General features: G+C 34.2%; 6 protein-coding genes, 1 long non-coding RNA gene and 2 other non-coding genes across 17 annotated transcripts; 2 read left to right on the top strand and 7 right to left on the bottom strand.

Annotated features, from left to right (window-relative positions):
• Positions 1 to 3,953: 3,953 nt before the first annotated feature.
• LOC105171101 (GATA transcription factor 7) lies at positions 3,954 to 5,501 on the bottom strand. The gene is made up of 3 exons (XM_011092116.3): positions 5,334 to 5,501; positions 4,937 to 5,248; positions 3,954 to 4,831 (listed from the first exon to the last, which is right to left on the bottom strand). Exons 1-3 carry the CDS (start codon positions 5,436 to 5,438, stop codon positions 4,193 to 4,195), a joined length of 1,056 nt encoding a protein of 351 aa, XP_011090418.1. The 5' UTR covers positions 5,439 to 5,501; the 3' UTR covers positions 3,954 to 4,192.
• Positions 5,502 to 18,796: 13,295 nt separating this feature from the next.
• Positions 18,797 to 18,867, bottom strand: TRNAG-GCC (transfer RNA glycine (anticodon GCC)). Its single transcript has one exon. It is a non-coding gene; the product is annotated as a tRNA-Gly (tRNA).
• A 133-nt stretch (positions 18,868 to 19,000) lies between these two features.
• LOC105171099 (uncharacterized) lies at positions 19,001 to 21,425 on the bottom strand. The gene has a single exon (XM_011092115.3). The coding sequence runs from the start codon at positions 21,289 to 21,291 to the stop codon at positions 19,375 to 19,377; it is 1,917 nt and encodes a 638-aa protein (XP_011090417.1). The 5' UTR covers positions 21,292 to 21,425; the 3' UTR covers positions 19,001 to 19,374.
• Positions 21,426 to 32,370: 10,945 nt separating this feature from the next.
• Positions 32,371 to 33,926, bottom strand: LOC105171098 (uncharacterized). Its single transcript, XM_011092114.3, has one exon. The coding sequence runs from the start codon at positions 33,755 to 33,757 to the stop codon at positions 32,468 to 32,470; it is 1,290 nt and encodes a 429-aa protein (XP_011090416.2). The 5' UTR covers positions 33,758 to 33,926; the 3' UTR covers positions 32,371 to 32,467.
• A 6,308-nt stretch (positions 33,927 to 40,234) lies between these two features.
• Positions 40,235 to 48,738, bottom strand: LOC105171097 (uncharacterized). 3 transcript variants are annotated; one of them, XM_011092113.3, is made up of 8 exons: positions 48,082 to 48,738; positions 45,052 to 46,782; positions 44,797 to 44,958; positions 44,661 to 44,715; positions 44,059 to 44,207; positions 42,829 to 42,915; positions 41,011 to 41,139; positions 40,235 to 40,614 (listed from the first exon to the last, which is right to left on the bottom strand). In XM_011092113.3, the coding sequence occupies exons 1-8, from the start codon at positions 48,151 to 48,153 to the stop codon at positions 40,489 to 40,491; spliced, it is 2,511 nt and encodes an 836-aa protein (XP_011090415.1). In that variant the 5' UTR covers positions 48,154 to 48,738; the 3' UTR covers positions 40,235 to 40,488. The 3 variants fall into 3 exon arrangements, 1 of the variants encoding a protein (XP_011090415.1); XR_002287758.2 differs by having other exon boundaries at positions 40,476 to 40,614; positions 41,011 to 41,206; XR_848544.3 differs by lacking the exon at positions 40,235 to 40,614 and adding an exon at positions 43,824 to 43,938 and having other exon boundaries at positions 41,089 to 41,139.
• A 3,911-nt stretch (positions 48,739 to 52,649) lies between these two features.
• LOC105171096 (uncharacterized) lies at positions 52,650 to 55,024 on the top strand. Of its 2 annotated transcripts, none has more exons than XR_848543.3 (3): positions 52,650 to 53,028; positions 53,971 to 54,148; positions 54,660 to 55,024. It is a non-coding gene; the product is annotated as an uncharacterized LOC105171096 (long non-coding RNA). The 2 variants fall into 2 exon arrangements; XR_002287767.2 differs by having other exon boundaries at positions 52,652 to 53,028; positions 53,986 to 54,148.
• A 19,546-nt stretch (positions 55,025 to 74,570) lies between these two features.
• ALDH3F1 (aldehyde dehydrogenase 3F1) lies at positions 74,571 to 79,319 on the top strand. Its single transcript, XM_011092112.3, has 11 exons — positions 74,571 to 74,724; positions 74,806 to 75,186; positions 75,846 to 75,914; positions 76,725 to 76,821; positions 77,016 to 77,222; positions 77,408 to 77,529; positions 77,759 to 77,863; positions 77,948 to 78,120; positions 78,201 to 78,291; positions 78,384 to 78,533; positions 78,858 to 79,319. Exons 2-11 carry the CDS (start codon positions 75,010 to 75,012, stop codon positions 79,116 to 79,118), a joined length of 1,452 nt encoding a protein of 483 aa, XP_011090414.1. The 5' UTR covers positions 74,571 to 74,724; positions 74,806 to 75,009; the 3' UTR covers positions 79,119 to 79,319.
• Positions 79,320 to 89,621: 10,302 nt separating this feature from the next.
• On the bottom strand, positions 89,622 to 116,172 carry LOC105171094 (uncharacterized). Of its 6 annotated transcripts, none has more exons than XR_016067571.1 (4): positions 115,967 to 116,172; positions 115,003 to 115,384; positions 114,271 to 114,339; positions 95,902 to 96,130 (listed from the first exon to the last, which is right to left on the bottom strand). It is a non-coding gene; the product is annotated as an uncharacterized LOC105171094 (transcript). The 6 variants fall into 6 exon arrangements; XR_016067574.1 differs by lacking the exon at positions 115,967 to 116,172 and adding an exon at positions 99,495 to 99,586 and having other exon boundaries at positions 115,003 to 115,554; XR_016067570.1 differs by lacking the exon at positions 115,967 to 116,172 and adding an exon at positions 115,466 to 115,546.
• A 7,546-nt stretch (positions 116,173 to 123,718) lies between these two features.
• LOC105171171 (uncharacterized) lies at positions 123,719 to 129,028 on the bottom strand. Its single transcript, XM_011092197.2, has one exon. The coding sequence runs from the start codon at positions 129,026 to 129,028 to the stop codon at positions 123,719 to 123,721; it is 5,310 nt and encodes a 1,769-aa protein (XP_011090499.2).
• Between the last annotated feature and the right edge of the window lie 15,151 nt (positions 129,029 to 144,179).

The following is a 144,179-nucleotide window of genomic DNA, read 5'->3' as shown; positions in this document are numbered from 1 at the left end:
ACGGCACGTGACGTTTCCGTTAGTTGTTAATGGAACAAGACCATTTCTGTTTAAAAAATAGAGTTTTGGGATTAAAGGTGTTGAACACGTAAAGCGTAGGACAAAAAATGAGAAGGGCCTATCTAGTGGGATCAGAAGTGATAATTTGCCTTATTTGAATTAATTACTTTTGATAATCAGTGACATACTCATAATCACAGTTTACTAACTACATAAGTATAGTGATAGATGTATTTATTTTCGACATGTCACTATACATATGCACATCATGACAATTTACTAACTACATAAATATAATGATAGCTCCATAGCATTTTATGTACATATACATTTTTTTATGTAGAGTTATGTAATAATTCATCATTTTTTTTCGTTTTTATAAAAAGGATTATATATTATATATTTAGGCTAAATTGCATTAAGTCTCCTATATTTTAAAAATTAGTTAAAAACTCAATCATGTTTAAAAGATAGGCCAAAAAATCCTTTTATTTTTTTAAATATAGCACACATTTCCATCAACATTAATTCAAGAAAACAGAATTAAATTTATTATCAAAGATCATTATGCCCTTATTTATTATATATTACTTTTTATTTTAATAATCTTCAGATCTTTTTTTATTATTTAAAAGCCGTAGGATCTATCAATTCATTTCAACCATAAGATCGTAAATTTATGAAAGATTAAAGGTCTAGATTTAATTGATTTTGATATATATTATGTTTATGATTATAAATTATAAAATACAAAATAATTATTTATAAAAAGTAAAAATAATAAAATTAACCTCGCCCCACCCCTCGTCCCCCAAATTTCTTTTTAATTTCATTTTTAAGTTTTTAATAAATTAAAAAATTAATTTATAATCTTTAAATAATTAAAAAATGATTTAAATAAAAAATTGATTTATTTTTATAAAAAAGTAAAATTTAAGTTTTGTTCAAATATTATTATAATTGATTAATATTTATAACATATATATATATTTCAAATTTGGGAATTCAATTTTAGTATATTAGTATGTTGTATTGTGTTTTAGTTAATTTTTCAAAATTTACATATTTTAAACAAAATTATATAATTTTTTGGTATTTAAATATTTAAATAAATATATTTAACAACAAAATCATTTACCCTTTTAAGAATGATGAAAATGCAAAAAGAAATCCACAAAAAAGCCCCAAACAAAAATAAAAAAAGGAGGTGTCATCAATTTCTGTCCAAAATAGGCTGAAAAGCCTCCAAAAACTCATTTCACACTCACCACCAGTGAAATTTTCTGTTAGTTTCTAATTAATAAAAGGGGCTTCACGCAAAGTTTTTAAAATCACAGAGGGGTTTTTGCATTCTTTTAAAATATATGGGGGCTTTTAGCTATTTTTAAAAAAATATAGGGTTAAATGCAATTTGGTCAAATTTTTACTTGGCGTTAATCTAACGTGTAAACTTTACGACATTCTTTAAAAAAAAAATAGATATAAAATATGTCAAGAAATAACTGCTCAGTTAATCCTAACAGTGTCATGACTTATATTTTTTTGTCAATTTTACCAATATAAAAAGATTAATCGTCCTAACATCTGATTTTATGCAACGCAACAATTCATAATTTTTTTAAAATATTTTATAAGATTTATGAGCCTAAAAGATATTTTGAATAAGAACACCCTTTTAATCAATTCTCTATTATTATCATCTTTTTCACGTCACGACCCAATTTATCATTAAACCAATATCACAAACTTACACCTACACATCTGTCAAAATTCGAACCCGTAACTTCAAATTTATACAGGACCACAACCTTAATTACTGGGCTACCAAATTGTTCGCCTATATTTGATTGAAATTAAGAATTCAATTGACCTAATATAGAAAGCATCTAACCCCCCCCCCCCCCAAAAAAAAAATACATTAAATTATGCCTAGTTTTACCTTGGATTGTCGTGCATTCTTGGCTGCTTGCATTTACCACATTCGGAGGAAACGAAATTTGAGACGCTTTGAGCATACGGAGCGACCACCGAATATCATAGCCACCAAAAGATTATCAGTGTTAATTTATCTCATTCTGTTAGTTCATGTGCGTTATATAGATTATGGCGTATCCCTTGGCTTGTGGAGGGAGAAATCACCAGTTGAGCACTATTATACTGTACGATCTTATTTTATTAATGAAACTTACATTTACCTAAAAAAAAAAAAAAAGAATAGGCCTAGTTTTCATGGTAGAACAAGTAGATGATGATGCCTTGAATTTCAGAAATTGAGGAATGCTAAATGCTTCAATTTCAAGTCATGACATAAAATGCACACATAATTTATAATCCACACTCATCCAATTCTGCATCGGACACAACATAATTTTGATACTACATGTGATGTCATGTTTAACGCATTTTCAGAGCGTGTTGGACTTTTTTTTTTCAAATTTTCAATGAATTCTTCTACTATATAATAAATATTAATGAAAAATAATATTTTTTTAGTGATAATATCCATAAAGCTCTCTACGTTTTTATTTCTTTTTTATCCTCATCATAACGGGCCGAGTCTAAATAAGTTTGTCAAAACTCGAATTCGACCTGTCGAGAAATTTTTGAATTCGAGATCCGTCCTGTCCAGACCTGGGATCCACTGGGTTGTACCCAATTAATATTTTTAAATATTAATATATATATTAAGATAATACTACTATGACTTTATAATAAGAGTTAATAATATTAATATATATACATGTTTTAGATATTGAACTATTCAGAATTTTCGAATATGTGTTACTTATATATACATTAAAGTATTTATAAACTATTTATTTAATTTATAATTTTCTTTTTACATATATGTAAGTATAAATATTTTAAAAAATGAATGAATGAGTTCGAGTCCAAACTACTAGAACCCGTGACCCGCCTCGAGTCCAAATTAATTTTTTTTGTATTATACTTTCTGTTATTATACTTCTTAATCACTTTAATTTAAATTTTAGCTTACTTATCGTTTATTATTTTATATTTTAATTATTTATAATTTTATTTATTTATTTTATTATAAATATAATTTTTCTTATACGTTGGCACGAAATACTAACTAGTATATCTATATATACATATACTTACATAAATTCTTATGTAATATATAATAATTATGTAAAACAAAAATCGATTCGAGTTGAGATCATACCTTATTTTAAATTTTTTTCTAAAATTCTATATGTTTTTATTATATTATATTTATATTATCGTATTGTATTTGTATCGTCGCGACAAAAATATTAAAAAAAGGGGTTAAAAAATCCAAAAAACATCCCATCCATATGAGGAAGAGTGGGGTTGAGGCGTGCACCTCATTACCTCATAACGTTTTCGCTTTTCAACGGCCTCTCCACGCCAAACAAAATTAAAGTCGAACCGCTTCAAACAACACTTTTTAAAACCCACACCCATTCCTTTTCCTTTTTACCTGCAAAACACGATTTCTAAATTTAAAAAAAGGGTTAATTACATTTAGACCCCTCTAAGAGTATAAAATTATATTTTTTTTTCAAAATAAATTATTAGAATTATGTTTACACCCCTTGTGAAACTCCTCCTTTTGCACTTTCCCCATTCTATTAAAGTTTGAACGAGAAATGCTGACGTAAAAAAAATTATATAAATTCTTAATTTTTGTCTTTTATTTAATATCCTTTTTATACTTATAAAAAGAAATAGTACAATATATATATATATGCAGTAAAATTAACATCATTACGTTTTTCTTCTTATGAAATTAAAAATTTATGTAATTTTTTTGCTAACACCAATAATTTTCTTTCAAATTATAACAAAAGGGGCCAGGTGCAAAAGATAATTTTTTTGGGGGTATAAGTATAATTTTAAAATTTTTATGAGGAAGTGTGGGTTTAAATGTAATTAATCCTTTGAAAAGAAAAAAAAAAGGAAATAAATGGGGTGAAAATAGAAAATTAATTAAAAATTCGAATTACATTAAAATTTAAAAAAGTCTTTCCTAATCAGTTACACAGCCTAGTAACCTACCTCACCAAACCATGGGTCCATGATAAAAGAATATACACTAACTGTACCGAGCCGGTCTGAGCCGACTCCGGTTTTGTCAACTCAATTCCTAAGATTGTTTCTCTCTCTACCTCCCTTTTCCTACCTAAAAATCAAATTTGATAAGCCTTCAAAAACTCTGAACCGGTGGCGGCAGACCGGTGGTTTCCGCCGCCTCCTTCTTCCGCCGCATCTCCAAAACTTTCCGGTGGTTGTTGGAATGCAACTCGCTAGAGAAAGTCGGGCTGCACGCGGGTCGGTATTCGGGCAAAAGCCGACCCGACTTGTACCTCACTCCACAAGCGTTGCAGAGAGTCTTCGAGCCGAGCGGGCCGGCCCGCCACTGTGGGGTCTTCGTGACGCCGCAATGGCTGCACCTCCTGGGCTGCGCCGCCCCACCTCCGCCTCCGTCGGCCGGTTTCCTTTTCTGCTTCTTGGGGGGCGTTTTTCCGAGAGAGGACTCCCCGGTTTGGGTCTGGACTAGCCCGAGGCTGGATTGCGGAAACGACGTCGTGGAGGACGTCGAAGATGAGGACGAGGTGGAGGTCTCTGTGAACGAAGGCGACAGAACCGGCCAAACGCGCACGCCGCTCCGGGCTCTCTTCGTCCTGGCCTTAGTTTGCACGGGAGTGGTGAAACATGGCTGCTCCCGCGCCGTGCCGGAGCTGTTCTCCGTTGGCTTGGGTGGAAGTTTTCCGGCGAGGGAGTAATCGGAAAATGAGTCCTCCACGAAATGGGACAGCCATTCCAGACTCTCCAACCCTTCCGCCTATAAGAATGCCGTAATTTTCAATCTTTTCCACCTTCTCCAAAGCCAAAAAAGCAACTGATTTTTTTTTCAATTTCAGAGACAAAAATGGAAACTCAGGTTTACCTGAAAACTGAGTTCGCTTTCTTGGAGAGACCCGAAATCATCTTTCCCGGAGAGAGAACTATCCTCCGGAGGAGCGGTTTCTTTCTCCTGAGAAACACAGCAATTTTTGTCCTTCCCCTGTTCAATTTCCTGAGACTCTTCCGGCGGCGGTTGTTCTTCTGTTTCAGAGTATCCATTCGAAAAATCGAGCAGCTCGTCGACGAAGAAGTCGTCCCCGTTGCCACCCAAGCATTCATCCAGAGGAACCGCCGTCTTCGCCGGCGTCTCCGGCACCAACCCGCCTCTGGAATCCCCCTGCACAGCCTCCATTTCCTACAAACAGAAACCCACATGCAAAATCAACAAATATTAACATATAGACAGCGTAATTGAGAGAAAGAAAGAAGAGGGGAAGCACCTGAAGACGAGGAGAAGGAAGAAGATGAGATGATAAGGCAGAAGAAGAGTGGGAAAAAGGGTTGAATGTGAAGAGTAAAGGGTGGTGGTGAGTTCTGTAAAGCATTGAATGAGAGAGAAGAAGATGGACTGAGGGATGGGCGAGAGACAGAGAGAGAGAGAGAAGACCAACACACACCACACTGACCTAATATACCATAGTAAAAAAATTTCAAAAATAAATTATAATCATCATTTTTCAATATATATATTTGAAAAAAAAAAAAAAAGTATGATGAAAGTTACCCATTTTGTATTACAAAGATTTGAATTTGATGTATACATATCTATGGATTGCAAAAAATTAGATCTTTGTATATATATAATCATATGATAAGTGAGTATTTATAATTATAATTATTTTATTTTATATTTTTATTTCATACATATATAAAATTTATTTAATTTAAAAATAATTTACGTATAATTATATATATTATAATAAAAATCTGAAGTAATTTAATTCTGAGATTAGGAGGATTTATGTCCACTTTTACATAAAATTATTTATCATATACTTACTTTAACACAACATTGTGTAGATTGCATGTTATGTGAGTTGGAAAATTTGATGTTGATTTCATAAATATGAAATATGGAATATTTATTAAAGAGAGCATGTTAAATTTGTTATGTTTTTTAGATGGATAAATGAATTAATATTTCAATTAATAATTTAATTTTTTTAAAAAAAATTTATGTATCGGTGCTTCGATTACTAGTACTATTTATTTATAATAACAACTTGGTTGGCAAAATATTTATTTCTTTAATTAATGATTTTTACTTGATAATTTTTTTTATTTATGCATATTGGATATTAATTTATTTTGTTAATTTAAAATAATTTTCAATTTTTTATTTTAATTATTTAAAAAATAATAAAAATATATATTATGCACATACGTCGAGTATGAACTGACTTTCGGGACGGGAAGTAAATAATAAAAATTATGAGGAATTGAGATAAGAACCATAATATCTCATTTTGTATTGATATAAGTATTTATGTTTTTATTCCATTTTTAGTTAGTAGGTTATTAATATTATTATCAAATAAAATGAAATATCGATCGATATTTTGATATAAATATTGCTTCTCTAAAACAATATCATATGGGGAAAAAAAATGGAAATTTCACTAAATCATACTCATCTTATTTAATTAGGATAAAGATTTAAGACATTGAAGCTGACCCCCTCAAATATGGAATTTTAGAAAATAACAAAAATTTAATTTTAGCCATTTTACCTCTTTATAAAATTATGGAACCTATAGAAAATAAAATCATTACCAATAATAAATAACTTCTCATTTTAAAAAAAAATGAGACATATGTTGACTAATTAAATAAAGGATCTTTAATGCCCACCTAATTTTTTTATTTTTTGTATTTTTTAATATGTGGTAATTAATTTAGGGAAAAGAGAAATTTTATCTTTTTTTTATCAAATATAAATAAATAAAAATTCGGGACAAATGAAATAAAAATTTAGACGTTGGTCGTGCATAAAGAGAGTGTTAATTTGGACGAGCGAGTTTATAAGCTTTTTAAAATATGTTACAACTTATAAGATGTTGAAAAGTGTCGGGTAAAATTTTTACGGAACGAACTTACAAAATATAAAATATAAAATATTTTGTTCCCGACTATTTTTAATAGTTTAACAATTTTCTCCAATTCTGTTGGTATTAATTACAAAACTATCATTATTAGTGTTTTATGAGCTTTACAGACGTGTTTCATCCAAACACTTTAAGTACTTATTTTAAAATGCACTTTTTTCGATAATTGTTTCTTGAAAATTATTTTTTTTATTAATAATTAAAACATGTATGGTAAAAAGCCATTGATTGTAAATGCAATTTATATCCCGTGTTATTTTGAAAAAGGAAAAAGTATTATTTTAGTCCGTTAAGTATGCTTAATTTTAATTTTAGTCCGATAATTATGTCCATTTTTGTTTAGGTCCAGTGACTTACGAAATTGCTTACTTTTAGTTCTCTAGCAGATTTTTGGACAATTTTACCCCTATGAGTGCATATGGAGTAAAACTGACTTTCAAAAGTTGCATAGGGGTAAAATTGTCAAAAATCTGCTAGAGAACTAAAAGTAAGCAATTTCGTAAGTTACTGGACCTAAACAAAAATGAAGATAGTTATTAGATTAAAATTAAAATTAGACATATTTAACGGACTAAAATAATACCTTTCCCTTTGAAAAATGCTCAAAAACAAATTCTATTAAAAGAGAAGATTAAAAAGACCTCCGAAACTTTTCAAAAAAAGGGCATAAAATCCCATTGACACGAGTAGTGCATTATACCCGCGATTTTAAATTTTTTATAATTATAAAATAATATTTTTACCCTTATTTTAAAATCGTTTGATCTCGTCTTATTCAGATAAATGGTTCAAATTTTATCAACATTATTTATAAATTTATGTATTTTTTTTAATAACATAAGGGGTAATTTGTATTTAATCCCAAGATCCAATATTTTCTAAATTATGAACTTTCATATTTAGAGATAAAATGTGTTTCCAAATTCAACAATCAAATATTATTTTTACTAAAATACAGTTTTCAATTTATTTTTTTTTAGCTTTTGGTGTGTTTAAATATTATTTTTACTAAAAAATATTAGTTTTCGATTTATTTATAATTAACTACCTCATATTACTCATCAAGGCAATAAAAGTTAACAAATAATACATAAACTCTATACTTTAATATATGTTTTTCATAAATATATGACTATAAATAAACAAATAAAAATTTTTAGGGAAAAAATATTATTTTAGTCCGCTAAGTATGCTTAATTTTAATTTTAATTCGATAATTATGTTCATTTTTGTTTAGATTCAGTAACTTACGAAATTGCTTACTTTTAGTCATCTGGCAGATTTTCGGACAATTTTACCTCTATGCAACTTTTGAAAGGCAATCACACTCATAGGGGTAAAATTGTCCAAAAATCTGCTAGAGGACCAAAAGTAAGCAATTTCGTAAGTTACTAGACCTAAATAAAAATGGACATAGTTATCGGACTAAAATTAAAATTAAACATACTTAGCGGACTAAAATAATACTTTTTCTAGTTTTTTAGGGTAAATTATTAAATTATAGCGAACTTCCCTAAAATTTGATACAATTACAAATTTTCTCTTGTTGTTTGAGATATTATCAATCCTCCTGATATGTGACATAGTTATGTAACTCTTGAATGGTACAACAAAAATGTCAACTTTATCCTTATTAAAACTATATATTTTAAAAAAAATAATAAAATATCAAAAAAATATGATGTTGTAGCAGTACTATTATATAATATATATAATTCAAATAATGTGTAAAATTATAACTCAAACTAAAAGAATATTTTGAACAAAACTTGGATTAAACCTTAACAGAAGGTAACAGAAGGTAACAGAATAGATGAATTGTTGGATGGACATTATTATCAGGGGGTATCGCTAATTTTTCAAACAACAATGAGGTATTTATAATTGTATCAAATCTCAAGGGAACTCGACGTATTTTACCCATTTTTTAATATTTTACACATATATCGAGTGTGCACCAATTACTAATTTAAATATGGGCAAATTGCAATTATCTTTTCTGAAGTTTGGTATAATTATAAAAACTCCCTCATTATTTGAAAATTTATAGTTTTTCTAATAATGATGAGGTACTTGAAATTAGGAATAATTAGGCTCCTTTCCCATGAGGTTTTGTGTAATTACACTTGACCTCCTATGGTATGAAAAGTTACGACTAATACATCTGAGGTTTGCTTCCGATTAACAGATAAATTCATCCGTTAGTCAAAATTTATCGAACTTGATGGTAATAACAAAAAAATCGGATAAAAATTTATTACCCGATTAACTTATTATTAATTTATTATAGGACAAGCAAATATTTTTATGATCAAATTACTCTTATACATCCTCACATGTCAAAGAATGTGAGGATATATATCTTCACCGTTATAAGGATTGTTTAGTCATAAAAAATTTGTTTGACTTGTAATAAGTCAGTAATAAGTATATCGATTGTAAATCTCGATTTTCTTTCAATTTTTTTGTTAATATCAATAATTCAGTGAATTTTGACTAATTGAGTGACCTATTTGTTATATAGAAGTAAACCTCAGGAATATAAAATGTATGGGTGGGCGCGGGTCGGGTACTTCAAGTTTCGAGTTTTTCGGGTTGGGTACTATATTTGACTACCCGACACAAACCCGATAAAATCAAGTACCTATTTTTCTTTAATTTAAATAAATCAACCAAGTCATACATCATTCTCTTTTTTACTTCATTATTTTATTAGTAACAACAAATAATTCTATTTTTTAATTTGTATTATTTTTTAATAGATGTCGGGCATCCAATTAACCCGATTGGATATTTATATCTACTCGATAACTGACCCGATATATTGAAAATCAGGTTCGGGTAACCCAAAAATAAAATATTACAAAATTTAGCCGACCTGATCTGCCCGAATCCGTTCGGATCAGGTCGGGACCCGAACAACCCAATCCGAACGACCACCCCTAATTAGATGTAATTTTTAAAATTATAAAAAATTTATGTGTAATTATATCAAATTTCGGAGACGAGAATGTAATTATCCATTGTAATTATGCCGATTCTCGGAAGATTGTTGTAATTTAGGCCTTAAATTAAGTTTGATGTGAGTTTCTGGGCCATTGTCTTTTGACTAATTTGGTTGAATGACCAATCCTATTACCGTAATATCGCATCATCGGCGCAGATAAAGGCAGCAGCTCCACCTTCTTTTCCCGCTCTTCCTTTTCGAGCTTGCCCATGAAAATCCTCAGGGCCCTCCACCTCCTTCAGAAAGTATAAATTTATATAGGGATAATTTCATTTTTAATATCTAAATTATATTCATTTTTCAGTTTTAGTATCTTAGATTTCTGAGTCGTCAGATTTAGTATCCGAAGTTTTTAATTTTTATTCACTTAAGTACCCTCCGTAAGTTGACTGTTAAAATAAATGGTCAACCCAATTTTAGAGGAAAAATTAGACGGGAATTTGTCTATGTAAGGGCACGTATGGTTTCCATTTTATTCAACATAGAAAAAAACTTCTATTTTGATTCATTTCGATTTTAATTTCATAATTGAAAAAACAATAATTTAAAAAAAATGCATATTTAATCAATATTTTCAAAAAATACCAATTTTACTGAAGAAAGCACGTTTTTTTTTTTTTTTGCTTGGCCATAACGCAACTGTTGTCATACTCTATTTGTTAAGGGTTTATGCTATAATTTTTTATACTTTTATTTTAATTATTTTAACAAATGATTTTTTTTGGCTTTTTATTTTTGTGATTAGTACAAAAAGTTTTAATAAATTTATAAACAAAATTCTCTCAACAAAAACAATAATTGAAATGTATTTCTTATTTTGTGCACAAACAACAGTATAATATATCAAAGTAAGGATATATAATTTTATTTAATTCAAAAGTACATTAACACATTTTGAGTGGTTTATTCGATTTTTCTCCGTTTATTTTTTATGAATAATGCGAGTGGTGATGGGATATAAATTTCTGTTATTTTTCTTGAATTATTACTAGGCGATTCTCTCTATATTATTTAACATTTAGCATGCATTTTTTATTTCCATAATGATTATAAATTGGGAAAAACATTTGAATTGGTATTTCCATAACGATTTCATGAAGTAGTATTTTTCTAATAGAAATTGGGTTTAAAATATTTTTTTTTAGATTATAGTCCTCACTATCAAAATAGAATTTTTTTGTGTGTTGAATAAAATGACAGCCAAACATGCTCTTGTATAGACAAGATCCCGCTTAATTTTTTCCTTCAAAATTGGGTTGGCCATTTGTTTTAACAGTAAACCTAACGGAGGGTACTAAGGTAGATGGAATTAAAAACTCTGGATATCAAGTCTGATGACTTGGGAACCTGGGGTACTAAAATTGAAAAAAGGGTCCACTTTGGGGACGAAAAATGAAATTATCATATTTATATATATGTCAAATAGTATTTTTTTTTTATCCTGTAATTTAGGATTTTTTTTTCACTTTCGATCTCATTCTTTATGAGATTCTAACTTGTGATCAAGTAATTTCACAAAGATAACACTTATGATCTCATAACACTATTCTGTTATATATTTAATGAAAAAAATCACGTGGCCGTTAAATTTATGGATCCAAAAATATAACTTTTTTTAAAAGTTATGAAATTAAAAATAAGAATTTTGTAATCAATGGGACCAAAAGTGTAAAAGTCCTAACAATCACTTGCTAAGTACGGGATAATTTTCGTTAAAATATCTAATAAAAAGGTATTATGGGACCAAAAATACTATTTTTCAGAAATTACGAGATCAAAAAATGAGAATTCTATAATCATTTGGACCAAAAGTAAAAAAGTTTCAAATTAATGGATGAAAAGTGTTATTTTTCATTTATATATAATAATTTAAAAAATAGAGGTAATTAATACTTTTATTACCACTTTTTCCTATTTATGGCATGAAATGAATGAATGATTAATCCAAGTAGATTACTCAAAAGAGTGTGACAGCTATAAAGTTGATACCAAATTAACTTTCATTATTACCTTAATAATTATGCTCTTAATATCCTTATTTTAATCTCATTTTTATTTAGTTTTTGTGTTGTATACGATCAGTGTATTACACTTTGATAAATATATTAATAATATTAAATTATTTATAAGTGTATAAAATTAATTTTATATATATAAAATATACAATAAATATATTTACTTCACCAGTTATCACACATTAAAACTCGCAACTCCACTATACATACTTGAAATTTTAATATTTTATAGATAATTACATTTACACTTTTTGACATACGGTCTACTTACACAAACTATTCATACATTTTGCATACTTATATAAATCATTCCTGACAGTCAAAAAATAGAGGGGTAGTTTGTGTAATAGATATTGACATTTTTTTGTCTGTCTGTGCGATTTTGCGTAACTGTTTATTGATTTGACAAGACAACGCCAATTATTAAATTCTCTCTCTCTCCAAACGTGTCGAGGGTAATTTTTTCATTCACTCCACCACTCAAATTACAACCACATCATACTTATTATATACCTGATGTACAATTTTTAAGAAGGATGACCAAACTCGTGATAATTACAGTAGTTTCGGCCATACCCAATAAAATCATGTGACATCCAACACTTGTTGGCTTAGTTGGTAAGGACGAATCACTTCCAGTCGGATGATTGTGGGTTTGATTCTTTCTACCCGATGTGAGGATTATATTGGCGGGTTATCTGTAAGTACAATTGTAAACGATCTATGATCTTAGAAGCATTGCCATGAGTCATAATGTCACCAAAATCGAAAACTACCCAATTTTTTTATAACAAAAAGTAAAATAATATAAAAAATATATTATATTTATAGTATAATTAATATATTATTAATGGGGTGTGAGCAAAATATGTTGAGGCAAGTTATTTTGCTAATATGGTCCACTATGAATAATTCAAATTTAAATGTACGTTGCTTTGTTATGTGTGAGTATAAATTCTTTCAAATTTTTGAAATTTGAAATGGGGTTGATGTTGACTTTAAGGTAAATCAATTTGAGCCCAGTGGGAAGCATCATGATTTATTCAAATATATATATATATATATATATATATATACACATATAATGAAGTGATTAAATATATTATTCTACATGAATATCACTTAATAAATTACAAATAATTTAAACTAAATAACTATTATAGAAATAAATATTAATTGTAATTTTTAAAAGTACCCATAAAAGTTGAACATTTTATCACCACAACATGGTTAGAATTATTATAATAAAAAAAATGCTTAAAAGTAATAAAAGATTGCAAAAACATTATTATTTTTTTTCCCATTCGGAATTATGCCGGTAAAAATTATACAGTGTAGACATAGTTTATTCAGATTTTGACAAGTCTGAAAATCTTACATATTGTACCTGTATCGTATCGTATGTGTGTGAAAACTATATTAATTTTAAATATTTGTGTTCTTAGTTAAGGAAACTTGAATGTTATTACCTCATTGCAAGAGCCAAATCTCAAGTCCTAGAGAAAGTGAAGTGTAGTCATGAAAATTGGAGGGTAGTGTGTGGGTTCTCATGACAAAAGGGCTGGGGATGACATGCCTTGGAAGCAAGGACACAACTTGTCCTAAAACAAGTACATTTATAGAACCCAAACCATATGTCCTCTCACCTTCTCCTCTCCCACCTTTTTGTCCCCATCCTCCCTAATTCAAATGATCTTGCACCATCAATTATTACGGTTTAATGGATGAGATCCAACGTTGTTATGTTCATGATTTGAGTTTGAATTTTTCTTATAGTGTTTGATACTATTGATATATGTTTGAATTACGTATTGAGTTCTATGTTGTTAGATTTTGAATTTTGGTGACTATAAGTCAACTATAAAGATTCTGACTGATACACATAGCGCATGCACAATTCTCTCGAACGAGTCTATAGAGTATCACCATTGCATTTCCATTTTTTGTGCCAACAAATCGCCCCCCCCCCCCCAACAGGCAATCAAGACGGACATTTTTTACTTATATTATGCTGATATAGCATAACTTCAATTTGTAATATATTAAAGGGTTAAATACATTTTGTAATTTTGAACTATGCACAAAATGTAGGAAATAATTATACTTCTCTCTCTTGAGGTTTAGTGTAATTATACGTGAACCTTTTCTTATTTGAGAAATTACATCTAGCACCCATGAAGTTTGCTTTCATCTAACAGAGTGAGTCTGTTAGTCAAAATTTATTGAATTTGTTGAAATTGATAAAAAAAGACCAAATAGAAATTGATAATTACCATCGATTGACTTATTACTGATTATTACAGGTCAAATAATTTTTTAGGACTAAACAACCTTTATACCAGTGAAGATATACCTCATCACATGCATTAAATATAAAGACGTATAAGGATAATTTCATCATAAAAAAAATTATTTGACCTACAATAAATCAGTAATAAGTCAATCGAGGATAAATATAATTTTTTTATCTGATTTTTTTATTAATATCAATAATTTAGTGAATTTTGACTAGCGGAGGGATTTATAATTGTTAGATGGAAGCAAACCTTAGGGGTGATAAATGTAATTTCTCAAACCACAAAGGGTCTACGTGTAATTAGTTCAAACATCAGGAGAGGAAAGTGTAATTATCCCAAAAATAATTATGAAATGTAACAAAATATTCGCGCATGATATGGACAAATTTTCATATGACGGATATCCCATTATTATTTACACCCCTTAAAATAAGTCTATTACAATTTCTGAATATTTGAATTTTTATAAAACTTATATTTAAAGTAAATACTACCCAAAATTTATGACTTTTATAAATAGTATAGAATCTATATAAAGTCTAAACTTTTATAATCTATTTCTTACATTATTATTTCAAATTTTTTTAAAAAATAAATTACGAATATAATTTTAAAACATTACATCAAACATGTATATGTATACACTGTAAAATGAAAATCTATAATATTCTATAATTTTTTGAGCAATGATATGATATATTTTAACTTTTCGTACATTTATTCAATAAAATTTCTAAATTATATAGCACACTTTTTTATAAAATTATATTCATTATATCTACACATATGTATATGTATTTTTTTAACATAAATAATTTACTTTGCAAAATATATTTGTATATATTGAGCTTATATAATTTTTTTCGTATTACATAATTTATAAAAAAACATAAAATTTAAGTATTATTTTTAAATAAAATATAAGTAAAATTTTAAATTACTAAAAGTAGTTTAATGGGAGATTATTTTTAATAAAATATACATTCGGACCTAAAATGAAAAGTATATGAGGTAAGTGAGAAGGGCATTTTGTGCCTGAGCGTATATTAAAATTTGAAATATTTTTTATTGTAAAATATTAACGAACTCCTCTAAAGTTTGACATAATTATAAGTACCCTCGTTGTTTGAAAATTATCGATATTCTTTATTTTAATAGTTGTCCAAACAACTAACTCAATCCGTTAGTCCTCCATTAGGTTTCCATATCTTTTTATAATAAACTGACCAAAATCTTTATGGATTATAAATTATAATTTTACTTACTTATTAATACTTTCTGAAAATTTTATGGATAGAGTGGAGAATCTTTGTACATTTAAAAATATATATATATCAACATCATCAGAATTTTTTTTAAAAAAAAGAAAAAAATAATATAATAATATTAAAATTAATAATATCATGTCTTCGCTCGATGATTATATAATTTTATTAAATAACAAAAAATATATGATAAATTTTTAATCAATAAAAAAATATTGTAATATATTAAAGGGTTAAATACATTTCACACCTTCAACTATGCATGAAGTGTATTTATTTCTAAAAGTACACTACAAAAAAATTAATTAAGTTTTCATTATAGTATAAAAATTACCATATTTCAAAAATTATGGTAAATCAATACTACTAATCACGATCGAACAAAATTAAAGCAAAAATTTAAATTTTTATCACGAATAATCAATATTCGCCATGACTTTAGCCATTGCTCAAATATTTGCCATGGTTTTGGTCATGGCTAATGTTATGGCCTCACTTGCAGAAACAACGAATAATGACCGTCGCGAAGTCGTGGTTGATTTGCATTTGCCATGATTTTCTTCTTTTAACTATAGTAGTTAACTGTAGCAAAAAATTATATTTCTTCTACTGGTATGAAATATAATAAAATGCCCCCTCAAGATATCGACTATTTTTTTTTATGACGAAAATATTGTTATATTTGCACCCCCTAAATTTCTAAGTTATATAACATACATTTTTTTTAAAAAAAAATTGTATTCATTATATATTTGTACATAATTACATGTATCTTTTTAATATAAATAATTTACTTTGTAAAATATATTTGCATATATTTAGCTCGTAAATATATTTTGTATTACATAATTTATGAAAAGCTGTAAATATTAAATATTATCTTTTAAATAAAATTTTAAATCACTAAAATAAAAAAGTATAGGGGGTAAGTGAGAAGGACAATTTTGTCCTATTAATGTCAAATTATTTTGTCAGGTTTCTTATTACCTCTAATGATTAGGGGGTAAATACGATTACATGCATATTTTAGGGGCTGCAAGATATATCTAACACTATTAAAGGGTTGAATGCATTTATGTCTAACCGTATATTAAAATATAAAATATTTTAAGGTAAATTACTTACAAGCTCGTCTGAGGTTCGACATAATATAAATATCTCTTATTGTTTGAAAAATTACTAATACCCTTTATTTTAACAGCCGTCAACAACTAACTCATTTTGTTAGTCCCCGTCGAGTTTCCATAGCTTTTTTATAATGAACTGTCCAAAATGTCCTTAATAATTATAAATTACAATTTTTTACTTATTTTTTAAATTTTTCTAAAATTTTTATAAACAAAGCAGTCGATCTTTGTACATTTTAAAATTTTTTCATCAACCTCGTCAGACTTTTTATTTTTTTTCTAAAAAATAGAAAAAAATAGTAAAACTAAAGTTGATAATTTCATGTTTGCATTCAATAATTATATAATTTTATCAAATATTAAAGAATATTGATAAATTTTTAATTAATAAAAGAATATTTATAATTATATATGCTAAGTTTCAAGAGAGTGTGTTTTAATTTATCTAATATTTTAATATGTGATTTGTGTAAGAAGAAGGATAAATTACAACTACCTCCCCTAAAATTTTGTATAATTACGAATACCCCTTGTCGTTTGATGCACAAAGTTGACAATTTCATACATCCATCCAAAAATTACATAATTTTTTCAAACATAAAAAATATTTATAATTTTTTAAATAATAAGGGATATTTATAATTATTACAAACATAATGGGAGATTGTTGTAGAAAAATTCAGTTTAGTCTTTCGAGCAATAGACTTGTTGGGGGGGGTAGCTACGTGTCAAGTGGTAACTGGACAAAATTTCTGACAAGTAATTGAGAATTACCTGAGACATGTTTTTTGAAATTTCAGACAGTGTCGGTGCTCCACATCCACATCCAGGCCGGCCTCGCAATGCGGAGCCTACCCAAAACCAAAACCGGGCCGGGTTATTTCACGTAGTTGTCAGATACTATAGGGGCAGAAGAGCTTACGTTAACATCCAAACACAACACAATCTTTCACCACATTCTTATATCCACTTTTCTATCATCATTTTCCAACTTATATTTGATATTTGATAAAATTATAAATATTTTTTTATTTTTAAAAAATTATAAATACTCCTAATGTTTGATGAAATTACGTAATTCTTGAATAAATGTATGAAATTGTCAACTTTATTTTTATTGTATTTTTTTAAAAAAAATTAAAATTATAAAAAAAATCGTACGGGATGGATGAAAAATTTTTAAAAATTAAAAAAAATTATCTACTTAGTCCATTAAAAAAATCAGAAAGTTTTTAAAAATAAATAAAATTATTATTTTTAATCCATAAGTGTGTTTTGGTCAGTTCATCATAAAAATGGATGGAAACCTAATGGATTGAGCTAATTATTACACGGCCGCTAAAATCAGAAAGTAATTAATAATTTTTCAAACAACGAGGGAATATTCGTAATTATATCAAATTTCAGGGGAAGTTGTAGCATTTACCTTAAATAATCTCATTATATTTTAGATGTGTTATCACTTAATATTTTTTTAAGTCACAATGCTCATTAATATTATATTTCTGTGCATTGAGTTTTAAATTAGTACAATAATAACTACAAACTAATGTAATATATAATGGTAATACAATTAATAAAATTTATAGAAAGTGGATATTTTGGGGGACCAAGCCCTGTCGGCCACCAGGGCCCGATAGGATTTGGCTTCATCTTTGTTCGGATTCGAACCAATTATATAAGAAGGGCAATTCGTTGCTGTGTAATTGGTGTATAATTCAGAAAAAAGTAACCAATTATGCGACAATTGTATCACACTTGTTTTATAGTTAGTTTGAGTCGGTCGAACCTGGTCTGGGTTAGAGTTTTTCGATGCACGCAACCGTTTTTTGATGAAAAATTCTATCAGAAAGTGGTCTGATATGGTAACTTGCAGAACTCATATAATTGGTACGACGAATTAATAAATTAAAAAAAAACAAGGAAAAAACAGGTGACAAAGTAAAAATATATCATGCAATATCAGAAGGGATTGTTGGAATAGAGTATGTGATAGCATGCAATTGCATTTGTAATAGAATTACAATCAGAACGCGGCCATGTCTTAAACATCTGCCCATCAGAAAGAGCAGAAGGAAAACAGAGAATGCACCAGCCGGGAATCGAACCCGGGTCTGTACCGTGGCAGGGTACTATTCTACCACTAGACCACTGGTGCTGGTTGCTCGAATGAGGAAAAACCAAAGTAATTGAGAGCTTCAAAAATTGTGTTTGAGAATTTGGTCTACTTATTAATCTAATCGAATCCAAACGAATTTGAATGGAATCAAATCGAATTAAGACTCGAGTAATTTGATATTTTTAAATATACTTTATTACGTTTGCAGTAATGGAATCGAGTTATAACCTACTCAAATACATAAATGCTCTCATGCATAGTTGTTGTTTTTCTTGAATTCTACTAAGAACAATATTCTTTGGCTGAGCTCCTCAAATGCAGCTCTAAATCTCACTCCATAGAAACAGCATACTTTAGCATGTCCAAGACCATTTTGTATTCTCACATTGACAAGATTGAACAACATACCTACACCAATTGTAGTTAAGATTCTTGATCTTCTTGCAGCAATGTCGAGCATAATGTTTCAGTGGTCGTAAGAACTGTTAATTTACAGAAATAGAAAAACAAAGAATGGAGTCAAGGAATGTTTCCATCTCATTTCCACTAGGAATGCTTGCATGGAGGCAGTGGAGCTCCACACAATCCAGGATTCCCTACGAAGCCGGAAACCGGGATAACAGCCTTGTGGGGCGGTATCTTTCCCCTCAACCGGTTCCAAGAAACGTCGAATCTCTGAATATATTCAAGATTCAGCACTTGTCCAGGGATTTCTCCACTCAAATTGTTGTGTGACAGTATAACGGTTTTCAGTGACTTTGCATTGCCAAGCTCCTGAGGTATTTCCCCTGACAGGCCGTTTCCCTCAAGTTCCAGAACCTCCAAGTAGCTCAATTTTCCAAGAGATTTCGGAATGTTTCCTCCCAATGGATTGTGGGATAGGATCATGGATTCAAGAAAGTCCATCACGGGGTTGTCTCCAATGTTGTCATCGATATGTCCTTTGAACATGTTATAGGAAAGATCGATGGAACTGTAGTGACCAAGAGCAAACTCCGAACTCTTTAAGAATATAGGGTTCAGGTCTCCAGAGAGCTTGTTGGAGTGAAGATCAACATCTGTCAACAGTGTCAGGTTCTTGAATTCATCAGGGATCGAAGAATGGAAACCGTTGTTTGATAAGTTCAGAAACGAAAGATTGGTCATGTTTCCCATCCAGGAAGGCAGTTTCCCTGACAGGGAATTGCTGGACAAATCCAGGGTCGATATAGACGAAGATGAGAGCCAGTTAGGCATCTCCCCTTTGAGCCCTGTCCCTGAGAGGAGAAGACGAAAAAGACGTAATTTCTTGAACCAATCAGGTATGCTTCCTAGTGCCAGAGGATTGAATGAGAGGTCTAAATCTTGCAGAGTTTGTAATTTCTGAAGCTGAGATGGAATCGGGCCGTAAAGTTGGTTTCTTGACAAATCCAGGCTCTGCAGATTTTTCAAGTTCCCTAAACTTGCTGGGATTTTGCCTGTGAATCTGTTGTTAGAGAAGTATATAGCATTAAGAGTGGTGAGATGGCCAATAGTTGAAGGTATCTTTCCACCAAGCCTGTTGTTCTCGAAAACCAGGCTTCGAATCACTGGAAGGTTGCCGATAGAAGGCGGTATTGCACCTGTCAGCCTGTTTTCCGATAAACGAAGAAACTGCAACGAAACAAGCCCGTCTACAGACGAAGGGATTTTTCCGGTGAGACGGTTGCCGTTAAGATATAAGATCTCCAGCTTGGAGAGGCCACCTACGGATTCTGGTATGGTTCCAGCTATCTGGTTCTCAGACAGATCAATGTATGCAATGTTCTTGAGCTCTCCAATGGTTTCTGGTATTCTGCCTGAGAAGTTATTTTCGTGGAGATCAAGATTAGTTAGTGAAACCATCCTGCCTAAAGAAGGTGGGATTGGACCCGAAAAGCGGTTTCCTGACAGGCCTAGCTGAGAGAGCAAAGTGAAGTTGTTGAAAAGACTACTAGGGACCACGCCGGACAAATGGTTATTGCTAAGATAGAGGCTTTTCAGCTGATTCAATCCCTGGAACGCGACAGGGATCGGCCCGGTGAGATTGTTCGATTCAAGAAACATGTAATTCAACTTGGACAACTTGCCCAATTGAGGAGGGATGTGGCCCGACAAGTACTTGAGGTTGCTGAGATCAAGAACTTGGAGAAAAGATAGGTTTCCAAGAAACGGAGACAGAGTCCCAGACATCCAAGTGTCGACAGGAGAATCCGGGTCAGAAAACAGGCCCGGTCGGGAGACATTGACGACCCGGCCGGAGGGAGAGCTGCAAGAAATGCCCTCCCAGAGTGTGCAGCAATCTGTGTGAGGCATCCAGGTTTTGAGCAGGTTGGAGGGGTCAGAAGTGATTGTTTTCTTGAAGTGTAGAAGGGCTTGTTTATCAGTGGGGTGACAGGCCCTGGATTTGAAGGGCAAGAAAATGAGGAGTAGAACAAGTGAGATTCTTGAATGATTGATGTGCATTTTGGGGGATTGATTTTTGAGAAGCGTGAGTGGTTGTTTAAGCTTGGAGATTTGTGGTGTCAGGAAGTAGGTTTTGTAATTTTGTCATGTGGTTTGAGTCCTCTAGTCTTGGTGAGGAATAATTTGCATTCTCTACCTCTTCCCATTACCCATATTTAAATCACCATCAAACACGCTTTTCCCATAGTGTTTACTTGCCAATAAACTTCATTTTCAAGAGCATAAATTATATGCAACCCCTGATCTAACGTTTATTTATACAAATTACACATGCATTTTGAAATATTACATATACACCCACCAAAAACGTCAACATTATTTACACAAATCACATATATTTTTAAAAAAATTATACATACACCCTCCAAAAACATCAACAGTATTACACAAACTATCCTTGTTTTTTTAGCTGTCAAGAGTGGGTCATATAATTACGCAAAAGTATGAATAATTTATATTATATTATTATTGTTTTATTTTATTTTATTTATAGTGTTTGTCAATATAGTCAATTGAGGGACGATTGCCCTAACCAGTCCCACTTAACTCTATATTTGTCTAATATCAATCATACAAACATCGGGGGTTAGAATTATACAGAATTGTAGCATCAAAATTTCCATAATATTTCACATCGGTAATGTCTTTAATTGAATAAACAATTGCTCATGCTCGATAATTTGAATTAAACAACAGTAATAGTATTTAAAATTCAAGAATTTATATTTATACTATCATGACATAACTGTATTTATTTCATCTGCAAGTGAGGAAAAAGTGTGGGAAAATTCAATTCCTAGATAAGATATGAATTGACATGTCATGTGAAGTAGTTGGTAGAGTTCATGTAATAACATGTGAAGTTGTAATAAATTCAAAGGTGGGATTGCACATTTGGACATCCATTTTTCTTATTTTTGGTTTAATAAAAGTATTGGTCATAAAGAAGAAATAATTAAATAAGCTTGGTTTGGACGTTACTCCACATATGGTTTCCATCATTCCCCACTCATAATTGCATTTTTTAGCCTCCACGATTTTACTTACAAAAATGCAACTTTTCTTTAATTATAAGCCAACTTGAATTGCTGTCCTCTCTAACCACTTTTAGTATCAATTTTATACCTCTATTTAAGTATTACATAATTTCATCAAACATCTTAAGAGTATTTGTAGTTTTTTAAACAACGAAGGGTATTTATAATTGGGTGAATAACAGATATTGAAAATGAGCACATTATCCCCATATGGAAAAAAATATAGCAATTTATCCCCCTGTACTTTTTAAAATGAAGCAATTTACCTCCTTATACAGGGAGGTAAATTGCTTTATTTTAGAAATCATGGGGGGTAGATTGTTGTATTTTAAAAAATACAGGGAGGTAAATCGCTATTTATTTTTTCTTAAGGGGTAGTTTACTCATTTGCGATATCACAAGGGGGTTGCTTGCATTTTTTTCATTTATAATTATACCAAACTACTAGGGAGGTCATTGTAATTTACCCTACATTTTAATGCAAATTCTTGATTTAGTTATAAATTGCTTTATTTCAGGCGAAAATGTTTGGTTTTGTTTCTATTTTTATATTTTTAATTTTCAGCATTTTCAATAGGATAAAAAATATTTTATTTAATTTATATTTGAGAAACGAAAATATATTTGGATTGTATGCTTCCAAATCTAAATTTACAGATATGAGAAATAGGAATTTGTGTGGATTTGATTTGTTATATACATACTTTTTAGATATTATATTTTGAATTTTAATGTATAATATTATTTTTATTTATTAAAAAGTCAACATGAAAGTATGATTTGAGAAGTGTGTTTTCATTAAAGCGTGATGCAAATTTCCAATTAAAAAGTGTATTTTCAATGGAATTGGATTAAACAAATAAGTTTTCAAAATTTGGTTCATTGTTGGGTAGGAAATTTGACTGATTCTTAAGATACATCAAACAAAAATGGATGTTTTGAGTACTCGTCCAATTATATTTTTATGAACATTATAAGAAAATGGGATAATTATATTTTCCTCCTCCGAAATTTGGTCTAATTACATTTAGATCCTTATAGTTTAAAAAATTATATTTAATACCCTTGAAATTTGCTAAAAAATTGAAGTAGGAGAAAGAGGAAAAAATATTACCTAAAAATAAATAACTATTTAAAATAATAGGTTTTACTACTTGTAAATAGTGCGGAAAAAGTGGAAGTTAGTGGGTCCGGAAAAAAAATAACATACCAAAAATAAAAGAGACACCAAAAAGATGCTCTCCTTTAATTTATAGTATGCAGATTATAGTAAAAATTTTGTATGTATTTAATAATGACAAGAGTTCCGTGTAAGTTGTCATTGTTAAAGCTTGTGACAAGGGAATATTGTCACGAGTTATTATTTATAGTTAGTGATATATGTATAACGATAGTAACTTTTAGTTTTTATTTAAAATTATTTTAATTTCTTAAATTTATTTATTAACTTTAGTTACGATGGTGCGTAGGGTATTAGGGTATTTAGAGTTGCAAAAAATATCTTGTGCAGATAGCTACGTATTGGGATGGGGTGGGGATGGCGTGTGCGTTATGATGGCCTGTGCTGATATTGTTATACAATGGTATATGTGGGGATATCACATTCAACGAGTATCCTGTATCGCATATGATATGATATTGATTGAGATAATAATGATCCGTAAATTCATCGTTTGATGTGCTCCAATTAAAATAAATAGGGTCTTGAGACCATAAATAATGAAGTTTTTGTTTCAAATTAATACCTCTAACTATTTTTCGATGAAAATACATTGGGCCCATATTTTAGTGCATTTTCAAAATGAATGTTTATTTGAAAATGTATTTTTTTAATATTATTTGGCACTAGTAAAATATGTTCTATTAGAACTAAAATGGAATAATGTCATTTTTGGTAAGTTATAGGACTAAATTACGAAAAATTGGAGAAGCCACCTGTTCTTATTTTTGGAAATAGACTTATAGAAAATTAATTTATTCTAAAAATTTATTTAATATTAATTACTCAAAATCCAAAAAAATAATATTACAAATTTAGAGTTAAATACATTTTGCACCCCTAAAGTTTACCACCTTCATCAATTACCCCCTAAACAGAAAAACCTTCAATTACCCCCATATCTTTGTGATAATCCTTTAAATTAAATAAAAAATTGACCAAAATACCCTTAACTATTAATAATATGCTATATTCACCTTAATCCGTCTATAGTTAAATATATCAATAAATTTAACTTTACTTTTTGTTCATTTATGATGTTAGTAAGTTAATATTGAATTAGTCATATATTAATAAAATAAATATTAGTACTTTTAAATTAAAATAAATTTTTATACACTAGATATAATTTTAAAGATAAAAATATTGCAAGTAATTTTCGAGTCTATTATTTTGGCACCCAAATAATCAGATGAGGTAATTTGGGTATTAATGAGGTTTTTTTTTTTGGTCTTTTTATATAATAACTCTAATCACCCATTGACCTAACCTTAGGTCCAACACGTTAGGCCTGTCAATTAGTGTGCAATATTTAAATCTAGACCTAGACCCATTTTGATAGTTTTGCTTCTTTATTCGTTAATTTAAAATTTAAACTTTTCAAATTGGTTGATATATTTAACAACAGACGACATTAATATGAATATATCATATTATTAGTAGTTAAGGATATTTTTATTAATTTTTATTTAATTTAAAAAATTATTCAAAAATGGGGATAAATGAAGATTTATTTAATTTAGGGGTAATTAACGAGGATAGCATACTTCAGGGGCTGATGGGCTGCCTTATGTTTGGCCCAAATTGTGTCCTTATTGGGCTCAACTCAACAACCCCCCAATGAGCTCCACACCTATGAAAACATTTGTTTAAAGAAATGTGGCTCTAAAAGGATAATTGCATTTACGCTTCATGATCTATAATTTATTTATATAAATTATTATTGTATTTTGGGTAACTGCAAAAATTATCTCTGACAGCAATATTAGGTAGTTTATGGAATGATATAGACGTTGAAATAATAATTTTTGTAAATAATGGTGATGTTTTTTGTGGATGTATGTATAATTTTTTTAAAAGATATTATTAATTTGAGATCAGATGGTGTAAATATAATTTTTTTTAAATAAAAAGTATGTAACGACTATTCATACCTTCAATACACAAAGCCTCAAATATACACCCTTGTCCTAGCCTAAGTCTTTCAACACACACGTGAAGAATTTTAGTATATTATTATTATTTTTCGCCTTTTTATTATCTTTATTATTATTATGGTCGAATACGATCTATGTAGTGTATGTAAATATAAAATTAAACTCGATTGCTAAACTGTAGTTTATTCTTTACTAACTCAAGATCAACCCAACCCACTCTTAACCCGCTAATTACGGTACAATTTGGGCCGGGTCGATCGGTTGGGGAGGCCTGACGATTTTGTTGAATACCCCCCCACACACACACACGTGCACATAGGGTTGGGAATAAGCGGGCTTGGATGGAACAACCTTGCTGACTCCGAAAAGGACTCGGGACCCAACCTGTCCTAGTTTTTTTACCCCCCACCTCGTCCTGGTACAAAATTCGCTGGGGCGAGTTTAACTCGACAGACCCAATTATTATATTTTTTATTTATTTTACAAATATATATATATAAAAAAAAAAAGAAAAATTCAACATATCCTTTACAAATAAAATTGTTCATCATATATTCTAACACAACAAATAATTTTTTTAGTACAAACGAAATTGTTCATAAAAAAACAATCCAAACAGTCATAGCCATTATACATCTGTAACAATTTTTTCATCTTTCTCCTCGTCAAGTATTGTGAGACAATTTTTGAACAAGTATTTGAGAGAAAAGAGAGTTTAAACTTTGGGGTATTCTAATTTGGAGGAAGAGGAAGAAAACTGATACGTGAAGAAAAGTAAAAAATAATTAAAAAAATTTATTATATCGGGTACTTAAGAACCTAGGACCTGCTCTAGATTCGGACAATCCTCGCCTTCAAGTTTTTGAATAGGAGCAAGTCTGGGACAGATTTTGTCAAATATGGATCAAATTACCACTCGTACATGTGCACGTATGCGCAGACACACACTACATTTTTTAGTTAGAGTTGAGAAAAATCTAAATTACGAGTATACAGTATAATGCGTCACACCCTTTGATAATATGGAATATATATTACACATATACATAAGAGCCCTATTGTCCTACTTGGAATTCCAAAAAATATATTATTTTTTTTTAGTTTCTCTTGCCACAAACGACGCCGTCCTTCTATCTTTTTTCCAGAAACGGCACCGCTTAAGCACAGTGGAAACCCTGTTGAATCGATTTTTCAGCAGATTGCCACAAGACGAAGAAAGTTAGTTTGAGGTGCAATTGGTGTTTTCTTTTGATTTATGGACAAAACCAAGTCTCATAGAAATCAAATCCATACAAGTCATATTTTACCATCTTGGATTGGTAGAGTAGCTTGGATGCAACCATCCATGATCACTACTTACAATTGGTAGAGATTCTTGAAAGTTTAAGTAAATTGCATTATTTTTAAAGGTTTATCATTATTTTATACATATTATGCTAACTGTTTTATTTTTTTATAGGGGTAGAGCTCGGTCTGCCATCCAAGCAAATGAAGTTGTTCACCAAATGCTACAAGAAGAAGGCTGGACGCGGCCCGAGGGCAGCTGAGGTGGCTGTAAGTACCAATATAATTTAATTTTTTAATATAATTCTGGAGTAAAATGCTAATAATTTTACTTATTTTGCAGGAGACGTTCCAGAATTGATGGAGGATCATTAGCCTCAGCCCATGGCCGAGGGCCACGATATCCTGGTCGAATCAGAGGTTCGATGGCGATGACCAAGCAACAGTTGTGGTTGACTATAGTTGGGGGAAGAACAAGGACAATGTATTTGGCTTTGATTTTGAGGCCCACATCTCCAGATGGATCTACGCATCACCATTGCCACCCCCACCGTCACAATCAAACCCGATCATGGAGGATCGCATAGGCCGGCTCGAGAAGATGATGGTCGACATGATGACCATGATGCAGGAGATGCGTTACAGCCTCCAACAGACCCTACAGTGTCGAACGACGATGAAATGAACGATGCTGATGAGGAGGGTTTACATTAAGTTTTTTTTTTTTTCCAATATTGTAATCGAATAATATTTTATATTACAATAATACTTTTTTTCTAATTATTCATATTTCATATGTTTATTTCATATTTATTTAATTAATTAAATTCATAAATAGAATTAATTAAAATTTTATTAATTAATATAATTGTTTATTATAATTTATTAAAATATATAAATTAAATTATTTATTTAAATTTATTATAAAATAAAAAATTAGGAATGATTTTACTAAAAAATGTTACAAATTCAAACAAATGAGCGTTCCTAATACCATTGCTAAAATAGTTCTAAATACGTGTTCCTAAATAAGATTGAAAGTTTCTAATATCATTGCTAAAATAATTTTAAAAACATGTTTCGAATAAGATTGGTTGTTCCTAAAACAGTTAGATGCGACTGTTCTAAACAAAAATTTGACCGTGCTTAATACTATTTCAAAGATTGACAACCAAACCATTTCAATGACCGTTCCTAAATATATCACCAAAATACAAAATAAAAACAATTCTAAAATTCAGAGTATTATAAAGACCATTCCAAAAGTAATCCGAAATAAATTATATAACCGTTTTGAATGTTATTCAATCCGTTCCAATTAAAAAAATAATTTTTTTACTCAAATTTAATTTTAGGAATGCTCACCATCAATGCATTACAATGACCGTGCCAAATTGGAACGGTCCTTCACTAATCGTTCCTAAATATTTGTAACGCCTTATGCAGTGACGATTCGTAATCGTTCCAAAATCGGGTTTAAAATAATTTCTTTAATTCTAACCATGCTAAATGACAAAAGGATTGTTCCTAAAACCCACTCTAAATCCCACATCTTTTTATAGTGGTTGTAGACATATCGTATTTGAAAAATTAGATAACTTTTCTGTGATGAACACAGATGCCATTTTTCAACTGTTTTTCCAGCAAATATTGTGAATCAATTCCAATTTTCATTCCCAAAATAATTAAAAAAAAATATTTTAAACAATTAAAAACATAAAAAAAATGTATATGACACCTAATTGTTCATCATTGAGTTATAAATTTTTATTACAACACAATTGAATGGCGTATACAAAATAATATTTTTTCATATGTTTACAAAAAATAAATACAATAGTCGAATTTTAATACATGTTAATAAAATAGCCATTAGACCATTTTTCGACCGTTTATGGGACGAATTTTGTGACAACATAATCTAGTCCTTGGAACGAATTTTGTGACAACATAATCTAGTCCTTGGAGTTTGTAATGATCATTTATCCATCACAAATATTATAATTTGGGATGAAATTTTCAATACTAATTAATTTTTGTGCCTTACCGTCACAAAATTTGTCAAGTATCAGAAATTCCATCCCAAGATTAAAGTAAAAACACTTCTAGACTAACTTTTTGACGATTAGCGACGGACATATTATCACGTACTATTTTCCAATGATATTTGCCATATATTTCTTTTTCCCAATGGATTGTCCAATTCCTCCGTCTATCGAAGGAATGCCTTGGAAAAGTATTAAAATTCACTACAAAATCGTCAGAATTTAGGATAAATTTTGCGATCAATTTTATTCATTCCAAATTTCATCCGAATAAAATGATATTCGTTTTGGTTTTGAATTAGCCCAATCTTACAGACCAATTTTGTAATTTTGCTGTCAAAGATTGCCAGCTATTAACATTAAATGACAATCAGTGGGAGGGGCCTTTTGTGCAATAATTTTGGCCTTTGTTTGTAATTTTTAATGAAATGTGGGGTCAATTTCAAAATTTTGCAAAATGCGTGGTAAAATATGAAATATGCCTATTTTAATACTTATGGGTCAGGAAACAATAATCATTTATAGTGGGGTAAAAATAAGAATATAATGAAACCAAAAGTTTTTCTTTACCAAGAAAATATTTAAAGAGACACATATTGGGAAAATTTTAATTATGTAGGGCCATTTGAACCACTTACATTGGAAGTTGTGTTTGTGGGTTAGGGTTTTTACTTCATTTTTGGATATAACTTTTTCATAATTTTAGTTTTGATGGGCCACAACTGATTTTAGATATGATAAATTACATAAATCACCCACATCTTTTAAGAAATTACACATACACCCTTCAGAAATGTCGACAATATCACACAAAATTTTTCCTATTTTTATCTAACAGAGAGGGGTGGTTTTTGTAATTATACCAAAGATATGAATAGTTTGTGTGAATAAAACATAAATAAAAGGATGTAATGCAATAATTCCTAATTTTTTTATAATATCATGGATTAATTGTAACGGCCTCCCCTGAAAATTATTATTACTACAAATACTCCCTCGTTATTTGAAAAATTACACATACTTGTTTGAAATTAATAGTCGTCTAGCATATACACCTACAATAGATTATCACGAGGGTGTACTTGTTAAACAATTATTAATTAAAGGGAATATATATAATTTTTTAAATAATAAAAAGATAATTATAATTATGATAAATTTTAAAAGGGATAATTACACCCTCATTTCCTGAGATTTGGTATAATTACACGTAAACCTCTTGTGGGTTAGAAAATTATATCTAGCACCCCTAAAGTTTGCTTCTGCTTACAAATAAGTCCCTCCGGTAGTCAAAATTCACTAAATTTGCTGATATTAACAAAAAAATGAAAAAGAAACTTTGTGTTTACCCTCTATTGACTTATTGCGAGTCAAATAAATCTTTTTGTTATCGAATTACACTCATACTTCTTCACGTATTAATAAATGTGAGGAGGTATATCTTCACCGTTATAAAGGTAGTTTAGATCAAAAAAAAATTATTTGACCTGCAATAAATCAGTAAGTCAATTATTGGTAAATATCAATGTTCATTCAATTTTTTTTATTAATATCAACAAATTCGGTTAATTTTAACTAATGAAAAAACTTATTTATTAGACGAAAGTACACCTCAAAAGTGTTAGATATAATTTTTAAATCATAAAAAATTTATGTATAATTATATCAAATTTAAAGAGAGAAGAATGTAAATCATTCTATTTTAAAAAGTCGATTGTAATGTTTTCAAATATTATAATAGGAGTGAAGTGTTGCAATGATGTGGAGAGAGAGAGAGAGAGAGAGAGCACGTGAAGATGAGAAGGCAATATGATATCACGGGAGACTCAATCTAGTATTGTCCTTACTTTTCTGTCTCCTTCTCCATCCTCACTTCTTCCACTACCCTTACCCCCCCCCCCCCCCAAAACCAAAAAAATAAATAAATAAATAAAGAAAAAGGGACATCATTGTTAAGTACCACTTTGTAACTTACATATTTCCCTAGGGAAAATTGTGTCAGAACAGTACAATGGTCCCAAATTCTTATATATATATATATATAATTAAATAATTTCGATTCTATTATTAATTTAAAACCATATATAAACCACTTATAACGGTAATTAAAGACACTAGAAGAAATATAATTTTTAATCATGATTAATTTTATAATTAATAATAAATAATTATTAATTATAGCCGCGTAACGATTATTGACAGTGATTTTTAAAGTATGACTAAAATATATGTCATGGCTAAAGACTATTGTAAAATAGTTTGTCATGACTCAAAACCATAGCCAAAAATATTTTTCATGATGGATAAACTAAATTTTTGCATCGATTTTATTTAATTATAATTAATAATAATTATTTACCACAGCTTATATGTTTTTGTAGGAGTGATTCGTCCTTATTAATTGAATCAAAAAATGTTGGGCGCCAAATTCTACTTGCATAATGATGTTTATACGAATTGAGGGGTTTATTAGTCGAATTTTTTAGAACAGTATACAGTACGAATCTACGTTAAAAGTGTTAGAAAAAAATTGAGGGATTGATATTCAAATCAAATAAGGGATATTTTTTTAGTTATTTTTTTAAAATTTATTAATGGTTAGAGTTTTTTAATTAAAGTAAGAACATACTTTGGAGGGTTGATCTTACAATCTTGATAAATATAAATACCCCTCTTTTGACTCAAAGGATTGCTTGCTTGAAGGGGTATTTGAGTAAATTTCATCTAACAACTCTTAGCCCTTGGCAATTTTTGTTATTTATTATATATATTATATTTTATTTAATATATAAAAAAACATTTATGTATATAATATTCTTTTTAAATATATGAATAACATGAATTTTATAAACTTGATGTGCATATATATATATATATATATATATATATTGAAAAGAATTCTAGATGCAATGCAACCCATTTTCACATTCTTTCTTAATTATCTGGTAAAAGTATTATTTTAGTTAGCTAAATATGTCTAATTTTAATTTTAGTCCAATAATTATGTTCATTTTTGTTTAGGTCCAGTAACTTACGAAATTGCTTACTTTTAGTCCTCTGGCAGATTTTCGGACAGTTTTACTCCTATGCAACTTTTGAAAGGCAATTTTAGTCTATATGCACTCATAGGAGTAAAATTGTTTGAAAATCTGTCAAAGTACTAAAAGTAAGCAATTTCGTAAGTTACTGGACCTAAACAAAAATGGACATAGTTATCGGATTAAAATTAAAATTAGGCATATTTAGCGAACTGAAATAATACTTTTCTCTAATATATCTCATTGATTACAAAGAGAGTAAATTGCATCTAAGTCCATGAAATTATATCTAATTATATTTATATTCCTATTCTTTTTTATAAAATTATAATACACTTTTTGAGGCGGTGTCGTTTAACGTACATCAAGGGGCATTTTTGTAAAATTTCACACTGAAGAGGAAGTGTACTTGTAATTATCATTATAATTTCAAAAAAATACCTGTAATGTTGATAAGTATATAGGGCGTATACACAAAAAATAAAAGATAAAAAAAAAAAAAAGAAAGGAAAGAATATATAATTGCAATAATGAAATTTTTAATAGAAAAAAAAAAGAATATTGTACATAAATAAAAATTAATTACTAGGGACCATAAAAGACACAATCACACTACTCAAGGAATGATAGGGCCAAAGGCCTTACACTCCATTAAGGACTTTTGTACCCCACCCTCACAGAAGAACAGTGTTACCGGACACCGGTACAAGCAGTTGTCCCCTAACCGGACTGTTACCGAACCCGCTTTCAGATCCAGAAACGCACCCGGAACTGGCCCCAACAAGTAATTCCCTCCTAATAATAACCTCTCAAATTGTGCTAACCCCCCTTCACCCGTACCCGTACCCGGACTCAATACCTTCAACACGTACTGTGTCGGTATCATACCCGAGAACTTGTTGTTCTCCAAAGACAAGGCTGATAATCTGGGCATTAAACCCATGAACCCGGGTAAAAACCCACGGATCTCATTGTTGCTCAGGTCAACGGATATAAGTTGGCTCGTCCAACCCGAGTTCCCGGGTACCTGGACCGACCCGAATTGATTGTAAGACAACGTTAACTGCTCCAACGACGGGTGGGTAAACAGACCCGCCGGAACCGACCCGCTGAGATTGTTGTGACTCAGGTCCAACACCTGCATAGAAACCAAATTCGCCACGCTCCCCGGAATGTTCCCTTCTATCTGGTTACTCCTCATGGCTAACTCGATGAGCGATGGCGGCAGACCCGGCGGGAGCTCGCCGGAGATTGCATTGTCGCTGGCGTCGAGGAAATTCAGGCTGCCGAGCTGACTCAGCTCGGGAAACGCGCCGCTGATTTTGTTCCCTTGAATTTCGAGCCTTTTTAAATTCTTCAGACCGTTGAAACTCAACGGGATTGCTCCAGACAGCATGTTGTTGTCCAAATACATCTCTTCGAGGCCGGCGAGCGAGCCGAGAGAGTCGGGGATCGAGCCGGTGAGTGAGTTACGCGAAAGCCCAAGACGCTGGAGCCGGGTCAAGAGAGAGAAGGATTCGGGTATGGAGCCGCTGAAGTTGTTATTTGAAAAATCAAGGTTTTGCAAGTAGGGGAGAGTCCAGGAAACGGCGGACAGAGAGCCGGAGTAACCAGCCGGGTCGAGAGTGAGCTCGGTGACCCGGGAGGAGGAGTTGAGAACGACGTCGCAGCGTAAGCCGCAGGTGAATTTGTCGGTGAAGAGGTGGTCGCAGGGGTCGAGGTTGAAATCCCAGGAATCAATGCAGGAGGAGGGAGGTACAGTGCTTGGGGTGATTGTACTCTTGAGCTGCTTCAGGACTTGTACGTCCTGCCAGTGGGTGGCGGAATCAGCTGCGTGCATGAAGAAGAAATGGAGGGCGGTGATGACGAAGAGAGAAGATGGAGATGGAGATGAAGGGATAGGCATGTTGATTGATGTTGATGAATGGGTGTGATTGAATTGGAGGAGAGATGATTGAAGATAGGGGAGTTGCAGAGATGTGTTCTCCCCTTTTTGGGGTGAATGGGTCTGAGTGGCAGATGTCAGAGAGAGAGAAAGAGAGAGAGAGAGGCTCTCTACTCTATACTCTTCTTGCTACAGTTATCCCTCTTGCTTAAATATATATATATATATATATATATAATTTTAACTTAAATTCATGAAATAAATCAATTAGTAACGAATCACGTAACAAATACAACTTATTAATTTTATCGATATGGGGTCTGTCCAATTAGGGGGGGGGGGGGGGAATTACAATCACCCTCTAATAGTTCATGGGGACTGCCTAACTCACGCTCATGATCAGAGTCGAAACTATTTTAAATTTTATGTACGAAAAAACATAAAGAAAAATAAAAATATATAAACTCTTTTAAGCACTAGTGTTGTAAGAATTTCGTTTTTAATCCAAAATCAGGTTTGGTCAAAAATCAACAGCTCCCAGCTATATGTACTCGAACACTCTAGTGTTAATGACTAAATCAGATTCGATCAATTTTTTCATCATCGAAAAAAAAAAGAGGAAAGACCCAAAAAAAAAAAAAAAAAACCAATTTTTCCATTATTTTGAGGTTAGAAATAAAGACTTGCTAATGACTCCCTATCAATTGGTCAAATTCTTGTATCAAGTACAAATTTTGGTCATACATATATATATATATATATATATAATCAATTGGTCAAATGGAAGTACATAAATTATGGTGATCACAACTTCAAATAATTCACATTATTCCTATGCTTATTATTATTATTATTTATGGTCTCACGAAAAGCAATTCTTGTGATAAAGACTATTAAGTGCAATGCTATTCATAATTAATATTACGTCCTTTGAAAAGAATGTGTTGGTATTATTATTTATTATTATTATTATTATTATGTCATACTTTCTATAATTAGCAAAAAGACTATAATTAGCATTCACTCTTCTCAAAAAATGTTATCATTATGTTTATTTTTATTTTCAAATTATTTTCGAAACAAGTCAAAACATACTCAATGTTTCCCATCATTCAAAAACACCTTATTTAGGTGATTCTGAATATTTTAACATAAATACATATATACACACATATATATAAATATATATAAAAAAGACATAATTTGACAATGAATAGTAATTTTTGTCTCCCAAAACACAACAATAAACATATAATACTTATTTAAATTATCTCAAAAAATAAATTCAAACATACATACTATCTCTAACACACACTTATTTATGTTTGTTTTTCTCTCTCTATCTCCATAAAACACAACAAAACACTCAAAAGATGAATCCAAACATTATGTACATTTTTGTCAATGTTAGATTTGAAAAATGGACCATCAAACTTAGCATCTTCATTAAAATAGGAGAGATCAATGATCAAAGTCTTGTAAATAAATTCGAGATCATAAATTTTTATTTAATTATTAATGAATTAATTTGAATAAAATATTAAAAAAGATTTGCGTATAATCAAAGAGAATTTCAGTCAATCCTCATTTTGTCGTCCACCAAAATTAATTATTCTGAAGCATTATTGAGCCTTAATAATTAATTTAATTTAATATAAATAATACATTTATTATTAATCCAAAAAACGCAATAATCTCATCAATTAATCAGCACATATTTTTTATTTTCACACGAAAATAAATGAAGAAATAAGAACATATATTAATTTCCACTTGAAAATCAATTAATATCTTTTCGTAATTTTATTTAATTTTTTGGTCTACATTCATATTTATTATTTAACCAATTAATTTAATTAAATGTAAACATGAAATTCTCCACATTCACATATTCTTCCTAACTTCAATGTTTTGAAAGCCAAAGGATTCCCATATAATAAAAAAATAAAAATAAAAATAATATTGTCAAGTAATAATTAATTGCAACTATATATTAAGTAGTCTATTTTAATGTAATCAACGGTTGAGATGCCTTAATCATTCCAAGATACTTTTATTTACTCTACAGCTCATCATAAATCACCAACCAACATACATTATACTCATTAGAATTAAGGGTACGAGCTCCCCTGAAATTTGTCATAATTTAAATATTTACTCGTTGTTTGAAAAATTAAAATATTCCCTAATTTTGATGGCTTGTCCAATAATTAATCCAATTCGTAGATCATTCGTTTTTTGTAGTGAACTTATCGAAATGCCCTTATGGGCTATAAATTATAATTTTTTATTTTCTAAAAATTATTTGAAAGTTTTTTTATGAACTAAATAGACAAAATATTTTTTTAAAAAAAATAAAAAAAAATACATATGGGGTGAAATTGACCATTCCGTGCCTCCATACAATAATCACACAATTTTATCAAATATTAAAAAAATATTGATAATTATATCGAATCTCAGGATAACTCATTACAATTTATCATAAAATTAATTGTGTGGCTAATTACTATTGTCGAAAGAAAAAAAAAAAAGAAATACTTACATTCATATCTCTAATCAATGGTTTGTTCAACAAATCATTTATGTGTTTTATGTAACTACAATCTACAGAAAACACTCCTGATAGCCAAATATTAAGAGTAGTTTGTATAATAAATATAGACGTTTTTCGAGGGGTGTATGTGTAATTTTTTAACATGCTGGGGTGGTTTGTGAAAGTAGTTTTGATATTTCTAGCTGGAGTATGTGTAGTTTTTCAAAAGACATTGATAATTTATATAAACAAATAGTAGATTAGGGGTGTGAATATAATGATCCCAAAAAAATAAAAAAAAATAAATTTGGATAGTATAATAGTATTTTTCTAAATATAATCATTATCAACGGCCACGTGTCTGACACATCATCAACGGTGTATCAATGTTAAGTCAAATATATTTTTTTCCTTTTTCTTTAATTTTTGCGACCCATTAAACAACTGATCATGTATCTATATTCTATACATATCCAATAATGCTAGAAATATTTTTTTAAAAAAAATAAATTATATTAACACCCTCTAAAGTTATAATAAAATACACAAACACCCCTTATCTTTTATTTTTCGGGTAAATGTAAGTTTCATTAATAAAACAAGATCGTACAGTAAAACAGTGTTCAATTGGTGATTTCTCCATCGACAGGCCAAGGGATACATCATAAATACCCCTTATCTTTTGCGAATTCATAAATACATCTCTTGAAATTATAATTATAATTACAACTATATCCTTTATTTAGAGGCAAAATTTATACAAATACCCCCGAATAAATATTCCACTCACCTCAACTTAAAGAGTGCAGTTGTAATTTAAAAAAAAAAAAAAAGAAATATTTTTAATTTAATTGGAAAATAAAATATATTATGATGGAAGTTGCAGTGACAGAGGAGGAAGTGCAGTGTGCAGAGTGCTCTCTCTCTCTCATCACAAAAATAAATAAATAAATAAATAAATAATAATAATATATTATTTAATAAAAATAGTGTCAGCAGTAACGGATAGAAACAATATATAAATAGAGTTGATTACAATGAGGATAACGCCAACTCACACCCTTTTATGAACTCTAATTTAAGCAACACATTGTGGTGGTGGTGGGGGTGGGGGTGGGGGGGTGGGGGTGATTGATTTATACATATAATTATGATTTGAAAAATTATATTTAGTATTCATGATATTTATTTTTATTTAACAAATAAATCCATCTGTTAATTAAAAAATTTACTGAATTTGATGATAATAGTAAAAAAGTGGAATGAAAATTTATTTTAACTCCCGACTGATTTATTACCCATTTATTGAAAGTCAAATAAATCCTTTCTTTTTTTTTAATCAAAACACCCTTATAATTATGAAAATACATCTCTTCACATGCATTATCGTGCAAAGATGTGTACGGGTAGATTGGTTAAAGAAAATTTATTTGATCTACAATAAGTCATTCATAAGTTAATCGATGAAAAATATAGATTTTTATTCAACTGTTTTGTTAATATTGACAAATTTGATGAGTTTGACTGAAGAAGGGGTCTGATTGTTATACCGAAATAAATATATTATAAAAAATTTATGTGTAATTACACCAAATCTTAAAGGGGAGAAGTGTAACTAAATTCCTAATTTATATGTTGGTGAGGACACATATTAATCCTTCCATCATTAGGTGATGCAATTATGTCTTAGTAGGCCCAAATGGAAATCATCTCAAGTTTGGTTGTAGGTGCTTAATAAATGTAATAATTAAATAAATAATTATATCTTTTGATATTTGTCATAATTATAAATATTTTTTATTATTTAAAAAATTATAAATAATTAATGATTTATTAGACGATCTTTAATTAACAATTATCTAATAAATACTTTTAGAATAGATTGTCACGAGAAAGTATTTATAAGATGATTTTAATATTAAAAAATATTTATAATTTTTTAAACAATAAATAATATAATGATGAGAAATGTTATGGAAGTGCATTGGAATTTACACTAAATTTTATCTATTTAAACTTTGAGAAGAGAGTGAATTGATAATTCCCAAAATCTCCTGTTTTTCACAAACAAAGTAATCATGCTATGATTACCCCCCCCCCCCCCCACCCCCCACCCCAACATGCAACTCTGTCTTACACACACTCACACTATATATATATATATTTCTGGGAATATGAACACAAAATTTTCTGGGACATTTTTGACTTGGTTTCTACTTCAAGAAATAGACAAGTGGGATATGTAGGAATATTTTAATTTTATTTCACATAAATAGCCAATTAATATATAATAGGGTTAAATACATTTTACACCTCTGAATTATGCTTAAAATGCATTTATACCCCTGAACTACAAAATATAACAAAATAGCCCCTTATGATATACATTAATTTTTTTATGATCAAAATGCCCTTATTATTTACACCTCTAAACTATCTCTATTATAATTATTCTCCTAAATTTAATCTGAAATCTTATAATTTTTTTTAATTTAAATACACATACCCAAAAATTAGAATTTTTATATTGAGTATAGAATCTGTATAAACTCTATAAATTACAATTCTTATATCTTTTTACACAATTTATAAAAAATTTATATAACTTTTACAGTGTTGTTATATATGTTGAACTTTTTTTAATAATAAATTATCAATACGATTTTAAGATATTACATCGAACATATATATACATATATTGTAAAATATGCAAATCTATAATATAATTAACAATTTTCTATATTTTTTAATTAATAATTTGATATATTTTTATTATGTGGATATATAATGGAATAAAATTTATAAATTATATAACATACTTTTTCTATAATATTATACGCATTATGTAGTGACACATATTTACATGTACTGTTTAATATAATTTATTTATTTTATAAAACATATTTGTATATATTGAGCTTATAAATATTTTTGTGTTCCTTAATTTATAAAAGATTATAAATTATAAATGTTAGTTTTAAAATAAAACGTGAGTAAAATCTTAAATCACTAAAAATAATTTGGGGGAGATATTTCAATAAAATATATTTTAAAAAGTAGAATAAAAAGTATAAGGGTAAGTGAGAAGGAATTTTTATCTTATCAATACTAAATTATTTTGTCAGCGATGCTTTTACTACCTTTTATATTTTAAAGGTGTAAACAAGATAAAATACATAATTAATAGGTATAAAATGTATTTAAGCCTATAGAATATACCCACAGCAAAAATCCCTTTTCCAAGAACAAATGTTGCTTTTTTTTAACACTTTTCAAGAATCAAAAGTTTAGAAAGACTTCTACTTTTTGGATTGTGTACATTGGGAAATGTGATATTTACATTGGAGAATACACATTTTGATTTTTTCTTTTTGTAATAAATTTTTAGCATTTGTTTGGATATTTACATATCAGAAAAGATTTCAACTTCCACTCTCTTTTAAACTGTATTTTGTAGAATATTTCTTTAATATGGGTTGATTTGAAATCCTTTCAAAATTGAAATGTAGTCTTAGTTTGTGAAGGATGTTGGTTTAGTCATTCTCAAGCATGTGATGAAAAGCTTTTTTTCATGAGAAACTAAAAGTAAATATCTAAAAGTGGGGTTGCCCACTACATCATTTACACATTTCTACAATGTGGAAAATAAATAAATAAATTTCTTTAAATTCCAAAAACAAACATGGCCAAGAATCATTGTCATACCATAAAATAAATAACATTATAACCAACTCTCTTGACATTTAATATTATTACGAATACCTTCCACTACTCAAAAAATTATTAATGCTCTTTGATTTTAATAGTCGTTCAACAGTTAATCTAATTCGTCAATCTTTATTTGGTTTTCATCTACTTTTTAAGATAAATTAACCAAGATATCATTGTGGACTATAGAAAATTTAATTACAACAGAAAATTTAACACCTAAGATGGTAATTTGTTGCAGAAACGATCGAGAATTGAGAAAAAGAAAAAGAACCTGACGAATTTTAGTACTGTAAAACTACAGATATAGTACATCAAGATCGATATGCTATATAACAAGAGGAAGCTGTACGTGGTATATAGAGATCATTGCATATATGCGCTAAAACCAGCTAATATCTACATTTACACATCGTAAAGCGAAGCAACTTAACTTATACATGCACAGGCTCGACGTATCCAGTAAAGGGTTATAAGGAACCGACCTTGTTTAGCAGCACTCACAAGCTCATGATTCGTCCTCAGCCGACCAGTCAGACTTGCCCGTCTTTCCTTTGTTTCTCACACAAAAACTACCCAAGTGCTTCCTCACATATCCTTGGTTGATCTCAAACACAAAACTCATTCCCTTTATCTACAAAAAAATTACCATTTTCAAGAATTATTCACATAGCAGAGCTCAAAAAGTCAATTACATAGCATATCCGCAGTCAAAACTTTTGTATTTTCTCAGTCGAGACTTCACGTCTTGCAGAATAGCGGTCTCCTTTTTCTCTTTATAAGATTACAGGATAGTAAGTTAAAATGAACATTAAGCCTCAATTAGCAGTGAAAATAAATTAATGACAACAGCATACTACAGATGCTATTTATTAATGTGCTTTCAGGTAATTCTAAGCAAATGAGGAGGTTTCTGAAAGTTTCTTCACAAGAGCCTGATGGCAATATTCGCAAGTGAGGCGTCCAATTTCACATAGTCCCATATCCAGTTTGTAAACTGTGGAAATGTAAGTTGAATCAACAGATATACCTCAATCAAACAACTGGAACTAAGGTTCAGCAACTGCCCAGTTGCTACTGTTGTGCCATTCACTGATAGTGAACTCTTACCAAGATTTCTTATAAAGAAAGATCCATCAGCTTCCATCTTGATGATAGCCTAAGCAGATATAAATGGAAATGCCAGTTGAGATTGCAATACATCCAAAACAACAATAAATGGTGCCCTGTAAGTTAAATACATAAGAATGCTTAATTGTGTAATAAAGGGACAACCATCATTACTCTGAAGATCATAACTCTACGCACCCTAAATATGCAAAGAATCCAAGGCAAATGTTACACTTCCACCCACAACCCCACCGCACCCCCCGAAAAAGAAAAATAAAGTATTTGATCCCTACAATAGTCCAACCACTACGTTTGGATGGTGACTCTGCCACAAGATCAGTTGTTGCCACTGGCCCCTTTCCCCAGGGATTCCACAAGGGTTATTGCTTTTGCACACCCCAACAATTACTCATCAGAATCAAACCTTTGATCTTAGCTCTGATACCAATTGCAAAACTAACCACCTATCTCTATGTTTAATGCTATAGCTTGTAGTAATAGTGAAGCACAAGTTTTTAAACGATATAGCTATGCAAGCACTAAATATTGTCTGTCCAGTGCTGTGCCCCCGCCATAGAGCAATTATCAAAAGAGAAATTGTCGTCACAAGCCAACAAAAAATAACCATATACTTTCTGTATGAGCAACCTATTCAATCAACACAGCTCCACCATCCAACTTTTCTTAAATAAACCATAGAGTAACCGCCAAAAAAGAAAAAGGAAATTAAGGCATGGATACAAGTTTGGTAAACAAAACAACACTAGCTTGATTGCTTAAGTTAAACCTATGATGCATGGACATGGGCACAGAGATACAGTCACGATACGATACAGAAACGGCAACAAAAAAAATTACGACACAACACGGCTATATATAATATTTTTTTTAATTATATATATTCTCAATTCTCATAAATTAAAATATGCAACATGAAAAATTATCAAGGTAAAGCGTAAAATAGGCATGTCTTACATCTAAATTTTTAACCAAATGTGGCTTAAAAATAGACATAATTAGTTTATTTAAAAAGTACGCAATGAAAAAGTTATAATCATCAAATTAGTTAAATTATCATGACGATCTCTCGAATTTTAGTAATTTCATCGTAAAACTTCTAATTTTCTTTTCCCCTAAAACATCTAATTTGAGTGTATTGAATTGTCCTTTTTCTTTTTTATTAAGCACAAAACTCTTTTTTTTAAAGACAACCCAAAACTTTTTGAAATTATTTTAAAAAAAACCCTAAACGTGTCGGACACGCCTGCCTGACACCGTGTCCTTTTTCTTTTCCTTTTTTTTCTTTTTATTCTCGGACACGCGATTGCTATGTTCAACACGTGTCCGAGGCGTGTCCTTGTCGACACTACACCAAATAATTTTTTGGAGTGTCCGTGGACTATAGAGTTAAACCAAGCTAACTTATTGAAACAAGGAACCCAAACAAGTTATAACCAAATTATTAACAAGAAGATTGGTAGTAACGGCATGATGTTGAAGAGTCACTAGTTAGGAAGCACATCGTTCTGATAAGTTGCTTCTTTACACACCAAATAACTTAAACTTATTGCCGTAATGGCAAAAAGTTTAAGATATAACTTCTCATTGGATCTCTACCAACTAAAGATGTGCCTCATTCTACACATGATTTTAGTGAATAACTCGTTAATAAGACTCACAGACACAACTTCATTCATCTGCAGGTCCCAAATTTGAAGAACGAAAAGCATAATAATACCTGCCGCCTAGATATTTTATTAGCTCGTCCTTCTTTTCTTAGATCAATGTCAACATCAACATCATCAGTTGATCTTCCAAGTAAAACCTGCAAAGGAAAGTTAATTAAGCAAGCAACAGTATTAGATTTTTATAATAAATAACACACACTCAGTCACAGTAAGGAACAGTTGGACCATAAAATGTATATAACAAGTTGCAGACAACTCAGAAAGCACAAAGACAAGGCATTAAGGAGACAAAACCCAAATGTGAAATTATAAATCAAAATACCATTCTAGTAGCATCACAGAGAACAGTTGCAACCCTTTTATTGAAGAATTTTGACTGTCTCTAAGTACTATTTTTCATAAAAGACGGACAAGTAAACAGGAAGGCACTGTAGTCCATCAATTTAAGAGCCTTATGAGATCAACGAAGCATTTGTATTCTTCAGATATCAAAAGAGAGAACCAAACTGTCTAGATTATTGATTTTCAGAAATTGCTGGCACACGAAAAGGTGGCAACGCAACATTAAACCAGATATTTTAAGAGCCTCTATAGCTGAATGATGTGTTTGCTGTTCAAAACATGACCCATAAGTAAAGTTTAGATCAATATGTTGCAAGCAACTTCCTTCACAAAAAAATCTTGTTATATACATATGAAAACAAATGCGGAAAGATAATTTTTCATTGTAACTTCTTCAATCAGAAAGAATTGTTGGGCACAAATAAGTTCAAGCACTTGCACTGTTACATGATAAAAATTGATATCCATATTATCGTGCATTATCGGAGGACCATGTATATCTCTACAAGTACTTCTTTGGCAGACGTGTAGGTCCATTTGCGAAATGTTTGTGAGACCTCCAGAAGTGCCATAGTGCACACATATGTCACAAAGAAGCATTAAAAGATTTAAAACATATCTTCATACCATTGAAATACACAACTGTTAGTTGCCTATATATTCAAAGCAGCTATTCGTTCAGGAGCTTATATGTACTACATACTTTTTAACTTTTGAGTAGGAGTAAAATCCTTCATGCTTATTGTTGAATTTGATGTAGATCATCCATGCATCTTGTAAGAGAAAACAATCAGCAATCTTTTCCAGAATAGGTGGTTCTGAAGCATGAACATGCAAATGGGAAGAAATAACAAACATAAGGGACCTACTGTTTCCTTGTCTATTTCCCTTCAACTACAAAAGAGAGAAATATTAGCAGGAAGCTTTGAACAGAGTACCTCAGGCTTCCTGATGTAATGCCTCAAATGGCGGCCATATAAGATAGCTAGAGCTCCTTGAGATGTCATGGCCCTTTGCAAGCAGGAACGAGCACCTTGTTCCAACCTTATGATTGTTCTCTTAGTGTCATCGTACTGATAACTAGGAACTGAATAGTAAAGACACCCAACTAAACCAATTATTATCAAATTTTGAAACAGCAATAAAGCATGCATTTTTTCTTCGATCAAAATAGAGCACAATATCATCCATGAATACATATTAGTCATTACAGTAGTAATGGTGAATCGGATTTCAGACATGGTGCAGCCTCAATTACTAGGTAAATGCGTGACCATCATAACATATAAGTACAGAATTATCTTTAGTTTGTGCATGTCAAAATCAAGAGTTATTCCAGATGTTTTCTAATATTCGTAAATGATACAAGAATCTTACATGAAAAAAAATAATAATAGTGAGAAGATAAGAGTACTAGTGTAAATATTTGCACTCAAAATTTATTCTAAAAGTCTTCCACGATTGAAGTAGCAACTGGAGAATGAAGAACACACAGAACCAATTTTTACCAACTTAAAACTGTACCCATTAGTTACATTACCTTGCCTGCTAATGTGGGAGTCTTGATCATATGGATCTAAGTCCATATCAAGTATCTGCAAGGAAATAATTGCACGATCAAAAGCCAGAACGTCAATATAGATAAGATTCAAGTCCACGAGGTTCTGGAGTTATACCATAGCTTCTACATCAGAAAAATAAGGCACATCATCATCAATAAGAGATTCCTCAGGATCTGATACTGAGGAATCGGCTGCTGATTCTGGAAGGGGGGTTCTTGCAAAACCTGTTTCCGTGGATCGCATAGTCTCAGTAACTGTTGTTGGGTTGTCTCTAACCTGTTTACAAAACATAGGTATTGTGATAACATCCTCATGTAAGCTAGACTAGATAAGAAATCAATAAAGGAAAAAGAATGTGAAACAAACAACCTTCATATCAACTCCCTGAACTTCTTTATCAGCCAGACTATCACTGGATACTTTTGCAATTGCATAAAGCGATCTTCCTTTACTGGAATCTCCGATGGTTGTGTTGACAAATCCAGGAAGAAGGGCCTGAGGGGTGGAGTCATGAATTTCAGTTTTGGATGCACCGCCAACAAGTGGGTGCACTGACCGCGATTCTGGCAAACTATGCATTCCCACCTTCTGGGGCCACCCAAGAACTTTGGTGGAATCTTTTGCTTTCATTGACAAGTTTACAGCTTGGGCATTATCCTTCTCGTGAGCGGCAGCACATGCATTTTTAGAAACCGTGGTGACTGGTTGTGTTGCAGAATAACCAAATGACGTGGAAGGATGGATAAGCAAGAATATATCATCATTGCATGGAATTTCAGTGTCCTCAGTGTTCAATGTGCAGCAGATTTTGCCATTACTAAGTTCCGTAAAATCAGAAGCTAAAGTGGATTTTGAAGGCACAACAACCTCTGGGTTATGATTTATTTGCTGGTCTCCATCAACAGAGGACACAGCAACTAATGCCGCGGGGTTTTCAGTAGGATCAGGTGCCAAACTAGCCTGCGGAACTGTTCCGGTCTCCTGTTCAACTTTTGCAACATCATTTCTCTGACCATCTTTGTTAGAACCCTCGAGGACTGAACTAACATCATCAATACAACATTTATTCTCTGCATGCTTTTCATCTTCATCCACCAAAAGAATCTCATCCTCATTTGAAAGGTTCAAAAGTGAATCAGGATCCGCAAATTCACCTGCATACACTGCTGAACTACTTTCTTTACCCTCTACATCATTGGGAATCATATCTTCAGCGACCTGAGCTGTATCTTGCAGGCTCATGCTAACAGGTACTGAAGCTGAAACATCTTGCGTCCCTCTCCAGTGGCGCAAGTGAGGCTGGTCAGATGCAAACACCATTGTTTGAAAAGACGAAAAGCCATCTGAATTAGGGGCACTGAATTGTTGTCTGCCTTCAAAGCCAACAGGAGGATCATTAGGATTTTCATGTATTGAATTTTTTCTGAGAGTAAGTGCACTTTTTCTGTTTTTGATATTGACCTCCAAATTCCTGCCTTCTGTTATTGAGGAAGTGACATTCTCATCAAATCCATAACGTCCCATGATTTTATTTTGGCGATTGTCCTCAAAGGAATTTGAGCATCCAGCCTGTGATACATTAGTTGCACCAGATGCCACAGCAATATCCCTTATTGTTTCTGGAAAAGCATGCCGTAAAATATCTAAATCTTCTTCTTGAAGTCCTAAATGATCCGGTATATTATCTCCAAGCATACAGTTTTGACCCAAAGGACTACCATCAAGCATTACCTGTTTGTGAAAATCAGCACCAGGCCCGCTGAATTCATGAGGATTAGGTTCAAAAAACCCTAGATCACTGTTACTGAAAAATTCACTACGGAATCTTTTTCTCATAGCATAATATTTTCTACGGATGCTTTCTAATTTCCTCTTCTGCGAAACCTCTTTATTTCCTGTGAAGTTGTTCTCTGATCTATTTAACTTTGATGCTGCTGGACTGATGCCAGAGATCTCAAGCTCAAAGATATGAGCAGAAGCTTGGGCTGAAATATCAGGATCATAAAGAAGAGAGTACCATCTCTCTCGCAGTTCACGTAAAGTATATCTGCGAGAAAATTGTACCGCACCTTTGGCAAGTGCTTCCAATGATGCACCAGCCTGAAAAGAAGAAAGTGATAGGTATCGTGTTAACTAAATGCATTAACCATCAAGTTAAAGCAACAACTTTATCAGTGAGCCAAGAACACATAATACCACCTTCAAAAGGTCAAGGTTCTACAACTCCAACGATTTAAGATATCGAGCATGAAGTACTATTCTTTGGTATTGACTTCTCTATTTAACAACTAAGAATGAGGAAAAAAAGAAGAATGTTTGTAATTAAAAACGTGACTATGACTAAAATTTTACATATCGTGAAAATGAATAAAAAAATAACGTTTGAATCTATTCCTAGATTCAAGAAAAAGTTAATTTTTCATACAAAGATGCATAGTCAGTATATTAAAACATTACTTTGATATTGTTTGAGAGAGGCATAATAGATAAGCAAGTAGACCGGAAGTGAAGTTGTGACGTGGGCTGTTGAATCAACAAAAACAGCAACCTTCGCATCCTTTGAGAGATGAGGGGAAAAACTCTAAAGCCAGTGATTTGACCATGAAATGAACTGTACTTTTTTCACATATTTACTGATTACAATTGAACAACCATATAAATGCAAGATTTTGCACAAGTATTATACACGATTATGTGACTAGTCCCACTCTCTTACACATACACACCTATGTGTTCATGTTTGTTATTTTTCACCAGCTCAAACCTATGGTATGTAAAATCCACTTTAAATGGCAACTAGAGAAGTTTTGGTCATAAACTAAAACACTTCCTTTTTCCAGTTTGAGACAAGAGTGGTATGTACTTCCACTCAACGTCATTCTTTTTTCCTAGTTGAACAATCCTAATACTTAACTATAACCAATGATATTTATTTCTATCCTGACATAACATATAGACATAACATATAAACCAACAAAAGTTTTAGAGAGAAGCTCTTCTTACAACTTAAAAGACACAAGAAAGTCCATAATGAAGCATTAATAAACCCAAGAAACAAATAAAAATAAGACATTTAACTCTTAAAAAATAAAACTTTCGAAGATCATAAACTGCTCAAGAGTTATGATTTCTTCCCAACGTATTACAATAATTAACTACTGCATAATTCGCCTTCCATCCATATTAACTTCAGGACATAGTAATTTAGCGAAAAGCAACAAAGATACTTTGGAGACTTTTCCAAATCAAAATTAACAACAAAAGAATAAAAATTAAATTCAATAGAAATCCACTGGACAATCATTCTAATACTAGACCCGTATGACATAAAACTTAAAAGAGTTCAAATTGCAAGTGAAAGTAATAAACTACGAAATTAAACATTCCGAAAGAAATTACCTCTACAGCATTCTTCAGCAAGAGGTCATCTTCAGGAATCCACTGAATTGACACCGAAGGAACGGTCGCCATTCAAAATTAGCTTATCATAAATCTAACACAAAAAGTCCAGCTTCTACGTACACTTTATAGATGCAAAATCTAGCCGTTTAAAGCAATTTACAGCAAACTTGAGTGAAGGAAACAAGCGATTTCCACATAGATTTAAACTCCTCAGCTTACTCTAACAGCGATTGTTCAAGTGAGGAAGAAGAACATCCCCCTTTCGGGACAAAAAGGCACTTCTCCTAAACTTCCACATTCAAATAAAAATGGGCACCTAAAATTTCAGTCTTTTCCCCCCAGAAAACAGAGAAATATCATCAATTATGGGAGAACATTCTGGAAATCCATAGCTGTTCATCGATTTAGAGAAGAAACACCGACCAATTTCTCCAAATTCCATTTCTTTGCCTTACCATAGCATTATATCGCGCTTATGAAACTTTGATTCTGGTTGGAGAATTCTGAATTCGAACCCTAACCACTCATTTTCTCAGGATTGATGATTTGATTTCAGATGCTTTTTCGCGTACAGAAATTCTTTTGAAGATGTTTGGATGTATCCCAAGTAGAGAAGAATATACTGCAACTACTACCAATATTTGTTTTTCGGGTTTTTGTAAGCAAGCACTGTGTTTTTTCATTCATATAATAATACTTTTTTACATTTTAGAATATACAATTAAAAAAGTTAAAACATATAAAATAACAAATTATATTTAAAAAATAATAATTTAAGATATTATCGACAACAAAAAAATTAATATTGTGATATTAAAACAACGTCAAGTTATTTTTATTAAAATAAAATACAATTATTTAATTAAAAATATAATTATCATATTTAAAACTTATTATGAAGGTGGTGTCATTAATTAATCATCGATCGAGAGTGTAGATGCTCTTTTGTTTTATATGAACTAGCAATTGTGGCACGTCGTCGTGTGCGCATACAATAAATAACTTTTTACGGTTTAAAATATATTATAAATAAGAGTAAAATATCTAAATTAATACCTTATATTAAAAAGAATTATTAGTTAAATTAAAATTTTTAGAGTTTAATAAATTAGTTATCTTATCAGTTGAAGCTCATTTTTGACCTCACAAGAAAATGGTGTACTGGTGTTATTAACCGTCGTTTGTGAGTGTGGAGGGCTTTTTTTTTTTTTTTTTTTAATATTAGCCGTTGTGGCATGTTGTTCCTGCAAGGATATAATGAATAAAATTTTTACAAACTTTAAATATTTTAGAAATAATATTATAAATAAAAATAAAACATATAAATCAATACATTATATTCAAAATTTAAAAAAAAGAAAAAATATTAATTAATATAAAGTATAAAAAGTTAAATATAAATGAGTTATTTTATCGTGGGAAGGGCATTTTCGGGTTCATAAAAAATTGGTGCAGCTATATCATTAACTACCGTCTGCGAGTATGGAAAGTCTTGTCTTTTTATACAGTACTAGTATTGTGGCACGCCATTTTTGCGTGCATATAGTGAGTAAATTTTTTTACATACTTTAAAATATATTTAGAAATAATATTATAAATAAAAATAAAATATATAAATCAATATATTATATTAAAAATAAAAGAAAGAAAGAAAGAAAAAAATATTAATTTATCAATTAATGTAAAATTTGATAAGTCAAATAAGTTAATTATTTCATGGGTTGAAGGGCATTTTTACTTCACATAAAAATTGGTGCAGCTATATCATTAACCGTCATTTATAAGTGTGGAATATTTTTTTCTTTTTTATGTAGTATAGATAGATTAGTATTGATATAGATTAAAAAAGACTTATTTTAATATCACTTAATAAAAATAAATGTTTCTTACTATAGAAATAAATAATAATTATGGTAATCCTAATCAATTAATAAATAATTAGTAATTTGGTACTAATTATACAGGATCATTTATTTAGTAAGGAATAATCTTATCATTCACTTAATATAATCCGTGAAGTAAACAGGGCCTAAGTATAACATAAATAAATATTTTGTCAATAAACCTAAACTCTTATACCACTTTAGGCGAGTATTAGCTCCGAAATGCAAAATGAATGAATATATATAGACCAAAATTGCTCTTAAAAAGCTGTGTAGGGGTAAAATTGTTCAAAATTGGATCAAAGGAATAAAATTAAGCAATTTTGAAAATTACCAGAAAAAAAACTAAAACGAGTAAATTTAAAGGACTAAAATTAATAGCAGTCAAACTTAAAGGACTAAACAAATAATTTTTTTTTTAATAAATATATATTTTCAAATATAACTTTCTAATATTCCTCAATATAATTGAATAATATTTCTCAAATATAATTTTCTAATATTTCTATTAACTTTTTTTTTATCAATGTTTCATTATTATAGAAACTAATTAAATACCTGTGCATATAATTAAATAATCAGTTAATCAATGTGATTAAATTGAACAGATCAACTGTAAATTAATAACAGTAATTAAATCTACAAAATTAAATAATTTAATTCATTAACTATAACATTCCTAATTGAAATGAGATATTTAACCGATCACTAATTTATAAATAATCAAACTCATAAAACTTTTAAGTTAAATAATAAATCGGATAGTATAAACAAATTAAATAATATAATTATTTAAATTAATAGTAATTAGAGTAAAAGGATTAACCCACCCTTATCCTATTCTTTTTTAATATTTTTCAAAATACCCATTATGTCCTATAAGTTTTTTTAATTATTATGATTTGCTTTCAAGTATTTTCTAAAACTCCAATTTACTCAATTTCAAGTTTTTAATATAATCAAAATTTAAATTTGTAATTTATTTATTAACTAATTAAAATTTTTTAAATACTTACAAATTAATTTTATAATTATGTATTATAATCTTTGAATGTCACCACCCCATGCGCGGTTGCCCAGATTCATCGTCGCCCCCCGATTCGTCATCACTCACCTCTATTCGCATGTACATACATATGTATATAACATATATATCAAATATTTTTGTAATTATTATATATTATAATCTTTTTGTTATCTATATAATTGCGCGTGTATATATATAAATACCAAAATATATTTTAAAATCTACCTAAATCTAAATCGTTCATTTTTAATTAAGAAATGTCAATGGCTATTAAAACAAGAGTAAACATGGGCAAATCACTAGAAACTTCAACGTTGTTAAGGGCAACTAATGGAAGGGAGAGCGTGTGCACTATTTCATAAAATACGAGAGTTTTTTATATAAAATTTTAATATGAGGTTTTCAGCCGAATTTTTTAAATATATGGGAGTTTTATGCAATTTATTTAAAATAATTCAAAATGTAAAGGCTAAAAAATCACAAAAATGGTAGTCTAATACATACAGTACACTCTTCAATTACCACACAGAGCAACAGAGAGAATCCCAAGATGGGGAATACTGAAGCTTGGGTGAAAAGAAATCAAGAAAAGTATTGACTCAATATCCCCAGCAAATTTTTCAGACAGGGGAAGTTTCAGACAACTGGGAAAATTGATTTTTAGAGAAATTGTGTTTAAAAAATGTGTATTTGTGATTTTAAATCTAAAATTAGGGGTAGGAAAGTAAGATCAACCAAGGAGGTGAAAGATAGGCCGAGCAAGATAATGAAAGAAAAAGCGGATCGGTTCGAGATCGTGGCGGAAGCGTGAAATACGGTAAAATAAAACAATAAATGGATTAAAACCAGATCAAAGAGGTGCACCCTTTTATCATTAATTCCCAGGCACTTGGTGCAAATAAGACGCAGAGATGCATAAAATAAATTAGCATTTAAAAAGTGGCAAAAAATAAAGAGCACCGAACATAAAAGTAACCATGAAAGTATACATTTTCTCGTTTTTCTAATTGGTTATTAGCATTGACTTCAAATCCTTCTCCGTATCCGTTTACTTAGAGGGTTCAATTGTAGAACCCCTTTAAAGCAAGTTCACATTACATCGTGGAAAGGATCTATCCCTCTTTTAAAGCAAGTTCACATTACATCGTGGGAAGATGGATCTATCCCTCTTGTTAGAAAGGATTAGATCCATAAGAAGAAATCATGAAGCTTTCTACTTGCCTCGCAAGGATTGGAAATGAGCTCGTTGCATTGCTGCTTTGAGTTGTATTATTTCCTTTTAGACTTTTGTAAAGCAATGGCCGCCGACTCGTTGCCTTTGCGTCCCATTAAAGGTCTTATCCCTCGATCATTTTCTTTCATAATTAATTCCATCACTTCCACAATAATTTTTGTGTGACCCTTTAGGTTCACCTCAATTAGACTTGGGCTTGTGATCGACAAAATTAATTATTTTTTGTTATTCTATAACCAGAAATATCTATTATCATGTGTAGCCATCTAGCAACAGTCTATAGGATTAGAGACCAGGTTAATGTCGATCGTGTACAATAAGACCGTATTTACTAACCAAGAATACGAAGGATATCCGGCGTAATCGGATTAGTATATTGTTTACTTTGAAAAAGCGTGGCTCGGTATTGATGCTAAAGCCTGGTATTTGGCTGAATAAAATGCTGATATGAATCCGGGCTAGGGGGTGGGATTTGAATCCGGCCGAGCTATCCCACATTTCAGGATCTGCATTTTACATTTTTATCCTCAAATTAGCACTCTCTCTATCCCTCTCGAAAAATTAGCACTCTCACTCTCTCTTTTCTCTCTCGATGGAGTCCTGCTGGGTATCGGATCGTATTCTTCATTTCTGCAACACTTTTCGAGCCAAGAATTTGAGCCAGCGACATAGAAATCAAGCAGAAAAAAAGAAATAAAAGAAAAGATGCAGATCTTCGTTAAAACCCTTTTACTGGAAAAACAATCACGCTCGAGGTCGAGAGCAGCGACACCATCGACAATGTCAAGGCCAAGATTCAGGTCCCAGTTTGCCCTCCCCTTTTTGTTCTAATTTTGGGTAGTGATTGTTATTTGTTTTGGTTTTGTGTTTTGGGTTTGGGTTTGGATTTTTACCTGTTGTATCTCTGTGGAGTTTGTTGTGCTTGGGGGGAGATTTAGGAATTTCGGGTTATTCTATTTTTGTGGATTGTGGTTATCGATTTACGCAGTGGATGGAAATAGGGTTTGGAATTCTTATGTTTATTATTTTGTTTTTCTTGATCACATTCCTGCCCGTTGGGATGTTGTTAATGATATTTGGTGTATAAGCGGCAAGCTTGAATTTCTGTTGTTTAGTTATAAGCTGAAGGTCATTGAACGAAAATTTTCATTGATTTGGGATTATTAACTTGCCTTAAAAGTTAAAATCTCAAATTGATTTAATCGGTAAGGCTTTTATATAAATTTCAGTAGTTAATCAGGATTTCGGGTTATTGGTGGGGCGTGGAAGGGCTTGAATGTTTGGGGGAGGAGTCTTCATGTAACTTGCAAATAACATACTAAGAGTCTCTTGTATTGCTTGCTTTCACTTTTCTTTCTGTCTTTTTCTTGTTGGGGGATGGATGGATGGGTGGGGTTGAATTGAGTTGCATATTTGAAACAATTACTCATGAAAATTGAACTTGTATTGGGAAATAATGCAGCTTTCATGATTTATGTATATATATGCACATATATTATATATGTATTTGGTTGGGAACAATTCCGAGTTCTTTATATTGGTTGAACTTCAACTCTGTGTAATATGGTCATTTCATTCGCCCACTGTGTCCCAGTGACACGAGGAAATCCAGCCTTTTTATTAGTTAGAAGGTGCTTTATGATTTAACTTATTCCAGTTTGAAATATAAAAATAGAATTTTGAAATTAACTTGAATCTTTTATCACTACTTTTGAAGTTTATTTACCGTGATAAGTACTTAGGTTTTGAGTGTGCAGACATGCTTTGAGAAGTCATAAGCTTCATGTTTGTGGTTGGGATTCCTTCGGTTGGATGCTCGTTTGCAAAGTGCATTGGCTCATGAATAGAGCCAACTGATACCATTGACAGAATTAAGGAACGGGTTGAGGAGAAAGAAGGAATTCCTCCAGTGCAGCAAAGGTTTGTGATATGTCTTACGTAATATTTGGAATTCCTCTTTACTTCCTGTGCTGCATGCGCTGCTGGATTCTATTGATTTAATTCTTAACTGGAAACTGGCAATGGCTAAAATCTCTTATTGATCTTTTGTAGTTGGTGTCGCCGGTGCCCTTCATTGTGTTTTACCCATATGTCAAGTTTCATCTACTGATTTCCAGACACTCCCTGTGTTCCAACTCATTTTTCCATTTTACTTGAGAATTCTGTCTCCCCAAAAATTTACAACCTTCGGAATCCTGGGTGAATGGATTGGTTCCTCTTCCTCTCATCTCCTCCTGACCTCTACTTCTATCTCCTAGTGTAGTGATAGAAAACCCAAACGAAAAGAGAGACATGTCTGGTTCTTGCCTTTTTAAAATATGTTTCAAACTTGTGAATGCCAAGAGATATGATTCAGTTTGTAGACTTTGTAGAAATACATAGTCGATATTAGTTTCATTTATGCAACAACATTGAGACTTTCACATTGTAGGCTCATTTATGCTGGCAGACGACAAAACTGCCAAAGACTACAACATTGAGGGTGGCTCTGTTCTTCATCTGGTCCTTGCTTTGAGGGGTGGTAGTCTATCGGCTTCTGCTTAGGAAATTCGCAATAAACTGAGTTTAAATTTCATGTACTCATGGGATATGAGTGAATTCTGCTAAAAAAGCAGTTTGAGTTCCGACTCCATTCCCTATGTATTTCTTGCTTTTCTTCTTTTTCCTTGGCTGAAAGAGGTTGTAATCATCAGTTCACTGGGCTGACTCCTATCCCCATATGGTAATTTGTAACTCCAGTTCATTGCGAATATTTTACTTGTGTTAATTATTACGGAAGAAATTAAATCTTGAAAATTTGTACATTTTTTTTCAAGAACAACTTATAAAAGTTACAAACGTTTTAGATTGAAATCTTTCAATATATACTATACCATATTATCTCCCCAAGTAAAAGTATCTGTACCAAAATGTGGAACTCCTCTTCAACATTTGATAAATATAGATATATATAAATGTTATATAGCAAGAAGATGAAGTATCAGGTACATGAGAAAACAAACCTCTCTTACAAACAAGTCTTCTTACAATTTCATAGATATACATACTTCTATTGTTATGTATAAAATATATATATATATCTCCATCAAGATGGAGATGGAAAAGAAATATAAAGTTACACCCTGTTTGGCTGTAAACATAGAACTTTTTCAAGAATCACAGCAGCACTCATGTCTGTTTTTATATATTAGTAAAGCACCACCTTTTTTAGTGGCTCTGTTTGCATGTATGTCCTTCTTCTTGAAGTTGAGAAGCAGACGAAGGCTCTCGGACGGGAGTACTGGATGATTCTTCTTCTTCAGTCACAAACCGGAGCATAATTGGGGGAAAGAGAGGAAAGGGAAACGAACCGGGGCAGCTCACTCTGTAATTTCTCAATTAGAAGAGGGCAAAAAGATAATAGAACTAGTAAATGGTCGATTTAATCCATGCAGGTAAACAGAATTGTAAGAATATATTGGCATTCTTGTTTGGAAAAGTAAACACCATGTACTTTATCCCAATTGGGACAATCCCAATAACAATCCAAAGTTAATCCGAAGGAAGGATGGATGCAACCACGTAAACACGGCCTTAATATTATAGCTAATAATAATTTTTTTTTAAAGTGCTTGTTCAGTTATATGGATCAGGTAAGTTTATCAGCCCCACCATGTTTTATCCAACAATGCATTTTATCTCTAAAGATTTCAATAACATGGGCAATTTTGCCAATTTACATTTGTTTTTATCTAAAAATTTATCCTACTAAATGAACAACAACCCACTTTTCAAAATTTTTAATCCATTTAGATTAACACTCTATAAATTTTGAACTTGACAATTCACGTACCTTATTTATTTTGACTAGAATTTTTATATGGATAAATATATAGAACTCATTTTTCATGTGGCTTAGCTTTCAACCTATAATGTAGGAATATTTTAAAAAATTATTCAATGTGTTGGACATGACCAGAATAGATGTTGGAGACGGCGTTCACGTGTCTAAAAATATAAAATAAAAAGAGGACACGACGTTAGACACGCTAACATGTTTTGGAGGCGGGTCCATCATGTTTATTTAATAATTTTTTTATAATTTCAAAAAGTTTCGAGTTGTCTTAAATTTTTTTTGAATTTAATAAAAAAAACAGAATTAATTCACTCAACTCAAACTAAAAGTTTTGGGATGAAATTACTAAAATTTTGAGAGATCATCATGATAATTTAATTAAGGGTAAATTGCAAACACCCCCCTGTGTTTTAAAAAAATAGCACGAAATTCTCATATGTTATGTTTATAGGTAAAAAATCCCTCGTATTATTTAAAAGGCAGCAAAATACCCTCCCTCTGTAAGGTTTTAGTAGAGAGTGATGAACACGCGTTGGTGATGCGAATTGGCCTCATTTTTTACCTTTTTTGCTGATTCTTTTAGTTAGCAAATGTCCGTTTGCCCCCTTTGTTAGACATTTAAGTTTATAAATATTTTTCACTTTTACTTGGTAAAGAGCATTATTTTAATAAATTACATATTATGATTAATTTAATTTATTTTATTACAATTATATTTATTTATAAAATCTATTAACTAAATATTAAAATACATAAAATACATATAAGTTTTAAAATTTAAAAAAATTAAATTAACATATCACAATACAAAAATTACGATACTAGAATTCACCATTCAAATTTAAATACTTATAGGGATGTACATAAAAGTAATTATAATAATTATATATTACTATTGAAATTCAAATTTATTTTATATGTATATATTTATATATAAAATTAATACAAAACCAAAAGGTTATAGAAAAAAATAGACCATTGTCTTCGCTTCCGGCCACCAGCTTTCCATTGCCTATAGATTTGGCAACGACGGTCCCCACAAGAAGATATAGACGACCTCCATCACCTGGATCTAGGGGCGACTCCATCGTCGCCCTTTTTGCTTGCGCAGCTCGATAGCGAGGTTGCCCAAACTTCTGGGCGACCTCGCTGTCGCCGAGTGTCGTGGCGGCAACTCCGCCCTTAATATGTGTGTATATATATATATATATATATAGATATAATAAGGGGTGCTCTGTTGTTGTCCATTTTGCTTGCGTAGGGTGACAACGAGGTTGTCCAGACTAGACGACCTCGCTGTTGCCTAGTGTCTTTGATAGGATCGCATTTTGTGCTTATTTTATATAATATTTTAGCCTATTTTGTGACCAAATGCTCCTAATTAAATATTATTTTGCAGCATTAGGACAAAAGAAATGGAAAATGAAGAAAAGCACCAAAATGAAAATTCAAACAAGACTCAAACTCAATTTTTGGCAAGAGTTTGGAGCTGCTTGGACTACCTCTGATGAAGGAAGAGTTTAACTAGAATTATAATTTTTATCTCTATAAGTCTTTTAGTTCAACTAGGAATCTACTTCTAATCCTAGTAGAACTAGGTATCTAGCTATTATAAATAGGTGATGTAATTCACTTTAAGAGACAACTTTTGAACTCTTCTATTTCTCTACGTTTTTATATTATTTTGCTTTTCATGCGTTCTGAGCATGTCTAGCTAAATCTCTCATTCTGGTTGAAGACTTGGTGAACGCTTAAATCCAACAGGTTGTGAGATCTAATTTGTGCTTTCTACTTTTATTGATATTGGTATTTGTGTTGTTTTCTGTGCTTTTATTACAAATAATCTGATTTATTGTCAAGAATATTTGCCTAGCCAATTGAACTTTCAAATCCGTATTGTCTGTTTAGTTCGATAACTAGTGGTAACACAATATAATTGATTATGTAGAAGTTTTCGATTATGTTGTGGGGAATGCACGATCTAAGTTAAATAAATCCTCGTAGGAATTTATTGGTTAGAATTGGGCCTTTCTAGTTCTTAATGCTGTCGGTAAATTAAATCTTGAGAACGTTCCCAATGTTGTTTACTGATTAGGGATTTAGTCAACGGATGTTCCTTGATTATCCACAAGGTAAGGAAATGTGAGGTCGTTAGATCGTACCAATTGCCATAACCAATTTATCTATCATGAATAATTGTTATCTTTGCATCTATGATCAACCGTGGAATTAAGTGTGATCCTATCTTTAACTGGAATACTCTTCTCTTATATTTATCTCTTCTAATTTTATTAGCTTTTTAGTTTTATTCTTCTTCACAATCAAAACTCCCCCTAATTATTCTCGTTTTTTAAGGAATTAATTTAAAACCAATCTCTATGGATTCGACCCTACTCACACATCTACAAAAGTATTCGTAGGAATTATTTTTGATGGATTCGACACCCATCAGTCTTGGTGGCGACTGGCATCATCGCCCCTAACTGTACATGTGTATAGTCATAGATATAGATATATGACTATACATATATATATATGTATAAAATAAATATACATATGTATATATAACTGTATGTATAAATATATATTTAATATAAAATATATTTTAAAATAATTTTAAATTTGGACCATTTATTTTAAATTATTGATGATCAATGACTATCATAACAAGGGTACAACAATGAACTTAAAAATTTTAACGTCGTTAACTTTGATTAATAGAAGGAAAGAGTGTGCATAATTTGAAAAATACAGGATGTTTTTTACCTATAAAATCAACACAGGGGTTTTTAGCTAAAAACTGAAAACACAATGGTTTTACACAATTTATCCTTTAATTAATTATGATGTCCAAAGTATCAACTAAATTTGTATTATATGGGCGTCATTCAACACATTTTACACTAAAGTTTGATAAAAATGATTTCATTCCCCTTTAAATAAAAAAATGAGGGGATATTTATACTAATATAAATTTATGATATTTATGGTAAGTATGGGCAAAGACTACTTTAACCTTCACCAACCCCCTATTATAGGGATACGATTTATTGGTTGGGATTATTCTAGTAATTCATTATTATCCATAAATTTGGTAAGTTTGACTTGAACCTTCCTTCTCGAGAATATCATCCTTACCTTATTTAGCTTAATTTCTTTTCTCCATCAATTTGAATTATTAAAAACATTTCATTGCGCACTTTTTGAAATAAACTGATTGTATATATTTTTGAAGTGTAATTTGATTAAAAATATAGATGTAAGATATACTTATTTTATATTTTATCTTGATATTTTTCATATTGCATATTTTAATTTTATGAGACCATATCATGTCTTAATTTTTTATTTTTTATATACTATCATATCCATATCATATCATCTCTATATCACCGTATTCAGGTCCATATATTATGACTTTCTGCATTTGATAGGGGTGGGTATTGGGTTGAGTTCGAAGGGTCCGGGCGGTTGTTGGTAAGCTAAAATAGCTATTCTATTGCGGACACGACTTTTGCGAATATGCAATAATTTTGGGAGTTGTAATTCACACTATATATATATATATATTTTAAATAATCCAAATAGGATCTAAGATCATCGTGGAAAACAAGTTAATAACATTGAAAGTAGGGGTGACAGATGAGTCGAGCAGGCTCGACTTTGAGCTCATTGGAGGCTGTTCAGCTCGCGAGCTGGTGAATTTTTTTCTTATATACATTCTTTTGAATTTTTTATATATTTATTTTTATATTCAATATTTGATCAATTTTATAATCTAAATTGACCATATATTATAATTATTAATCAGTATCATATATTTTAGTTTAGATAATAATAAATTATGGTACTTTTATTTATACATTTAATCAACTTAGTAAATTATAATATTTTTTATAATTAAAATTATTATTTAACATGATATATAGAACTTTATGTTATATTTTAATATATATTTGTATTACGTTAATATTTTTTAAATTGACAAGTAATTCACTTATAATTTTTAATTATTTATAAATTTATATCAAAATTTAGTAATTCCTATGAATTAATCTAAAAATTATTATAATAATAATAATAATAATGATGATGATGATGGTTGAACAATTCTAATTATTATTTTATTATTATATAATGTGATTAAAAAGTTTAATCAATAATTATGATATCTTAAAATTTGGGCACCTGATTCATACGAAATATAAATATATACAAGACTGTGTCCATTAGATCATATTAGATGGTATGATTTAAAATTATATGGTCTGATTCAACGCTACACTGTCTTGAATGATTACTCTTATGTTTTGAGTACGATATCTTGACATCCATATATCCAATAAGTCTAAAACTTTATCAAATGTATTTTTTTGTAAGTTTTATCATATCTAACGGTCTGATATGAATTTTGATGACCCGATTACCCCATGTTGTTCAACAATATAAGATGATAGTTACATCAATGTTATACTAACATTTATAAATATATAAATTTTGCAGATTGTGAACACATAGTAATTTCAACTATATCTATGTAAAAAATTTATAATTCTCATGATTTAAAATAATAATAATAATAATAGTAGTAGTAGTAGTAATAATAATAATAATAATAATAGTTGTAGTAGTTGTAATAATAATAATAATAAGAAGAAGAATACAAAAAGTCAAAAATCAATGCTGTGTTTGGATTCCAATTTTGGCCCATTATCGAGATGGGCCAAAAACACAGCAATGTTTGGTTTTAGTTTTTACACCTTGACTAGGTGTAAAAACAGACTACTAACCTATTTTTTTTTTATTTTATAGACCTAGCCCATAACAGAAATTAGTGTTTTTTAAAGTGTAAAATTGCAGCTCCTTGTCATCGTCTTCAACCTTTTCTCCCCACAAATTCCGATCGAACCGACCACAGCCTAGCACCATCATCACCGGCGTCAGACCCACCATGGCGTAGTGAGAAGAACTCCATCGACAGCATAGCCCCAGCGCTGCTATCACCCACGTCTTCCCACCACGACGGTGTTACCATGACCAAGCCACAAACTCCATTAGAGTCCGTTGCCACTGGCCATTCACGTCAAATGTGTGCCGCCGGCTGTTGGAATCGATTTCTCACGTGCCACCTAGTCCTCGTTCCACACCGTGCGTTTATAAAGCGAAATGACGAATTTCCCTCTGTTAAGTTTGCCAACAATTTCTTGTTCTTTTACTTTAATTGCACGATTTCTTCCATTCAATTTCTGATTTTTGAATTTTTTGATGTCTTCAGAGTTGGGTGTGGATGTAGTATACTGAAAAGTTTGTACGGTTCAACAATATTTGCCTTAAATTATTGTCTGTGATGATCTATCTTTCACATGTGCACAGTGCTTTCTTTTTTTAAATTATTGTCAGATTTTCACCTTTTCCTGCAGTTCCTGTTGATTCACACATTGAATAGTGGTTCAATTTTGCATCTACAATAATCTGCAAACGGTTGTATGTCTATATATATAATATATAGTGTGGTATAAACACCACATTGAAGCTTTCATAGTTCATATTGATAAATCAGAGCGTTATAAGATTCAGATCTCATTTTATAAGTTTTTCACGCTGCCAATCAAAGCGAGACCTCGGTACCTTTTCCCGGTGAGTAAAGCTGAATGCCTATATTTGTATTCAATGATGTGTTGTTATTGCCTTCATAACAATCTGATATTTGAGATATGTAGTGATAATTTATGTTTGTTAATGCAGTTATCACTTGGTTAAGTTACTTTCTATGTTACTTTCAATTTTGTAGGTGTTGAACATATTTAATGTTTATGGTAGTATATATTCTTCATTTTGTCTGTGTGATCAGTCGGGGAATTGATTGTGGAGTGGGCCCAGCATTTTCCTGTCGATATATCTTTTAGTTGAGTACTGGATTGTTTAGGTAACTATAATCTCTGACACTCATTATGACAAGTAATTGCCTACCTTTCTCCATATCCATGTAACTCATACCTTATAGAGATATATATGATAACTCCAGCAAATGTGCCACTTTGAGGTTTTTGCTCATACTTCTTGTATTTGTCTAACTACATAAGGAGTAGAATTTATGATGGTTTCCGTTTTCTTAAAAGATTAGGTTATAAGAACAGCTTCTTAAGTCTAGTAGTTTGACTCTCAAATGCACTAGATGATCTTGCCTTGATTACTTGCAGCATTATGTCATAGGATGACAAGGATAAGATTTGCGTTTGAAGGATAACACGATTCTCAGTAGGTTCCACTGTGTGATATGGATTGACCCAACTGGCACTGAATAAGTAAATTCAGCTCACAAGTTTTCCAAACTGGTGCAGATAATGCTAATTTGAGTTTGAGTTTAACAATTTGTTTGTAAGCTTGAAAGCAGATGGAACATTATCTTGAGCTTGAAATTTCCTTTCGTTTTGGCCTTGGCAGCATGGTTTGGAGTCTGTAGAGAACTAGGGGTGAGAAAGAAGTATCTTATGTGAAAGACAAATATCAGCAGACAATAGTTTCTTCTCTTTTTAATCTTTCTTTCCAATTGTAGGATGTTTGCTTTACTACGAAAATGATTAGGCATTATTTTTTATATGACAAGTAGATGAGGGCAACATGTTTCAGGTTGCTTGGGGCATAGCATAAACCTAAAACCAATTGTATGCTTCATGTGCTGATATGTATCTGTTAGAATATTAAGGGGGGAAGCATAGACTTAAACAAGAAAAGATCTACACTTATAGAATTTGTAAGATACTAATAGTGTCATTGCTTTTGTTCCTTCCATAGCACAGTGATGATTGCTCTCAATTTGCTTACATTGAACTTTTAGAAACTTTCTTGATGTATCATTTTGCGATAAATAAAGATTAGATATCCTGAAATTATGTGTCGAGAGTAATGTGAGTCTCTCACTGTGAATAATTTGATCAGATTTCTTATTAAATTTTGCTGGCATCCTGTCGTAGCAGCTTGTGATTGAAATAAGCAATACACCATCAAAACGTTTCATGCTTGATGAAGAAATTAGCTAAAATGGTCTTACGCATGTGAATTCATTATTCCACTGTGGATGATGTTTGATACTGTACAAGCTATTTTTCAATAAAGAGGTAAAAAAATTTCTTGTCAATTTGAAACCCTCTAGTTGCTCCTTGTGGATCTCTTTCAATAAGTCTTCATCTGTATGCTTATAATTCAACATCAAAGTAGAGGCGGGATCCTACTGATAAATTATTATAATTGGTGAATATCAATATTTTTTATATAACAGAAATGTAGCTTGCCTGTTAAAAGTGAAATTTTAAAAACAATGTTAGTCAATTTGCACATTTGCACTACGAAGGTGCTATAAAAACTTCGTTTCTATTTAACAGTAAGTGTTCGTTTTTAATATATAATAGGTATTGATTAAATTTAATAGTAGAGAGGTATTTTTTTATACGATCTTTACCTATACTATATATAATTGAAAATTGGTAAATTGGCGTCTCAATTGTTTTGATATGCTAATTTTAATATTTAATTTGAACGAAATTTATTTATTTATTAAATTTAGGTTTCTTTATATTATTTTTATTCAAATTTATTTTAAGAAATTTTGAATAAAAAAAAGAAAGAAGTCTATTTTATACTCTATCCCTTATTTTATCCTTACGAACTATCAGATGAAATAGAATGCTTAGAATAGATATAATGAAATTCTTTGATTGGTTCTTTCCATAAAGCAAAGGAATGATTCGTTTTTTTATTTGACTGATGAGGCCAAAACACAATTAATTTAATATAACAAATATATATATAATTCTATACCAAATCTAACATAAATAAATATTAAATAATAAGATTAATAACCTAAATAAATAAACGGTGCCTTATTTTATTCAAAACGCGGCATGATCTGTGACCAAATATGTGTTTCAAATTTGAACTCATTTACTATTTTTCAATAGTTGTTTCTTTTTTATTTTAATTTTCATTCATTTTTTCTCACTATATTTTTTATAGTTTTAAGAATTAACTTATTATTTTATTTATAATTTATTAAATAATAAAAAAGTATAAATATTGTACTTTAACAGAAATAATAACACATGGTTTTATGTTCTAGTAACTCATTAGCGAGATAATGACTGTTTGTTATAATTCCAACCCTTTGTGATGTGCGGCAGTTTTTTTCCTTATGGATATATAAACGATTGTAATCAATTGTTACGATACTTTGATATATAAGACAATCCACAAAGATGCAACACCTAAATGACGCTGGTTCATCCCACTCATCTCGATACCATAAAGTGTTATGGACCACGGAAATGGAATGCGTGTTCATTAAGTTAATGCACGAGGAGTTCATCACACACCGACTCCAATCATCCACATTTCCACCGTTAGTCTGGGCTCGTGTAACCGAGCGAATGAACTCGGTTACGAGTCAGGGTTGTCTTCTTACGACGGTACAGCTTAAGGGCAAACTTAACAGGCTGCGTTGTGCTTGGCATTTGTTAAACGAAATTTTGAATAGGGGGAGTGGGTGGGGATGGGATTCAGAAAGGAATACCATAACAGACGATGCAGGACGCTTGGAGGAGCTGTATCGGGTAAACATCTACTCGTGTTGCCTTCTTGATTGCAGTGTCCTTGCAGAATCCTTACAGAGTCACAAACTAATTACATATCTTGACAATGTAAATGAATGCAGGAAAATCCGGAATATAAAAAAATAATTGAGCATGGGCTTCAACGCTTTGACCTATGCACTAAAATGTTCTCACGGAACACCGCAACTGGTGGGCTCGCGCGTTCGTAATCACAACAACGTCGGACAATCCACAACACCAACCACATAGACGATAAACAGATGGATGGCACTCAATCGGGCAGCCGTTGTTCACGAGATGAGTACGAAAATACAACATTATCTCAATCTGTTCCCATGACGTCCCGAATACTTTTCTTCCCCGGGACCATCGCAGGCTTCCGCTGGTCCATCTGGAAGCGGGCGTCGATTCCGATGAATAGCTAGTGAGTTGCAAGCTAAGAAGTGTGAGACGATGGATAGGTTGAATGAATCACTTCTAGGGAAGATTGACCGAACTGGGCCCAAAGCTACTGAATCAATTGACCGGTGCGTAGATGAGTTGACAAAGTTTAACGATCTGCCAGACATCATCTTGTTAAGTTGTGAAGATTGATTTGAAGAAGAAAATGATAACCTGATTCAACTTAGAAATCCCAAGTTGAGTTGGAGAAGGATAACTCGATTCAAAGTTGAGTTGGAGAAGGATAACCCGATTCAAAGTTGAGTTGGAGAAGGATAACCCGATTCAACTTAGAAATCCCAAGTTGAGTTGGAAAAAGGATAAGTCATGGCTATATATATACTACTCTTATTAGCATTATTTTATAGAGCAAAGTAGAATAGAGTAGAGAGAAAAGAAAGAGTTGAGACGAGGGTGAGTGTTGTCTTTCACGTGTGGTGAAGACTTGCATACAAGTGTGTGTGTGTTGTACTCCTCAATTTTCCTCCTCTTTGAGTGTTTTCTCCTGGCTTGGTATCGCCCCCAGACGTAGGATTTATATCCAAACTGGGTTAACAAATTCGTGTGTCTTTTATCGCCTTCATATTCCACCTGTTATCCATCTTAACCCGATCCATTTCCTAACAACTGGTATCAAGAGCCTGATTCAAGGAGTTAAGATGGAGGGAAAGTTTCCAGTCGAACGGTTCAATGGTTCCGACTTTGGGTTTTGGCGTATGCAGATGGAGGCCTACCTGTACGGGAAGGACCTATACGAACCACTTGCAGAGAAGTCCGAGAAGACGAGTGATGAAGAATGGAAGGTGCTCGATCGAAAGGCGATGAGCGCAATAATCCTGTCGCTCTCTCGAAATGTCGCCTATCATGTGAAGGGAGCAAAGAGCACGAAGGAAGTTCTACAGACTCTTGCCGATATGTACGAGAAACCCTCAGCAATGAACAAGGTTATGCTGATGAAAAAACTATTCAGGTTGCAGATGGAGGAGAGGAAGTCGGTGGCCGATCACCTCAATGACTTCAACCAACTCACGACACAGCTGGCGTCTGTGGATATCGTGTTTGACGATGAGGTAAAAGCGTTAATTTTGCTTTCATCTTTACCTGACAGTTGGGATGTGGTTGTTACTTCGGTGAGCACTTCGTCTGGGAAGGAGAAGATGAAGTTCGACAACATCAGGGACATGATGTTGAACGAGGAAACCCGTAGAAAGCAAACGGGTGGATCATCTGGCTCTGCACTACATACAGAGTCCAGAGGGAGACCTGACACACGGGGTAAATACCGTGGAAGGTCAAGGTCCAGGGGGAAGAATAAAGGCAAGAAGGAGATGGTGTGCTGGAACTGCGAGAAGCCCGGACACATGAAAAGCGAATGTCGGGCGCCAAAGAAGGAAAAGGAGGGCCGGACAGCGAATGCCGCGACGGAAGAGATCACGGATGCACTCTTGTTGAGTGTGAGCAGTTCTTCCGATGATTGGGTTGTGGATTCAGGGGCCTCATTCCACTCATGCAGCAACAAAGACATCATGGAGCTATACACCTCAGGTGATTTTGGCTTAGTTTATCTTGCAGATAACAAACCCCTCAAGATTGTAGGAAAGGGAGATGTGCGGATCAAATCAATGAATGGGTCATGTTGGACCCTACATGATGTGAGACACATACCAGGACTGAAGAGGAACTTGATCTCAGTCGGACAGCTGGATAGTGATGGATTCCACACGACGTTTGGAGACGCGAAGTGGAAGATCAGTCGGGGAGCAATGACTTTGGCACGAGGACTAAAGTCGGGAACGCTCTACATAGCGGGAGGATCCAGTTCAAACATCCCCTTTGCAGGAACTGTATCGCAGGCTAACTTGTGGCACAATCGCTTGAGCCACATGAGCGAGAAAGGAATGAACGTGCTGAAGTCGAAAGGACGGTTGCCCGAGTTAAAATCGGTGGAGGTGGGTCATTGTGAACACTGCGTGTTCGGAAAGCAGAAGCGGGTGAGCTTCTTGACCACAGGAAGAACTCCGAGGAAAGAAAAGTTGGAGCTTGTTCACACCGATTTGTGGGGGCCAGCACCAGTGTCATCTCTTGGTGGATCAACGTACTACATGACATTCGTCGATGACTCCACTAGAAAGGTATGGGTGTATTTCTTAAAAAGAAAATCTGATGCCTTTGATACATTCAGGAGATGGAGGGCACTAGTGGAAAATGAGACAGGTCTACAAGTGAAATGTCTCAGATCGGATAATGGTGGCGAGTACAGCAGTGAAGGTATCAAGAATTACTGCGCCGACCATGGAATCCGAATGCAGAAAACAATCCCGGGGACACCTCAGCAAAATGGCGTTGCTGAGAGGATGAACAGAACACTGAATGAGCGTGCGAGATGCATGCGATTGAAGAGCGGACTACCAAAGATGTTTTGGGCAGATGCAGTCAACACGGCTGCTTTCTTGATCAATCGAGGGCCTTCTGTCCCGTTGAACAACATGATACCGGAAGAGGTATGGAGTGGTAAGAAAGTGGATCTTTCTTTCTTACGTACGTTTGGTTGTTCAGCCTATATTTTGAACGATGATCGGACTAAGCTGGATGCTAAGTCGATTAAATGTACATTCATTGGGTATGGGACTGACGAATTTGGGTATAGATTCTGGGATGATCAAAACCGGAAAATAATTCGTAGCAGGAATGTTATATTCAATGAGGATGTAATGTACAACGACAGGAAGGTAAGCCCGGACGATGACAAGAAGGAAAGGGAATTTGTTGATCTCGATATTTCAAATTCCGGGATCATGAGACCAGCAGATACGGATTCAGTGGGAGTTCAGACGGACGAAACCGAACAGACGGAGATAGAGCCAGAACCAATATCGGAGGAACCGATTACTGAAAGCAGCACACCCTTGGCACTAGGTCGAGAACCGAGGCTGAGAAGGGCCCCAAATAGGTACTCCCCCTCTCTTTATTACTTGCTTTTGTCTGATTGTGGAGAACCCGAATGTTACGCAGAGGCAGTCAATGATGTCCACAAGAGCAAGTGGGAGCTTGCGATGAACGACGAGATGAACTCGTTGAAGAAAAACAACACATGGGAATTGTGTCAGCTCCCAAAAGGAAAGAAGGCCCTACAGAACAAATGGGTCTATCGGGTTAAGGAAGAATCAGACGGGAAGAAGCGGTACAAGGCAAGACTCGTAGTAAAGGGATTCCAACAAAGATACGGTATTGACTTTACTGATATTTTTACACCTGTTGTCAAGTTAACTACTATTCGTCTTGTGTTGAGCATGGTAGCGGCAGAGAACTTGGAGTTACAACAGATGGATGTGAAGACAGCCTTCCTACACGGGGATCTTGAGGAGGAGATATACATGGTACAACCAGAGGGGTATAATGGAGATGATCAGCAGGTGTGTCGTCTGAAGAAAAGCCTGTATGGATTGAAACAGGCTCCGCGGCAGTGGTACAGGAAGTTTGACAACTTCATGCTAGAGATAGATTTCTCTAGATGCAATGCTGATCATTGCTGCTACGTGAAGAGGTTCGATGAGTTTTTTATCATTCTACTCCTGTATGTTGATGACATGTTGATAGCAGGATCAAATGTCAAAGAGATCAATAGGCTCAAGGATCAGTTATCGAGGAAGTTTGACATGAAAGATCTTGGCGAAGCAAGACAGATATTGGGCATGAAAATCACAAGGGACAAAGGTATTGGTAAATTATGGTTATCTCAATCTGATTATATTGAGAAGGTATTATGCAGATTCAAGATGGAAAATGCAAAACCGGTTGGAACGCCATTGGGAAATCAGTTCAAACTATCCAACAGTGATGCGCCCCAGACTGACTCCGAACGTGCAAAGATGAGAGTCACACCGTATGCCTCAGCAATTGGGAGCCTGATGTATGCTATGATCTGTACTCGACCGGATATAGCACATGCAGTGGGAGTAGTTAGCCGTTTTATGAGCAATCCAGGAGTAATGCACTGGGAAGCTGTGAAATGGATTCTTAGGTACCTAAGGGGTACTAAGGACCGAGCATTGGTGTTTGGTAAGGGCAAGCTTACCTTGTTTGGGTTTGTTGACGCTGATTTTGCAGGGAGTGACTATGACAAAAGGAGGAGCACTACAGGGTACGTGTTCACATATGGCGGTACAGCCGTATCCTGGGTCTCAAAGCTGCAGAAGGTTGTCACACTGTCCACGACGGAAGCTGAGTACGTGGCAGTTACTGAGGCGGCTAAGGAGCTCATTTGGCTGCAACACTTCTTGGGTGAATTAGGGAAACCTCAGGCAGATGTGATTCTTCATAGCAATAACCAGAGTGCGATCCATCTGGCAAAGAATCCCGCGTTCCATTCGCGGACAAAGCACATCGAGATCAAGTACCATTTCATCCGACAACTTCTGGAGAAGAAGGCACTGCAGCTGGAGAAGATCCAAGGAGAAAAGAATCCTGCGGACATGCTGACCAAGGCGGTTGCGATGGAGAAGTTGAAGCTGTGTACAGCTTCGACTGGCCTTGATGACTAGAGTGGACAAACCCGGCGGTACCAAGAAAGAAGTGGAGAAAAGCTAATCAATCTTCAAGTGGGAGATTGTTAAGTTGTGAAGATTGATTTGAAGAAGAAAATGATAACCTGATTCAACTTAGAAATCCCAAGTTGAGTTGGAGAAGGATAACTCGATTCAAAGTTGAGTTGGAGAAGGATAACCCGATTCAAAGTTGAGTTGGAGAAGGATAACCCGATTCAACTTAGAAATCCCAAGTTGAGTTGGAAAAAGGATAAGTCATGGCTATATATATACTACTCTTATTAGCATTGTTTTATAGAGCAAAGTAGAATAGAGTAGAGAGAAAAGAAAGAGTTGAGACGAGGGTGAGTGTTGTCTTTCACGTGTGGTGAAGACTTGCATACAAGTGTGTGTGTGTTGTACTCCTCAATTTTCCTCCTCTTTGAGTGTTTTCTCCTGACTTGGTATCGCCCCCAGACGTAGGATTTATATCCAAACTGGGTTAACAAATTCGTGTGTCTTTTATCGCCTTCATATTCCACCTGTTATCCATCTTAACCCGATCCATTTCCTAACACATCTTCACCACCGCATTGGAGCGTTTTCACAGTCAGAGTACACGCACGATCTTTTTACGTCTTAATGACGAGAATAAACTCTGATGGTTGTACTCTTTGGCAAGTGACTGTATTGCTTGATTCTTAGAAAATTGGAAAAAATTGATTTCATTATGTGTATTCGTGCATGTATGTTATATCGATTTACTCATATTGCACTCATACCAAGTACCCATACTCGTTAAGTATTTTCATGTCCCCAGCCAACAGACATCTACTGCATGTAACTTACGGACTAATTTGTCTTGCTTATGTTTAGCAATACATCAACGATTGGATATATGACAAGCTCGGGAGTTGGTGGGGGTCTAGACTCGAACTTCGCAAGTAAGAGTCTGGGGGCCTCAGGGACTCCAGGAAGTAACGAATCTGATGTTCCAGAGGAATTTTACGTATTCAGAGATTTAATATGCCCAGAGTTATTTAGAAAAAATGTGCCACGTAACACATCTTCACTACAAGGAGCAGGATGGGTTGCGGAGATTATGACGACCCCACACCAAGGAAGGTTTTTTGACAACATTCGCATGACCAAACCATGCTTTTATGCTTTGGTTGATGCATTGACTAGTAGAGGTTTACTGCCTCATGGTCAGACGTCCAAAGTTACCTCAATTGAGGAGGTTGCACTTTTCATGCAAACGGTCGGCATGCATAAAAGGCACTGTGACAATATGGAGCGATTTCAACACTCATTGGAGACTATTAATCGTAGATTCCACCGAGTGCTTTCTGCCTTGTGCGCTATGGTGCCAGAACTAATAACACATCTGAATTTTACAAACACACATCCGAGAGTGGCAAATAACCCAGATTTCTACCCATACTTCAAGGTACGTACCACATCTATCATTGTCGTAACACCATCTCATAGTCTTCACAACCGCGTAATTAATGCAAGCTTGTTCAGCATAATATTTCATGCATCTAGCTATAAATAATTGTTGACATCGATGTAGGATTGCGTTGGAGTGATGGATGGAACGTTGGTACCTGTATGGGTCCCCCAAGTTGACCAAAATCGATACAGGTCACGGAAAGGCCGCCTAGCACAGAATGTACTAGCAATATGTGATTTCGATATGAATTTAACTTATGTGTATGTTGGGTGGGAAGGAAGTGCGGCCGATGCCCGTGTCCTGGACCATGCAGTTTCACAGGATCGAAATTTTCCTTTCCCTCCAATCGATGAGCATTGTAATATATAAATTAGATTCCACCAACCTCTAGTTTAAGGACCAATTACGTGGCACTAGCGGTTCTCTTTATGATGATACCTTGTGACAATGCAGGTAAGTATTATTTGGTAGATGCGGGTTTCGCAAACTACCAATGTTTCCTAGCTCCTTATTGAGAAACAAGGTATCACCTACCTGAGTGGAGGGGACAAGGTCGTCAATATCATACCCCACAGGACATGTTTAACCATGCACATTCAAGGTTGAGAAATGTAATTGAATGATGCTTCGGTGTACTGAAGAAACATTTTCCAATACTACAGTGGGGGATGCCGAGCTACCTTCAGAACCACCAGGTCGATATAGTAATTGCCTGTTGCGCCCTTCATAACTTCATCCGTAAGTTTAGCAACGATGACATCATATTCAACGAACCAGATAAAGATATTCAGACTGACATGGATTCATTCTACCATAGGGGACATCCAACCACTTATAAGATAGAAACCTAGCGCAACCTTCGAGATAGCATAGCAATGCAAATGTGGGCAGCCAACCATCGAAACTAGCAATGAACGTAGTGGACAGTGTTGATTCATATGTAAACTATTAAAACTACTTTCCTAATGTAACTTTGTCTTGGAATGTTACGCTATAATATCGTTTAGTACTATTTGCATGAAGAATTATAGAGTGTGCTTGATTGTTTACAATTGTAAAACTGTTTAGATAGTAGTTTTAAACAAATTGACATTTTTTTATATTTTTCAACTGTATATGTGGTGCGATTTTGCACAGTAATTATTTTCCTGACCGTAATTCTTTGCAGCCATGGCATACTGCAGATATCTGGAGAGTGCTGGATTTCCACAGGACGACCATTGGAGTTTAAATATTGAGCAGCGCTTCATGTGGATGATACTTGACGACAACACTCGGGCGCCTATGAGAGACGATGCACTTGCGGAGGCGCAGATGGGTCACTGGGCACGTGGATTACATAGCCATTTTGGATATCCTTACACCTGAGACCTAGTCCATGATAAATTCTACGAATATAAAAATCAATTTCAACAGTTCTAAGGCATCACTCAGATACCAGGGATTTATTATGATATTGAAACATTTATTATGGTGTTTCAGGTAGAGCTACGACCACATGCGTTACGGGTACGTCATTTTAATTCCAATCTGATTACAGCTACTTAACAATCATCATTTGAAAATAATATTGTAATTTCCAATGCTAACAAATTTATAATTGGACCCTTTTTACAGCGTTTTTCATTGGCTAGACGGTACTATAAGTATCCAGAGCCACATTATCCCAGCATGTTAGAGGTGTGGGGGCCCATCAGGTTACCAGGCGTTCCTATTAAGGCACAAAACGAAGTAGGAAATGACGAAAGTGGTAACACCGTGCGTAATCCGGTGAGAGAAAGCGTGGATGCACCTATTGTTATATCGGAATCTACTGCCCCATTGTTACAGTCACATATGCACATCGCTAGATGGGATGCAGTGGACCATGTAGCTCGTGGAGATGGTGGCTCGGCGCTAGCATGTAATACCTCAGTAGCTGCACGACGCAGTATTGACACGGGCTCGGAAGTGGGGGGGATCGGATCATGGACTGACTACATTCGTCGGATTGCTGTGCAGTTTGATCGGAGTGCCCAGACGTACAGTGAGGGAGACAGGACAACGCGCTCGCCGCGACCACGAGGACTACCACCACGCCGTCGTGACAGTCCTTAGGCATACAATGCCGACTGGGAAACTTTCAAGTCGAATATTGATTTAATCATTAAGAAGAAAAAAACTAATCGAGCAGTTTGTGAGTGTCAAATGCATTTATTTCTTATATATCGTGCAGTTGTGTAATTACATTTTCATCATTCCCTAAAAATTGACAGCCTTGTATGTCATGATTAAAAATAATTTTAATTGTTCTGTTTTTAACTAATCAATGCTAATTAATTCAACTTTGATTATTTACATGTTTTGGACTCTATATAGTTTTCTATTTGAACGAAAATTTTTTCAAAATTTGAACCGTGTGGACACTGTATAATTACTGCATGCGTAATGCAATTACTTATTATTTGATTTATCAATTAAATATTTTCACCACGAATATAAAGACGGATGAAATCATTTTCAACATAATACTGTAGTGCATATAATTATTTATTTAATTTTTAATTATTATTTAATATAAAGTAATAAACTCCACACCAAAGCAAATGAGATATAGTGAATTTTTCTAAATTATCTATATAATGTATATTATATATTATTTAATATATATGCTATATGTTAAATCTAAGCAACAATTATATATAAAAATAATTTTTAACTTACAAAAATATTGATATTAAAAATATTTACTATCAATGCTACTGACTAAAAATATTTTAAAATTTTCTACCTCAATAAATTACTTAGTTTTGTATATTGCGAATAATACAATAGTACTATATACGAAATTCATATTTTTTATTACTTTAATTATCTATTATAATTAATCAATCCGAATATAAGGTCTAACGAATGTATTTTCATCACATTACTATACTTAAATTTACTAAATATTAATTACAAATTTTTTGAACTTACACTATTTTAATATTTCGAACTCAAAATTTTTAATACTTCAGTGTAATATTTGAGAAATTTGAAAATTGAGGACAATATACCAATAATACATACTTAATTAAAAATATCTATTATTCAAATGTTTATATATTATATTTTTTTAGTCCAAATTGTAGGTGTAACAAGATCATTTTCGAGACAATACTACAGTGCAGTAAATTATTCATTAAATTTGTAATTATTATTTAAAATGTTAAAAAAATATTTAACAAAGATAATTACTTAATTTAAATATATATACTATATTTCACTAACAAACAAACTATTATATACATATACAATTATATTAAGAAATATATACAAAAAAAGACATGATTTGACATCCAACAGTAACTTGTCTCATATATTCCAACATCAAACATACACCACTTATTTTAAATTATTTTATATTTTATCAAAACACAAATCCAAATATACTATCTATTTCAAACACATACTTATTTATTTTTATTTTTCTATCTCTATTTCCAAAACACAAAACCAAAACACTCAAATTACAAATCCAAACACAATCCAAAAACCCTCTTTCTCTCTCTTGTTCTCGTTTCTTCTTCCTTTTTCTTTCTCTCTTTCTGTTACTTCTCCATTAGAAACACTTTACTCGTTTACGGCATTCTCTAGAAATTTTCAACCTACAGGTACGGCTGCTTCCCGAGTTTCATAACAATCCAGCATTTATGTCACTTTGAAGTTTTAACCCGAGCTCTAGCTTGAATTAGGCGGCGTGAAAGTCATGCTGCCTGAAGATGGGGAAGAAGTAGATGGCAGCTGGCGAGCTGGGCCCGTCTTTAATTCGTGGCTGACGAGTGATGGGTGAGCAGCTTGCATTCAATGCTGGATCAAGTAACGTCAATGCCTATTAATATGTTAGCAAGACAATTATTGCATACATAGAGTTGAAGCGACTGTCGGAGGGTTTAGAGATGGAGGGATTGGAGGGGCTGAGGCGAACTTTCAGAAGCGGGAGAACCAGAGGAGTTGATTGGAGGAAAGCCCAACTTCTAGCCCTTGTTAAATATTTAGCAGAAAACGAAGCCCAGATTCTTGAAGCCTTGGAACAGGATCTTGGGAAACACCCTGTTGAAGCTTACCGCGATGAGGTCTTTTGTTTGTTTGTTTGTAGTTCCTTCAGATTTCACTCTCTCTCTCTCTGTGGTTTGTGGTTAATATGAATGCTGGAAATTTGCGAAATATCAAACGGGGTTTTAGCAGAAGTTTGGGCTTCGATGGTTTCCGTGATGCGAAGCAGAGATTGATATTGGGGATTACTTTGTGTCAATGCTTTTTCTCGTTTTTTGTTTTTTCTTTCTATAAAAGAAAAGGCCGTCATTTTTGGTCTTTATGGTTTGTGTTTTGCAGAAAATGAAATCAGTCCATTGGTCATTTGTGAAATTGCGCAATCATATGGTTATTTGTTAGATTGTATCTAAAGAAGGCTGTGCTTTTTGCCTATAATTTTGGTTACTTGTCCTAAGCTGTAAAGGATTGCATGAACTTTTGTGTTTATTTTTAGATTGTACGTAAAGGTGTGCTTTTTGCCTATAATTTTGATTACTTGTCCTAAAATGAAAAGGGTTGTAGTAATTTTTGTGGTTATTTGTAAATCTTGTCTGTTTATTGACAATTAGCATACTTGAATAATGCAATAATTCAGTCCCTGAAGCAGGAAAATTGAAAGAAACCAGTAACTTTTGTCATCTTCTGCTGGCTCAGTGTCCAATCTTTTTTTCTTTCCCCACCCCCTGATCTCACATTGCAGATTGGATTGGTGAAAAAATCAGCAGAACACTCTTTGCTGAACATCAAGAAATGGATGGCACCGAAAAAGGTAGTACTATTTTATCAAATGGAATTTCATCAGTTTCCGTTTCTCATAGGGATAGATAGTGCAAGAGCATGAGAGAAGTCTCTGAGAAGATTTACAGCTTCCAATTCTACTGGGTTTTTGGGTGAGCTTATAAGCTCAAAAAATAAGAGGTTATAAGATTATAACCCCTTTTTAAAATGTAAGGAGTTTCTAACTTATTTTCAAGATCTTAACAAACTTCTTCAAATAAATTACAAAGTTCTCATTACCGACATCTTATAACTTCTATCATCTTATTTTATTTCTACACTTCAAGAACTTATTTTAAAATAAGATTGACATCTTATATGTTCCAAAAACATCTTATTAGATGTATGAGTTTGTGAGATTTTCTAAATAATTTTCCTAACACCCTATTAGTCTCATCCCCCTCTTCATGAAAGTGTATTTTCATCTCTAAGAGATTTGTATGCCTATGATGAGGAAATTGCTATTAGTTTACGGAGATACTCTGGATTTATGTTGTTGTAGCTCGGTTATCTAAAAAATGTATAGTTCTTGTGTTGATAGATAATCTAGTATAGTGAAATAGGGCAAATCAAGGCATATCCCATTGTGAGGGAGAGAGCTAACTTGAGAAATTCTGACCTAGCTGATTTGGATTTTTGTAGTATCATCAGTTTGCAGGAGTCGATCTTTAATGGCAATAAAATAATGGGGGTTAGAATATGGTATTATATTCTGCTTAAGGATTACTAAAAGAGAAGCCATTGGTCGAAGGTACAACTATTTAATATGTCTAAACTATATAATTGTGGATGGCATGTCCAGGCCCAGCTACCCTTGCTTTTGTTTCCATCAAGAGCAGAAGTGTTGCCAGAGCCACTGGGTACCGTACTCATAATTGGATCCTGGAATTTCCCCTTCTGTGAGTTACTTGTAATTCTCATTCATCATGTTTTCACTTGTCAACGGATTTGTGCAAATCTGTCCCTTTAAGGTTTAAGCAAGATTAACATTAACCAGAAGTTTCTTACATTACTTTTTCTTCATAAAAAATTAAAATTAATATGCTTAGAGCTCTTGTGATCCTTTATACTAATGCTCGGGGTCTTTATTCAGCTCTTACACTGGATCCTTTAATTGGGGCAATATCTGCTGGAAACACAGTGGTCATAAAGCCTTCCGAGCTAGCACCAGCATGTTCTTCTTTACTGTGTCGTACAATTCCATGTTACTTAGACTCTGAAGCCATTAAAATTATCGAAGGTGGAAGTGATGTTGCCGAACAACTATTGCAGCATCCATGGGACAAAATATTCTTCACAGGTTCCCTTTCTTGGAATTTTTTGTTTCTTGTGCAGAATTCTTTAAAAAATATGTTGATATTTAATTAATCATGCTTCTCTGTATGACCATGTTTCCAAATGGACAGACTACGACGTCATGGTTTTTGAAAACTTCCTCAAATGCAAATTGAAACATAGTTTTCACTTTCTTAACTATTGTTCCAGGGAGTCCACGAGTAGGGCGTACAATCATGTCTGCAGCAGCAAAGCATTTGACACCGGTGACTCTAGAGCTGGGTGGAAAATGTCCTGTCATTCTAGACTCTTTTTCTGACTCAGATTTTAAGGTGTCTAGTATCTATTTCGAACAAGACTACAAGTACACTCGGTTATAAATAAAACCATCTGATTAAGAGATGATGGATATGAAAACTGAAAAATTGTTCACATCTATTTTATGGTCACTCTTTCCACAGCTTTAGTTAGTGGTACCGTAAAGAAACACTCTAAGACCTATGTTATTTATAATTCTTAAAATGCTTTTTCTTATTTTTTGTGTTTGTATTCTGGTTTAAGGTGGCTGTGAAGAGAATAGCAAGTGGGAAGTGGGGATCATGTGCTGGACAAGCATGCATAGGAATCGATTATGTGCTCGTGCAGCAAAAGTTTGCTTCACTTCTGGTATTTAGCTAATCCTCCATCCAATATTTGGGGCATTTTCCTGAGCAAACCTAATTAAAGTCCATCTTTTATGGTGTCTTTCAGGTTGAATCACTGAAGAGTTGTATCAAAAGATTTTACGGCGAAAACATGGAAAAATTGCAGAATATTTGTAGAATTGTGAACAACCAACACTTTGATAGGATATGCAAATTTCTTGAGGAACCTGGTGTGGCGGCTTCCATTGTTTATGGTGGCTCAATCAACAGAGAAAAATTGTTAGTTCTCGGCTTCCTGCTTCCTCTACTTCTGCTTTATAAACGCAAAGAAGCACCTGAAAATTATTGCACATTTACAGGATGATCGAGCCGACAATTTTACTGGATCCTCCACTAGATTCTCAGATTATGACTGAAGAAATATTTGGGCCATTGCTCCCCATCATCACAGTAAAATCAATACATTCCTAACAACTGTAGTGCAATGTTTTACACACTGCTGAAACTATTTCCTCTCCAATAACAAAGATTTTTCATTGCAGCTTGATAACATTGAAGAAAGCATTGACTTCATCAATGCTAGACCAAAGCCTCTCACCATTTATGGATTTACCAAAAATGGGAAACTAAAGGAACAAATTTTGCAAGAAACATCATCTGGGAGTGTGGTATTTAATGATTCCCTGATCCAGGTAGGCCTCCTTTCCTTGTTGTTGGTATGGCATGTCTTAAATTCCTAGGCCCGAAGTCGATAGACCCTTTTTCTGAAACAGAGCGGAGGTAAGAAAAAACGTTTGATCCATTACACCCTATGCTAATTAAATTTATAAGCTATAGGTTAACTTTTGTGAGCCATTGTGCACTACTTTTGTACCTTGTCCTGATATAGTGAAATACTCTCCTCTTCACCAGTGGACATAGTCCGATTTTTGTGAACTACATAAATCTTGTGTCCTGTTCTTTTTGATGCCCTCAAGGTGAGACTGAGCATCTTGATGACATTACCTGTACTGCAGTTTATATGTGATGGGCTGCCTTTTGGAGGTGTCGGTCCTAGTGGTTTCGGGAGGTACCATGGCAAGTACTCCTTTGACACATTCAGCCACGAGAAACCAGTTATGCACAGAACTTTCTTTTTGGAACTCGAGCCGAGACATCCTCCATGGAATGAGTTTAAGATGGACTTCATTAGATTGGCTTACAAATTTGACTATGTCGGGCTATTGCTTCTTTTGTTGGGTTTAAGGAGAATGTTCACACCAAACCGATCACGTTAGTCGGTCAGTTGTTCTGTAAGAACTTGGCCTAGCAATGAAACAAGAATGTCAAGATCATATCCAGAGGTGAATGTAAGAGTATCTGAGTAGTGTTATGTACTAATAAATGAGGAGATGAAAGGATACTGTAAAGCATTTTAAAGCAACTTGATGTTGCTATAATGCTGTTATTTATGATTTAAGTGGCTTAAAGTTTCAGTTTGCGGCTTGTTCAGATTGATGAGGATATGTTTCACCTTTTTGGTTGAAGAGGGTTGGCTCTAGTTCTCTACAACTCAATTTGCAGCAACACATATCACATGGTGCTGGATGGATTTATACTTTTTCTTTTTAATTATTTCGTTAGATGTTTGAGGTTCTATAGAAACAATAATATAAAGTGTTATTGAATTTTATAAAAAATGGGTTTATGAAATTCAAAAATTATATGTTAGGAGTTTATAAGTTTTTCTAAAAGAAATATTGAGTTTTAAATTTAATTTTAAGATATTATGAGTTAGTTTCTGCGTAAATATTGATTCACATTTTAATTCTAAGACTTATAAAAATAGTATCTTAATTTATTCAAATAGTTCAAAAAAATTATTTTTAAAATAAGATTTGACATTTTATAAATTTTAGGGTTAATTACATTTAGAGACCCTCTAAAAGTATGAAATTACACTTTTTCCTAAAAAGTTTTGAAATTTTACTTACACCTCCTCCGAAAATTTTATTTATACATGAGCCTCTTCCGTTAGGGTATAGATAGAAAATATAACATCAACAAAAGAAATTACGTAGACTTTTAGTTTTGTCCTTCATTTAACGTTCCCATATGTATATATATACTTATAAAGGAATAAATATAATATATAAATATATAGAGTGATGTTAATTTTATTATTTTTTTTCTTTTAAGTATAAAATTATAACATGAAAATGTTAAATGAGTGGGTCAAATTAAAAATTTATGTAATTTTTTTGCTAATTCAGTATTTTTCGTCCAAACCATAACGAAAGAGCGTAAGGTATAAATGATAAAATTTTGAAATGGGTGTAAGTGTAATTTTAAAACTTTATTGGGAAAAAGGTTCATCTTATATTTTTAAAGGAAGTTTAAATATAATTTTTCCCTAAATTTTATTAACATCTTATTTGTACGAGTTTAAAATGTTTTAAGTAAGTTCATGACTCTCGGTTCTTGACATATAAATGGGTCATAATTTGTGTATGTTATGTAACAACGGAGTGTTTGCAAAAAAAAATTATTTTTAGGAAAGTGATTTTTTGTAAAAAAAAGTTGAAAGTTCTAGCAAAATTAAATGTGGGTAATGTTTGTAAAGAAAGGAAAAAATAGATAAAAGTTAACTTTAATAGTATTTAGAAAAAAATCACTTTTAAAATAAACTTAATTATTAAAGACTATTTGGTCTTCTTATCATAAAAGATACAATTTTTTAATATATTTGCACTCGTTGTTTGTTAAATAAAACTATTTTTTCATAAAAATAATAAATTTTATTTTGATTAGTATCATTTAGATTAATTTTTTAAAAATATCAACAAAAAAAATGAATGTTTAATTTAATAATGCTAACATCAAGTAATATAACTATTGATTCATACACGACAATTAAACTTATATGATATCTAATGTGAGCAAAAAGTGCTCGTTATGGAATTTTTTGGACTTCAAAAGTTTGGGCCGAATCTTTAGCAAACATGATAAAGGGAACCTACAAAGAGTATGTCAGTACTCCGATGATCAAATTAATAATTGATGATAAAATGATAAATTCCAAAAAGAATAAACTAGCAATGAATACTTATAAAATAGACGAATGAATTTGCTAAGAACAATGCTTTAGAGTTGATAGATGTACTTCTATTAAGATCACATTACCCTAAACTGGAGGGAAAGATTAAGCCCCGTTTGGTTGTGTTTTTATTTTCATTTTCAGTTTCCAACATTTAGAAATGGGTAGAAATGCTTTATTGGTTTTTGTGCGAAAATTGAGAATATATTTGGATTAGTTGTTTCCAAATGTAGGTATATAGGTGTGAGAATGTTGAATATAGGTATATGTATTTTTGATGTGACAGATGACCAAATTGATTGAATATGTGAAATTATAAAATAATCAAAGTGAGTCTTGCCATTTGAAATAATTTTAATTGATTTGAAACAAGAAAAGACATGCTGACAAGATAAGACAAGTATGACAAACCCATGTGACCTATAATTTCAAAAATTTGAAAATTAAAATAAGAATGTATTCTCAATGAAAATGGCTTGACCAAACAAAATCCCAACTACCCAAATAGTGAAAAGTGAAAAAAATCTCATTGAAAACACAACCAAATAGGCTTTTAGATTTTATAGTTTAAGCCCCAAGTGGATTAGGAGGCAGGATCTCGGGGGACTCAGTTTCAACGGTTGCTGAGGGTAAGTTTTCACAAAATCAGGGAGATTGGCAGAGATCACCAAGGAATGCTGACTGTGATGGGATAAGATTCCTGAGGGATAATACCTCGAGATTCTAAAGGGTTGTTAGGAATGTGAGCAACATCCAATGATTTGTCCTTATCATAGTCTACGTGGGTGCTTATTCACTCTCAGACCAAATGGTCTCTTACCATTAGGAGGAATGGCCAAATTGATTCCCAGTAGGACCAAGTGTCTCAGGCTAATGAGCATCGATCACGGCCCATCCATCAAATCATGGGGGGCTATTCCCTTTTGGGCCTTATGCACCTCTAGGCCCTCATACCAAATTTCTGCATGGATTGGGTCTTCAAATGGGTTAGGCCAAAGCTTGGACTGAATGCATTCTTTGTGTAACTTTCAATCGCCCCTATTTTGTGGCGGAGGGTGCTGAGTTACTCCTTAGATTAGCGAGCCTCTAAGTTATCCACCTTTCATCTTTCACAAGGGGAGTCCAAACTCGTTATGAACTTCCATTGAAAGCTACCTATAGAGTTTATGAGTATCAAAGAGACCCCATTTACCCCATTTTCTTGATAATATTCAGTTTTTCATATAATTGCATGCGATCTTTACGATGGTCTATTTTCTATATGATTTTTCGACTGATTTTACAGATTTGATCATGTGTTTCTTGATGAGCAGTCAATGGCCCCAGGAGTGGACACTTTAGCCCAGAGCATTGGGCTACCCGTTGAGGCTTCATTGTTCAATTTCCACTTGGATGTCATTTCATTGACAAGTTGGAGGTTGTCTGCAAGTGGTTGACGTTGCTATGTACCTAGGCATGCTAGTTCTATGCGGTTGTGGGATTGCTTCTTGCATAAAGGATAAGCTAGCAAACGGTCTTTCCGGAGATATAAGATGATGATTATGTGACTCGGTCCTTGCTTGATATGATTTTCAAAGACGTGTCTTTATTATTGCCATTTAATAAAATGTGTTTAACTAATTTGATAAAGTTTTTATAATGACTATTTTCTTCCACGTGCACTCATCCATGGCCTCACTAAACTTTTGTTTACGTATTTCGAATTTTCTTCTCCAAATACAGGTGATAACATGGACAAGTCAAGATCTAGCTGACCTAGAAAAGAGATGAAGGTTATTCCAAAAGAAGGCTGAATGATTAGCACTCATAGTTGTTCTGGTTATCGAGTTGAAATTTTGATGAGTATATTGTTATTATTGTTTTGCTTAGGTCGTGTCCAAGAGAATAGGGCCTAAAGTCAAGGTCTTACTTTTGGAGCTGTATAGTTTTTATATCTAGGATTTTTTCTGGGACGACTCCCTCCACCCTAGTATTTGGGCTTTTCATGCTATGTGGGTATCTTCTCCCATAAGTCCTCTAACAATCATGCGAATTAACCCTTTCCGCTGGTAATTGGGGTCCTTAGAGCGCCTGGGGATTGCGCCCATCCTTTCCTTTAGTATATTCGTGTTTTTGGTAGAGACGCGTACCCTGAGTCTTTTCTCAATACACACACTCCTATAGGTTTCCATTTTAAATGAGTCGCTCTATCTCATTCTTTAAATGCCGACATTCCTCTCTAGTATACTCAAAATCATTGTGGAAGCGATAATATTTGTCGGACTTGGGTTGGGTAGGTCCTTTTTTAGCCATTTGGGGTTATGTAAACAATTCTTTGCCTTCAACTGCACAACAACTGCATAAATAGAGGCATTCAAGAGTGTGTACATGGGCTATCCTCTTTAGAGTGACAGTTTCTTATCTTGAAACTCCAATTTTGGCTTTTCAGAAGACCTTTTCTTATTGGAATGTTTCTTCTTTTGCCCCATTCTTTACTCTTGTAGTCTTGCGTATCCTCTATATTGATATACTTGGCTCTCAGGCCAAGAGGCTGAAAACCTCGGGGTTGGCTTCCCTGCCAGGAACTTAAAGAAATCTCCATCCAGCAACAATTAGGAGAAGGCGTTGGCCTTGGCCTCTTGGGTAGCTGAAGGTACCTCTAGGGTAGCTATGCTGAAGAGGTGGAGGTAATATCTTAGGGATGCCCCATCCTTTTGGAGGACTTTAAAGAGCCTGAACTCCGTCTTTTGATATTTTTTGTTGCTAGCAAATTGATGTATAAACAAGGACCAAAATTTCTAAAAGTTCCCAATTGCCCCTGCAAGTAGTTGGTTGAACCATTGCAAGGCTACCCTGGCGAAAGTAGTAACGAATACTCGACACATGATTCCATCTGCGTAATGGTGTAAGAGAGTCGTGTTTTTGAATCGAGATAGGTGCTCCTAGGGATTCGTATACCATCATACTCCGCAATAGTTGGAGTCCGAGAATCTAGGGAAAGCTAATCCATCATAACCCCCTCAATGAAGGGGACGCCAAGTAGCTCCTCCATCGGGACTCCCATTACCTGGTTTCGTACATCTTGAAGTCGCTTCTACAAGCATTTCAGGCGGGTTATCCACTAAGGGGGAACCTTCTCTAGTGGGGCTGGCCCTACTTCCTAATGGGAGCCAACGGCCTTTGAGCACGGGGCACCTCTTGCTCACTTTGTGCCTCCACAGTTGCAGGAGCCACCACAGGCACTTGAGTTATAGCCATCAACTACGCTTGTACTATTGAAGCGATCATCTACTGTATAGTCTCCAATAGCCCTAGAGATAACTTTTTTGAAGAGGTGACAGACGAGGTGCTGTTACGCATGGAATCAGCTAGGGGCTTGATGAGTACCTGGAAGATCCCGCTTCCATGGGTCCACTTGGGGCCAAGGGGGTCCCCTCCCACCACCTAAAGAGTTTGAGCATTACCGGCTACCTCCACAACCTTTCACTTGTTCAAATTGTTGTTTGGGGTTTCCATTGATTATTCCGCCTTAGTTCGGTGTTCCCATGGCCAACGTTACTTGATGCGAGAAAAAAGTGTTCGTTAAGAAAATTATTGGACTTCAAATCTTTGGGTCAAATCTTTAGCAAACTTGATAAAGGGACCTATAAATAATGTTAGCACTTCGATGACTAATCAATAGTTGATGATAATAAAATAAATTACAAAGGGAATAAACTCAACATATGCTTAGGAAATAACAGAATGATTTTGCTTAGAAGAATGCTTGGACATGAGTTCATAGGTGTGTTTGTTTTAAGGTCACATTACCCTAAACAGGGGGGGGGGGGGGGGGAATTGGCTTTTATAGCTGCAGCGGATGAGGAGGCTGAATGCCAACGTACTCGGTTCAAGCGGTTGTTGAGGATAAATCCACACATAGGGGCTAATCCCTCTTGTGCCTTGCGCACCTCCAGGCCCTTGTACCAAATTTCTGCACAAATTGGGTCTTCAAATGGACCAGGCCAACGAGTGGCCGAACGCATTATTTATGTATCAAGTGCCCAACAACTTCTTAATTAATCATAGTCTTTTAGTTAATATTTTTTTAATGATGTAGGAATGATACAATTAGATAATACATCAATTAAAATGTTTGTCAAATTATTCGAATTATATAAAAATTTAAATATCCACTTTAAATATGTAACTTTTAAAATAAACTAAAATCTGTAAAGTTGAATTAAAATTATTATAACGAGGGTAAATAATAAAAAACAAAGCTGGATTATAAACAAAAAAAAATCAAAGCAGCTAGAAGCACCCTTTTGGCCTAAAAGTGCTTCTCTTAACAACTTTAGAAGTAGAAGTTGGCATTCCAAACACATTGAAAGTGCTTTATGACAGTCAGAAATTGAAAATTGTTTTTCTGATAGCTCTTGCAAACACTCACCAACAATAATTAAACGAGGGGCAAAATTAAAATTATATATATATATACATATATATCTATATATTTTGTTAGTATTAGTATTTTTCGTTCAAAACTTACGAAAGGGTGCCAAGTGTAAAGAAAATTTTTGGAGACTAGGTTTAATTTTAATTTTATTTTGGGAAAAAAATGTAATTTACATTTCTGATGGAAATTTAAATATAATTAACCCTAAGTATAAAAAGATATGGAGAAGGAAGATCTCCTTATTTAGAGCCTCTTGAAGATTTCCACTGATATGCAGTCAATATGTGCTTGAAGTGATGTAGGACATAATCCTGGAAATGACACAAGGAATATTGAATTTAGTTGCTGTAGATTCAACAGAGACCAATTAATTTTTTTCATATACTTTTTCCATATCAATATTCTTATTTTTATATTTTATCATTTATTTATTTATTTTTTTTGTCAATTATTATCTTAATTTTGCAAAATTTACACTTTTTTATATATGACTGTTTTCTTGTATTTTTTTTCTTTTTTTTTTTTGCGGAAAGAACATAGATGCAGTGACATGTCATCACAATAACTTTAAATATCAGATATGCACTACATGTGATATTTTTTCGTCAGAAAAATCATCTGAAAAATGGTTATTTATGAAAAAGTACAAATTTCGCAAACTTGCGACGATTAATTAAAACACTTAAATAAGAATTAGATGACAAAATATAAAAACGGATATAGTTCGAATGACAAAACAAAATTTTCTCTATTATATTAATGTCATCTCTCCAGTGCGAAAGCATTATGGAAAGGATAATTAAAGTAAGAGGTTATGGATCTTAATGGGTTAGCAAGGATGTTTCAGACAATCTTGTAAAAGATATTACATAAACTAAAGTTTTGTTTGATTCAACTGAGATGAAAAGGGAAGTAATTAAAAAGGCGAAGGGAAAAATACAAGTTTTTGTTCAAATTGTTTGGTATGTTAAGGGGAGTAAATCTCAAATATTTTTACTTGTTTGATACAAAGATAACAGATTGACAAGAAAAGACTATTTTTTATAATTTTAGTGAACAATCCTTCTCTCCATTTTGTATTAAAAATAAATAAGTTAATGTTATATAAATATAATTTTAGTATATATATAAAAAAGGAAAAAGTATTATTTTAGTCCGCTAAGTATGCCAAATTTTAATTTTAGTCCGATAACTATGTCCTTTTTTTTAGATCCAGTAACTTACGAAATTGCTGACTTTTAGTCCTCTGACAGATTTTCGGACAATTTTACCCTTATGCAACTTTGAAAGGCAGTTTTAGTCCATATGCACTCATAGGGGTAAAATTGTCCGAAAATCTGCCAGATGACTAAAAGTAAGCAATTTCGTAAGTTACTGGACCTAAACAAAAAATGGACATAATTATCGGACTACAATTAAAATTAGCCATACTTAACAAACTAAAATAATACTTTTTTCTCTATAAAAAATTATCACATGCCAATCTAACATGGTATGATATCATACTATGCATTTTATAGTTCTGTCCTTGAGAAAAGAGGAACCTATTGCTTGTTTGATCACTTAACTTAAATCAATATACAACCATTGAATGCTAAGATGGGGGAAGAAACATTAGAAAAAATTGAAAATGAATATCAGGATGTTTTCCAAAAACACCATCTAAGACTGTGTCCAAGACATCATATGAGATATGGTATGGCAAGTCTGCTTTCTGTAAATACCTTAGGGTGGGAGATAAATTGGATTCCAGATCTAGTTTGTAGAGGTTCACCGGATATCCAAAGGAACTCTGGGACAATTATTTTTATGATCCCTAAAAAGAAAAGGTGTTTGTTTCGAGAGATGCAGTGTTTCTGAAAAAGGATTTTTCATCGGATACCCAACGTGAGGAGTTGCTTCTTGAGGAGTCAAGTGAAGCAAGGCCTGAGGTAGCAATAGCATCATCCTTAGTACTTGTGGTTCCCAGAGAAGATATTCCAATTCTTCGGAAGTCGACTAGAGTATCTCAGCCGCTTGAGAGATATGGTTTACTGGTAACCGGTTAGTTGGATATAGATACCCTATAATATTTTTATTTATCTTCTTAGAAGATATTTTTTTAATAAAAAATATAATTATTTTATTTCTATCTTTTGTTTATTCTTTTTTTTTCATTTTTTTATATATATGACTATTTTGTCATGCTTTTTTTTTATATGCTTACATTCTTATTATTAATTTTGTTTAAGAGGTCGTATAGCAAAAAAATAGTGTTTAACATCAATAATAAGTAAAATATTGTTCTTAAATTAATGAATTTACAAATTCTTTAAATTATAAAATTTATATTTATCTATTCACATGTTATTGACTCGATTAGATGTTGGATTCATTTAAATTAATAATTTTTTCATGAGTGAAGTACAATAATATAAATGTGATTAAATTGGCATTTATAATTTAATATAATTGACAATGATTCATGCTATATTTGTGCTACAATCTACATCTATGCTATAATATAAAATAAGAGCACCCTCTTGGTATCTCGCTTAATTTTATTATGTTATTTTTTTAAAAAAATTAAATTAATTAATTATTTTTTAACTTCTCCATTTATCATGATTTTATGGTGGTTATTTTCATTCAAGTAATTGGTTTTCCTACATTATTTGTTATCTTTATTTGTCAATTTGTTTTATAAATCAAAATATTTATACTAATTTATTATCTTAATATATTATTAGGTACTTTTTAAAACTATAAAAATTAATGATATACAATTTATATAAATATTTTATTTGATTCATTTTTAATAGTTATATACATACATAGGATGTGCCACACTTGCTATTATATATATGTCGTCGTCCAGTTTATTTATCTTTAAAGATTGTTTGGCTTATTTATTTATTTGATAAATTTTATTCTTAACATTTCAATTTACATAGTTAGAATTAATGTATTAGAAATTATTTGTGTAAGTATGCTTTTTACTGAATAACTTTTAAATTTAGAAGAAAATTTGTATCTTACTTGAAATTCATATTGACATAATTTACAGTACAATCTTAATTTATTTTTTTAATGTAAATCTGATAAAGAGAATTTTAATTTTGATATCTTTCTTAGAAAATATAGAAAAATAATTTTTATGATAATACAAATTAAAATTAATAAATATGACACATTATAATAATGATAACAAATGATACCAAATTAAGTTCAAATAATTTTAATTGGTTCATAATTTTATAAAAATATCAAAAGAGGAAAATATATCCCATCTGAAATTCAAGTTGACATTTACAAATATCCTTTAAACTTATTACCATATCACATTGCCACCTCACGGAAAAGGCTGCCAACTAATTTCTTGTACCATATAGGATTAAAAAATCAAAATATATTCAATATGGCTAAAAATTGAACTTCCCAACCACTAGAGGATTTAATTTCATCATCTTCGTAAATTAAAAGACTAAATTAATAGAGATCAGATGATTAATTTCATCATCTTTATAAATTAAAGGACTAAATTAATAAATGACATATATTTACGGGATTAAAATTAATAGTGAGTAAAATTAGTATACTGAAAACAATAATTTTCCAAAACAAAAAAAATAATAAAAACAATAAATCAAAGTTTAAGTGAACAAGAACTCAAAACGAGCAGACTCGATTAAAAATCGCGTTCTGTATTACTTTGGATTCTTTCGCCTGTCCATTTCAGTTTTCCTTTCACTCACAATTTCACTTAGCAGAAGAAATCTCACGTTGTGTTTGGTAGATCATAGGGTCGCTGCTGCGATCGTATCTAAACTGAATCTCCAGCCACAATTCTCTAGACGAACTCACATACATGAAGGCCTCTACGATGTACTTCGAAATCGAATTACACAGCACGAGGTTACCATAAGGTCTGCTCTTCTCCATTGCTCAAACAGAGCAGAACCGGATGGTGGCCGTAGGAATGTTTCGTCAATGAAGGCTAGCTTCATTTTACAGACTAGAGCGACGTATACCGCTCTACTCCAAGTCAAATAGTTAGATCCAATCAGTGGTGTAGATGCCAACACAAAACTGGAATTGTCTGAAGGATGTAAATAGAGCACATCCCTCTCGTATTGTTCCTCCGCCGTTGGTGGCGCATCCCTCATGATCACCGCTTGTTAATGTGCCCTTAACAGGTGAATGAATGCACACACGGAGTATCAAGAGACCTTCAATATGAAAGCTCTGATACCATGTCAAGATTGTAGTTTAACGTGATGAACCAGAAATGCAATTGCACAAAGAAAATGAAGACAGCTAAGATTGTTTCCATTGCTTCAGAAATTGTTACAGAGGAAAACAAAAGTTACAGAGTATATATGGGAAGGAGGAAGAAACAGTTAAAAAATAACAAACCCCGCCAAGCGTAACTAATCTGCAACTGCCTCGTCAAAATGACGTGTCCCAATTATATGCCGAATAAGTGACTGTGCGGATGACTGTACAATAATTAACAAACTGCAACTAAGAAATAAAGAAAACTTGAAATACGAACACGCTTTCTCTAAGGCGTGACTATCCTTGGTCCAAGAGATCTGATGCTACACCAGCACCTTCAAAATTCTCATCAACCATGGCAGCACCAGCAGTAGTGGATGGAGAAGTTCCAATTCCCACATCTTCGTAAATTAAACGACTAAATTGATAAAGAGGAGAGGATTAATTTCATCATCTTTGTAAATTAAAGAACTAAATTAATAAATAACATATTTATAGGATTAAAATTAATAATGAGTAAAAGTAACAAATTGGAAATAATAATTTCCCAAAACAAAATAAAAATAATAAATCAAAATTTCAGTGAACAGGAATTCAAAACAATGAACTCAATCAAAAATCGCATTCCGTATTACTTTGGATTCTTCACGTGTCCATTTCAGTTCTCCTTTCACTGACAAGTAACAATTTCACTTGGCAGAAGAAAAGTCAAAGTAGGAATGGACAATGACTCTTCTCCTCAGCCACAACAATAATAGATGACAACATACACAATATTAATAATTGTTTTCCATAATATGAATAATTACAATTTAAGAATTATGATGTTGCCAGTTCTTTTCAACGTACCAATGTTCACATTTTGGGAAAATTACATATGCATCCTCCAAGATACATCTAATTACAAAAATATTTGTTGCTCGTCCCACGACTACAAATGTAACTGTTAATATTGTAGTCGTAATTACAAATCCATTTTCTATTCAATGACGAAATTTTACATAAACATCTCATAAAGTATATTGCACTAACAACTCTCTCAAGAGGTGTACCTGTAATTTTATAAAAAATAGAGAGAATGTCTGTAAAATTTGGCATAATCTAAAGGAGAGTGTCGGTGTAATTTACTTAAGTTTAAGTATAATCATAATTAATAAATATTTTTGTCATGTGGTTCTAATTGTAACCAGAATATTTATCACGATCTTTAACGATAAATCCTTTTGGTATCTCGCTTAATTTTAGTATGTTATTTTTTTACAAAAATTAAATTAATTAATTATTTCTTAACTTCTCTATTTATCATGTTTTTTCAGAACTACCTTATGGTGGTTATAGTAATTGGTTTTCCTACATTATTTATTATCTTTATTTGTCAATTTGTTTTATAAATCAAAATATTTATACTAATTTATTATCTTGATATATATTATTAGGTATTTTTTAAAACTATAAAAACTAATAATATACAATTTATATAAATATTTTATTTGATTCATTTTTAATAGTTATATACATAATAGCAAGTGTCGCATATATAGCATATGCGCACTTGATATTATGTATATGTCTTCGTCCAGTTTATTTATCTTTAAAGATTGTTCGGATTATTTATTTATTTGATAAATTTTATTCTTAACATTTCAATTTACACATTAGAATTAATGTATTAGAAATTATTTGTGCAAGTATGCTTTTTACTGAATAACTTTTAAATTTAGAAGAAAATTTGTATCTTACTTGAAATTTATATTGACATAATTTACAGTACCATCTTACTTTATTTTTTTGATGTAAATCTGATAAAGTGAATTTTAATTTAGATATCTTTCTTAGAAAATATAGAAAAATAATTTTTATGATAATATAAATGAAAATTAATAAATATGAGTCAGTACAATAATGATAACAAATGATACCAAATTAAGTTCAAATAATTTTAATTGGTTCATATTTTATAAAAATATCAAAAGAGGAAAATATATCCCATTTCAAATTGTAGTTGACATTTACAAATAGGAGTGTCAATGAGTCGAGCGAGTCGAGCTTGACCTTTTTTGGCGAGTTCGATTCTGAGTTTTTCGGCTCGAGCTCAAGTTGAATTTTTTTTATTTATTATTTTTTATTATTATTATTAGATTAAATCATGAGAATCACCAAATTTTTACATAAATTTATAAGTAATAAAATAGATTGTATAATGTATACTCTATTATAAATATACCAAAATATAGTATGAAATTTTAATTTATTGTTATAAATATAAACTATTGATTAGTTTAGTAGTAATATAATTAGTAAAATATATAAAAAATTCATACTGAACAATTTAAAATTATAGAAAAGTATCTATTATCTGAAATAATGCAATTGAAATACATAAAAATATTTTATAATTGAGATTAATATATGTTCACAATCTACAATAAATTTATATATTTATAAATGTTAGTGTTACATTTATGTAACTATTATCTTACATTGTTGAACAATATGAGTTAATTGGACCATCAAAATTCAAATCAAACAGTTAGATATGATCAAATTTACAGAAATATACATTTGATAAAGTTTTAGACTTAGTGGATATACAGATGTCTAGATATCATACAAGGAACATAAATATAATCATTCAAGTCAGTGTGTCGTTGAATCAGGCCATGTGATTTTAAATCAGACCGTCTGATATAATCTAATGGACATGGTCTTATATATATTTAAATTTGGTATGATTCGGGATTCTGAATTTAAGATATCATAAGTGTTGATTAAACTTTTTTATCTCATTATATATATAATAAAATAATAATAAAAATAATTAAAATTGTTCAACCATCACTGTTATTATCATTATCATTATTTTTAGATTAATTCATTGGAATCACTAAATTTCGACATAAAATTATAAGTAATAAAATAGATTGCATAATACATAATATGTATCTTGATATAAATATAATATCAGAAATAGATAAAAATATCATAAGTGAATTACTTGTCAATTTATAGAAATTATAACACAATATAAATATATATTAAAATATAACATAAAGTTTATATGTGCCATATTAAATAATAATTTTAATTATAAAAAATATTATAATTTACTAAGTTGTTAATTAAATTTATTTTTGTATAAAGATTAAATGTATAAATAAAAGTACCACATTTTATTATTATCCAAAATAAACTGTATGATATTGATTAATAATTATAATAAGATAAAGAAATTTTGATCAATAAATCAGCAGTAAAATATAATTATTGAGATTATTGTGATGCCTTTATGAAGGTATTAGATTATGAAAATGATAAGCACAAACATTCCTGGTTTATAAAGGTTTGTGCCAATGTTTATAACACTGATATCCCGCACTGGTTTATACACTGGTTCTACTATTTTGGTCCCACTCCAAATATTTTACCTGAGAAAATAAAATTCTTTTTTGATAAATGGGTGGATATTTCACCACAATTGATAAAGAAACAAGAAGCTAAACTGTTCATAGAGGGAATAGCCTCATGTTTCTTCTTCATTGAATTTTCAATACCTTGGATCTGGAAATGGACGCCAGAAATTGGTCAGACAGAGGCTGGAATTCCTTGCTTATACAGAATATCCCATATAAAATTTTGGGATAAAATGATGAAAACTGATCCTAATACAAAGGAAATATTTGGAAAAGAGACAATGGATCTCCTCCAGACGAAAATTAGCGTCTATGAAAATCAAAAAGAAGATATTGCTACCCCATCTCCTTTCGATCATATCTCAAGAAAATTCAAAATGAAGTCAGAATTTCTGACTAAGGAGCAGATGGTTGCTGCATATGTGGAAGAGATGAAAAAGGACCTTATGGCACATTTTGGGGAGGATAATAAATCCACCAAGTCAGATTCAACCATGGCATCCGAATTCATGCAAGATGCTCAAGATCCAAATGATGTGGAATTTGAGGATATTTTTGAAGCTATCAAGGAAACCTTGGTAGAAAAAATTCATAAGAAGGATATGGAAGAATCTTCCTCAAACCAGGCAAAAATTGGGAGAAAATCTGATTAAAGAAGGTATCAATGCATGATTATCAGTGTCAAATGACGCATTAATAAGCAATTAATAAGATGACGTAATCAATGACGTCAAAACAGACAAGAGGCCGGGAATCTCGGCTTTTCTACTATTCATTTTTGACTTTTAGTTCAATTATTATTGTAACTGTAGCACTTTTTCCAGAAAATCGGTCTTATACTGTGTAATACACGGTTTCTACTGTAGTTTGTAGGGCTAGACCCCTGTAGAATAGGATCCCTTGTATCCTATAAATACAGGTGTTTAGAGTGTTAAGTGCAGAACCTTGGAAGAAACCTCTCTTTTGTTTTCTCTCTTTCTCCTCTGCTCATGTGTTGAGCAATCTTTTCTCATTGTAAATCTATATATTAAAATAAAAGAAGTGTGCTACATAAGGACTACTGTAAGTTTTACTCGCTTTATTTTAATTATTTATTATCTTATTTTACTGTTCATGGATAGCCTTATAGGCTAACCGATTCATGTGTTGATTCCTAACTGTTAATTACACTAGCATGAATTTGGCATCATGAATAATTAGGACTCATCAAATTTATAGGTTAGATAATAATAACTGGCCTTGACATAAAAATTATGTTCTAAATATATGGCTCCTGGTAAGACCCCGGTCATAGCCGTGTTGAAGGCGTTTTTAGGGGCAGTTTGGAGTATTATATTTGGATATAAATTTTATGAAAGGTTGCCGGTTATTCATTATCTTGTAAAATTATCCTATCCCTGCCTGATGATCCTGGTAGTAATGGTATCAGAGCCATGGTAGTAGTAATTAATATGTTATGGATCAACACATGACTTTCTTCATGCATCACATGAACATACTTAATAAGAATTCTAATATTAAAAATATTAAAAATGAGGAATATGATATACCTCAGAATTTGGATTTATTAAATAGATGACAATTCCAAAAGTTGAACCGAGATTAATATATCAATTAGGAACTTTTGAAAAATTAGGATTAAAACAGGTAGTAAAAACTACTGAAGAATCTATCTCATTAGATAATGACGAAATGATAATAAGATTATTATCTGAAAAGGACATTAGTCATTACAGACAAACACATAAATTTCTACATATAGGACTTGTACAAATTGCATTTAAACCTTTGACTTTAGAAGGTTTACCAGAAAGCTTTATTGCAGCTTTAAGAGATGGTAGAAATTTAAATTGGAAACAATCCCTTATGGGCATAATACAATCTAGTCTGGCACACGGACCAGTATATTTTAATGTATATCCAAATTTACAATTATCTTTATCTGATATTAATATATTAGATGCCTTAACATTAAATGTTAAAACTCATGGTTATGATTATATGCCTGGAACAGAAGTAATATGTATCTGTTATAGAATATATTATAAGCCTTTATTTACATTAAATCCACAATGTAAAAGGATTGATAAGTCAAGAAATGAAACTATATTAATTGAGACTAATTTCAGTAATTCAAGTATTACTACAAGAAGACCTATTAAATGGGATGAAATAACTTTTCCAGAAAACTGGATAATTGAACAAGCTGTACCTAAAAGGCCACAAATACAAGATCATAATAAAATTATAGATATTCTTCAAAATAACGAAGGAACTGTAAATATCAAATTTGAAACAAATTCTAAATCATTACTATTTCAGAAATGTAACTCAATGAGATCTTACATATCACCTATAGATTATAGGGTAGAATCTCCTATGCCTTCTAGAGCCTCTACTTCTCAAATAAGAGAAACAGAAATATTTACTCCTGTTACAGAAAAATTATATATCAACATACAAAATATTGTAAGAGAAGCTAATAATCAAACTCAGGATAATAGTGAGTTAGAACCGACTATGCCAGAAATGGAGTTTAATATTTAATGGATTATAGCTCTATTATAGATTTTAGCCCTGGCTCTCCAGCCAGAAAAATTATTTCAGAAGAATTTAAAGACGCAGGTTATAGCCAATTCAGAGAATGGTTTTTTCAAAGCTTTGATAAGCAAGAAATGTTATATTTTCAAGATGAATTTTATAAGGTTTGCAAAGAAAAAAATGCTTTAATTCCTTTTGTGACATGGTTTATTGATACATATGTCAAAAACTATATTTCTGTTATAGAAAGAAATTATAGACTAGAATCAGGGAAAGTTTATCAAGGTCTTTACCCTCCACAACAATCTTTTCATATTGAAAAGAATGGAAAAATTCATAATTTTACAGCCTTTTCTAAATTAACAGAAACAGACACCCTTACAGTAACTTGTAAGCATATTAATAATATGTTTGAACAAAAAAATTATACGAATTTATTCCTTAATATTTTAAGAGAACAAATACAATCAATTCATAATAAAATTGAAATGATTATTAAAGCTATAAATAATATACAACCGGTCATAATAGAAACAAAATCTGAGGAAAAAGAAGCATCTCCTAGCTTTCAGCCTCCTCCAGTTATATCTGATTTCAAAATAAGGCCAATACATGAATTAGAAAAAATGCTTGAAGAAAAATTCAGTAAATTAAGTATAAAAACTCTTGATAAGGAGTTACAGTATGAATTGATAGAAAATAACAACCATAAACAAGTTTTTAAAAACCAAATCAATAAAATTACTAACAAATGGGCTGATAAACCTATTCAAAGTAAATTCTATTATAATAGGCCAACACCTATGGATGTTTTACATGAAGAATATACTGATACAATAGATATTAGTTATTCAGGTAATAAGATTTATGAATGGAACATAGATGGATATTCTAATAAACAGATTTATAACACAGTACATAGAATGCTTATGTATTCCACTATTTGCAAAAATAGTAATAATTCAGATAAAACTATTGCAGCAATGATTGTTGCTGGATTTACTGGACAACTTAAAGGATGGTGGGATAATTATCTATCTCAACAAGATAAAGATAGTATTATCAATACTGTTAAACAAGAAAATAATAATTTAGTTGAAAATGCAGTTTATACACTTGCTGTTAATATTATTGAACACTTTACAGGAAGATTTAGTGATAATAGTGATACTATTAGAACTTTACTACAAAATCTAAGGTGTAAAACACTTTCAGACTTCAGATGGTATAAAGATACTTTCTTAAGTACAGTAATGGAATTACCAGAATGTAATAATATACACTGGAAATCAAAATTTATTGATGGTCTACCTAGTCTATTTGCTGAAAGGATTAGGAAAAAATTAAGAAAAGACCAGATTAATATTCCATATGAAAGTTATACTTACGGATCTCTAATAGATACTTGTATACAAGAAGGATTAGCTTTGTGTAATGAAATAAAGCTTAGTCAACAAATTAAAAAACAAAACCTTGATGAAAGGAAACAATTAGGACAATTTTGTCAACAATTTGGTTTAGAAAATCCTACTACTAGTAAGGACCATAAAATTAATAAGCCTTATAAATCAAAACATAGAAAATATTCTCAAAAGTATATAGAGAAAAAGAATAAAAGAAAAGAAGAAAAATCTCAAAGAAAACCGAAATATTCGAAATATAAAAATAGATATTGTAAGATTTGCAAGAAATTAGGTCATACTGCAAAATACTGTTGGACTAAAAAGAAGATTAATAATCTTGAAATATCAGATGATATAAAAAATATAATAATACAAACTTTACAAGAATCAGAATCTGAAAATACAGAAACAGAAATAATAAGTACATCTGAATCAGAAGAAAAAGAAATATTAAATGTGTTAGAAAATGAAAATATTTCAGAATCAAGTTCAGAATGTGAACCTTGTAGCCTAGGACTAGCTTGTCCTAAAGAACTAAATAATATTAATAATAAAAATGATATTGAAAAATCGGAATTGTATAAAATACTCTCCCAATTCTCAGAAATGAATATTAACGTTCTTACTTCAAATCATGCTTTTGAATTATTGAAAGCGATTAAAGATCCGAAATTAAGAATGCAAATTATTGATGAGATTAATACTGAATCCAGTACTTCTACTTCTTATAATACAGAAGAAGACTTAAATGGAACAATTATAAACCCAAAGAGATCATACAATATGAATGAGGTAATGAACCAACTTAGAAGTAAATATCAATATAAAAAAGATAATATATCTCTTCAAAATTTATATAAAGAAATAAATAATCTAAAAGAAGAAATTAAAATATTGAAAGATAAAAATACTATTCAAGAATCTAGAATTTCTGACTTAGAGAATATTTCTAGATTAGAAAGTAAATCTCAGAATGATAATAAACTAAAAATAGATGAGCATAGTATTTTCTCTGAAAATTTTTTATCAACCATAGAAATGGTTATATCCCAAAAATGGTATATAAAAATATCTCTTTTGATTGATAATCATTATACAAAATCATTTACAGCTCTTGTTGATAGTGGTGCTGATTTGAATGTTATTCAGGAAGGATTAATACCAACTAGATATTTTCATAAAACTAGTCATACTTTATGGCATGCTGGAGGTGATAAACTCCAAATACAGTATAAAATTCCTAAAGCTTTTGTCTGCATTGATAATAAATGTATTTCTCAAAGTTTTATTCTTGCTAAGAATATAACTAACCAAGTAATACTTGGGACTCCATTCTTACATAACATTTATCCGATAAAAAAGATTGATAGTAAAGGAATTATAGGAACTTTCCAGAATGATGATATATTTCTTGAATTTATTGTTGAACCATTTAGTAAAATGTTGCATAATATTTATGATAATATTAAAGCAAAACAGAATCAAATTAATTTCTTAAAACAAGAAATAAACATTATAACAATCGAAGAGCAGTTGAAGAATCCTAAATTACAGGATAAAATTAGTTTATTAAAAAATCAATTTTCTTTAGAAATTTGCAATGAACATCCTAATGCTTTTTGGGATAGAAAGAAACATATAGTTTCTTTACCTTATGAAGATTCTTTTGATGAAAAGAATATACCTACTAAGGCGAGACCTTGTCAAATGAATTCTGAATACTTAGAATTATGTAAAAAAGAAATTGAATCCCTTTTACAAAAAGGATTAATAAGTCCTTCTCAATCTGCATGGTCATGTACTGCTTTTTATGTTAATAAACATTCTGAAATTGAAAGAGGTATTCCAAGATTAGTTATAAATTATAAACCACTTAATAAGGCATTAAAATGGATTAGGCATCCTATTCCTAATAAAAAAGATCTACTTGATAGACTTTATGATAGTTTAGTATTTTCTAAATTTGACTTAAAATCAGGATATTGGCAAATACAAATTAATAAATCTGATAGATATAAAACTGCATTTAATGTTCCTATTGGACATTATGAATGGAATGTTATGCCATTTGGTTTGAAAAATGCTCCTTCTGAATTCCAGAAGATTATGAATGATATTTTTACTCCTTATAGCACTTTTATAATAGTATATATTGATGATATATTAGTCTATTCAAAAACAGTTGAAATGCATTTTAAACATTTAAATATATTTAAACGTCTAATTATACAAAATGGTTTGGTAATCTCTAAGTCAAAGATTGAATTATTCCAGACAAGAATAAGATTTCTAGGTCATATCATTGAAAAAGGAAGCATTATTCCTATTAATAGAAGTATTGACTTTGCAGATAAATTTCCAAATGAAATAACTGATAAAACTCAATTACAAAGATTTTTAGGAAGTCTAAATTATATTGCTCCTTATTATAAAAATTTAATAGAAGATACGGCTATCTTATATGATAGACTGAAAAAGAATCCTAAACCATGGACAATTGCTCATACAGAAGCTGTTAAAAGAATAAAATCTAAAGTTAAAACACTTACTTGTTTAATGTTAAGTAATCCAGATTGGAAAAAGATCATAGAAACTGATGCATCTGATATAGGGTTTGGAGGAATATTAATACAGATAAATCCTGAAACAAAACAAGTATATCTTGTTAGATTCTACTCAGGAAAATGGAATGATTCTCAGAAAAATTATGCAACTATAGCAAAAGAGATTCTAGCTATAGTCAAATGTGTTTTGAAATTTCAAGATGATTTATATAATCAAAAATTTGTGATTATGACAGACTGCAAAGCAGCCAAATTCATGTTTCAAAAAGATTTTAAACATGATGTTTCTAAACAAATGTTTGCAAGATGGCAAGCTCAATTAGCCCCATTTGATTTTGAAATATTTTATAAAAAAGGAGAAGATAATAGTCTTCCAGATTTCTTAACTCGGGAATATTTTAACAAATGACAGGCATGAACTCCCGAGGTCGGGGAGCTTCCTCTTATAGAGGAAGAGGTGGTCGAGGCAAAATACCTGAGATTATATCTCAGAATGGAAAACAAAAGCTCATAGCTATGGATTTATCACAAGATCCTGAATACCAGGCATTCTTGGAATATAAGAAAGGTCAGCAATCTCAAACTGAAGGGAATGATAGTCCCTCGTATGCCAAAATAATTGGTGATGAAGAATCTGAATCCAATAATATTGAATTTTCAAAAACCCAATATAAAGAAATTATATTTCTTTTGGAAGAAAAAGATTTGAAATGGAAAAATGATCCATGAGTTTTAATGCAGAGGTATTTGGATAATTCATCCTTACCAGCAAGGACTTATAAGTCCAGATATTTTTATGAACAAATACTTGTTCAAAATGGCTCATGTGAAATATCACATTTTACGAGCACAAATAAAGAAATTTATAATTTCAGCAAAATGATTATCAAAAAGGTTATACCTTTAGAAGATTGGGGAATTTCTCCTATGAAAGATAAAGAAATTTTGATCAATAAATCAGCAGTAAAATATAATTACTGGGATTATTGTGATGCCTTTATGAAGGTATTAGATTATGAAAATGATAAGCACAAACATTCCTGGTTTATAAAGGTTTGTGCCAATGTTTATAACACTGATATCCCGCACTGGTTTATACACTGGTTCTACTATTTTGGTCCCACTCCAAATATTTTACCTGAGAAAATAAAATTCTTTTTTGATAAATGGGTGGATATTTCATCACAATTGATAAAGAAACAAGAAGCTAAACTGTTCATAGAGGGAATAGCCTCATGTTTCTTCTTCATTGAATTTTCAATACCTTGGATCTGGAAATGGACGCCAGAAATTGGTCAGACAGAGGCTGGAATTCCTTGCTTATACAGAATATCCCATATAAAATTTTGGGATAAAATGATGAAAACTGATCCTAATACAAAGGAAATATTTGGAAAAGAGACAATGGATCTCCTCCAGACGAAAATTAGCGTCTATGAAAATCAAAAAGAAGATATTGCTACCCCATCTCCTTTCGATCATATCTCAAGAAAATTCAAAATGAAGTCAGAATTTCTGACTAAGGAGCAGATGGTTGCTGCATATGTGGAAGAGATGAAAAAGGACCTTATGGCACATTTTGGGAGGATAATAAATCCACCAAGTCAGATTCAACCATGGCATCCGAATTCATGCAAGATGCTCAAGATCCAAATGATGTGGAATTTGAGGATATTTTTGAAGCTATCAAGGAAACCTTGGTAGAAAAAATTCATAAGAAGGATATGGAAGAATCTTCCTCAAACCAGGCAAAAACTGGGAGAAAATCTGATTAAAGAAGGTATCAATGCATGATTATCAGTGTCAAATGACGCATTAATAAGCAATTAATAAGATGACGTAATCAATGACGTCAAAACAGACAAGAGGCCGGGAATCTCGGCTTTTCTACTATTCATTTTTGACTTTTAGTTTAATTATTATTGTAACTGTAGCACTTTTTCTAGAAAATCGGTCTTATACTGTGTAATACACGGTTTCTACTGTAGTTTGTAGGGCTAGACCCCTGTAGAATAGGATCCCTTGTATCCTATAAATACAGGTGTTTAGAGTGTTAAGTGCAGAACCTTGGAAGAAACCTCTCTTTTGTTTTCTCTCTTTCTCCTCTGCTCATGTGTTGAGCAATCTTTTCTCATTGTAAATCTATATATTAAAATAAAAGAAGTGTGCTACATAAGGACTACTGTAAGTTTACTCGCTTTATTTTAATTATTTATTATCTTATTTTACTGTTCATGGATAGCCTTATAGGCTAACCGATTCATGTGTTGATTCCTAACTGTTAATTACACTAGCATGAATTTGGCATCATGAATAATTAGGACTCATCAAATTTATAGGTTAGATAATAATAACTGGCCTTGACATAAAAATTATGTTCTAAATATATGGCTCCTGGTAAGACCCCGGTCATAGCCGTGTTGAAGGCGTTTTTAGGGGCAGTTTGGAGTATTATATTTGGATATAAATTTTATGAAAGGTTGCCGGTTATTCATTATCTTGTAAAATTATCCTATCCCTGCCTGATGATCCTGGTAGTAATTAACAGTTAGGAATCAACACATGAATCGGTTAGCCTATAAGGCTATCCATGAACAATAAAATAAGATAATAAATAAAATACAGAAATTAAAATAAAGCGAGTAAAACTTACAGTAGTCCTTATGTAGCACACTTCTTTTATTTTAATATATAGATTTACAATGAGAAAAGATTGCTCAACACATGAGCAGAGGAGAAAGAGAGAAAACAAAAGAGAGGTTTCTTCCAAGGTTCTGCACTTAACACTCTAAACACCTGTATTTATAGGATACAAGGGATCCTATTCTACAGGGGTCTAGCCCTACAAACTACAGTAGAAACCGTGTATTACACAGTATAAGACCGATATTTCTGGAAAAAGTGCTACAGTTACAATAATAATTGAACTAAAAGTAAAAAATGAATAATAGAAAAGCCGAGATTCCCGGCCTCTTGTCTGTTTTGACGTCATTGATTACGTCATCTTATTAATTGCTTATTAATGCGTCATTTGACACTGATAATCATGCATTGATACCTTCTTTAATCAGATTTTCTCCCAGTTTCTGCCTGGTTTGAGGAAGATTCTTCCATATCCTTCTTATGAATTTTTTCTACCAAGGTTTCCTTGATAGCTTCAAAATTATCCTCAAATTCCACATTATTTGGATCTTGAGCATCTTGCATGAATTCGGATGCCATGGTTGAATCTGACTTGGTGGATTTATTATCCTCCCCAAAATGTGCCATAAGGTCCTTTTTCATCTCTTCCACATATGCAGCAACCATCTGCTCCTTAGTCAGAAATTCTGACTTCATTTTGAATTTCCTTGAGATATGATCGAAAGGAGATGGGGTAGCAATATCTTCTTTTTGATTTTCATAGACGCTAATTTTCGTCTGGAGGAGATCCATTGTCTCTTTTCCAAATATTTCCTTTGTATTAGGATCAGTTTTCATCATTTTATCCCAAAATTTTATATGGGATATTCTGTATAAGCAAGGAATTCCAGCCTCTGTCTGACCAATTTCTGGCGTCCATTTCCAGATCCAAGGTATTGAAAATTCAATGAAGAAGAAACATGAGGCTATTCCCTCTATGAACAGTTTAGCTTCTTGTTTCTTTATCAATTGTGGTGAAATATCCACCCATTTATCAAAAAAGAATTTTATTTTCTCAGGTAAAATATTTGGAGTGGGACCAAAATAGTAGAACCAGTGTATAAACCAGTGCGGGATATCAGTGTTATAAACATTGGCACAAACCTTTATAAACCAGGAATGTTTGTGCTTATCATTTTCATAATCTAATACCTTCATAAAGGCATCACAATAATCCCAGTAATTATATTTTACTGCTGATTTATTGATCAAAATTTCTTTATCTTTCATAGGAGAAATTCCCCAGTCTTCTAAAGGTATAACCTTTTTGATAATCATTTTGCTGAAATTATAAATTTCTTTATTTGTGCTCGTAAAATGTGATATTTCACATGAGCCATTTTGAACAAGTATTTGTTCAAAAAAATATCTGGACTTATAAGTCCTTGCTGGTAAGGATGAATTATCCAAATACCTCTGCATTAAAACCCATGGATCATTTTTCCATTTCAAATCTTTTTCTTCCAAAAGAAATATAATTTCTTTATGTTGGGTTTTTGAAAATCCAATATTATTGGATTCAGATTCTTCATCACCAATTATTTTGGCATACGAGGGACTATCATTCCCTTCAGTTTGAGATTGCTGACCTTTCTTATATTCCAAGAATGCCTGGTATTCAGGATCTTGTGATAAATCCATAGCTATGAGCTTTTGTTTTCCATTATGAGATATAATCTCAGGTATTTTGCCTCGACTACCTCTTCCTCTATAAGAGGAAGCTCCCCGACCTCGGGAGTTCATGCCTGTCATTTGTTAAAATATTCCCGAGTTAAGAAATCTGGAAGACTATTATCTTCTCCTTTTTTATAAAATATTTCAAAATCAAATGGGGCTAATTGAGCTTGCCATCTTGCAAACATTTGTTTAGAAACATCATGTTTAAAATCTTTTTGAAACATGAATTTGGTTGCTTTGCAGTCTGTCATAATCACAAATTTTTGATTATATAAATCATCTTGAAATTTCAAAACACATTTGACTATAGCTAGAATCTCTTTTGCTATAGTTGCATAATTTTTCTGAGAATCATTCCATTTTCCTGAGTGGAATCTAACAAGATATACTTGTTTTGTTTCAGGATTTATCTGGGTTAATATTCCTCCAAACCCTATATCAGATGCATCAGTTTCTATGATCTTTTTCCAATCTGGATTACTTAACATTAAACAAGGAAGTGTTTTAACTTTAGATTTTATTCTTTTAACAGCTTCTGTATGAGCAATTGTCCATGGTTTAGGATTCTTTTTCAGTCTATCATATAAGATAGCCGTATCTTCTATTAAATTTTTATAATAAGGAGCAATATAATTTAGACTTCCTAAAAATCTTTGTAATTGAGTTTTATCAGTTATTTCATTTGGAAATTTATCTGCAAAGTCAATACTTCTATTAATAGGAATAATGCTTCCTTTTTCAATGATATGACCTAGAAATCTTATTCTTGTCTGGAATAATTCCATCTTTGACTTAGAGATTACCAAACCATTTTGTATAATTAGACGTTTAAATATATTTAAATGTTTAAAATGCATTTCAATTGTTTTTTAATAGACTAATATATCATCAATATATACTATTATAAAAGTACTATAAGGAGTAAAAATATCATTCATAATCTTCTGGAATTCAGAAGGAGCATTTTTCAAACCAAATGGCATAACATTCCATTCATAATGTCCAATAGGAACATTAAATGCAGTTTTATATCTATCAGATTTATTAATTTGTATTTGCCAATATCCTGATTTTAAGTCAAATTTAGAAAATACTAAACTATCATAAAGTCTATCAAGTAGATCTTTTTTATTAGGAATAGGATGCCTAATCCATTTTAATGCCTTATTAAGTGGTTTATAATTTATAACTAATCTTGGAATACCTCTTTCAATTTCAGAATGTTTATTAACATAAAAAGCAGTACATGACCATGCAGATTGAGAAGGACTTATTAATCCTTTTTGTAAAAGGGATTCAATTTCTTTTTTGCATAATTCTAAGTATTCAGAATTCATTTGACAAGGTCTCGCCTTAGTAGGTATATTCTTTTCATCAAAAGAATCTTCATAAGGTAAAGAAACTATATGTTTCTTTCTATCCCAAAAAGCATTAGGATGTTCATTGCAAATTTCTAAAGAAAATTGATTTTTTAATAAACTAATTTTATCCTGTAATTTAGGATTCTTCAACTGCTCTTCGATTGTTATAATGTTTATTTCTTGTTTTAAGAAATTAATTTGATTCTGTTTTGCTTTAATATTATCATAAATATTATGCAACATTTTACTAAATGGTTCAACAATAAATTCAAGAAATATATCATCATTCTGGAAAGTTCCTATAATTCCTTTACTATCAATCTTTTTTATCGGATAAATGTTATGTAAGAATGGAGTCCCAAGTATTACTTGGTTAGTTATATTCTTAGCAAGAATAAAACTTTGAGAAATACATTTATTATCAATGCAGACAAAAGCTTTAGGAATTTTATACTGTATTTGGAGTTTATCACCTCCAGCATGCCATAAAGTATGACTAGTTTTATGAAAATATCTAGTTGGTATTAATCCTTCCTGAATAACATTCAAATCAGCACCACTATCAACAAGAGCTGTAAATGATTTTGTATAATGATTATCAATCAAAAGAGATATTTTTATATACCATTTTTGGGATATAACCATTTCTATGGTTGATAAAAAATTTTCAGAGAAAATACTATGCTCATCTATTTTTAGTTTATTATCATTCTGAGATTTACTTTCTAATCTAGAAATATTCTCTAAGTCAGAAATTCTAGATTCTTGAATAGTATTTTTATCTTTCAATATTTTAATTTCTTCTTTTAGATTATTTATTTCTTTATATAAATTTTGAAGAGATATATTATCTTTTTTATATTGATATTTACTTCTAAGTTGGTTCATTACCTCATTCATATTGTATGATCTCTTTGGGTTTATAATTGTTCCATTTAAGTCTTCTTCTGTATTATAAGAAGTAGAAGTACTGGATTCAGTATTAATCTCATCAATAATTTGCATTCTTAATTTCGGATCTTTAATCGCTTTCAATAATTCAAAAGCATGATTTGAAGTAAGAACGTTAATATTCATTTCTGAGAATTGGGAGAGTATTTTATACAATTCCGATTTTTCAATATCATTTTTATTATTAATATTATTTAGTTCTTTAGGACAAGCTAGTCCTAGGCTACAAGGTTCACATTCTGAACTTGATTCTGAAATATTTTCATTTTCTAACACATTTAATATTTCTTTTTCTTCTGATTCAGATGTACTTATTATTTCTGTTTCTGTATTTTCAGATTCTGATTCTTGTAAAGTTTGTATTATTATATTTTTTATATCATCTGATATTTCAAGATTATTAATCTTCTTTTTAGTCCAACAGTATTTTGCAGTATGACCTAATTTCTTGCAAATCTTACAATATCTATTTTTATATTTCGAATATTTCGGTTTTCTTTGAGATTTTTCTTCTTTTCTTTTATTCTTTTTCTCTATATACTTTTGAGAATATTTTCTATGTTTTGATTTATAAGGCTTATTAATTTTATGGTCCTTACTAGTAGTAGGATTTTCTAAACCAAATTGTTGACAAAATTGTCCTAATTGTTTCCTTTCATCAAGGTTTTGTTTTTTAATTTGTTGACTAAGCTTTATTTCATTACACAAAGCTAATCCTTCTTGTATACAAGTATCTATTAGAGATCCGTAAGTATAACTTTCATATGGAATATTAATCTGGTCTTTTCTTAATTTTTTCCTAATCCTTTCAGCAAATAGACTAGGTAGACCATCAATAAATTTTGATTTCCAGTGTATATTATTACATTCTGGTAATTCCATTACTGTACTTAAGAAAGTATCTTTATACCATCTGAAGTCTGAAAGTGTTTTACACCTTAGATTTTGTAGTAAAGTTCTAATAGTATCACTATTATCACTAAATCTTCCTGTAAAGTGTTCAATAATATTAACAGCAAGTGTATAAACTGCATTTTCAACTAAATTATTATTTTCTTGTTTAACAGTATTGATAATACTATCTTTATCTTGTTGAGATAGATAATTATCCCACCATCCTTTAAGCTCGAGATGGCTCGCGAGTCGGTTCGACTCGTTTGCTAGCCTTATTTAATTACAAATATCCTTTAAATTTATTTTTCTGGTGTATTCGGAATAAAAGAGCATTTTTTTAGTTTAGGTTTTCTCCAAAAAATAAAGAAATATTTTTTTTGATAATATAAAATTAAAATTAATAATATGACTTAAATAATTTCAAGCAAAAAATCTGTCACCGTACAACTGCAAATGTACCATGTCACATTGCCACCTCACAAGTAATTTCTTGTACCATATAGGATTAAAAATTTAAAATATATCCAATATTTCCCAACCAGCAGAGGGTTTAATTTCATCATGTTCGTAAATTAAAAGACTAAATTGATAAAGAGGAGAGGATTAATTTCATCATCTTTGTAAATTAAAGAGCTAAATTAATAAATAACATATTTATAGAATTAAAATTAATAATGAGTAAAATTAACAAACTGGAAATAATAATTTCCCAAAACAAAATAAAAATAATAAATCAAAGCTTCAGTGAACAGGAATTCAAAATGGGGAACTCAATAAAAAATCACATTCTGTATTACTTTGGATTCTTCACGTGTCCATTTCAGTGCTCATTTCACTAACAAGTAACAATTTCACTTGGCAGAAGAAAAGTACTTTCACTAACAATTTCACTTGGCAGAAGAAAAGTACTTTCACTAACAAGTAATAATTTCACTTGGCAGAAGAAAAGTACTTTTACTAACAAGTAACAATTGCACTTGGCAGAAGAAAAGTACTTTCACAAACAAGTAACAATTGCACTTGGCAGAAGAAAAGTCCTTTCACTAACAAGTAACAATTTCACTTGGGAGAAGAAAAGTACTTTCACTAACAAGTAACAATTTCACTTGTCAGAAGAAAAATCCTTTCACAAACAAGTAACAATTGCACTTGGCAGAAGAAAAGTCCTTTCACTAATAAGTAACAATTTCACTTGGCAGAAGAAAAGTACTTTCACTAACAAGTAACAATTTCACTTGGCAGAAGAAAAGTACTTTCACTAACAAGTTACAATTTCACTTGGCAGAAAAAAAATTCTTTCACTAACAAGTAACAATTTCACTTGGCAGAAGAAAAAGTCAAAGTAGGAATGGACAATGACTCTTTTCCTCACCACAACAATAATAGAGGACAACATACACAATATTAATAATTGTTTTCCATATTATGAATAACTATAATTTAAGAATTATGATGTTGCCAGTTATATTCATTGTAGCAGTGTTCACATTTTGGGAAAATTACATATGCATCCTCCAAGATACATTTAATTGCACAAATATTTGTCGCTCGTCGCAGGACTACAAAATGTAACTGTTAATATCGTACTCGTAATTACAAATACACTTTCTATTCAATGACAAAATTTTACATAAACATCTCCCTCAAGAGGTGTACCTGTAATTTTATAAAAAATAAAGAAAATGCCTGTGAAATTTGGCATAATCTAAAGGAGAGTGTCGGTGTAATTTACTTAAGTTCAAGTATAATTGTAATTAATAAATATTTTTGTCATGTGGTCCTAATTGTAACCAAAATATTTATCACGATCTTTAACTATAAGTCACCATGTGTAGTATCTACAAGACCATATCAAAGAACCATTTCTTAATTTATAGAAACTCAAAATTAATACATATAATATGATATTATTTTCATTTATTATATAGGTTTGAATCTATATATATACATATATATATTAAACGGGATATAAATACAATAGATTTGAAATAAAAGGAAAGGAAAACATCATAATCTAATTAATAACGTACCATGTCTTACGTCTAATTATGGTAGGGTATACAAAATCTTCTCGAATTAAATAAGGATTTCTTTCAATTATTGACTCTGTTTTCATGGTTGACTCCCATTACAAACTATAGATCAGACAAAATATGTGGCAAGATAGTGAGGTTTATAAAAATAAAATATTAAAGTTGTAATGCTTAATTTATATTGATTGATGTATTTTTGGATAAAGGTAAATTGAGGTGTGAGTGCAAAGATCGGGTGTTATGATGGAAGTGATGGGGAATGAAGATAAGTACACCAAAGAAGGGACGTTGGACTTCCACAACAATCCCGCAAACAAGAACACAAATGAATCATATAAACATAATTAAGTTGATAGTATATATTTGTGCTATAACACAAATGTAGATTGTGTAGATGTAGATGTAGATGTAGTATATATTATCGTCAGTTATATTAAATTATAAATATCAACTTAATTATGTTTATATGATTATCACTTCAACCAAGAAAATTATTAATTTAAATGAATCCAACGTTTAATCGAATCAATAACATTTGAATAGATAAATGTAAGTTTTATGATTTAACGAATTTGTAAATTTATTAATTTAAGAATAATATTTTATTTATAATTAATTATTAAACACTATAGTTTTTATTATAGGACCTCTGAAACAAAATCAATAATAAGTGTGTATGTACATAAAAAAACAAAATAAAATAAAACATGATGAAATAGTCATAAATATAATAAAGTGAAAAAAGGATAAAAAGAATAACTCAAAGGATAGGAAAAAAATAATTATATTTTTTTTAATTAAAGAGAACTTTTCAAGAAGATAGATAAAAATATTATAGGGTATCTATCAATTGATATCAGGACAAAATTTAGTTTTAAAAGTTGTGAAATATTTTTATATAAAATTACTTCAATTATATAAACTAATTGATGTAAAATTTGAAAGAAATTGTAAATATTTAAAAATAAAAAGTAATTTATAGTAAAAAAAGTTAAGAATTTAACATAAATGGATGGACTAAACAAAAAAGAATTAATGATGAGAAGAAATAATTAATGAAAGTTAATGTAATTAACTGTTAACTATATTTATAGATAAATGTAAATGACAAATTAGATCAAAACTAACTTGTCCACGTATGTAGAAAAGAGATTAAACATTGAATGATTTTATTTTAAATAAAATAATATAATTACAAGAAAGATTTGAACCCACTTAAAGATTTCGAATTACTACCATTAAAACTACTGATATAAGTTGTTAACAATATATAAGAAATTTTACATAAACTATAGAATATAAAATCTAACAAATATTTTTAAAGAAATACGTTTTTTATAAGCTTTACATTTTTTAGGCCATTTACTGTTTATAAAAATACAAACTATAGAAGAGTTAATATTTAGGGATGGCAATGGGACGAGTATGAAATGGATTTGGGTAGATTCAGGACCCACCCCGTCAACTACAAAATAGACCCGTCCTGGACTTGGGCGGGTCTTAAATCTTTAGGCCCACGACCCGCCCTGAGAATCATATTTAGACCCAAAACCCCCCCATTAGGGGGCCGTTTCGGGTTAAATTGTTATCCCTAGTTTCAATCCATAAATGGACCTAATGGAGACGTCAAACATTATGCTCTTCTCCTATGGATATGAAACCCACCGGCTGATCCATATACATTTGTTCCTCAATGAAACAGTTAAGGAACGCTATTTTCACATACATCTGCCATATCTCATAGTCATAATATGGAGATATGGAAAGTAAAATTCGAATAGACTTGGCCATTACTATAGGTGAAAAAGTTTCCTCAAAGTCCACACGAGGCCTCTTAGTATAACCCTTCGCCACTAGCCTGGCCTTGAAGGTAGTCACCTCCCCATCAGCTCCAAGTTTTCACATGTAAACCCATTTACACTCAATGGGCTTGAAGCTCTTAAGCGGTTCTATCAAGGTCCATCCTTTATTGGAAATGATGGAGTCTATCTCGGATATCATGGCCTCAAGCCACTTTCTAGAATTAATGTCAGACATTGCTTCTTTGCAAATTTTTGGATCATTATCCAATTAACCAGTCACCAGTAAACCATATCTCTCCAGCGGCTGAGATACTCTAGTCGACTTTCAAAGAATTGGAGTATCTTCTTTGGGAACCACAAGTACAGAAGATGACGCTACTGCTACCTCAGGCCTTGCTTCACTTGACTCCTCAAGAAGCAACTCCTCACGTTGGGTATTCAATAATATTTTTTTTTTTCAGGAACACTGCATTTCTCAAAACAAACACCTTTTGTTTTGAGGGATCATAAAAATAATTGTCCTGTAGTTTCCTTTGGATATCCGATGAACCTCTACAGACTAGATCTCGAATCCAATTTGTCTCCTATTAGTCTCTTAACATACGCGGGACATTCTCATATCCTAAGGTATTTATAGGAAGCAGGCTTGTCATACCATATCTCATATGGTATCTTGGTCACAATCTTAGATGGTGCCATTTTCAATAACTTGGCACTCGTTTCAAGTGCGTAACCCCAAAAGGATAGATACAACTCAATGAAGCTCATCATATTGGTTTCTCCTTATAGAAACGCCGTTCAACTATGGTGTTCTAATAGGAGTCCAATGAGAGAGAATCTCGTTCTCTTTTAGATAGTTCAAAAACTCTCGAATATGATGATGAGTAGAATACCAAGAATAAAGGGGGAGGCCTTCCAGGCTCCAGTTTTGTTCTTGTTTGCGGGATTGTTGCGGAAGTCCAACGTCCCATCTTTCGTGTACATATCCCCATTCCCCATCACTTCCATTATAACACTCGATCTATGCACTCACACCTTAATTTACCTTTACTCAAAAATACATTAATCAATATAAATTAAGCATTACAACTTTAATATTTTATTTTTATATATAATTGAGTGCAAAAATTAATTCACAAAAACCAAAAATCCCTTGTCTTAATTACTCCGTTAATTCCAATCTAATATTTACTTAGGGAATTATCAAAACTAAAAAAAGCAAATACATAGAAAACACATTTCATTATCTTTGAATCTCTGTAAAATACCAAAAGCATTTCATTATCTTTGAATCTCAGTAAAATAAATAAATAAAATAAAAAGAAAGAATTTAAAAATTTAACCACAAACTAAGTAAAAAAAAATCAAATGAATACATAAAAAAATAATTAAAACGCATATCACATTATTATATTAATAGGAATAAAAAGAAAGCAAATTTATATAGAGATGGATGTGTAGAATTGGTAACCTTAAAGCAATGCATTTTCACTTTCAACAAATCTTTCAGTTTGTAAGGACAAGAAAGACAGCTAATCTGTGTTCAACAAATAAGCCTTTCGACTCCAACATCTCATCACTCCCGTATAAATACATATATATAGGGAAAAATGCAATCAACCTCGTTGTAATATCACAAATGAGCAAATTACCCCCTTATGCAAAAACAAATAGCGATTTACCTCATTGTATTTTTTAAAATACAACAATATACCTCCCTATATTTTTCAAAATGAAGTAATTTACCTTCATATATAAGGAGGTAAATTGCTTCATTTAAAAAAGTATAGGGGGGTAAATCGCTATATTTTTTTTCATAAGGAGGTAATATGATTATTTTCAATATCACAGGGGAGTAAATTGCTATTCACCCCATATATATATATATGGATGGATATTAATTAAGGGTTAAATGCATTTTATCCCTATAATATGCAATTTACAAGGGTTTATTTGTTCATATTACAGGGGTAAATTGCATTTAACTCTTAATTAATATTGCATAGAAGGAGGTAATCTGCTATTTTATTTTCTACATTGAGTTCTTTTTGCATATTTCTCATATCATATGGGCTAAATTACATTTTTTCCTATTAGTTAATAGGATAAATTATGCTGGCACCTCTTGTGCTTAGATTCAAATATACAAATACTCCTCATTTTTCCCAAAATTATAAACATATCATTTGAGGTTGTAGGTGTAGTTACACAAAATACCCTTATTTTTTTATTTGTTAGGGGTAATTTTTATAATTATGAAAAGAATAGAAATTATTTGTATAAATAAATCATAGGTCAAAAAGTATAAACGTAATTATCTTGCCACATATTTTGTCTGATCTATAGTTTGTAATGGGAGTCAACCATGAAAACAGAGTCAATAATTGAAAGAAATCCTTATTTAATTCGAGAAGATTTTGTATACCTTACCATAATTAGACGTAAGACATGGTACGTTATTAATTAGATTATGATGTTTTCCTTTCCTTTTATTTCAAATCTATTGTATTTATATTCCGTTTAATATATATATATATATATAGATTCAAACCTATATAATAAACGAAAATAATATCATATTATGTATTAATTTTGAGTTTCTATTAATTAAGAAATGGTTCTTTGATATGGTCTTGTAGATACTACACACGGTGACTTATAGTTAAAGATCGTGATAAATATTTTGGTTACAATTAGGGCTACATGACAAAAATATTTATTAATTACAATCATACTTGAACTTAAGTAAATTACACCGGCACTCTCCTTATGCCAAATTTCACAGGCATTCTCTTTATTTTTTATAAAATTACAGGTACACCTCTTGAGGGAGATGTTTATGTAAAATTTTGTCATTGAATAGAAAGTGTATTTGTAATTACGAGTACGACATCAACAGTTACATTTTGTAGTCCTGCTACGAGCGACAAATATTTGTGCAATTAAATGTATCTTGAAGGATGCATATGTAATTTTTCCAAAATGTGAACACTGGTAACATCATAAGTCTTAAATTGTAGTTATTCATAATATGGAAAACAATTATTAATATTGTGTATGTTGTCCTCTATTATTGTTGTGACTGAGGAGAAAAGTCATTGTCCATTCCTACTTTGACTTTTCTTCTGCCAAGTGAAATTGTTACTTGTTAGTGAAAGGACTTTTCTTCTGCCAAGTGAAATTATTACTTGTTAGTGAAAGGACTTTTCTTCTGTGAAATTGTTACTTGTTAGTGAAAGGAGTACTGAAATTGCCACGTGAAGAATCCAAAGGACTTTTCTATGAGACTTATCTCATGCTCTTGCACTATCCCTATGAGAAACGGAAACTGATGAAATTCCATTTGATAAAAAAGTAGTACCTTTTTCGGCGCCATCCATTTCTTGATGTTCAGCAAAGAGTGTTCTGCTGATTTTTTCACCAATCCAATCTGCAATGTGAGATCAGGGGGTGGGAAAAGAAAAAAAGATTCGACACTGAGCCAGCAGTAGATGACAAAAGTTACTGGTTTCTTTCAATTTTCCTGCTTCAGGGATTGAATTATTGCATTATTAAAGTATGCTAATTCTCAATAAACAGACAAGATTTACAAATAACCACAAAATTTACTACAACCCTTTTCAGTTTAGGACAAGTAATCAAAATTATAGGCAAAGAGGACACCTTCTTTACGCACAATCTAAAGAATAAGCACAAAAGTTCATGCAATCCTTCACAGTTTAGGACAAATTATAGGCAAAAAGCACAGCCTTCTTAAGATACAATCTAACAAATAACCATATGATTGCGCAATTGGACAAATGACCAATGGACTGATTTCATTTTCTGCAAAACACAAACCATAAAGACCAAAAATGACTGCCTTTTATACTATAGAAAGATAAAACAAAAAACGAGAAACTGCATTGACACAAAGTAATCCCCAATATCAATCTCTGCTTCGCATTAAGGAAACCATCGAATCCCAAACTTCTGCTAAAGCCCCTTTTGATATTTAACAGAATTTCCAGCATTTATATCAACCACAAACCACACACACACACACACACACACACAGAAATCTGAAGGAACTACAAACAAACAAACAAAAGACCTCATCGCGGTAAGCTTCAACAGGGTGTTTCCCAAGATCCTGTTCCAAGGCTTCAAGAATCTGGGCTTCGTTTTCTGCTAAATATTTAACAAGGGCTAGAAGTTGGGCTTTCCTCCAATCAACTCCTCTGGTTCTCCCGCTTCTGAAAGTTCGCCTCAGCCCCTCCAATCCCTCCATCTCTAAACCCTCCGACAGTCGTTTCAACTCTTTATATGCAATAATTGTCTTGCTAACATATTAATAGGCATTGATGTTACTTGATCCAGCATTGAATGCAAGCTGCTCACCCATCAGTCGTCAGCCCACGAATTAAAGACGGGCCCAGCTCGCCAACTGCCATCTACTTCTTCCCCATCTTCAGGCAGCATAACTTTCACGCGGCCTAATTTAAGCTAAAGCTCGGGTTAAAACTTCAAAGTGACATAAATGCTGGATTGTGATGAAACTCGGGAAGCAGCCCTACCTGTAGGTTGAAAATTTCTAGAGAATGCCGTAAATGAGTAAAGGGTTTCTCTCCCCTTCAATGCTATTAACTTGTTTTCCATGATGATCTCAATGTTAGATCCTGTTTGGATTATTTGAAAATATATATATATATATATATATATAGAGTGTGAATTACAGCTCCCGAAATTATTGCATATTCACAAAAGTAGTGTCCGAAATAGAATAGCTATTTTAGCAACCAACCAATTCTTTAGGGCTGGCAACGAGTCGAGCTCGAGCTCGCGAATTTGTTCCAAAAATTGCAGCAGAATGGAGGCGGGAAGGAAAGGAATTTTACACCATTTCAAACAAAATTTTTCAGAAATTTTGCTAATCGATAATGGTCTTCCATACAACTCTTACAAAAGCAAATAACAACAACAACAACAAGAATTAAACAAATTATTGTCTACTGAAAACACACCCAAACCCAAGAAAAAGAAGAATAAGTAAAATGCAATAGAGAAATAAAGATTACATGGAAGCCATACTCGTCGCCGTCCTCGTTGCCGATTTACCGTCCTTGTTGCCGTGAGTTTGGGGCTAGGGTTCTAAGAGATGGGTTTGGGGAAGAAATGAGAGGAGAAAGATGGAAGTCGTACTCGTTGTCGTGCTCGTCGCCGTCTTCATTGCCGACCTAACGTCCTTGTTGCCGTGAGTTTGGATTTAGGTTCTAAGAGAGAACAAGAGAGAGAAAGTGATGGGTTTTTTATTTTTAACTTTTTGTATTACTATTATTATAATTATTATTACTATTATTATTATTATTATTTTAAATCATGAGATCAAATTATAAAATTTTTACATAGATATAGTTGAAATTAATATATGTTCACAATTTACAAAATTTATATATTTATAAATCTTAGTATAACATTGATGTAACTATTATCTTACACTGTTGAACAACATAGGTTAATCGGGCCATCAAAATTCAGATCAGACCGTTAGATATGATAAAACTTACAAAAAAATACATTTGGTAAAGTTTTAAACTTAGTGAATATACGGATGTCGAGATATCGTACTCGAAACATAAGAGTAATCATTCAAAATGGTGTATGTTGAATCAGGCCACGTGATTTTAAATCATTCCGTCTGATATGATCTAATGGCCACAGTCATATATATATATATATTTAAATTTGGTATGAATTAGGATTTTGAATTTTAAGATATCATAAGTGTTGATTAAACTTTTTGATCTCATTATATATAATAAAATAATAATTAAAATTGTTCAACCATCACTGTTACTATCATTATCATTATTTTTAGATGAATTCATAGGAATCACTAAATTTCGATATAAATTTATAAGTAATAAAACAGATTGCATAATACATAATATGTATCTTAATAAAATATAAGATCAGAAATAGATAAAAATATCATAAGTGAATTACTTGTCAATTTATAAAAAGTATAACACAATATAAGTATATATTAAAATATAACATAAAGTTTATATGTGTCATATTAAATAATATTTTTAATTATAAAAAATATTATAATCTACTAAGTTGTTAATTAAATTTATTTTTGTATAAAGATTAAATGTATAAATAAAAGCACCACAATTTATTATTATCCAAAATAAACTATATGATATTGATTAATAATTATAATATATGGTCAATTTTGAGTATAAAATTGATAAAGTATTATGAAATTAAATATATAAAAATTTTATAAATATAAGTATATATATAAAAAAAAATAGATCGCAAGTTGATGAACAGAGAGAATTGAGCTCGTGGCTGCCAAGTAATTTTTTGTACCATATAGGATTAAATATTCAAAATATATCCAATATGGCTGTCATGTCGTATTTTTCGGAAAGACAAAATGCATAAAACCCCTTGTGTTTTAAAAAGTTTGCAAAATAAACCCTTTTGTTAAGGCTAAAAGCCCCCCTTTATTTTGTAAAACTCAGCTCAATCGCCCCATCTCCATTAAATACAACTACCGGTGTTAATTTTTTAAAACATGACCGTTATATCCTTACTTATTATATATTATTTCTTATATTAATGACCGTTGGATCTTCTTTGATCAAATACTGATCGTTAGATCTATTCAATTAATCTCAACCGTTAGATTTTAAAAAACTAAAAGGTCTAGATTCAACAAATTATTTATCTTATATTATATATAAATAATTTAAAATTTTAAAAATATATTATTATTATATATTTAAAAAAACAAACTAACTACCCACCCTACCCACCATAGCCCCCCACTCCCACCCCCACCCCCACCCCCACACCCCCGGCGTCCCCCCATTCTCGTCGCCGGCGGCTAAAATTATTAAAATCTTCGTATCTTTGTAAATTTTTTATCAAATTGAGTGAGGTCGGTCTCGTTAGAATCATCTTGAAGAGACGAGTCTGATGGTGGTAGTTTGAGAACAAGATTCGACCGGACGGAGACGAATCGACGGCAAACATATTTAGAGGTCGTGACTTGATCCACTCTCTATGATTGACGAAAACTTAAATTGAATGTATGAAAATGTTCGTCTTGAAGAGAGGATTGGAATGGTACTATTGGCCATCGAAAATTCGTCCGGACGGCACCGGAAACTTATTTCTAAATTTCTGGCAAAAAGGAGCGAAAATCACGGTTTTTTCTTTTTTTTTTTAATTTTTAATTATTTTTAGTTATATTAATTAAAATATATTTTAGTTAATTAAGAATTGTTTAAATAATTATAATGATTAAATATTTTGACTAATTAATAATAATTATAATAATAATTATTGTAATTAAATATATATTTTAATTAATTAAAAATAATAGTTAGATTTAATAATTAACAATTATAAAATTATTTAAATTTAAATATAATTTAATTTAATATTTCAATTTAAGTTTAATATGACAAAATTTAATTTATTTTTTAAGGTGAGAAATTACAAAATAAACACACAAAACAAGTCAAAAAGCCCTTCGTATGTTATATAGACCCATCGAGGGGTATTGTCCAAAATGTCATTAAATATGAATCTAAGCCGCAGAAAATGACTATCAAACGCAATAGACGCGTGTCTCCTCCACTTTCCTTTAGTTGATAACAAAATGGGGTTTTTTGCTGACTAAAACAAAACAGGAGAGGGGGTTTTAGCCTATTCTGAAAATAGGAGGATGTTTTTTTGCATACTTTCTAAAACACAGGGGGGTTTTATGCATTTTGTCCTTTTCGAAAAAAATTCAACTTCCCAACCACCAGAGGCTTTAATTTCATCATCTTCGTAAATTAAAAGACTAAATTGATAAAGAGCAGAGGATTAATTTCATCATCTTTGTAAATTAAAGAACTAAATTAATAAATGACATATTTATAGAATTAAAATTAATAGTGAGTAAAATTAACAAATTGGAAATATAATTTCCCAAAACAAAAAAAAAAATAATAAATCAAAGTTTCAGTGAACAAGAATTCAAAATGAGGAACTCAATTAAAAATCGCATTCCGTATTACTTTGGATTCTTCGCCTGTCCATTTCAGTTCTCCTTTCACTAACAAGTAACAATTTCACTTGGCACAAGAAAAGTCAAAGTAGGAATGGACCATGACTCTTCTCCTCAGCCACAACAATAATAGAGGACAACATACACAATATTAATAATTGTTTTCCATATTATGAATAACTACAATTTAAGACTTATGATGTTGCCAGTTATATTCAACGTACCAATGTTCACATTTTGAGAAAATTACATATGCATCCTCCAAGATACATCTAATTGCACAAATATTTGTTGTTCATCCCAGGATTACAAATGTAACTATTAATATTGTAATCGTAATTACGAATCTATTTTTTATTCAATGACGAAATTTTACATAAACATCTCATGAAGTATATTGCACTAACACTCCTAAAAGAGCTGTACCTGTAATTTTATAAAAAATAGAGAGAATGTCTATGAAATTTGGCATAAAGTAGAAGAATTCCATTTGTCCAATGTTTGTGAAAACTTCTGCACAACCTATGATGAAGTGCTGAGGAACCTGCCAGAATATGGAAATAGGCGTGATCCGGGTCGAATTATTCGATCTCCTGAGACGGCCTCACCGCTGTTCGACTAACTCTTCCGGAACAGGTTTTGGATCCCCTGAGAATAAAACAAGAACCGTGAGCTCGTCGGGTATGTCCCCGACAATGACCCTCCGACGCTCAAGTTAGGTTGATCGAGAGAAATGTATTCTATCTCAAAGTTCGATCTCAATAAATGTATATCAGTTACCTCATTTATGGCGTATCGGGGTCTATTTATAGTACACAGTTGTACGGCAAATACTGGGCCACGTGGCCTCATCTGGTTGATCCCATTCTAATCGGATGGGCGTCATTGTCCGGGTCTTCTGTCACCTCCTACGACCCGGGTCGGGTCCTGTGCGACCCGCCCGTTGCGAAGTACGCGGATCCGGTCGCGGAAATGACCATCCTACCCTTAATGAAGGGCTTTTCAGTCTTTTTGCGGGGGGATTATACATATACCTATCATTACTCCCCCACTTTTTCAAAGTGCAAGTTCGTTGCCTTTGAGGAAGTCGAACCGTCGCGTCCGTTGATTGCGTACACGTGGCAAGATCCCCTCGGTTCATCCGGGCGCGTCGTTCCAGAGTGGGTCTCCTATAAATACCCCCTCATTTGACTTCTCGGTCCACCTCACGCAAAGACTTCCAGCGACCAAGGCTCACAACCACGAGTTCGTATTCGATCTGCGGCTTCCAGAGTCATCCTGCTTTAAGGTACGATGCCTTCCAGCTCTAGCTCGAATTCTGGGTCGCGATCTGGCCCTAAGCCACGATCTAGATCAGGGTCATCTTCATCTCGTTCTGAATCTGCTTCTGGGTCCTCTTCCGAGTCTGGTTCTGGTTCGTCCTCAGGGTCCGGGTCTAGGTCTGCCTCTAGGTCTTCGCATGGGTCGTATTCCACCTCTCCCAAGAGGAATAAAAAGTTTCCGGCCACCAAACTTAAGGATAAACAGGCCGGACCTTTGGTCCTTGCTAAGTTCCAGGATCGGCTCGCCAAAAACCCTTGGGAGGCTGTGGTCAGTACAGTTAGGGTTCCTGTAGATAAGATTAGAGAAAAGTATCACATCCCCTCCGATTTTGACATCCTGATCCCCGCCACCTTCGACCGTATGCATCATCCTCCCGAGGGGTTCACTGCTTTTTCTATCAAACACCTCGATGCCGGGTTGAGATTCCCTCTGGCTCCCCCGGTGGCCGCGATCTTAAATAAGTTGGGGTTATGTCCTATGCAGCTTTCCCCGAATTCCATTACCCATATAGTCCTTTTTGTAGTAATGATGCGATATCTAGATTTAGACCCCAGTTTTGATAATTTTTGGAGTTTATATTCCTTCACCACCTCGAAGCGATCTGGTAGTCGAGGTTTTTTCTATCTTTCGGCCAAACCAGATTGCGGGTATCTGAGCGCCCTGAAGTCGAATGTAGGAGTTTGGTTAGATCGCTACATTTTCATTCGACCTCCTAGTGGTGTCTGGCCTTTCAAGAACGAGTGGACTAAGTATAAACCCCTTCCGAAAACCTGTGGTGGGGGGCTGGAGGGTGACCAAATAAGGAGTCTGACACTTTATAAGTATGACCCAAAGAAGCTTCTCAATGAGAAAGTTTTGCAATTATCTGGGCTCTCTCCAGCGTCCCTTCACATCGAAGAGTCTTTAGGTGATTTTCTTCTTTCGGTCTCACTCGCTTTCATCATTGTGGCGTCCGCGTGTGCTAACTTTTCTCTGCTCGCAGATAGTATCATCATGAGCACGCGCTCGGCTATGCGGAGGATCGCGGCCCAAAACAAATCACGAAAGGGGGGTGAGATCGCCAGTTCCTCGGACCCGAAAGGGAAGGGCAAGGCAGTTGCGAGTGCCAAAGACTTGCCTCCGATCCCACCTTCCTCGGTTCCTTCCAAGACACTCGCGATTGCCACTCCTGATGGGCAACAGTCCATTGCCGTTGATAGCGAGGGTACACCTTCCGCCCATGACGATCACCTTGGCTACAACTCCTCGGAGTTAGATCTGGGTTTAGATGAGGCTAGTGGGGGCCATGGGATCGACCAGGGAAGCCCCGGTCCGCCTGAAGAGCGATCTAAGAAAAGGAGGCGATCTCCACTCAAGAAAGGACAAGGGCCCAAGTCCAAATTGGGGCCTAGCGATAAGGGCAAAATGAAGGAGCCCGCTGAGGCCTCTCACCCGCCTCCAAAATCGCATAGCCCGAGCGTGCTGAGCAGGATGGCTAAGGAAGCCGCAGATAAAACTAGCGTTAACGAAGATCGGGACAAATTTTTGAGGGTGGCGCAGCTCGCCACATGTTGGGAGGATAGCCGGGCATCTCTTCGAGGTAATGTGCCGCCTCCCGAATGGCAGGATATGTCGAGCTCATCGCTGTATGGCGAGGCCGGAGGGGATACCTTTGCAGTCTACAATTCATTCGTCTCCGTTCGTGATCAGGGAGCACTTGTACCGAATAACCCTATTCGGCTTGAGGAGTTCGCAGCCCACTCCCTGGTCCAGGTATTTCATCGGTTGGTTTCCTTCGACCTCCCCTCTTTTGTGCCATTCATTGCTTTTGGTTTTGCAGGCCATGACCTTTCTTTGAAGCTTAAGCCTCAAATGCACCCATTATCGGAAGAGTTACATTCAGACTGATCAGAAGGTGCAAGATCTGAGGTCTCAACTGGCCGAACGAGACGAGACAGAACGCAAGCAGGAGGATAACCTGCTGACCTTGGGGGATGAGGTGCAAAAGTTGCGAGCCGAGCTCGATGTTGCCAAGAAGGAGAAGGAGATGCTTCGTTCTGAGCAAGAGGTGGCCCTGGCAGAGGCCAAGAAAGAGGCGTTCGAAGCCGGACGTGAGGTCGGCCTCATTGAAGGCCACAAGCATGGGTTGGAGGAAGGCCAAGCTGGTCGCATTCTGGTTGAAGAGCATCAGCGAGCTTTGGCCGATTCCCGGATGTCTGCGGTTCGTGATTTTTTAAAGACTGACACCTTCACGACCGCTCTTGAGATAAAGTCTGCGGACTCGTTTGCCAAGGGCTATGAGACCTGCCTGTCTCAAGTCGAAAAGCTCGGTGGCTTTCACGAGTCTTTTGACCGCAGCAAACTTGACATCTCGCTTGATGGCGACCTTCAACCTCTTCCTCCGGATCCTGAGCTGAAAGACGATGAATTCATGGTCCTGAGGGACGAACTGGAGGCAGAAGCTGACGCCTGATTAGTCCCGATTCTTCTATTTTTGTGGTAGGATTTTGAGCTGATTGATCCACATGTAAATCCTAGAAATTGTTAGGACACCATTTTTTTGTAAACAGGAGGGTGGGGTGGAAATTTTGATAACCCCTGTATATGACATTTTGTGGAATGAGAATGAACTTTTGTCAGCTCGCTTCCTCTACTATATTTGCACATTGTGTTCTTTCAGCTCGCTTCCTCTACTATATTTGCACATTTTCTTTCAATTCGCTTTTTGCTTGTGTGCGTCTTTTTCAGATCGCGTATTGGACGCGTCTCTTTCAGTTCGCGTATTGGTTGAGTGCGTCTTTTTCAGATCGCATATTGGACGCGTCTTTTTCAGTTCGCGTATTGGTTGAGTGCGTCTTTTTCAGATCGCATATTGGACGCGTCTTTTTCAGTTCGCGTATTGGTTGAGTGCGTCTTTTTCAGATCGCATATTGGACGCGTCTTTTTCGGTTCGCGTATTGGTTGAGTGCGTCTTTTTCAGATCGCATATTGGACGCGTCTTTTTCAGTTCGCGTATTGGTTGAGTGCGTCTTTTTCAGATCGCATATTGGACGCGTCTTTTTCAGTTCGCGTATTGCTTAGAAAGCGAGTAAAGACAGTAATGTACGCACGAATGTAGGCACAAAACAGATGTGAGCGCAAAAACAAAGAAACTTTGATAAATCTCGTTGTGTAAATTACAAGAGTTGTAAATACTCAATAATACAATATTTAAAATGGATGCGATCTTCCTAACCTTTGAGAATATACAATTAACAATCTGCTAGAACTCTCCCCGTGTAGTTTTGTTCGGTCTTATTGTTGATGGCCTTTTGCCGGCCTTTTGTTCGAGTTGACGGCCTTTCACAGGCTCCTTGTTCGGTCCGTTGATGGCCTTTCACAGGCTCCTTGTTCGAGTTGACGGCCTTTCACAGGCTCCTTGTTCGAGTTGACGGCCTTTCACAGGCTCCTAGCTTCAGGCGTAGAACTTCTTCAAGTTCTGTATGTTCCAAGGGCGTGGTAGATCGCGACCCTGCATGTATTGCAATCTGTATGTACCCTTCTTTCTGATCTCGGTCACTTTGTAAGGGCCTTCCCAGGGTGGCTCCAGCTTTCCTACATGTTTTGACGCCTCCACCTTCTTCAGCACGAGATCTCCTACCTGCAGCTGGCGGGGTCGGATTTTACGATCATGGCTCTTCATCATTAGACCCTTGTGATGCAGGATTCGGGCATATGCAGCCTCTCTTTTTTCTTCGATAACAGTGAGGTCGAAGCTTCGTTTGGCTTGGTTCGTCTGGGGCTCATACTGCATAACTCTTTGCGATTCCTCCCCTATTTCGGCGGGAATGATGGCCTCAGTTCCGTACACCAGGCAGAAAGGGGTTTCACCCGTGGCAGTTCGTGGCGTTGTTCGGTAAGCCCACAAGACCCCGGGCAGTTCGTCGACCCATGACCCCTTGCTCTCGAGGCGAGTCTTCAAATGTTGCAAGATCGTTCGGTTCGTCACTTCGGTCTGCCCGTTCGCTTGAGGATTTGCAACTGCTGTGAAGTGTTGCGCGATCTTCAACTCCTTGCACCATTCTGTAATTTTTCTGTCCTGGAACTGCGTGCCGTTATCAGATATTAATATTCGAGGTATACCAAATCTGCATATAATATTCTTCCAAATGAAGTTGATGACTTCCCTCTCCGAGATTTTGGCTACCGCTTCTGCTTCGACCCACTTGGAGAAATATTCGACCGCTACGATGATGAATTTCTTTTGGGCTTGTGCGGGCGGAAAAGGTCCTACGATGTCAATTCCCCACTGATCGAACGGGCACGCTATCTTGATCGGTTCCAACGGTGTTGCCGGTTGATGTATCAAAGAAGCATACTTCTGGCAACTCTCGCATTTCCTCACCAAGTTCTTGGAATCTTCGACCAAGGTGGGCCAGAAATAACCTTGCCGCATCACCTTCTGCGCCAGCGACCTCGCTCCCGAATGATTACCGCAGCTTCCTTCGTGTATTTCCCGCATCACGTACAGGGCTCTCTCTCCATCCAAGCATTTCAGGAGGGGGCCATCCGTCGTTCGTTTGTAGAGCTGACCATCCAACAATGTGAATCGGGTAGCGCGAAATTTGACTCTTTTTGCTGCTTGTGGGTCGTTGGGCAGGATGCCCTCTCCAAGATACCGTATGATCTCGCTCATCCACGATTCGGCTTCTGAAACGACCTGAATTTCTGTTCCGCTCGTGAGCACCGACCGGTCGCGCACTACTGCAGTGATTTTGCGATCTCGGATTCCATCCATTGCTGCCCCAAATTTTGACAGAGCATCTGCTTTGTCGTTTTCTGCTCGGGGAACTTGTGAAAGCGAGCATCCGCTAAATTTTCTCATCAATCGCTGCGCGATCTCTTTGTACTGTGTCATGGTTCTCTCTCTTGTCTCGTATGCTCCTTCAATTTGAATAGCGATCAGCTGAGAGTCGGTGAAAACCTCTAGATCGCGTGCGCCTGCCTCATACGCTAGCTCCAGCCCTAATACCAATGCCTCGTATTCCGCCTCATTGTTCGTTACCGGGAATGATAGTCGAGCAGCTACTTCTATCTCGATGCCCTCGGGTCCTTGGATCAATATGCCCGCTCCTCCGTTATTCGCATTCGAAGACCCATCGACATGCAGCATCCATTTCGAACAAGGCCGTTCACACGCTTCGGGTCGTTCTAGGTCGCTCATTAGTTCCGTCACAAAATCTGCCAGTACCTGTGCTTTCTGAGCCGTTCTGGGTTGGTACTCAATGTCGTGCTGTCCCAGTTCTACTGCCCATTTGATTAGTCTTCTTGACGCCTCGGGTCGCGACATCACGTGTTTAAGAGGGTGGTTCGTCAATACCACTACCTTGTGCGCCTGGAAGTATGGTCGTAGTTTTCGAGCTGTAACAATTAGGGCTAGGGCCAGCTTCTCCATCTCCGAGTATCGGGATTCGGCCCCCTGGAGCATTTTGCTAACATAATACACCGGATTTTGATTACTGGCCTCTTCTCTCACCAGCACTGAGCTGACCGCATTTTCGGACACCCCTAGGTACAAGAATAAAGTCTCCCCTTCCTTCGGGTTTGCGAGCAGTGGGGGTTTTGTGAGGTATTTCTTCAACTCCTGTAAGGCCTGATCGCATTCTGATGTCCACGCGAAATTTTTGGGCTTCCGCAAGACCTTAAAAAACGGTAAGCTTTTGCCCGCCGACCTAGATATGAACCTACTCAAGGATGCGATCTTTCCCGTGAGCTTCTGCACTTCTTTGACCGAATTGGGTGATCTCAGGTTCATTATAGCTTGAATTTTTTCTGGATTCGCCTCTATTCCTCGTTCGCTAATCATGTACCCCAAAAACTTCCCACCTGTCACTCCAAATGTGCATTTGTCCGGGTTAAGCTTCATCCCGTGCGACCTCATTATACTGAATGCCTGAGAGAGATCTTTGATGTGGTCTTGTGACCTCTTACTCTTGACCAGCATGTCGTCGACGTATACCTCCATGGTTTTTCCGAGCAGATCGCCGAACATCTTTTTAACCAACCGTTGGTAGGTGGCGCCGGCATTTTTCAGTCCGAACGGCATCATGTTGTAGCAATAAATCCCCTTATCTGTGACGAAGGAGGTTTTGTCTCTATCTTCTTCCGCCAGTTGGATCTGGTGATATCCTTGGTATGCATCCATCATCGAAAAGAGTTCGAACCCAGCAGTCGAATCCACCATGGTATCGATCCGAGGTAACGGATATGGGTCTTTAGGGCAAGCCTTGTTCAGGTCCGTGAAATCCACGCACATGCGCCATTTTCCTGAAGCCTTCGGGACAAGTACTACATTGGAAAGCCAATTCGTGTACTGGATTTCCGATATATATCCCGCTTTTAGTAGCTTATCGACCTCCTGTCTGATAGCATCATTTTTGTCACTGTTGAGAGTTCTTTTTCTCTGTTGCACAGGTCGAACGGTGGGGTTGACGTTCAGTCGGTGTACAATGACCTCCGGGTCTATCCCAGTAAAATCTGATGGGCTCCATGCGAACATGTCTGCGTTATTCCGCAAGAAATCGATCATGGCCATCTCCCCTTCTTTCATGCTGGACCCTATCCTGGTCGTCTTGCTAGGGTCGTCTGTTGCGAGCTGAATAGCCTTGTATTCCTCACTGGGTTTTAAATGTTCAGCCTCATATGGTCGGGGCTCCGCGTCCTCCCTGACCTTCTGTTTCTTCGACCTCGGCTCCGCTTTGATCGACAAGTTATAGCATTTACGAGCCTCCTTTTGGTCGCACCACACTTCCCCGATTCCATATTCAGTGGGGAATTTCATCTTCATATGGTATGTGGAGATAACAGCCCGGAATGAATTCAACCCCGGCCGACCCAGTATGACATTGTATGTGAACGGGGTATCGACCACTAGGAACTTTACCATCAGCGTTTTCCTCTTCGGCTCTTCGCCCATGGACACTGGAAGCTCGATCGTCCCCAACGAAGCCACTTCACTTCCTCCGAAGCCGACCAGTGGAGTCTTTACTGGTTCGAGCCTCGCATTTTCCAGCCCCATCCGGTCCACGACATTTTTGAAAATTATGTCCGCTGAGCTCCCACTATCTATCAACACTTTATGGACGGTGAAATTCGCGATATCGAGCTTGATGACCATGGGGTCGTTCTGTTCTCCTCCATCCTCCAACCGATCCGAGCTATTAAATGAGATGGCCTCTTCACCCTCTACCTTCAGCACGAATTCTTTCTGTCTTACCGATCCGGCTGTTCGGGCGCATCTTTTCCGTGTTCGACCTGAATCTCCCGCAGTCGATCCTCCCGCTATTGTGTATATGACGCCTTTTGTGGGTGCGTTGTTCCCACCCACTGGGGGTCTATCGATCCTTGATGGGCCCGGGTTTCTGTCTCGGTCCGGGCTCCTCGATCTGCTCCTCCTTCCTCCCCCTCCGATTTTACAATTTGGGGGCACGCGGTCTCGGAAGTGTCCCTGACGAACAAGCCTTTCGATCTCGTCCTTCAGCTGATAGCACTCCTCTGTGCTGTGTCCTCTCTCTCGATGGAAGCGGCAGTACTTGTTAGACATCTTCTTGGTGGGAGTGTACCTCGTATGTCTAGGCCATTTTAGCACGTCAGCATTTTCTACCATCATCAGAGCCTTCTCCCTGGACATGGCCAAGGGAGTGTAGTTGTGGTATTTTGGCACGTACTTAGGCTCCTTCCGTTTCTCCGTTTTTGGTTTGTCATTTCCTCCTCCTCTTCCCTCATGAGGTCGTCTGGGAATATATTCCCGCTCCCTTCGTTCCGAATCTTTCATCGCGTTCATCTCCTCCTCGTCAATATACTTCTGTGCTATCGCCATCAATTGCTCAACATCATAGGGCGGATCGCGCGCGAGGGCGGAGGCGAACGAGCCCTTCCTGAGTCCATGTATGAGGATACTCACAAGCATGTCAATCCTCAACTCTTGTACCTCCAGGGTCTCGTTGTTGAATCGACCCATGAAATTTTTCAGCGTCTCATCCTCTCTCTGTCGGATGTTGAACAGATGGGTAGCCGACCTCTTTTGTTTCTTCTTGCTCGCAAAATGGAAATTGAACTTTTGCACGAGCTGCTCGTAGGACTCGATGCTCCCACGGGGTAGGTTCGTGAACCATTCCTGAGCTTTTCCCGTCAGTGTGGTCGCGAACAATTTAGCCATTATCGGGGCTGACTGTCCGTAAAGATTCATCACCATCTCAAAGGCGGCCACATGCTCCTGAGGGTCTCTCATCCCATCATATCTCTTCAAATCGGGCACTCTGAACCCGGGCTCAACGGTCTGAACGAGGATTTCGTTACAGAAAGGGGAGTTCTTGTTCTGCGCGACGATCTCCCCTCGTTTCTTCAACTCGTCGATCTGTTTGTTCAAGCTATGTATCTGTTTGCCCACACTTTCCACTTCGGCCCTGGATATGACCGGCTCTCTTCTCTTTGCGCGTCCATGGCTGCTGGAACCTGCATCGGATGATGCTGGTCGCTTACTGCGATGATCATGTTCCCCCTGAACTCTTGACTCTCTTATTGGCTCCACGTTTTCGAATAACTGCCTTCTAGCAGTTTCTTTGACCAGGGGGGTCGCTGTTCTCCTTTCATATTCTACTATGGCCTTTCGGCTTGCCTCGTCTATCATCCTTTGCAACTCATCCTGAGTGATTTGGATGGTTGCACCTGCTCCTCTCCTGGGTGTTTCTTCCTCGGCGGCATTTCTCCTCGATGAACCTTCCATAATGGTAGAATTCTCAGAAGTTTCCCACAGACGGCGCCAACTGATCCGGGTCGAATTATTCGATCTCCTGAGACGGCCTCACCGCTGTTCGACTAACTCTTCCGGAACAGGTTTTGGATCCCCTGAGAATAAAACAAGAACCGTGAGCTCGTCGGGTATGTCCCAGACAATGACCCTCCGACGCTCAAGTTAGGTTGATCGAGAGAAATGTATTCTATCTCAAAGTTCGATCTCAATAAATGTATATCAGTTACCTCATTTATGGCGTATCGGGGTCTATTTATAGTACACAGTTGTACGGCAAATACTGGGCCACGTGGCCTCATCTGGTTGATCCCATTCTAATCGGATGGGCGTCATTGTCCGGGTCTTCTGTCACCTCCTACGACCCGGGTCGGGTCCTCTGCGACCCGCCCGTTGCGAAGTACGCGGATCCGGTCGCGGAAATGACCATCCTACCCTTAATGAAGGGCTTTTCAGTCTTTTTGCGGGGGGATTATACATATACCTATCAAGGCGTCTCCATCACCTTATAGCTATTGTTCCGTCTTACTATCCTGAGGCGAAATATCTCCAAAATCCCGGCTGATATCATGGCAAAGACCGATATGAATAGGCCGGTCCCAATGCGCTGCAGCTGAGTCAGGCCGTTCTTGTGGCCTGTGAATTTTCTTGTCATTGGGATGATGAAACGATCATAGACGGGTACCCAGAAAATGACGCTTATGGGGTTGAAGACGGCGAGTGATGCTACCGGGACTTTGAAGTTGGACCAGCCTAATCGCGCGTCCATGTACTCGGCTTGCAGCAAGAACAAGTTGCTCATATTTCCGTAAATGGTGTTGAAGATGATTCCAGTTGCCAACACGGGCAACAGTCGTATGATCCATTTCAGCTCCTCAACTTGTGTGACAGTGCAAAGGGTCCATGGGTTTACCGAGCCCTTGCTATGATCCGACTCTTTCTCCACTGCTGCTGATGTAGGTCGCTCAAAATCAGGATTTCCGGATCGGGGTCGCTAGATCGAACAACCGGGTCGTGATCGCTGGCTCCCTCTTTCAAGCTACCTGGGGCGGATCCTGAGAACACAGCAAACGTCAGACTAGCCGAGAGGCCCTCGGCGATGGCCCTCCGATGCTTAAGTCAGAAAAGATGGGATCGAAAATAAGGTAACATGATCGAATTAGACCACAAATTGGCGGTAAAGTAGATAGTCAAAACGTATTCAAAATACCATAAATGAGGGTATTTATACTGGTACGGCACCCTCTGCGAGCACCACACGTGGCTCCAGTGAGGGCGCGCCACGTCACCCTCTGTCGAACCTGCAGCCGCCGCTGCTGCAACTGTACAGTGGGCCCCACTGTGCTCAGACATAGGCTCAGTCATAGGTGCAGCATGATTACTGTCTTGGGTGTGGAGCTTGTGCCAAAAATAGGGGGGGCATTTTGGTAAATATGCAAATTCCCTCATCATTATTCCCCCATTTCTCTAAGTGTCATTAATGACACTAAGGGAAATGAACAGTCACGTCCGTTGGAGGAAGCATCATGGCCGTTCAATCCACGCCACGCGTCCCCTACTGATGGTGCGTGAAGAGGCGCGTCGCTACTGGTACTCCTCTATAAATAGCCCCGCATTTGAACCAATTTGACCGCTGTGCTTAGTCGCGTTCGATCTCTCCCTGCGATCTATCTCCGAATTCCAGGTACTTTTTCCTCCTCTCTCCTTCCAGCTTTCGATATGTCGTCTGAGTCTAGGAGTGTATCCGTTCATGTGTCTGTTTCCGAGTCTGCGGCGAACTCGGAAACGAGTTCGTCGTCTGGGTCGTCCGCGACCTCCCCTCGGGAGGCAGCGGGTACGTCCCGCGACCCTACTGCTTCCGTCTCTCAATCTTCTGCTATTCCCGAAGAAGTAGGTGATTCTGATGATGTCCCTATTTTCCAAAAATATTCTGAAATGATGCAACAGAAGCCTTGGTTAGGGATAGCGAGCAACCTTAAAATGACTCCCGTTGCCATAAAAAGAAAATATTATATCCCTGCCGATTACGATATTAAAATTCCTCGCTCCTTTGATCGTATGCATCAACCCCCCGAGGGTTATTGTGCTCTGTCCATACTCCATTTGGATGCCGGACTTCGCTTCCCCTTGCCCCGAGAAGTGAATGACATTCTAGTCCGGCTAGGCCTTTGTCCTATGCAACTATCTCCAAACTCAATCAGTCATATCCTCATGTTTATAATCGTCATGAAATACCTCGATCTACCTTCTTCGTTTGATAATTTTTGGTCCCTGTACAATATCACCTCCTCTAAGAGATCGGGCGAGGCTGGATGGTATTATTTGACAGCACGCAAGGACTGCCGCTTTCTAGACGATTTGAGGTCTAACGTCGGTCCTTGGCATGATAGGTATTTTTTTATTCGACCTCCGCCCGGTCAATCTTGGGATTTTCACTTGGGTTGGCGGGAAACAAAACCCAACCCCGAAACCTTTGGGGAGGGGTTCGAGAGCGACCTCATCAATCACATTACACTGTTTTGGTACCGTCCGAAAGTACTATTACAGGAAAAGGTTTTGAAGCTCGCGGGCCTCTCCCCTGCTCCTATCCCGATCAAAAGCTCTTTAGGTGATTCCATATTCTTCATTTATCTTTTATTATCTTTTGGACAATTTCTGACGACTGATTTGCCTTCGCAGAAACTGAAGTTATGCTAGCCAGACTTGCAAACAAGGCGAGAGCTAAGAAGGGGACTCTTCCTCCTTCCGTTGATCGCGAGTTGAAAGAGGCTGCAGCGGCTGCCAAGGCAAAGCCTAAGACCCGGGCCGCGACCCCAACTCCTTCCCCCCACGCCACTGCCTCCGAACCACAATCGACCCCCACTACCACTAGGGATCGTACCCCAGACGAGCAAGTCGAGGTGGTAGAAATCTCTGAAGAACCGAGTCTGAAGAGGAAGAGGGGGAAAGAATCCATCCCGAGGCCTGAGCCCACGCAACTCACTGAGAGCCAAAGCGATCCATCCTCGAGATCGACGAAGCAGGGCAGACTCGAGGCTAAACTTGCTGCAGATCGGGTCGCCGAACCCGAAAATAAAAGGAAACTCGCCGCTTTGGAAGAAAGTTGGCAAAAGATGAGGGACGAGCGACCTGCTTCTGCCTGCCGTGCTGAGATGTCCGGAGAAAAATGGTTACCGGATTGGAACATCTCCAAGAACAGCAGCGTCTTGCGTACCTTTGCGGGGCAAGATTCCTGGGAGGTCTACAAAGCTGCTTGCCTGGAACGCGATCAGGTCATCCTTGCGCAGACCTCCCTGACTTCTCTTGAGGAGCATTTTGCGCACAACATCGCCCAGGTACTTTATTACTTTGTTAACTGCTTCATCAGCACGCACTCACCTTTCGATCCCATGTAGGCCATGGCTTTCGCACACCATATCACCCTGCAAGGCTCCATGTGGAGGCATGACAAGATCCAGATTGAGGGGAAGGCCGTGGAGATGGAAAGGAAGATACTCGAGCTGCAGACGGTGGTCGAATCCCTGCGTGCAGAGAAGGGGGAGCTTGTCTCTAAGCTGGGGATTTCCGAAAAGGAATTGGAAGAGACTAAGCGAACAGCCCACACCGATCGGGTAGCTGCTTTCGAGTCCGGCAGGGAAGAAGGATTAGCCGAGGGTCGAGATCGGGGCATGGCTGAGGGCAAAGCTTCATTTCTACAGAGCCAGGACTTCCAAGGCATGATGAAAGAGGCTCGGCTGAACGGTGCTCGGGACTTCCTGAGATCCCAAACCTTCCGAGCAGCCGTGGAAAACCAAGCCACGGAGCTGATGATTGAGGGATTTGAAAAATGCCAAGGACAAATCCAGAAGCTCAACGGACTGGCCGAAGGTTTCGATCTCGAGCAGTTGGATGTCTCCCTAGACAGAAACCTCGAGCCTTACCCCACCGGCCCTGAACCAACTGATGCCTTTCCGGAGTTCCTACCTTTGATGGACGATCTTCCTCCTCCATTTCCTATTTCATGATGCTCATGGGACAACTCCTTTTTTGTAATTTTTTGGACGATTACAGCGGGTATCCCCCCTGTTATTTTTGTAATTATCACGACCGAGGTCGTTTTTGTCGCCTCGGGAACATATATGAAATTTTACGTTATCCATGTTTATTGCCTTTTTTGCTAATTGCTTTCCATGATCAGGAATCCTGCAATTACATCTCCTATCGTGATCATTTAGGGTCACTTATGAACCTTGGTCGGTTAAAGAAATCCTGCAATCTTTTGAGATCGCTTATGAACCTTGTTAGGTTAAAGAAATCCTGCAACCTTATGAGATCGCTTATGAACCTTATTAGGTTAAATAAATCCTGCAATCTTATGAGATCGCTTATGAACCTTGTTAGGTTAAAGAAATCCTGCAATCTTTTGAGATCGCTTATGAACCTTGTTAGGTTAAAGAAATCCTGCAATCTTTTGAGATCGCTTATGAACCTTGTTAGGTTAAAGAAATCCTGCAACCTTATGAGATCGCTTATGAACCTTATTAGGTTAAATAAATCCTGCAATCTTATGAGATCGCTTATGAACCTTGTTAGGTTAAAGAAATCCTGCAATCTTTTGAGATCGCTTATGAACCTTGTTAGGTTAAAGAAATCCTGCAATCTTTTGAGATCGCTTATGAACCTTGTTAGGTTAAAGAAATCCTGCAATCTTTTGAGATCGCTTAAGAACCTTGTTAGGTTAAAGAAATCCTGCAATCTTTTGAGATCGCTTATGAACCTTGTTAGGTTAAAGAAATCCTGCAATCTTTTGAGATCGCTTATGAACCTTGTTAGGTTAAAGAAATCCTGCAATCTTTTGAGATCGCTTATGAACCTTGTTAGGTTAAAGAAATCCTGCAATCTTTTGAGATCGCTTATGAATCTTGTTAGGTTAGCACAAGACTTCCCAGATTATGTACGCATGTAACTTAGATGATGACCTTTTATAGGTCGCCCTTTTGAGGCGGGAATGTCTTTCATAGACAAGTACACAACTCCCTTTTGATCGTCTTTTTTAGACGAGTACAAACCCTTCACAGCAAAATTCTCACGACTAAGCTTACAAGCGTTTCAAGCATAAAACTTTTTTAAGTTATGAATATTCCATGGTCGCGGCAAGTTCCTTCCTTCAAAATCTTGGAGTATGTATGTCCCTTTCTTCCGGATTTCCACAACTTTATACGGGCCGTCCCAAGTCGGATCGAGTTTTCCCACATGCTTAGATACTTCCACTTTCTTTAGCACCAAGTCTCCGACCTGGAATTGTCGTGGTCGCACTCGACGATTATAACTCCGGGTCATCATGCTTTTGTAGCGCAATATTTTTGCGTAAGCGCGATCCCTTCCTTCTTCAATCACAGTCAGATCAAAGGCCCGTTCTCGGGCGTTCTCTTCTTCTGTGTATTGAGTGACCCGAGCAGTTTCTTCTCCAATTTCTGCAGGAATAATTGCTTCACTCCCATATACTAAACAAAACGGGGTCTCTCCGGTCGCCGTTCGCGGGGTCGTCCGATATGCCCAGAGAACCCCAGGCAATTCTTCGACCCATCCCCCTTTCGCTCCTTCCAACCTGGTCTTTAAGTGTTGCAACAGGGTTCGGTTGGTGACCTCTGCCTGACCGTTCGCTTGAGGGTTCCCAACCGCTGTGAAATTCTGCTGGATTTTCAACTCTTTGCACCACGCCATGATCTTCTTTCCTTGGAACTGGGTTCCATTGTCTGATACAAGAATGCGGGGGATTCCAAACCTGCAAATGATATTTTTCCAAATAAAATTGATTACCTCTTTCTCCGAGATCCTGGCGAGAGCCTCAGCCTCGACCCATTTGGAAAAATATTCGACCGCTACAATCAGGAACTTCTTCTGTGCCACCGCTTGGGGGGAAGGGCCCACGATATCTATCCCCCACTTATCGAACGGACATGCGACCTTAAGAGGTTCGAGAGGGGTCGCTGGTGAGTGCAGCAGTCCAGCATACCTCTGGCAACTTTCGCATCTCTTGGCAAAATCCTTCGCATCCTCCACGACCGTAGGCCAGAAGTAACCCTGCCTCAAAATCTTCTGCGCCAGCGATCTCCCGCCTGAATGATTTCCGCAGCTGCCTTCATGTATTTCTCTTAAGACGTACTGCGCTCTCTCCGCATCCAGGCATTTCAGTAGAACGCCTTCCGGGGTTCTTTTGTATAGGTCGTCTCCGATCATGGTAAAACGATTAGCTTTGAACTGTAATCTCTTTGCCGCAATCGAGTCCTTCGGCAATTCTCCATACTTCAAGTACCTGACAAAGGGTGTTTTCCAAGACTCCTCCGCCTCAACCAGGTGGACCTCTGCCTCTTCAATCGTTGGTCGAGTTTTCACCATCACTGTGATCTTTCTTTCTTTAACTCCCTCGACCAGCGACCCGAACCGTGACAATGCATCCGCACGCATATTTTCGTCTCTCGGTATCTGACTGATCGTGCACCGCTCAAATTTCTTCATCATCTCCTTTACTCTTGCCTGGTATTGCGTCATGGACCGCTCTCGTGTTTCGTACGTACCTTGCACCTGCATTGCAACGAGCTGTGAGTCCGTGTACACATCTATTTGCCTTATGCCCCCATCGATTGCCGTTTGCAACCCATGAATCAGAGCCTCGTATTCGGCTTCATTGTTAGTGGCCGGGAAATCTAACCGGACCGCAATTTCGATCTCGACTCCCGCTGGTCCTTGCAGATAAATGCCCGCTCCTCCGTTCTTTGAGGTCGATGATCCATCTACATGTAAAAGCCACTTTTCCTCCTTTTGTGGTTGATCGCCCGCGAACTCGACCAGAAAATCGGCGAATACCTGCGCCTTTATCGCGTTCCTTGTCTGGAACTCAATGTCAAACTCCCCCAATTCCACGGCCCATTTGACCATCCTGCCCGATGTATCCGGCTTCGCCATAACCTGTTTCAGAGGATGATTTGTTAGTACAACAATGGGGTGGGATTGGAAGTAAGGTCGCAGCTTTCTCGCCGTAATCACCAAAGCTAGCGCCAGCTTTTCTATCTGGATATACTTTTTCTCTGCCCCCTGCAACATCTTACTCACATAGTATACCGGGCTCTGCCTGCCACCTTCCTCGCGAACTAACACTGAGCTCACTGCATAATCAGAAACAGCCAAATACACGTACAACTTTTCCCCCACCATGGGGTAAGAGAGCAAGGGTGGAGTGGTTAAATATACTTTAAGCTCTTGGAGAGCTCGTTCACATTCTCCGTTCCATTCAAAATTGTTAACCTTTCTCAAAATTTTAAAGAAGGGTAAGTTGCGATCTGCAAACCTGGCGATGAAACGGTTCAGCGAGGCGATCCTCCCTGTCAGCTGCTGCACTTCCTTTATAGATTTTGGTGATTCTAGCTGCATAATTGCCTTGATTTTTTCTGGGTTCGCTTCAATGCCTCGTTCGCTGACCATGTAACCTAGAAACTTGCCACCCCGCACCCCAAAAGTGCACTTGGACGGGTTCAGCTTCATTCCATATGATCGCATGATATCGAAAGCTGTTCGCAAGTGTGTCAAATGATCGTCCTCCTTCTTACTCTTGACCAGCATGTCATCCATGTATACTTCCATCGTGTTCCCAATATGGTCCTTGAACATGCGGTTAACCAATCTTTGGTAAGTTGCTCCTGCGTTCTTTAACCCGAATGGCATTACATCATAACAGTATACTCCCTTTTCGGTTACGAACGCAGTCTTTTCAGCGTCTTCCTTTGCCATGAAAATTTGATGGTAGCCTTGGTACGCGTCCATCATACTAAAGAGCGCGCACCCTGCCGTTGAATCCACCAGCAAGTCAATCCTTGGCAGCGGGTATGGGTCCTTAGGGCATGCCTTATTAAGGTCCGTGTAGTCCGTGCACATCCTCCATTTTCCTGCTGCTTTAGGGACCACCACAACATTTGATAGCCAGGTCGTATACTGGATTTCTCGAACAAAACCGGCACGCAACAACTTGGCGACCTCTTCTTCAATTATCTTATTCCTCTCGACCCCGAAAACCCTCTTCTTCTGCTTCACTGGTTTGACCTGCGGGTCAATATTTAGTCTATGAACAATAATTTCGGGATTGATACCTTGAAAATCTGAGGGGCTCCACGCGAACAGGTCGTGGTTACTCCGTAAGAAGTCGATCATCATCGTCTCCATTTCTGTAGTCATCTGCGATCCAATCCTGGTCGTCTTCTGGAAGTTCCCAGAGATCAACTCTACCTCCTTATATTCGCCCGAAGGTTCAATCCTTTCCATCTTTCCTCTCTTTGCCATCTCTCGGCTTGTCTCCTCCTTCCTTTTTTCTTTCTTTGACTCCCCCTGCTTCACAGCAAGATTATAGCACTGCCTTGCTGTTCGTTGGTCGCATTTGACTTCCCCAATTCCCTGTGGCGTCGGGAACTTCATCTTCAGATGGAAGGTAGATACCACTGCTCGAAACTTGTTCAATCCTGGTCGTCCCAAAACAACATTATACGCGAATGGGCTATCAACGACCAGGAACGAGATCATGCATGTCTTCCTCTTGGGCTCCTCACCTAGCGACACTGGCAGCTCGATTACACCTTCTGGGATGACCTCATTCCCTCCGAACCCAACTAGGGGTGTTCGTACGGCCTTTAGTTTCACATCTCCCAAATCCATCTTCCTTAGGACATCACTAAAAATAATGTCAACAGAACTGCCATTATCAATTAATACCTTATGTACCTGGTAGTTCGCAATGTCCATCTTTATGACCATAGGGTCGTTTTGTTCCGCCAGGTCAGCGCTTAAGTCCTCGTCACCGAAGATGATGCTCTCCTGCTTTTCCACATGCATCATTAGCCCATCATGCTTACACCTGCTTTCTCGAGCGTACCTTTTCCTTGCTCTACCGGAATCTCCACTTGTGGGTCCCCCCGAGATGGTATGGATGACACCTTTGTTAGGAGCGTTGTCTCGAGCTCCACTCGCCCCCGCTTCATCCCTCTGGAGCCTTTCCCGGCTTCGCGATCTACTGCGTTCTCGCTGCTCTGCCCTCCTATCAATCAAGTGTCTGAAATACCCTTGTCTTATCAACCGTTCAATCTCGTCCTTTAGTTGGTAGCAATCCTCCGTATTATGCCCCCTATCCCTGTGGAACCTGCAGTACCTATTCGAGTTCCTTTTTGTACGAGTATCCCGCATCTTCTCTGGTCGCTGCAGGAGGTCCTCGTTTTCCACCATCATCATCACCTTTTCTCTGGTAGTCGTCAGCGGGGTGTACCTATGGTAACGAGGCACATAAGGTCCTTTCCGCTCGCGATCTCCTTCCGCCCGTTGTTTTCCTTCTCGCGATCTTTCTCCCTTCACCCTGGTCGGATCTCTAGACCAGTAGTTGTCCTTCATGGCGTTCATTTCTTCCTCATCGATATATTTTTGGGCCATCTCCATTAATTGCTCCGTGCCCGTAGGCGGATCGCGGGCGAGCGCTGATGCAAAAGGACCTTTTTGTAACCATGGATCAAAATACTAACCATCATGTCGATCCTTAGGTCCTGCACCTCCAGCACTTCGTTGTTGAACCTCCCCATAAAAGCTTTTAGCGTCTCGTCCTCCCGCTGTCGGATCGTAAACAGGTGGGTCGCCGATCTCTTTGCTTTTCTCTTACTGGCAAAATGAAAAGAAAACTTATGAATTAACTGTTCATATGAATCAATAGTTCCACTACCTAAGCTTGTGAACCACTCCTGAGCTTTTCCCTTCAGCGTGGTGACGAACAGTTTTGCCTTGATCGGATCTGTCTGACCGTACAGATTCATCACCAGGTCAAAAGCGGCGACATGCTCCCTTGGGTCCTTGCTTCCATCATACTTGGGTAGGTCAGGTAATCGGAAATTGTTATCCACCACTTCCAGCAATATTCGATTAGTGAAGGGCGAGCTCCGATTCTGCGATACCAACTCTCCCCTCTTTTTCAATTCCTCGATTTGCTTCCCTAGTTGCTCAATCTGCTTGCCAACACTGTCCACCTCTTCACGCGAGATAGCTGGCTGTCTCGCAGCAGTTTTTCTGCTTGCCACTGTTCGCTTACTAGTCACCTCATTAGATAAGGTTCTCTCTGGACCTCTCTCTGGTGCCCTCAAGGTCTCTCTTCGCTGTTCCGTCTCCAACTCCTGGAACAGCTGCCGTTTAACCCCTTCCCTGGCCGGGGTCACCGTTCTGCGTTCATACTCAACAATGGCCTTCCTGCTCGCTTCATCGATCATGTGCTGCAATTCTTCTCTCGTCATCTGAATCATCCTTTCATCTCCTTTCCTCGGAGTCTCTTCTGCTGGTTGATCCTGTCTTGATGTCCCTTCCATTTTGACTTGTCCTCAATTTTCCACAGACGGCGCCAAATGATGTAGGTCGCTCAAAATCAGGATTTCCGGATCGGGGTCGCTAGATCGAACAACCGGGTCGTGATCGCTGGCTCCCTCTTTCAAGCTACCTGGGGCGGATCCTGAGAACACAGCAAACGTCAGACTAGCCGAGAGGCCCTCGGCGATGGCCCTCCGATGCTTAAGTCAGAAAAGATGGGATCGAAAATAAGGTAACAGGATCGAATTAGACCACAAATTGGCGGTAAAAGTAGATAGTCAAAACGTATTCAAAATACCATAAATGAGGGTATTTATACTGGTACGGCACCCTCTGCGAGCACCACACGTGGCTCCAGTGAGGGCGCGCCACGTCACCCTCTGTCGAACCTGCAGCCGCCGCTGCTGCAACTGTACAGTGGGCCCCACTGTGCTCAGACATAGGCTCAGTCATAGGTGCAGCATGATTACTGTCTTGGGTGTGGAGCTTGTGCCAAAAATAGGGGGGGCATTTTGGTAAATATGCAAATTCCCTCATCAGCTGCCTTGTCTAAGAAACTGCAAATAATTGGCAATATTAGTCCAGGACCCTTCGCAGTTTCTTAATAAATAACATATTTATAGGATTAAAATTAATAATGAGTAAAATTAACAAACTGAAAATAATAATTTCTCAAAACAAAATAAAAATAATAAATCAAAGTTTCAGTGAACAGGAATTCAAAAAACGAGGAACTCAATCAAAAATCGCATTTCGTATTACTTTGGATTCTTGACGTGTCCATTTCAGTTCTCCTTTCACTAACAAGTAACAATTTCACTTGGCAGAAGAAAAGTCAAAGTATGAATGGACAATGACTCTTCTCCTCAGCCACAACAATAATAGAGGACAACATACACAATATTAATAATTGTTTGCCATATTATGAATAACTACAATTTAAGACTTATGATGTTACCAGTGTTCACATTTTGGGAAAATTACATATGCATCCTCCAAGATACATTTAATTGCACAAATATTTGTCGATCGTCGCAGGACTACAAAATGTAACTGTTAATATCGTACTCGTAATTACAAACACACTTTCTATTCAATGACAAAATTTTACATAAACATCTCCCTCAAGAGGTGTACCTGTAATTTTATAAAAAATAAAGAGAATGCCTGTGAAATTTGGCATAAGGAGAGTGCCGGTGTAATTTACTTAAGTTCAAGTATAATCGTAATTAATAAATATTTTTGTCATGTAGTTCTAATTATAACCAAAATATTTATCACGATATTTAACTATAAGTCACCATGTGTAGTATCTACAAGACCATATCAAAGAACCATTTCTTAATTAATAGAAACTCAAAATTAATACATAATATGATATTATTTTCGTTTATTATATAGGTTTGAATCTATATATATATATTAAACGGAATATAAATACAATAGATTTGAAATAAAAGGAAAGGAAAACATCATAATCTAATTAATAACGTACCATGTCTTACATCTAATTATGGTGGGGTATACAAGATCTTCTCGAATTAAATAAGGATTTCTTGCAATTCTTGACTCTGTTTTCATCGTTGACTCCCATTACAAACTATAGATCAGACAAAATATGTGGCAAGATAATTACGTTTATATTTTTTGACCTATGATCTATTTATACAAATAATTTTTATTTTTTCATAATTATAAAAACTACTCCTATCAATAAAGAAAAAAGGGTATTTTGTGTAACTACACCTACAACCTCAAATGATATATTTATAATTTTACAAAAATGAGGAGTATTTGTATATTTGAATCGAAGCACAAGAGGTGCCAGCTTAATTTATCCTATTGACTAATAGGAAAAAAATATAATTTACCAATATGATATGAGAAATATGTAAAAAGAACTCATTGTGGAAGATAAAATAGCAGATTACCCCCTTCTATGCAATATTAATTAAGAGTTAAATGCACTTTATCCCCGTAATATGAACAAATAAACCCTTGTAAATTGCATATTATAGGGATAAAATGCATTTAACCCTTAATTAATATCCATCCATATATATATATATGGGGTGAATAGCAATTTACTCCTCTGTGATATTGAAAATGAACATATTACCCTCTTATGAAAAAAAATATAGCAATTTACCCCCCTATACTTTTTTAAATGAAGCAATTTACCTCCTTATATAGGGAGGTAAATTACTTCATTTTGAAAAATATAGGGAGGTATATTGTTGTATTTTAAAAAATACACGGAGGTAAATCGCTATTTATTTTTGCATAAGGGGGTAATTTGCTTATTGCGATATTACAAGGAAGTTGATTGCATTTTTCCCTATATATATGTATGTATACGGGAGTGATGAGATGTTGGACTCGAAAGGCTTATTTGTTCTTGTCCTTACAAACTGACGAGAGATTTGTTGAAAGTGAAAATGCATTGATTTAAGGTTACCAATTCTATAGAAATGCTTAATTTATATTGATTGATGTATTTTTGGGTAAAGGTAAATTAAGGTGTGAGTGCAAAGATCGAGTGGTATAATGGAAGTGATGGGGAATGAAGATAAGTACACGAAAGACGGGACGTTGGACTTCCGCAACAATCCCGCAAACAAGAACAAAACTGGAGCCAGGAAGGCCTCCCTGTTTATTCTTGGTATTCTACTCATCATCATATTCTCATCTACACTCCAAACTGTAGCTTTTATTAGACGTTGTTTTCGCCAAATGGCTGCACAATGGCTATTAGCTTTTGTTTGTATAAATTAAGTCAGGATATTTGTTGAGAAAGTATGTCCAAAGTTTTTCCGAAGTCGTGCTCGAGGTTTCCCACGTAAACCTAACACTCTTATCAAGCATAATGCAACAAAATTTGAGGAAAAGAAGGTTCAAAGAGTTGATTGTTGAAAACCCCCCAGCAACCTAAGAGGAATTATTATTGAAAGTCGAGAAATATATAAGGATCGAAGTATCTGCAGGCTCAAAATCGATGACTCAAAGAGATCGGGTGAAAAAGAAGGGATGATACCCCCTAGGACAGAAGGAAGTGGATGAGAATGCGATTCATGCGTTTGAGTGATTTAATTCAATATACCCTATTAAATTCTCGACGTACGAAAATCCTTTCGGTGGCAAGGCAACAAGGTTTGGTGCGATGGTTCTTTCTCATGAAAGACAACCCCGAGAGGATGAAATTTGACAAGTATTGCCATTTCCACAGAGATCGAGGCCATAGCACATAGGAGTGTCACCATTTAAAAAATGAAATTGAAATGTTTGTCCAGAGAGGATATCTGAAAGAATTTGTAGACCAACGGAAGATAGAGACTCGAGCACATGCTATCGAAGAAGGACTCACTACGCCTCGCATCGAGAAGGGAGAAAGATCAGGAAGAGCACGAACAACGAAAGATAACTTCCCTATTGTAGGGATTATTAGAGTTATCTCGGGTGGCCTTGCCGGATTAGACTCAGTGCAAGCAAGAAAAGCCGCTTTAAGAGAAACAAGTGAGGTAGCCAGTTAAGTTATGTTCAATGAAGTCCCGATGACCTAACAAAAGAATTATGGGAGCGAGAAGTTTTTAGTCATCAGGATTTGGATGGAAGCATTCCCCCCAGCAACGACGCAATAGTAGTGACGACAACAATATCAAATTTGTGGGTTAAAAAGATCCTTATAGACATCGGGAGTTCAACTAACATCATTTTTTACAAGGCCTTCTCTCATATGGGTATAGACAATGCACTATTGACTCTAGTAAACACTCGACTCACCAGCTCCAATGGAGATGTAGTTGAACCTTTAGGAGAAGTTTTGTTACCAGTATCACTTGGGTCTTACCCGAAGTGAGCAACAAAGCTTGTGAAGTTCTTGGTGGCCAACTCTCTTTCAATGTACAACACGATCATGTGCAGGCCTAGTTTGAACCTATTCAAACCATAGCACCCACCTTCGCATGAAGATAAAATTCTCAACGCCAAGCGGGATTGTAGAGGAGGTTAGCAATAAGAAACAAGTGAGAAAATGTTATGCTAGCATGCTGAGAAAAAACCAGCAGCCATTTCTACTGAAAAACTAGAAGGCAATTTTAAGCAACCCGGCCAACAGAAGTTATGTCAATGGACGCTTGATAGAACTCAACAAGGAGAATCGTCCCATGGAGAGGAGGGGAAGACACAATCAAAAGAAGTGAAGAAAAGTAAATTAAATAAGGAACACATGGAGGCCATATAGAAGGCAAATGTGGTCGAGATAGAAGGAAGTGGAACTTATCATCTATGATAACTGGAAGCGCTCCAAACTTGATTGGAAGGAATAAAACATATAGATTTTGACCTTAGAAGGAAGAACATATTGAGGAAAAACTTATCCTCTCTTGCATAAATTGTTTTCAAATTTACTATCAAATTGTGGGTTGTTATGAAAATTTACCGTCCCTAACGACATATACTGTTGGCCCCCAAGAAACACACATATACTCACTTCTGGAGCATGCGAAAATAAACTCTTACAGTTAAGTTCATGCCAATAAAGCTTCCTTAATATACATAATAAAACGCCTCAAATCTAATAACAATCAAACTTGAGGCACATAGAATGCCCCAAAGCTAGTAAGGTGCATAATAAAATGCCTTGAAGTTAATAACAATCAAGTTTTCTTGATGCGCATAATAGAACAACCTCAAACTAATAAGAATCAAGCTCCCATGAGGTGCTTAGTAGAAAGTCCTGAAGCTAGATGCAAATGCGACAACCCTT

This window comes from Sesamum indicum, linkage group LG9 (genome assembly GCF_026168435.1).
Source record: "Sesamum indicum cultivar Baizhima isolate 11 linkage group LG9, ASM2616843v1, whole genome shotgun sequence".
Taxonomy (NCBI): domain Eukaryota; kingdom Viridiplantae; phylum Streptophyta; class Magnoliopsida; order Lamiales; family Pedaliaceae; genus Sesamum; species Sesamum indicum.
This window is presented reverse-complemented; position numbering and strand designations above follow the sequence as displayed.

What these genes read in the sequence shown, in the direction of transcription:
- LOC105171101 (XM_011092116.3), bottom strand. Translation starts at nt 5,438, where the DNA reads ATGCTTTACAGAACTCACCACCACCCTTTACTCTTCACATTCAACCCT. An exon ending in TTCCTTCTCCTCGTCTTCAG is followed by an intron (nt 5,249 to 5,333) that starts GTGCTTCCCCTC and finishes TTCTGTTTGTAG; the next exon opens with GAAATGGAGGCTGTGCAGGG. An exon ending in AAAGCGAACTCAGTTTTCAG is followed by an intron (nt 4,832 to 4,936) that starts GTAAACCTGAGT and finishes GCATTCTTATAG; the next exon opens with GCGGAAGGGTTGGAGAGTCT.
- LOC105171099 (XM_011092115.3), bottom strand. Translation starts at nt 21,291, where the DNA reads ATGCACATCAATCATTCAAGAATCTCACTTGTTCTACTCCTCATTTTC.
- LOC105171098 (XM_011092114.3), bottom strand. Translation starts at nt 33,757, where the DNA reads ATGCCTATCCCTTCATCTCCATCTCCATCTTCTCTCTTCGTCATCACC.
- LOC105171097 (XM_011092113.3), bottom strand. Translation starts at nt 48,153, where the DNA reads ATGGCGACCGTTCCTTCGGTGTCAATTCAGTGGATTCCTGAAGATGAC. An exon ending in TTCAGGGAGTTGATATGAAG is followed by an intron (nt 44,959 to 45,051) that starts GTTGTTTGTTTC and finishes TTTTGTAAACAG; the next exon opens with GTTAGAGACAACCCAACAAC. An exon ending in CTCCCACATTAGCAGGCAAG is followed by an intron (nt 44,208 to 44,660) that starts GTAATGTAACTA and finishes TTTACTATTCAG; the next exon opens with TTCCTAGTTATCAGTACGAT.
- ALDH3F1 (XM_011092112.3), top strand. Translation starts at nt 75,010, where the DNA reads ATGGAGGGATTGGAGGGGCTGAGGCGAACTTTCAGAAGCGGGAGAACC. An exon ending in TTGAAGCTTACCGCGATGAG is followed by an intron (nt 75,187 to 75,845) that starts GTCTTTTGTTTG and finishes CTCACATTGCAG; the next exon opens with ATTGGATTGGTGAAAAAATC. An exon ending in TCAATCAACAGAGAAAAATT is followed by an intron (nt 78,121 to 78,200) that starts GTTAGTTCTCGG and finishes GCACATTTACAG; the next exon opens with GATGATCGAGCCGACAATTT.
- LOC105171171 (XM_011092197.2), bottom strand. Translation starts at nt 129,028, where the DNA reads ATGGAAGGTTCATCGAGGAGAAATGCCGCCGAGGAAGAAACACCCAGG.